The sequence below is a fragment of the Triturus cristatus genome, chromosome 8 (assembly GCF_964204655.1).
Source record: "Triturus cristatus chromosome 8, aTriCri1.1, whole genome shotgun sequence".
Classification (NCBI taxonomy): domain Eukaryota; kingdom Metazoa; phylum Chordata; class Amphibia; order Caudata; family Salamandridae; genus Triturus; species Triturus cristatus.
In genome coordinates this window covers 1,543,655,455-1,543,787,305 of record NC_140591.1, presented here as the reverse complement: position 1 = coordinate 1,543,787,305, position 131,851 = coordinate 1,543,655,455, and the positions used below count along the sequence as shown (strand labels likewise).

General features: G+C 49.1%; 1 protein-coding gene across 2 annotated transcripts; it reads left to right on the top strand.

Annotated features, from left to right (window-relative positions):
- The first annotated feature begins 19,032 nt into the window (after window positions 1-19,032).
- On the top strand, window positions 19,033-82,610 carry LOC146806097 (interleukin-1 receptor type 2-like). 2 transcript variants are annotated; one of them, XM_085623430.1, is made up of 6 exons: window positions 19,033-19,159; window positions 37,787-37,861; window positions 46,236-46,301; window positions 51,635-51,764; window positions 62,648-62,820; window positions 82,324-82,610. In XM_085623430.1, the coding sequence occupies exons 2-6, from the start codon at window positions 37,795-37,797 to the stop codon at window positions 82,344-82,346; spliced, it is 459 nt and encodes a 152-aa protein (XP_085479556.1). In that variant the 5' UTR covers window positions 19,033-19,159; window positions 37,787-37,794; the 3' UTR covers window positions 82,347-82,610. The 2 variants fall into 2 exon arrangements, with proteins under 2 accessions (XP_085479556.1, XP_085479557.1); XM_085623431.1 differs by lacking the exon at window positions 19,033-19,159 and adding an exon at window positions 34,531-34,539 and having other exon boundaries at window positions 37,786-37,861.
- Window positions 82,611-131,851: the final 49,241 nt, after the last annotated feature.

The window sequence follows — 131,851 nt, the reverse complement described above, 5'->3', positions numbered from 1 at the left end:
CTCCTGGAAGGAGCACATACGACTCCCCCGCCACAAATCGCCTAAGCAGGAGATCCCAAGGAGGTCCCACGCTCAAAAGCCCTCCAGGCCCGCAACCTCCTGCAGCCGGGTCCCATGCCAGAGTGGCGTAACATGGGTCAGTTTCCCCGACCACCGGGTATGCCGTAGAGCCGCACGCCAGGCCAAAAAGGGGGCCCGAACAACATCCGGAAGCGATCGCGGAAGCCGCGCCCCGTAGAGCATGTTTTGAATGGAGGAGAATCCCAGTATCTGCACCTCCAGCCTGTAGGCAGGGTCACCCCAGCCGCCCGAGAACCAGTCATGGACCACCAGGAGCCGAGTCGCAAGGTAGTATAAGTAGAGGTCAGTCATACTCATACCTCCGTCATGCGATTGAATCCGGCACAGGCCGAGGGCCAGACGGGCCCTACCGCCACCCCATAGGAACTTGGTCGCCATACTGTCCAAGTCCCGGAACCACGGGCGAGGGAAAGAGCAGGGCGTGTTTTGCAGCATGTACAAGAATTTGGGAAGGATCATCATCTTATAGAGGGCAATCCTCCCCAACGGATTCAGTGGGAGCGAGTGCCATCTCGCCAGGTCAGATCTGGCCTTGTTGACCACCGGAGCCACGTTAAGGGCCCAGCAGAGCTCCGGTAGAAGGGCAATCCAGATACCTAAGTTTTTGAAAGATAGCCTCCGGAGGGGAATATCGGACTGCCAGTCGAAGCAATCCCTGGCCGGGTGCAGCGGAACCAAGACCGATTTCTTGGGGTTGAGACGGAGACCCGACGCCCGACCAAACCGGCGAAGGATCCCACGCACGATGGGGCCCGATGTGGCGGGGTCGGAGAGGTAAAGGAGGACGTCGTCGGCATACAGAGCTATTTTATCAGGGACCATGCCCGGCCAGTCCCACCCACGAAGCGCAGGGTCGGAGCGGACCAGGACAGCCAAAGGCTCCATCGCCAAGGCAAAGAGGAGGGGCGAGAGCGGGCAGCCCTGACGCGTCCCTCTCCCGATAGAAAATGGGCGAGAGAGAGCCCCATTCACCAACACCCTGGCCCGCGGAGCCGCGTACAAGATCCGGACCATGGCTCGGAATTGAGGACCGAACGCCATCCTTTCCAACACCTTCAACTAAATACATCTTAATGATCATAAAACACTGCAAACGATAAACTACATGTGAGTGCGTCTTAACCATGAATATAGTGCACCCATACCATATAGATTGCTGAAAGTGCTCTATCAGATGTCATGCACAATGATGTCATGGGTCACATTTGGGATAAATCCGCAGTTTTTTCCAAAAGCGAAATACATTTGCTATTGAGCTAACATCACAAAATCGAGCGGGTGTTGTTGTGTGGAAGATTTACACCGGAGACACTTCCACCAATAATAATCTCAACATGCAGGCAGACGCCCAGGTGTTAAGGACAGCATATGTGTCGTTCTGTGGGGATGATGCATCTTGCATGTGTGAAAATGTCATGGCTTTTCTCTTTGCTCAGTGCTTGCACCTGGTTTTGATTGGTGCTAGGGTTTCACATAAAGCTGGTGTGCACTAGATTGCTTGGAGCAGTTGATTGACCTGTAATCCTATGGATTTTGGGCAGTTCTCACCCTCTGATGCTCACTTTGCATGCATTAGCGCTGCTTTCCATGCTACCCAGCACAAAGCATTGGCGCTGTGCTCACATCAACCTTTGGCACTAAATAGATTTTGCTCAAGAAATTTATTTGAGGCCGCGGGCCTTAGAAAATCATCCTTAGTAACTACAACACAACTTTGCTGTCCACCATGAAGACATTTCAGAGAATTCCTTTGATAAAATAAGTCTCCAAAACCAAGGCACAGGCATTTAGAGCCGGAATGGAAGGCACCACTTTATCTCATGTCTGTCGATGTAAAGCTTGCACTGGTGCAAAAAAATGAGCAATTGCTGATTTGCTCTTTTTTAGTTCTTGTGTAAAGGAGTTCGAGCAAACAACTGACTCGATTTACAAAACATTTTGCTTCGTCAATAGGGAATTGAGACGACAGAGACCTTAATAAGAACTTACAGCGGGCTTAAAACCCATCCATTGTTTGCTATTGGCTGGCTTTACTGTCACTCTCCTATACTCTTATTCGATGGTTTGCTGTAGTTTCATTTTGTGTTTGTGCCGCCCCCGGAGCATAGCCTCTTTACCATCTTATTCATTTTGCTGACTTGTGACCTTCCACTGCTCACTTTTAGGTGACTATTTTCTTCTTTTTGATTTGAACTCAATGAGAGTGCGTTTGTTTTCTAGCTCTCTCCCTGTGCCTCCAAGAGCCCTCCAGTGCTCAGTGTTTCTCTTTCAAGTACTCCCACGCCCTATGTTGTACCATCCGTAGTGTGAATGAATGAATGAATGAATGAATCTTTATTGTATGGTTACTTAAAATCTTATACAAAAGCGATAGCATAAAAAAGACAGTAAATATAAAAATCTAAAACACAGCATAAGTTATGCCATAAAATGCTGCGATATAAAAATGTTATAGCGTTTGTCGCCAAGCAAAATTAACAGCCACCCTAGGTGTGCGGTCAAAGGTGGTTCATATGGCGAGTACGGGGTGACACGACACTTACACAAAGCCAAGACTATGAGGTGCGCGGGCGTGCAATGTTGTGGCGTGCAGGCATGCATAGGGTTACGTTATACAGGGAGGGTGTCAACGGTTAGTGCCGCAAATAGAAAGCAGTACTCTGCCTGGGTCGATCAAAATCTAATGTTAAAATCGCCAATTATGTGATCTGTAAAGTGTTGGTCTATTTGGCACATGATGGTGCAAAGGGCCCCGCCAAGAGATGCTGGATGAAAAAACAGGACTGTGTGCGGGCCCCCAAAGTGGTACGACCTTTATCCGTGCAAGTGTGTGCCTGATATTAAAGTCATCAAAATGCATGCTCTGTAAGGTGTTGGGCTATTTGGCGCGTGACAGTGAAAAAGGGCCTGGACAAAGATTATGTGAGGAGCTTGATGGAAAATCAGAACCATATGCGGGCCCTTAGAATGATCCGCCCTTCATGCAAGCCAGTGTGCGCCTTAGGAACCAGACGTGCATAGTGCGTGACTAACCATCCCTCGTGTGCTTCCTTCCTCTCCATGTGCCGCTGTCACCCTCGACAAGGCCTGTGTGCAGGTGCCTGCTTTGTGAGATTGCCATGGTGGAGCTACAGAGCACAGCGTTACTTCCTGAGACTTCTAGTTTGTTTGCTGTGGAATCCGCTTTATTTATGTGGACAGCTATAAACATTATAAAGCAGGCTTCCAAGTGGGTACAGCTGTGGCTGCTTTAGAACCGAGGTGGCATGTTGAGATTTCCTATTAATATAATGCAGCATGAGGGGCACTGAAGTGTTCACTCACCTGGGTAGCAAGCAACACTATGAGGTCCGGACAGGCCTTTTATTCCACTGGGCATTTCCCCGATTGTTCCTTTGGAGGCGGGTTTTGAAAGCCCAGGGCCCCTCCTGGTGCCTCTGTCACTTCCCCCAGCTCCCAGAGGTTAATTGCAGGAGGCAGGGAGGGTCAAGAGGGAGAGAAAGAGAGGGACGGAGGTTGCAGATGGAGTGAAAGTGATCAGAGCGGGAAAGGAGAGAAGAAGGGAGAGTGGATGGATGGAAAGCGCGAGATTGCGCAAGGAGACGAAGGGAGCAGGTTGGTTCGAGCATCTTTGCCAGGGCTGCTTTTGGTTCCCCAGTCCACCCCTGCACACTGTGAGGGGTCTGTGGTTGCAAGAGTGTTGTGTTTGAGCATGTGTGGGGAGCCAATGAAGGATCAGCAAGATGATCTTATGTTATCTTGGGACCAGTGGCACAACATTTGCCCCGCAGCCCCCTTTGGTGTGAGGGAGGCGAGCTCCAGGGGGCCACCTTCAGCACAGTACACTGACTGAGTCTGGGACCAAAGTGGTAGGTGGTGGTCCGGTGGGGCCCTCAAGTTTTGTTAGGTCACGCACTTAACACGTGATGAAAAATGGGTATCTTTGTGTTGACTGTTGCCACTGATTGGATCGCAAATCCTTAGAAGTTATGAATTGCAGCAGAAGGCACGTCCACTGAGTTGTGAAGGCACAGCTGGGCGAGCTAGCTATAAGAGTGAGGATGGTAGTGCAGACCCATTGTGTTGTTTGTGAAACTCTGCAGCAAGGCTTTCCCCCCACATGATGCAAGGCAGATCGAGGGCTTGCGCTGTGAAGTCCAAGCCCTCGAAAGCGAGAGGAACGGCTTAGTGCACACTAGGATGATTTGTAACCAGGCTGCCTGACCAATTTTCTTCACGTAGTCTTGGAAAGAAGGGTTGGAGAAGGTGTAAAAACCCAGGTGTTTCCACCAATCGAGAGGCGAGGCAACACAGATCACAGATTCATGCTGTTGAGCCAGCCCTGGACTTGGTGAAGGGACGGGCCACTATTAATGAAGATAAACTCAGCCTTGGTTCAAATTTGGTCGGTGCCCAGGAGTGGGAGGAATGTCTGGATGTGACCAGCTGAGGCATCATTGAAGCACACTTGATTGTCCTCAACATATTGATGACGAGCAATGCTCTGTTGGCCAAGTAGCCTTCCTAGCGGCTTCATGCACAGATTAAATAGAGTGGGAGTGTGTCTGGATCCTTGGGGGAAGCAGCACTGATCAGGAGTGTGATTGAATCCTTCCCACTAAATCTCTCTCGGAGGCAGAGATCCTCTTAAAAGACTGCCTCCAGAGCTGTGTGTGATACACTGCAGGTTCATGTAAGCACAAGACAGGAAATGAAAGCCTAGCTCTGGCATTCCTGGAGCATAAATAATCTTTCAGGAAAAAGGCAAAATATCCGAGTCATACATAAAATGCATACTAGCAAATTGCACTTATGAATGTAAATTGGATAATATACCAGCAAAATTAGCTTCAAGGTCCCCCTAAAAGAATCCCGAAGCCCTACTCATGGTGTTTGCCTTTTGCAGTCTCATTTCAGCATGTTGCTGTTTTGTGGCAAAGAATGGAAGTTATTGGTCTAACAGTATCCTGTCCAAATTTTGTTAAGGCTGCCAGTCTTTCTGTTTTTAGTTTTCTGTTGTTTTGCAAACTCACATTTTTATGCAAAGCAAAACATGCAGAGGTAAAAAACATCCCGTACTACTAATGTTCACTGATGTGAGTTGTTTTGGTTTCCAAATAGGTTCTCGTGGTTCTAAACACTTAAAATACACAACCCCAATCCATTTGGCAGGAGGGTGATTTGCTGTTGTGAGAAGAGGTAAAGTTTCATTCAAAACTTCACTGCAGCTCAGACCCTTGTGGGACCATCTTCACATTGGCTAGGATGGTGCACATTGGTGAGCAGTGCAATGCCTCCAGGAGACTGAGGGGAGGTCCTTTTTAAACTGAGCGCTTTTCTTTGTGCAAATTCGGGGCTCCTAAAGCGCTCTCTGATTTATCGAAATTCACAAGTGAGGCTAGATATCAAATCAATACGTGTGTGTGTGCACATGTTCATGCGCATATATATATATATATTAATGCAAAAACCTTTAATATGAAAATGACTCCATCAATAAAATGTATAGGACACTTCTGCGTAGCGGCATATACTTCGTGTCCGTTTCCCTGGCGTGTCCGTCTCACAGAATCTGTCTGCACTCATTCACTCTTTGGGGGGGTGATTTACTAAGATTTTGCGCCATGTTTGCGTCACAAAAGTGACACAAATTGGCGCAAAATCTTTTTTTCCTAATTAACTTTCCAGCGCTAAACTTGTTTAACGCTGGAAATAACGTAAAAGTAATGCAAAGCAGCACATTGCGCTACTAAGCATTACTTTGCACCATAGGGGCGTACCAAGGGTGGTGCATGGGCATGCAACCACCCAAGGTTTCTCACATTAAACCCAATTTACTAAAAACAGTAGATTGGTTTTAGCGTGAGAAAACTGTGCCCTTTTCAACTAGGCACAAGGAAAGAGAATTTTTTTCTCATTTTCCCTTCCTTTTCCGATTTTGCATGCATGCTGCAATGTGCAACACGCATGCAAAGTGGGTAAAGCTTTGCCTTGTGCCTAGCATTGTATTTTGTACAGGAAGGGTACTCTTTCTGTACAAAACCTATGCTACACTCGTGCACACACCTTAGCCATATGGCGCTAAGGTGGTGCACGGCCACTGGAATCAGCGCCGACGCACGGGAAAGGGGAGGAGAGAGCCATATCTTTGAAAATATGGCGCTCTCCTGCTCCCTCCCTGTCGCGCAACGCAGCGCAGCCTCGTGGGGGGCTGCGCTGCATGCCTTTTTTGTAAATCTCCCCCTTTGTGTCAGTCTCTATTACTTCCTCTTAGTCTTTACCACTCTCTGGGGCTCATTTACAAGCCTCTTGCGCCGCTGGTGCATCATTTTTAATTTGGGAAAAGTGACATACCGGTGGCGCAAGGGGCTTGTAAATAAGCCCCTCTGTTTCTAGTCCTCTAGATCTCACCAGATTCCCTCTTCTTTCCAGCCCTTTCTCCTTTCTCTGTTTACTTTCCATCTCATTTCAATAACTTGTTTTGTGCTCTCTCCCGAGCGTCCTCCTTTCTCCCCACCCTCGGCCTCCAGTTTCTGACTTCCATTCACCACAATGTTTCTGTGTCCCTCTTTCCTGAAGCAGTACTTGTGTTCCAGAGCTTTCTCTGCCTCTTACTCTAGCTTCTCTCGTTTACTCTCTATCCAGCTCCTCTTTCCCCCTCCCCCTCTGTCCTCTCATTCTCACTCAATCTTTCTTGCTTCGTCTCCTTCCTGTTTTTCTTCTCTCTCCTTCCCTTCCTTCATCTCCCCGATTTAGGGGCTGATTTACAAGAAACTGACGCATCTCTGCATTAGAGCAGAGATGCGTCAGTTTCCCTACGCCTGCATGTGAAACCCTTGCGCCACCATGGATGCGCCGTATTGCACAAGAATTGACAGATGCGTCAGAAATGTTAACACATCTGTTGGCGCAAAAGTCACGCATTGCTGGAGTTGTGTAGCAAGCACGCCGCAACTCCAGCAATGCATGGGGAGGCCTATACTTATTGGGCTTTGTCACTCGATACGCCTCCACGCAGGCATAAGGTTTTGACGCAGTGGTGTCCTAGAAGTGGTGCAGTGAAATCTTGTAGATTTCACTGCGTCACTTCTACGAGGCTTTCCTGCATGGGACGCCCGCCCTGCATAGTTATACCTGACGCAGGTATAATGTGGCGCAGGGCTTTACAACGTGACGCATCTCCTAAATGCGTCACGTTGTAAATGGGACACCACGTGACGCATTGTTTATGCTGCTGCTGCGTCACAAAAAGTGATGCAAAGACAGCGCAAAAGTGACACACGGGGGCTTGTAAATTTGCCCCTTAGTTTCTTCCTCACCCACGTGTTTGCCAGCACCCCCTACACCCTCCTGAGCCATCCTGTCCCCAGTCTCTGCCTCACACCCTCTGCAGGATGCCCTGTGTAGCCAGTTACCAGTGGAAACTGGACTGGGCGAAGCATGAACGAACTGGGCATCACAGGGCGTTGGCACAGACACTTCTCTAGTTAATGTGCGTTTCCAAGAGAAACTTTTTTGCACTTCCACTACTGACAGGCCCTCCTTTCACGGCTCTCAGGTGACACTTATTTACCTGCATGTATTCTTTAACAGTGTGCATGCACCTGCAGTGACCTGGGCCACACCCTTTAAACCAACTGCTACGAAAGAAACACACTTGACAAGTTTGTGGTACTCAATGAAAGGGCGTCGCTTAAGTTTAGTTCTAAACAGATCACAAGTCACCGGCATCCTACATCTCTTGTCAGCGCGCATAATACTGGAACAACATTTCACACACATACAAGGCCTCATTTATAAGGCCCTTACACCACAATTGTGTCACTTTTTGTGACGCTGCGGCAGTGTAAAAGATGCGCCATATTTACAAAGTGACTTTGTAAACCCCTGCGCTACATTATACCTGCAACAGGTATAATGTATGCGGGGGGGTGTTCCGACGCAAGAAAGGGTCATAGAAGTGTTGTAGTGAAAACGATGAGATTTTACTGTGACACTTCTAGGAAGTCACTGCGTCAAATCCTTACGCCTGCCTCACAGCAGGTGTAAGGAGTGATGCAGACCCTTTCACATGGGGCTTGCCCCATGTGAAAGGACACATTGCTGGAGTTTGCGTCTGTTTTCCGACACACCCCAACAATGCGCCACTTTTGCGCCTACAGATACATAAGGAATACTGACATATCTGTAAATCCTTTCGGCATGGAGCGCCGTACAGTAAATACAGGTTTTAGGAGACAAGGGTACCCCGATATGTGAACCTGGGGTGATAAGGAATAGTTAAGAACAATGGTTCAAGTATGGCCCAAAAAGGTCCCAAAGCAAGAGGGGTGACCCAAAGAGGGGCGCTGATTTTTCTAAAAAGCAAAATCAATTCAGTAGAGAGCAAGAGACAAAGTAAGTAAAGGGTCATGTAGGTCAAAAGATGACAGATATTTATTTAAACAAATTCAATTTTCGAGTGCTCCCATAATAAGAAAGTGTGGTGTGAAATAGTGATAGTGGATTTAAAAAGGCATCGCATTGACAACATTATAGTAGTTGAACTCCATGAATGTTTTTACAAGGTCTGAGGAATACATTTTGTGGGGTGGTCGACGGCGTTTTGAACCCAATTATTGGGGTTCATCTTCAGGACAGTGGTGAGCAAGTTGAAATGAAATTAAAACTGCCCGTAAAGTTACGGTGTAGTTCCTGGAGGCGGTGCTCCAATGTGGGAGACAGGGGCTTCAAGCAGGCTGTGTTGATTAAGAGCCAGATGAAATGGTTTAAAACAATCAATTGCAGGGTAGAGTACCTGGGCAGTACATAGATCCGCCTGGAGATTATACATTTCTTTAGAAGGGCGACAGGGCAATGAATGGGTGCCTGAGGCCGAGCAGTCAGAGACGTCCTGCTGCTGCTGGGGTTGACCTACATGACCCTTTACGTACTTTGTCTCTTGCTCCCTACTGAATTGATTTCGCTTTTTAGAAAAAACAGTGCCCCTCTTTGGGTCAACCCTCTTGCTTTGGGGGCTTTTTGGGCCATACTTGAACCATTGTTCTTAACTATTCCTTATCACCCCAAGTTCACATATCGGGGTACCCTTGTCTCCTAAAACCTGTATTTACTGTACGGCGCTCCATGTCGAAAGGATTTACAGATATGTCAGTATTCCTTATGTATCTCTAGGCACAAAAGTGGCGCATTGTTGGGGTGTGTCTGAAAACAGACGCAAACTCCAGCAATGGGACCTTTTTGGGCCATACTTGAACCATTGTACAGTAAATACAGAACACCCATGGTGTCGCAAGGAGGGCGCACTGAAAAGTGTTGCGTCGCTGTTTTCATGCAGCAATGCAACACTTTTCATAAATGAGGCCCACGATATTTACATCACCCTTACAGGTCAGGACCCGCATCCGAGAAACATTTGCATAAGTGGTAACAAGCAAGTACATAGAGAACAGACCACAGAGTTATAGGGTTACAGATGGAGTAACAAATGAACCACTTACTACTCTGTCCTTGCACATGGCCCATCCGGACCCACACCAATCCCACCCCATAAACGATCTCATCATGGGCAGCTCTGGGGTAGGGCGAGAGGCTGTGAACAACAAACAGGCCAACACCCCTCCAGCCAGCCCCTGTGCCCAGCTCAAACCCTCGTGAACGCGGTTGACGTACACCCCACAGAAAGGTGTTGTGGGCCATAAAACTGATCTCTTTGGGCATGGGGAGAGGAACAGAGCGCGCCTTCCTCTAAAGCCACCCTAAAGCCACAGTTATCGCCTGAGCGTGACTAATGGCGCCCCTCTGTGGTTTGCCAGGGGTGGGTGTTGTGCTGCACACATACTTGGAATGACGTAGGGACCACAATTCAAACAATCAGTTATGAAATAATTACACTTAACAAGTTTGTGCTATTCAAAGCTAGGACGTAGCTCACATTTGCTTTCAAACATATCAAGAAATTGCATATTATACGTTGTACATAGTGTTTGCACATACAGACACCGAATAACACATCCTACATATCTTGTCAATGTACATAACACTAGCACAACATTTCACACGTACAATATTTACATCCCTCTTACAGGCCAGAACCCCCAACCAAGAAAAGTTTGCATAACCGATTCTCAAGCAAGCACATGACCTTCAGCAGAATACAGGGTTGTGTATTCATAGAACCAGTAACAAGGGAACTGCTTCCGGTGTCCCTGCTCGGGGCACCAGTGACTGACACCAATCGCACCAATAAAAGACCACACCGTGAGCAGCCTTGGGTGGGGCAGGAGGGTCTGAACAACAAACAGGCCAGCGCCCCTCCAGCCAAAATGTGTGCCCAGTTTACACCCTCATCAGTAGAGTTTAGATACATCACATGAACGTGTTCTATGCCAGTTTGGCATAATTACCACCATCGGGCAAGAAGTCCCTGGCAAACACATCCTTCCCTGACAAAACAGGTCTGTTTTTCAGGGATTGCCCAGGGCATCGACTGGAGAGATGTACCCCAGCTCCAGGTAGGGTGACCAACTGGCATGGGTGCAAATTCAAGACGGTGAGTGTAAAAATTCAGGACAAAGGGTCCAAATTCAGGACAAAAATTCAGGACAGGAGGTCAAAATTCAGGACAAAAATTATTCAGGACAAAAGGTATGTTTTACAGACACATAAGAGGAGGTCGCGCAATAGTGTATAAGTAAGCCCATCCATATTCAACCATTTGCAAACCTATCCATCATGTATCCTTCCATCCATCCATCAGGTATCCTTCCATCCATCATTTCACTCAGCCATCCCTCCATCCACCCTTTCACCCTATCCATCCGTATACTCATCCATCCACTCTTCCACCCATCCATCCATTCACTCATTCATGCTGCAGCCATTTACTCTTTCACCCATACAGCCATCCTTTCAATTACTCATCTATCCACTCAGTCACTCATCCTTCCACCCATTCACCCTTTCAGTCATCCATCCATCCTCCCTTTCTCTCTCCATCGACTCTTTCACTTAGCCATCCTTCCATCTATCCACCCACCCATCCATCTACCCATCCACTCATGAATCCATCCATTGACCCTATCACTCATCCACCCTTTCACTCATCCATCCATCCTTTCTCTCATCCATCCTTTCACTCCTTCACTCATCTATCCATCCTTTTGTCCATCTACCCTCCCTTTCACTCACTCATCCATCCTTACATTCACCCTTTCACTCATCTGTCCATCCATTCACCCTTTCACTTATCCATTCATCAATCCATCCATCATTTCAGTCATCCATCCACCCATTCACTCACCCATCATCCACCCTTTCACTGATCCATCCATCCTTTCAGTCATCCATCCACCCTTTTACCCATCTATCCATACATCCATCTACCTTTTCTCTCATCCATCCTTCCACTCACTCATCCATCCTTTCTCCCGTTATCCTTCCATTCACCCTTTCATTCATCCATTCATCCTTTCACTAATCCATCCATCCACCCATCCCTTCACTTACACACCTTTTCACATTAATTATGAGCTGAGCCTTTGTCTGCAGAGTTGCAGACAGAAGAGGCCCATCAAGGACTTCACCGCTGCTTTAGTTCCTAAAGCAAGGCGTGAGGGGAGGGTTCACTATGCCCCTGCACATAGGCAATCTGAAAAAGTGGAAGTCATGAGTCATGCATGATGCACAGTGCCAGGCCATGAGGTGACTGTGACATGGTTTTGTTTCCAGGGCTTTAAGTGGGATGAAAAAGCTGGGGGGTATCTCCAAAGGGGGTGTTCGAAGTAATTAAGGGCGTGGCTTAAAACACCTAAACTAAAAATCTGTGTTTAGTATAATCTACTGCCGGACTGGTATTTTTCCTCTTCGGTCATTGTATCCAGATATATAACACAACAAGTACCATTACACCTACAACAAGCCAGAACTATTGGCTTTGTCAATGGTTCTTAGTTGCATAAAATAAAAAAGCAGCAACCATGGCTTTGTTGACTATAATATTGAAAATGCATCAGTTCTAAAATGATGAGACTGTGAAAGAACCCTTGCCCCTTCTTTTTAACTTCTTTCACCAGCTTCTTTTCATGAACTGGATTCCATAGCAGCATTGGCATTTTTGCACATTTCTTCCATTTGAAAGAATGCCCTGCCCTAGACCAAGGCTGGAGGAGGCCCACCCCATGCTATAACAGCCCTGACTAGTCCATTTTCATTCTGTATGTGGCAATCATCAGCCCCATACAGAATGACAATGGGCGGGGTGGGGCTGCTCTTGTGCTCAGAGGAAGAGTGCGATGCGACCCCATCAGGGAGCTGAGGCTTCTTGCAGGGAACAGTACTGTTCCCTGCAATGCCCAAAATTAAGGACAAAAGGAGTCCGTAAAAGGAATCATCACGGACAAAGGACGTGTGATCCAAATTACGGACGGTCCATGAAATTTAAGGACGTTGGTCACCCTAGCTCCAGGAAAAGTTAATAAGGAGAGTTACCCTTGTGCAACAGAGCATTCGATCTGCAGGTGGCGCTACCCCTTGCTTTAGCGCTGGGTGGTAATGGAAAGTCAATAAACTTCTGGAGGAAGTGCTAAATCTGGAGCAGAAGCAAGGGAGTAGCCAGAAAATTTAAATACCCTGAACTTTGAACCAAACCAATGACACTGAGCAGGCAGAGCAAGCGAGCCTGTCCCGTCCTATATTAGTTTCTTTCACCCTTGCACCCATCCGTCTGCCCATCCATCCTTTCACCCATCCAGCAGCCTTTCACCATTCCATCCATCCTTTTATTATTGTAACCAGCTATTGAAATTACATCCATCTCTTCACATATCCACCAATCCTTTTCTCCATCCAACCACCTTTTGACCTTTGCATCCATCCAACCAATCAATGCCCATTCACTTCACATGTAGATTTGTCATCCTTTCACTCTTTCAGGAGTTCATCTTTTCACCCTTCTGTCCATCATCCGCTTACCCGTCTCTCCATCAATCCGTTCTTCCATCCTTTCACCAGCTGATTCTTTCACCCTTCCATCCACCAATTCATCCATCCATCCTTTCACTCACTCTTTCTTTTGTCTTTCCAACCTCCATTCACTTCCCATTGCTATTTCCTTCCTTCTTTGCACCGTTCATTACTTTCACCTTCTGCCTCCTCCCGTTTGTCCCTTCCAGTTTCTAACTACCACAAATCTTTCTTTTCTCGTATTAATTATTTCTTACATGCCTTTCTAAAACACTATTTCCTGCTCTCTTTGTAACTTTTTTCTTTGTTTGCATCATTTATTTTCCTCTCTTTAGTTGAATGTGTCTCACGTAGCAGCGTTCAAACCCCCACTTTGTAGCCCTGTCCTGGCTTTTGTCTGCAGAAGACCATGTAAAACCATTAAACTTTAAGGAGCAGATTTACAAGGAACTGATGCATCTGCATAGTTGGATCAGTTTCCTTACGTCAGCGCTGAATGTCCTTGTGCCACTATGGATGTGCTGTATTTACAATACAGTGCTGCATGGAGCAAGGATTAACAGATGGGTCCGAAATTCTGACGCATCTGTTGGTGCAAAAGTGACGCATTGCTGGAGTTGCTCATGAAAGTGATGCAACTCCAGCAATGAGATGGGTCGGTCCCATTCAAAAAGCCCTGCGTCATTCCTTACACCTGCTCTGAGAAGGCATAGGGATTTTGACGCAGTGAAGGCGTAGAGTGACGCAGTGAAATCTTGTAGATTTCACTGCATCACTTTTAAGAGGCTTTTCTTCGCGGCAACGCCCACCCTGCATACATTATTCGTGACGCAGGTACAATGTGACGCAGGGCTTTACAAAGTGACGCATCTCCCTAGATGCGTCACGCTGTAAATGGGCCACAACATTTACGCCGCGGTGTCACAAAAGTGATGCAACAGCAGAGCAAAAGTCACACAAGAGGCTTGTAAATCTTCCCCAGAATAGTTACCCCCACATAAGCTACTAAAGCAGAGGGCTTCACAACTCCACTGGGGAGAAGCCGCTGATGGAATTTCCTTTCCCGTTAAACGACACTGGTGGAGGGAGGGACAAGAGATAATTTCTCCTTACTACCCGACATAAACTTTGGTCTGTACTGTTCAAACAGCCGGGTCAACATGTTAACGTGAAGGGGTCATGATTCCATTAGGTGGGGAATCCCGTGGTCCTAAGAGTCCAGAATCCGGTGCCCTCACGTGACTCCGGTGCTGATTTTAGACAGTCCCCCAGCCCGATGGAAGACCTTGACAGTGCAACACAAATAACTTTCACTGTTAGATGTTGAAGCAGGTTATGATTATCAAAAAGGAGAACAGTTCAAAACAGGGGCAGCAGCTCCAGGTCAGCAGTGGTGGGACAGGGAATGGGGGAAGAGGGTTAAAATTAAAAAAAATAAATTTAAATATCACTTACCTGCTGGCTGGCCGCTGCCTATCCTCCGTCTTCTCTGTCAACCGGAAGCACACAGGCTCCCAGACTTACCTAGCCAATCATGACGCTGCATCACCAGCATGACAGCAGCGTCGTGATTGGTCTGAGCGTCCTGATTTGGTGCTCGGACAGGGAGAGGGAGTATGTGCATGTTCTCCACCCAGGCTGTGTAATTACAGTCAAGCACGCTTAGCGTGTACTCCACCTGCCTGTATTGCACAGCCTGGGTGGAGAACACGCTAAGCGTGCTTGACTGTTTGGCCGACCAAACCATCATGCGCACATAAGTGTACCAACTACGCTTTCCCTGCTGGCTGTGATGACAGCCAAGCCCTGCCCCAAAACCAGCTTCAGCACAGAAAAATAAAATGATAATAACACCATGTTATTATAATTGTATTTTTCCTTTTTCGCACTGCTGAAAAGCAGTGTGGTGACGCTCCTCCGCCTTAGCGGAGGAGCTGCCGTTGGTTCCAAACCCAGGACTACTGGCTTTGTTGGTGACTGACATTACTGCAAGTACTTGTTTCAAAACACTGGTTCATGAGGTGCATGCTAGGTGGGCAGCAGGAAGTGCCGTTTTATTTGATTCCTGCTGCAGAGCAGGGCACTGACACCTTTATTTATTAAATTATTCTGGGCGACTTTGCTCCAATCCAAAAAGCAAACACTTAAATATGAACAACGGAAATATTTCCGTACGTCTTTTAATTTCAGATAAAAATATGTTTCTCAGGGTAATCGGGGGTTCAGTTGTGAGAGTCGTGTGACGCAGAGCTGAATTGTGCAACGGCTCATTAACATACACCAGTATGTTTTTTTTGTGATATCGCTGACCTACGTTTCCTTTCAAGGGAATAAGGCTGATGAAGTCCAGACCCACTTTCCTGTTGTTTAAATAATGGGAATTTCTCAGAAGTATGTTTCAAAATGTTCCTGAGAAGTGACACAGTATTTTCCGACTGTCGCTCACAGAGCTTAATTTGTGATGCCCAAAGCTCTGCTCTGATGCCGGTGGCCAGAGCAATTAAACGTAGGCGAGCCGAATACCAAGGCTGGTAATCCTTAATCCACTACCAAACATTCCCTGCCCCTTTTTCTCACTTGTGCACCATTTGTGAGGGTTTAGCCATAATTTTCTTCCTTACTGTTTCCGATCTGTGGGCCCGATTCACAAAGGGACTGATGATATCGTAAAGTTACGAATGTGGAATCTCCGTGCTCGTGGCGGAATGCCCGCAATGAGCACTACACGGCGGAGATTCCGCCACGAGTACAGAGATTCCACCACGAGTACAGAGATTCCGCCACGAGTACAGAGATTCCGCCACGAGTACAGAGATTCCGCCACGAGTACAGAGATTCCGCCACGAGTACAGAGATTCCGCCACGAGTACAGAGATTCCGCTACGAGTACAGAGGTTCCGCTACGAGTACAGAGATTCCGCTACGAGTACAGAGATTCCGCTACGAGTACAGAGACTCCACCACGAGTACAGAGATTCCGCTACGAGTACAGAGATTCCGCCCCGAAGTGCAGAGACTCCACACTTGTAATTTTATGAGTCGGAAGTCCATTTGTGAAGCAGGCGTTGTGATCCCGCCCCTCCCCCCCTTCTCTTGCACCCAGTAAATATCTGATGCTTCAAATAAGCGCCGGTCCCCAAACATTAGTGCCAGTGGCCCCCAACAGCAACCACCTGCTCAAATTAAGCACTCCCAATATAATCCAGAAGTAAAGATTCCTCCTGCTACGAACAGCCTTTAGGGGTACCAGTTACTAGTACCACTGGTGTATTTTTGACACCCTAGCACTGCCTATTACTTCTCCTGGTCTCTAGGATCATGTAGGTGGCAGCTGCAGGAATAGAAAGTAAACTTCTGAGTCTCAGCTCCCTGACCTTCCATGTCATTGGGTGTCAAGGGAAGTGTATTATCACTTCCACTATTCTTGGCATTCTGTGAATCAACATATGGGCGCGCTTCCGGTGACTCTATCCTAGCGGGTCACTCCTTCTCTAAGGGGCATACTTACTAATACTCTGAGCCTGGTTTGCGTTACATAAGTGATGCAAACCAGCACAAAATGTGCATTAGCAATTTACTTTCCAGCACGGTAAAGTTGCCTGAAAGTAACACAAAGCAGCTTGCTTCAAGGGTGCATTCCATGGGTGGTACGCAGGCATTCCTATGTACTATCCATAGACACAGTATTTTGTACTGGAAAGCTACCCTTCCAGTACAAAACCTATCCCAGACATGCTGCAGACATCTTTGCACTGTGATGCACAGGTGTGTGCGTGGCAGCCAACTGGCTGTGACTGGCCAAGTGAGTGCAGTGTCCGTCTCCCACTTCCACATATTGAAGATGCTCAAGAAGATCTTTAAATGGCTCCCCAACACTCGGAGAACTATTACCTAAGCCCTCATTACCAGCGAGCTCGACTACGGCAACGCACTACACGCTGGAATCACTGCTCAACTGACCAGAAGATTCCAGACCATACAAAACTCTGCGGCCAGGCTCCCCCTCAAACTCCCACCCCGCACTCACATCACCCCGCACCTCAGAGAGCTCCATTGGCTCCCAATCCACAAACGAGCACTCTCCCAACTCCTTACTCGCACATAGAAACCCTTATACAACCTTAGCCCCATGTACCTCAACAACTGCACAAACTTCTACAAATCTACCAGGCATCCGTGCAACTGATTCCTACCCCTCCCCTCGCCCGCATACGCAGAACCAGATTCGGCAGTCATGTCTCTTCTTACCTCACTCCTAAAGCCTGCAATGGCCATCTCCTGTACATCACACCCGCCTCCTCAGTTCTTGAATTCCGCAAGAAACTGATGAGCTGACTCGTTACCTAGCACCAACCCTTGCTCGGGCCATACAGCTCCTGCTTCAGCGCCGGGATAGTGACCACACCGTCATCCGCTTCAATCAACACGCATGCACAGACGTCACCCAATGATTACACTGACACTTTCTTTGTGGGTGAAGAACTGCTGCAGGTTTATTTCATACAACATAGTATGACAATAAAATTGGGTTATCTTACGGGCGATCCAGGGCAAGCAGCCCCTAGCTGCTCCGCCCGCCTGGTGAGCCAGCACACACGGTGGGTCGATGCCCGGCAGTGTGGCAGAGGAGGAACTGGGCGAGAGGGCCGCCTAAGTAGGGGGGCTAGCCTCGCCCCCACCCCCAACGGCCCGCCTCCACCTACACACTATTGGGAGGTCTCCTCCCTGGGCGTAGCCTCGCGCGCTAGGCAGAAGAGGGGGAAGGCTGCGACGGGCGGCCACTAGAGAGCTGCCCTGCTGATGTCCCACTGCGTGGGACGCGGGCAGCGGCATTCTCTCCCGGGTGGGTTGTGCACTATTCACACACAGCATAACAGAAGAGTTTTTGCCATGTGACATGTGAAATAGTGAGCCGAGAACATGCTGAGCCTGCGGGGCCATTTCTCTGCCTGGCTTGATATGGCGCCCCCTTCTGGGGCAGAACCAAGGAGTAAGTACACCAGCAGGTAGCCCGGAAGTGTTGGGAAGCCGGTCAGGAGTGGTAGACATAAAAAATACTAGAGGAATAGGGGGGAGGCAGGGGGGGCAACTATCTACCACTGACACGCCCAGGGTGGGAAAATATGTTGAAAGGTTTCTTGTGCGCCTGGTGGGATTCCCTTGCTTGTGACTAGAAAAAAGGGGAAGGGGCACATTTGTGTTTACTTAAACCAAATTTGGTAGTAAGTGCATCACAACTCCGCTGGCAGGGAAACGAGAGCCCACACTTCGTGTGTCCGCAGGCTGTATATGGAAGTGGTTTTCCTCAGTAAGTGTGTGCGTCAGTGCGTCACACAGTAGTCACGACCCGGAAGTGTGTGGTCCCTGTATGAAGACGTCAGGTGGAGCTCGAGTGGTTGTTTCCTAGTAACCCCTCTCTTAGTGAAGGCGGGTAACTAGAGACTGGCCAATCCGAACCACATTCAGTAAACACCCCCACACGACCGCAAGTGGTGAGAAGTTATGGTTCAGGGGGCGAACAATGGAGGGTCTCTTACAAATGGTGTTTGCGGTTTAACTAATGCTGGGACTAACCATCTGTTCCGGAAACAGATGATCAAAGCGGAAATGACATGCAAGTCCAGAATAGCTGGCCAGTATGGTTGCACTTATGTAACATGGCCCGTATTGTCATCTAAAGGACTGCAAAAATGAAAACCAGCTAAATCCTGTGTTTGTCCATTGAAATATAAGCTTAAAATAGCAAATAAATGTCGTGCATGGCTTCGCTTCAGACACATGGAAGAAATGGCAAAAAATATTCGACAATGACAAATACAATAGAGGCAAATGAGGCCTCAGGGGAGAGAAGGATGGTGCAAGAGTTCATAGCATCGACGTTTAAAGGGCTCCTGGAGTCATTTCCGATACCTCCAAGCAATTATTTTAGTGACTGGAGTCAGAGCTGGAAAGTGAAACCCTGAGAAATTTTCAGGCATTACTCACAAAGAAAACAGGAATTGGTTGTTAGTGTGGGCAGACGCTCTCCATATAAGTACTACATCTAAATGTTACGCAGCACCCAGCAGCGTAGAGACCACAAAGTGCCTCTTGGGTCTTCAGGGCGCAGTTCCAGGTAAGACTTGCTGAGCTCAAGTGTTTCTTTTTTCTCTTCTCGGTTACTCTGTTAGCCGGGCTGCCCGGTGACGCAATGTCACTAGGAACACCCTGGTACCAGTCCAGTTTTTTCCTTCAGTAAAACTTTTGGAACCTCTACCAGTAGCTCAGCTGGCTCAACTGATGTGAACCAGAACCACAACAACCAGAATGCACCGGTTAAATGAAAATTCAGAGCAGAAAGGTGGCACCTAGAAGGCAAGAAGTCATATGGCAACGCTGGTATGAGGCTGCAGGGAAGCTTCTGTACCTCAGACAGAGACACCATTTGATGGTACAGCAAAGAGGTCTTAGTGCATTTACTTTTGAAGTTAAAATACATTTTTCGGAAATGTTTCTAAACTGGAAAGGATCATGCAGGTTATATGCGTGGGGCTGAGAGCCTGGCAAGGGGCACAGGAGGGGGGAGGGGTCATCTCATCTACAGGGCAGTGTCATAAATGTGCTACAAGGACAGGTGTCCAGGATGTTCACACTCAGGCCAGATTTAGTACCAGCTCACACAGGCTCTTGTGGAACACTAGGAGGGCCTTCAGGGCCCAAACTGCGCACAAAAGCTACTTTGCGTCAAAAGTTGCTGTTTTTGTTGTGCCATATTTATAAATAAAGGTATTTAACGGTCATAAAAAGAGAAGGCATTATATTCATGCATTGAGAACAACCACAAAGCAGTGCGAGGTTTGCCCCAGATGTTTTTCTTCTGCCAAGTGATTCTAGAATGAAATCTGTGACGCTTTAAGCAGTGTTTTCCCAAGTCAGTTACACACCACTGTGGCAATAGCATGGAATTTGAACTTAGAACTGTAGTAGTATATAGGGTGGGTGTATGTATGTATGTGTATATATATATATATATATATATATATATATATTTTTTTTTATCGAAGTGTGTGCGCCACGTTTTGTGTCTACGACAAAAAAACGCTTGGAGAAATATATATATATATATAAAACTAGCTGCATGCCATGTGCAGCAGACTCTGTGTCAACCCCCCCCCTACCTCCCCCTTTCACAAGAGGCCCACCGGCCATAGAATCCTCCCCATCCCACATTTTTTTCCGTCCTATGTGAGCTCATGGCAGGCTATGCTGGCTCCTGTGTCACTCCCATGGGGGACACAATGGCTCCCACAGGACTCATGCGGGATCGTGAACCACCCTGCTACCTTGTATGTGATTTTTTTTATCAGTGGCAGCCGCAACATTTTCTTTCATGTTGCGGCCAGACACTTAGATCACTTGCTCATCCTGTGTGTGTGAGCCAGCCTATTGGGAAATAAAGCACTCGCAATCAATCAGAGCTCTCCAATTTTTGAATTTGCAATACCACAGGACCCCCGGGGGAGTTTTGCGGAATCAATGGAATCAACTTACAATGTCTCTATAAATTCTGAACCTTAATTTTTGAAAAACTACTGACCAGATGTGCTGGTTCTGACGTTAGAAGTTGTAAATTCTCAGCTCTAGCGTTAGAAACTATTACACGATAGTAGAGATGTAATTTTCCTATTACAGGTGAGTAGTGATGTCAGAACTACACTCTAATAAGGGTTTTAGGTACAGGTTTCTATGCAGTAATTCCATGTTCCTTATGAAGTGCATAAAATAAAGTACCCCTTCTGTACTTTATAAGGATACTGCAAGCCACTGAGGAGTTCAGTAATCACAGACAGGAACAAGGTCGAAATGTATACATTCATGGAACTCCGAATTGATTGCAATATTCTCATAAATAGAAATGTTATTCCTTAAAATGTTGTCACCCCATTATATTTCTCTCAAACCTCTTTTAAATTCTTGATCACTTGTTCCTCCTTATGAAAGAGATGCTATGGCTGAAGAAATGTACAACAAGCATTTGCAATGCAATAGGTCTCGCAATTACGCCAGTTTGAGCTATTGGCATGGTAAATGACAATGCCTTTTATTTTTATTTTGCTTTCTAAACCATAAATAAAAGGCATTGCACTCAGTGCAAACCATTAGCGCACATGACCTGGGAGGCACACCTGGACACAACTGGCTTCTGCCTAACAGTAGGTATGCAAGAGGTTGAAAACCAGTGCTACCACTGCTGATATGTCACCCCAAAACATGCTGATGTCATGGGTCCCCTTGAAGCACATCACATTCTGTATATTTTACTTTTGATACACCCAGTAGAAGGATGGGTGTAAAACCACCAGCATGCAGGGTCCCCATGGCTAAAAGGCCAGTGCTGGTTGCCACTATTATACATGCGTAAATAGGTTTTCCACTCTGACTCTGGGTCCCGGGATTACTGTGTCACTGGATTCAAGCTAGCCTAGCTGATGAGGCGTTATGTCCCGAAACCAGATCCAAGATGCTTGTTTTCGGTCCAGGGAGGACCTGGCCTGACAGTTTAGGCTGGACAGTTCCCATGAGGGTCAAGACTGAATTACATATGGCTGGGTCTAAACTGGGGTGGCAAAGTGAGCTAAATAACTCTGATGGATTTAACCCAGATTTAATAGTGACTGGGGGTGAGTGTCTGAAAAGTTTCAGCGTTCCATCAATCATCTTATTGTGTTTGCGTTGTCTTATATAAATGACACTCTTAAGCTGGTGTTCAGTTTTCGGGGGTTTCAGGAGCCAGTCTAGAATTCTTACACTCCAGAAGAGAAGGAAGTTTTACACGATGTGCAGGCTGAGAAGAGAGGCTTGGATGATTTTAGAAAACCAACGGTTGTTACATATTGTTGTACAATCTTCCTGAGGGTTTTTAATCTTGTAACAAATAGGCAACACCGTTTTGTTGTGACTAGATTACAGCTGGCAGAGTCCACCACCTTGTGTCTTTCCCAATTATTAATCAATGGCAAAGAGTGGCTGTTCCGTGCCCATGTGACAGAACTTCAAAACAGAGCACTTTGCACTTTATTCTTTTCTGACAGTTTTCGCTTGATGTACGGAAGTTCTTTTTAAAACTGATTTTTAATGCAAATAATACCAGGAATCCAGGTGGTGCAATGCACTTCGCGTGCACCCTTGGGCCCCCTGCAGCGGGTTCTAATGTTGCTTCTAACCAATGGAGTGCAATACGTGTTAGGTAAAGTATTTCCAATGTTTATTGTTTTTACTTTGTTTTGTTTGTGTGAATTGAAGCTTTGGATGTATTTTAACGTGCACGTTTTTTTACCATATATTCAGTGGCGGCTGGCAACTGTGAGAGACGTGGGGGTGGGCCAGTGGGTCACGGGTGCTAGATGAAAGGCGCCTAGGAAATAAAATAAAAAATAACTTACCTTGCTTGTTGCAGCCGGCACAAAGACACGTCCTCCTGCTCTGGTCCTCTTCCTCTCTCCTCGAGACTCCAGTCAACCTCCTCAGTCAGTCCCGACGCTTCTCTCATGCTGTTAACCAGCATGAGAGCAGTGCCAGGATTGGATAGAGCGGGCTCTCTCAAAACTCCTAGGAACACTGAAGGCCTGCGCTTTCCCTAAACCATCTATCTAATACAGCTGGGTTAAAGAGGTTTAAAATGCGCAGGTCTGGCTGGCTGTTGCAAGATGGCTGGCAAAAGAGACATGCGCACTTTAAACATAAAGTGCCCTGCCCATCACTACTCTCTGTTGCGATCACTCAACAGTGGCCCTGCCGCTGACGCGATGCTCGGCTCAGGACGGAGTTTTTGTACAATTAAATAGCAATAAATGAACTTTATTACCATTTAATTTTTTCTCTATGGGAGCAATGTAGTTAGTGGGGTGACGCTGCTCTGCTGTAATGAAGGAGACCCCCCTGCTGATGTATTTCATTTTAACACTTCCCCTTTTTTGGCCTTCCTTAATAAAGATTATGAAACAAAAGGAACGACCATCATCTAATGACTGTGCATTTTCAGGGGACTCTAACTGAGAAAAAAAAGCTACACAGCTACTTCCCCTTTCTTTTTTTGCAGTTTTATATAGCGCGAACTCAGCGCAAGGCGTCAGGCCCCATTTCCTCACTTGGAAAATTAATCATGAATTAAACATGAATCGTTAAACAACTGTTGTAATTGTGGTTAGTGACCTGCACCTTACACCGTCTGTTGGATCCGGCAGAGCGCATTGCGATGTCACAACTCACTGTAATAACTTACAATAGTGCAGTAGTGTCTTTTTCTTATTACGGTTGAGCAGTGGCATCACAACTCGTCTATAATAAGGAAATTTGAGTAATTTTCTTATACTTTTCCCTTTATTATAACATAACTTGTGTATATAAAGTGCACGTTTACTCTGAAGGGCCTCTTGGCGCTGAATAGCAGATGCTTATTGTTACCCAATTTAATGGCACTCATTTTATCGACCTCAGAAGGATGAAAGGGTAAGTGGACCCGCTGGGATTTGAACCTGTGACCCCGAGGTCAAACACAGGCTCCTAAAGTGGATATTAGTCCACTGAGCCTTCAGACCCGAGCATAAAACATCCTCACTTAGAATCAACGTACTGCAAGCCACCAAGGAGTTCCTTGGCCATATAGGGGCATCGGGCCGCTTTCTGAGGCGACTGCAATATCCAGGCTGCGTACAGTTGAGCCACCACCACCCCCCTCCAAAAAACTTTACATATACAAGGTGAGAAATATGAGAAATTAAATATGATATTTTTCCACTCAAAATCAAATATTGGCACCGTTTGTAAACAGTATAGACGAGCAATGAAAGAGAAGAGCCTACATTTTATAAAACAGAATATTGTGGAAGTATAGGATATTGCCTTTATGGGCTTAAAACACAGAATTTGCAAAGAGAAAGCATTTCACAGCAAACGTTTATTTTATTGTTGTTTGTAGACTACAGATTCTGCAGAGCTATTTATAAAAATAATTCTCTTATTTTTGTTAAAGCGTTGTAGATACCGCCCTTCTGCCGGTTCTAGGCGCTGTAAATAATAGAGTTGTCCCAATTTTACATTTGTCAAAGAATGTTCAGCTCGCTGAGCCATCTCCCTAGCTTGAAAGGCAAAAGCAAGTTGAACGCTGTCTTTCGACGCCAGGTTTATGAACTAGCCAGTAAAACAACGTCCTGGATATCCTAACTTGGCATATCAAGAAAAGTGATTTGTATAGCAGCCTTTCAATGTTGCTTCTTAGACGCTTTATTTTGTTTTGAATGGAGCATGCTTAAGGTCCGGAAAATGGAAGCTTGTAGAGCTCGCCAATCAACCAGCTGCCTCTCCTATCTGGGCTGGCTGGAGAGGACAGGTTTCCTGTGTCTGGGAATTGTTCTGCACACAAAAATGTATTACAGGCAACTAGTGACATTTATTTCTGGTCAAAAATCAAGTACTGAGGTCAGAACTTGCTATCATTGGGAAAATAGAGGGCAAGGATTCTGGGACATTTCCAGAAGTCCTAGTGCATGCAGGGGTTAATGTGCATCTATTGTAACATTGAGGATTGTACCGCTAAAGATCCTGGCCTTACCCTACTGTTGGCCCCTAAACTGAACACTTAGTACAGCCCTTCAGCACTTGAGTCTCAGGGCAGGGAGGTGGGGTGGCCCAAGGTCCTCAAGGAGTGGGGTAGAGACCCAGAATTCAATTAAACATGTGATATCCATCAGTATATCCTTCTCCAGACAGTGCTCTTACGTTGCAAGGATAAGTTCTTGGACCACGAGTCACAACAAAACAAGCATTGGCATAGCCAATAGGTCTCGCCTTTGGGACCTTATAAGTGTTTAGCCATGCAACAGTTGCATAACTAAACACTTATAAGGTCCCAAAAGCGAGACCTATTGGCTATGCCAATGCTTGTTTTAACTGCTGCAATCTATTGAAGCCAAGCCTCACGGAGAACATCAAAGCGGCCGTGCGGCCGTGAAAGTGAAAGTAATAGCGGTAAAGCTCGACGCGCGCGCCCGCGCACATGCACTATGGCTCTAGGCTGGCCTGGTAGCACTTTCTAGAGCCCTCACAAAATGTCTCGCCAGACCAGCGCATGCGCTGGGTCAGGCGAGACCTAAAAACAATGCAGAGGGCGCTAGGCACAGCATTATTTCTGGGGACTGACAGGTGTAGGGAGCGATCCAGCACTAACTCCAGGCTGCCTCCTGCTGGTCACAGGCAGGAGCAGCAGAAAGAGTAGTGGTTCCTTTGGGAAGTACTCTGAAGCAAGCATGAGGAGTGATTGAATGATCATGAGGAGATGAGATATTCTGGAATGAGTTGATGTCCCACTGATATTCACAAACAGTATAATCGACACGTAAATTCAAAGGCAATATTGTTTCTGATTAGGTCATATAGGGCAAGGTTTACAAAGCCCTTGCGTTGCCCTTGTGTCACGCAAGTTGGTGCACGGCAGCACAAGGGTTTCTGTGAGATATATTATGCCACGCAAAGCCAGCTTCTGTGGCTTAGTAAATCTGGAGTGACGCAAGGCAGTGTAAGTCGCTCCCTTGTGTCACTCCAGATTACCAACCCACACATCCAGCCATGATTTTTGGCACATTCCTGGGTTTACTAACACTAGTAAACTTAGGAAGTTGTCAAAATGTACGCATTCCCAGTTAAGACGTAACGAGTAGAAATATGTTTCTTTTTCCTCTTTCTATGTATCTTGCATTCTGTGGCACACATAGAAAGAAGAAAACGCCCAGAGGATTGTTTTTGTACAGGAAGATGTCCCTTCCGGCACAATCCTCACCCTGCACCATGGTGCTAGAGTGTCTGCGCTAGTGCTAGGCTGCACTCAATGCACCAGCGCAGGAAGAAAGCAGGAATGCGTCAAACCCTAGTATGTATAGCGTATTACTGCCTGCTCCCTGTCACACAGTGCAGTACAGCAAGTTGTCTTGCTGCGTTTGGTTGGGTGACTTCTTAGCCAATCTGCCCCCATTATTAAATTAAATCAATCATCCTTCAAATGTACTATTAACATTAACTATTTCCTGCTATGGCATCCTAAGGATGCTGCGCAAAGTGCTTCCACTTCTCCCCCTCCAGGCAAGTAAGCTTAAGGTACAGGCACTCATTCTTTCCCGCTTGCACTACGGGAACGCCCTTTACCTTAGAGCCCTGGGATCGACCTTCGCAAAACTCCAAACGGTGCAAAACTGCGCAGCGAGGATTCTTGTGGGGACCTCGAACAGGTATTCTGCAAAACCCGCCTTGAAGCCCCTCCACTGGCTCCCTGTTCGGGAGAGAGTTAACTTTAATGTGCATCGCGCACAAGATGTTTGCAGGAAATGGACCAGCGATCAACCATTCAATTGTCCAGCCTTACCTGGCGAATAGATGGCTGCGCTCAGACGATCTGCATCTGGCCGTCGTTCCCAGGATTAAGAAAGCCAGAAGTGGCGGCGGTTTATTCTCTTATAATGCCACTAGGCAGTGAAACACCCTCCCTTTCCGTCTACAGAGGGAACCCAACCATCTGGCCTTTCGAAAACTGCTAAAAACTTGGCTCTTCCCTTAAGTGTTGCTATTATGTTTTCTCGGTTTACTGCCTTCAGCACTGGGATGCCCCTGGGCAGCTACGTGCTTAATAAATGCTGTCTCATTCATTCATTCACATCATTGATAAACCAAGGTGCTATAGTGCAAGCAAAAGTGAGCGGCGCAGTGCTTACTGTAGTGAATAGTATAAATAAACAATTCAATACAAGTACTAAAATGGCTGCCCATCACACCCTGAGTCTATCATATTATGCTTGAATACAGGTGTGTGGTAATCAGATCAATGGGAAAGGGACAGTTCAATTTTAGGAATTTTCCTCTGTAGAGGTGGCAACCTAATGGAAAATGGCCAAAGCCCCTAACATAAATACAATCACGTACCTTGTCAGCGTGTTAGTGACTTGACTAATTTTTCAATGGAGGCTTGTATATAAGCGCCTTACTAAACAATGAATAATTGGATGAGCATGGATCGAGTTCTTCAAGACTTCTTCAGCCCTGTTAGACATCAGATCCAGGGAAGTAAAGCACCTCTCCCCAAACATTTGTTGTCCCAACGAATTTCCAGAAAGTCTGGAAGGGCCTGTAGCATGCAAGACCTGTCTTTTTCACTGTAATCTAACCATCTCCCACCCATTGCCTCTGTCTAATTCACCAGACCCTGTTTCTCTTAGCCCTACGTTTATCCTCTGTAACGTCGGATCCCTAGCAAAACATCCCATTGAAATATGGGACATGATTAGTACCCACTCACCGGAACTCTGATTTTTCACAGAAACCTGGTTAAATCCCACCAATCATCCACAGATTAACCTAGCAATCCCTGAAGGCTACAAATTTATTCACCTTGATAGAGAGGAAAAAAAGGGGGTGGTATAGCAATTGCTAAACGTCCAATGGACTGCCACCCAAAGTACTGACAGCCTGGAACTGGGCTTTTTTAAATTGACCAGGTCCCCGTCTGATAGCTGGAACGGCGCTCTGATTTACCGGCCCCCTGGACCAAGGACCCACTTTTCAAATGAATTAATCGAGCAGATCGCTATGCAAGTCCTAGCATCCAGGAACTTTATTCTGCTTGGAGACTTTAATTTCCATGGCGAAGACCCACTGAACCCCGATGCTAACAATCTCATAACTAGTTTAAATCAAATCGGAAATTCTCAACTTGTAACCGCTCCCACGCACTGGGCAGGACATGCCCTAGAACTAATCTTTACCAACATTAATCATTTATACTGTCATCCCCCCCTTCCGTTAACATGGTCTGAACATTTCATGGTCTTATTCTCCACCCGAAGTCAGTATACTAACTCTCAAACTGGATCCATAGCACGAGTGAAGCAACTACGTAGACCCTGGAATAACTTATCACTGGAGGCATTCGAGGAGGTATTCCGCCCACATACACAGGCAGATTCCTCGGTCGACCTCTATGTCTCTGGGATGCTGGAGAATTTTAACGCCAGCTTAATGTCGACTTTCGACTCCTTAATTCCCATAAAAAAGTTCTGTCTTTCCAAACAGCGACTATCTGCTCCCTGGTACACTGCGGAGCTTCGTACTGAAAAATCCAGGTGCAAAACCCTGGAGAGACGCTGGAGAGCCAGTAAAACCTTATTGGATAGACATACTTACAAACTATCCTTGTCAAAATACCATCAAAACATAAAAACGGCGAGAAAAACTTTTATTCTGAACCAAATCGACCAGGCCACCAACTCTTCTAAAGCTCTGTTTAACATAGTCAAAGATTTTGTCTCACCTCAAGCCTGCAGACTTCCTCCAATAGAATCACAGGAACTCTGCAATTCCCTTGCAGCCCATTTCCATGAAAAAATCACTCTGATTTATGACAACTTTACCACCTCCCTATCCCAGAATTCAGGTCCTCCCATAAGATCCTTAGAACGGTGCCTTCCGACCGCCTGCACCCTTAAACAGTTTGAACCTATTTCGATAAATGAGGTCACGAATCTGTTATCCTCGGTAAAATCTGGCTCACCGAGTGACCTCTGCCCTCCCAGAATTATGGCCCTCTTAGCATCAAGCTGTGCCCCGGAAATCCAAAGAATTTTTAATTGTTCAATCAACTCAGGTATAATTCCCCCTATCTGGAAGGAAGCATACGTTCACCCTATCCTGAAAAAACCATCTGCAGACCCCCAGGTACATAACAACTATCGCCCCATATCTTTGCTACCCTTGTTGGGCAAACAACTGGAGAAGGCCATAAACAGGCAGCTGAGCCTCTACCTGGAGTCTAACAACCTCCTGGACCCATCACAATCAGGGTTCCGTCCAGGCTATAGCACCGAAACTGCAATCCTGGCAGTGACCGATTCACTGAGGCGAGAAATGGATGCTGGAGGATCAGTAATTCTGGTCCTCCTGGATCTCTCCGCCGCATTTGACACCATCGCACACTCCAAGCTGGTGGAGAGATTACTCTCATGCGGCTTCCAAGATCGAGCACTAAAATGGCTGCAGAACTTTCTCTCTGACAGACATCAAACGATCACGCTAGGGTCCTACCGCTCAGAGAAATCCTGTCTGGACAAGGGTGTTCACCAGGGTTACTGCCTCAGTCCTACACTGTTTAATGTTTATATGTCCCCATTAGCCAAAGTAGTAGAGACGCTTGGGTTTGAGATAGTCTCATGCGCGGACGACACCCAGCTTATGTTCAAAATTAACCCTGACGTAGAATCAGAAAACTTACGTTTCTCGGCAGGCATGCTTGCTATTTCTAATTGGATGACGCGAAACTGTCTCCAATTGAATCCAAGCAAGACCGAAATCATGCTAATAGGGAAAGCCCCTCTCTTCTGGACGCCCGATTGGTGGCCTTCCCAGCTGGGAGTCACCCCTGCCCCAAAACAATCAGTGAAAAACCTGGGGTTTAAACTTGATCGGGCTCTATCCATGAAAGAACACATAGCAGCTATCTCCAGCTCCTGCTACTTTAGCCTTCGTCTCTTACGTAGGATTCTGCCTTATCTTCCCATCAAGCATCGTAGAACTCTAGTCCAGGCCATGGTGATCAGTCGACTCGACTACGGAAATGCTTTGCTGACAGAAATAGGCTCGACGCTGCTCAAAAAACTGCAGGTCATTCAAAATACCGCTGCCCGAATGATTTTAAACCGTCCCGCGGGCTCTCCTTCAGCCCCTCTACTGCGAGACCTCCACTGGCTTCCGGTCTGCAAACGATCACATTTCAAGACCTGCTGCCTCACATTCAACGCCTTAAATGGCAAAGGCCCCAAATATTTGCTTAGAAGGCTCGCTAGACGGACGTCGACCCGCAATCTCAGATCTAATTCCCTTGGGCTTCTGACGGTCCCCCGAATTCGCCTCTCCCGTTCCGGGGGAAAGGCTTTCTCGTATCTTGCCCCTCGCTATTGGAATATATTACCTATTTCCCTTCGTGAATGTATGTCTTTCAGTATTTTTAGGAAACAACTGAAAGCCTTTCTGTTCTGATCATCGGTAATTTCCCTCCCGACTCGTTTTTTTCCTCCTCGGACTATTACTAGGTTCAGCGCTGAGATGCCCCAGGGTGAGTCGTGCGCTTTAGAAATTTCCCTAACATAACATAACATAACAGCGATGAGTGTGTCACTGACACATCAGAGAGCCTCCAGGCCTCCAGGCAGACAGACAATGACACATCAGAGAGCTGCCAGGGAGACAGACGGACACTGACACATCAGAGAGCCGCCAGGGAAACAGACAGACACTGATCCATCATAGAGCCTCCAGGCAGACAGACAATGACCCATTAGAGAGCCGCCAGGTGGATAAATGGACACTGACACATCAAGAGATCCTCCAGGGAGACAGACGGACACTAACACATCATGGGGCCTGCAGACAGACAGACACTGGCACATCAGAGAGCCTCCAGGGAGACAGACGGACACTGACACATCAGAGATCCGGCAGACAGACAAAAGGACACTAACACATCATGGGGCCTCCAGACAGACGGACACTAACACACCGGAGAGCCTTCAGGCAGACATATGGACACTGGCACATTAAAGAGCGTCCAGGCAGACAGATGGGCACGGACACATCAGAGAGCCGCCAGGGAAACAGACGGACACAGACACATCAAAGAGCCTCCAGGCAGACAGATGGACACTGACACATCAGAAAGCCTCCACTCAGGCGGACGGACACTGACACATCAGAGAGCCTCCAGGGAGACAGACGGACACTGAGATATCAGAGAGCCTCCAGGGAGACAGACGGACACTGAGACATCAGAAAGCCTCCAGGAAGACAGATGGACACTGACACATTGATGAGCCGCCAGGGAGACAAACGGACACTGACACATTAGAGAGCCTCCAGGCAGACAGATGAGCACTGACACATCAGAGAGCCTGCAGACAGACAAACAGACAATAACACATCATGGGGCTGGAGACAGACGGACACTAACACATCAGAGAGCCTCCAGACAGACAGACGTACACTGGCACATCAGAGAGCCTCCAGACAGACAGACGTACACTGGCACATCAGAGAGCCTCCAGGGAGACAGATGGACTCAGACATCAGAGAGCCTCCAGGCAGACAGACGGACACTGACACATTGAAGAGCCTCCTAGCAGACAGATGAGCACTGACACATCAGAAAGCTGCCAGACAGACTGCCGGACACTGACACATCACAGAGCCTTCAAGCAGACAGACGGACACTGGCACATTAGAGAACTTCCAGGCAGACAGATGGACACTGACACATCAGAAAGCCTCCAGATAGACAGACCGACACTGAGACATCCGAGAGCTGCCAGGGAGACAGACAGCCACTGACACATCAGAGAGCCTCCAGGGAGACAGATGGACACTGACACATCAGAGAACATCAAGGCAGACAGACAGACAATGACACATCAGAGAGGCTCCAGGGAGACAGACGGATACGACACATCAGAGAGCCTCCAGGGAGACAGATGGACACTGACACATTAGAGAGCCTCCAGGCATACAGATGGGCACTGACACATCAGAGAGCCTGCAGACAGACAGACGGACGGACACTAACACATCATGGGGCCTGCAGACAGATGGACACTGACACATCAGAGAGCCTCCAAGCAGACAGATGGACACTGACACATCAGAGAGCCTCCACTCAGGCGGACGGACACTGACACATCAGAGAGCCTCCAGGCAGACAGACGGACACTGACACATCAGAGAGCTGGCACATTATAGAGCTTGCTTGTTTAGAGCTGGCACTGCCCCTCTGGCACTTTTGCCCCCCTCAGGATGAAGGGGGACTCACTCCCTCACACCAGCGTCAGGTTGGGCAGTATTCCTTGCTGGAACTTGCTCGAGCCCAAACCATCAAGACAATTGAAACATCCATCCTAGGGCATATCAGTGATCTTAGTCAGGGGTTGATATAAAGCCAAACAAGCACTGGCAAAAACAATCGGTCTCACTTTTGCAAAAGCAAATGGCTTTGTCAATATGTTTTAGCCAAGTTGTACACCAGCATGGCTGCTGTTCAGGAGACTGGTGTGGAGTGTTGTAGAGTCGAATGGAGATGCATGGAGTGGCATAGTGTTCTGTATTGGAGTGGCATACAGTAGAGTTACCTAGATTGGCGTACAGTGGAGTGGCCTACAGTAGAATGAACTGGTGTAGAGTGTATTGTCATAGAGTGTCGCAGAGTATATTGGTGTACAGTAGAGTGGTGTGGAGTGTCTAAGAGTGGAATGACAAAGAGTGGAGTGTCGTAGTGTGGAGTAGCATAGAGTATTATGTATTGTAGTGGCATTGTGAGGAGTCGCGTAGAGTGGCGTACAGTATAGTGGCATAGAGTGCAGCGGAGTAGAGTACAGCAGCATAGATTTCAGTGGCGTACAATGCAGTGTTGTAGAATGCAGTGGTATAGATGAGGGTGTTGCATAGTAGAGTGCTATGGTGTTGAGTGTAGTGGTGCAGAGTAGAGTGGCATAGTGGGCAGAGGCGTAGAGTGGTGCAGAGCATAGTATAGTGACGTAGAGTTCAGTGGTGTAGAGTGAAGTATTGCAGAGTAGTGTGTGGTAGAATGGACTGGCATAGAGTGGAGTATGCATAGACATACAGTTTTACTAATAAAACTATAGTTTACAAATACTACAGTTAACTTAAATGTTGTTGTGTGCTAGAAAAAAAACTTTTCTAGCCCCAGTATCCAACAAGATTGTCACATAAATACTCTCACTTTGAAGTCAGAGAAAGAAAAGTAAACACCAAGCTCCTTCAGAAGACAGAGCCTGATATTTGACCCAGGTCTTTAAATGCATATCAATTTGTGACAAAATAAGAGCAAGATTTACTGGCCTGTTTACAGAAAGGACCAATAGTGGAAGAATACAAGGACAAAGTTACTCTGGACTGCCTAAAACTAATAAATCCAGCAAATAGAAAGCCAGAAAATGTGAGTTCCAAACCACAAAGCCATTGGTAAGTAACGGGCAGAATGCATTCCCAGAGACGCTTTCGGATTGTCCCCAAGATGTCTTTAGCAAACCAGAAAGCTGTGCTTTCTGCTAGGCTTCAACCTAAAAACATCATGATTTTCTTTAGCACCAAATGGTCATAGGTGCTCCCTTTTCTTGTCTTCCTTCGTGGTCACCTTGCTGTCTCGGTTATCTCCCCACCTGAAGGGAGGTCAAAGTGGCTTCATGCAGGCAGAAGTAGCGAGTTACCCTGCTTTACTGTGCACTGCAGGAGGGCTATGTGTCACAAGGCCAAACCAGACAGCCTGGCAGTGAAGATCCTTCCATGGGCTACAGTAGTTCCTGCCCTGCTCCTTATGGCCGTCCATTTCTAGGCAACCTATCATTTGTGCAAGGTACCTCCAACACCTCTACGTAGTGGGCTCCATACCTTAGGTGGTTCAAGGCAGCTCATTCCAGCATGCTGTGGAACTGCCGGGTTCCTGCCCCTGAACCAGGCAAAGAGGAGTTGGCAATCATCATCTTTCTTGGTCTACAAAGGTGCAAGACCGTTAGCATTGGTTGAATAGACATCTTGGCACAACGACTGGGGGGGGGGGGGGGGGGGGGGTTTCTGCCCTATTATTATTCTCAGTTTACAGGTATAAATTAAGGATTCCACAAGCCCACCTCTGAAACTGGTTTCAGGCGGTTCTTGTCTATCTACTTATTTCTCCCCGACTACCCAAGCTAGGAAGTCTAGTGTTAGCCAGAAGAAAGCGTGAGCTGAGAGCTCCCAGGCAGCAAAACAAAGGCACAAAGGAGTGAGAGGTTTGTCCACTCAACTCCCTATCAACCTGTTGTGGTTTCACATTTGCGGAAGATTGGAGTATGAAGGGAACACAGACATCCATGTTCTTCAAGGAGGCCCTCTGTCTCCTGTCCTCTCATTCCCTGGAGGCTGATTAGCTACAAAAATGTCAGGAGTGCTTAGAAGGAGCCTCACAAGTCGCATTTCTGTTTGGGAGGCTCTTAATAACTCCCATCTTGTACACTACCCATATACTGGAGATCCAAAATGCATTCAGTGCGCCAACATACATTCACAGCACACACACATGTACATGTAGAAATGCATGCAAAATCCATTCACACATGGATAGACCGATGGATCCAGGTGGAGTGGACTGGCAGACCATTTTAGAAAGGAAAGGTCAGTAGGCTACTCCCCCCGAGCAGGCACAGGTAAAAAGCTCTCGGTCCTCTGCATGGGAGTGAGAAGGTGGGCACATTAACCGCAAGAGGGGTGCAGCACATGGTGTGTCCCTCCAAACCACAGAGCCAGCTTTGGGTTGCAGTGCTTGTCACAGTGGGCCCTCAGAGTACATGCATAATTGCCATGTGTGCTGAGATCAAAAATGAGAAATAAGTCCAGACAATCAACAATGGGGGAACACGGGCCATGCAGGGCGCAGTTCCACTCCAGCTGGCCTTAATATGGATATTGCAGAATCTCGGGTATTATAAGAGATAAGGTGGGAAACCGCCTTTACAACGAGAATTTTACCACGTTGTGCCTTTACCATGCATTCTTTTACCACATATATGCCTTTACAATGCATACCTTTACCACGCATTAAAGGTAAGTTTGGGGTGTGGGGGTCTCCTCCCCACAAATATTTTTTTTAATATATAAAGAATGAGTGATAATGGCATGCGTGATAAAAGCATTTGCGCTCTAAAAAGAATGTGGGTTAAAAAATGTGTTGCAAAGGCATGCAAAGTATTTCCCTGCATTGTTCCGTCATATAACCAGATAAGGTACCCATAAAGAAATTGAATGACGGTATTAAAAGTCCCCACAAACGATGGTATCACTGTGTGAAGCCACATTCCTGGTCTATTTGTATGTGGGTGTGACGTCTGAGTGGCATGCATTATCCTCATTATGAATGGTTAGGGTTCTTTATTCTGCCATGGCACTCCTGGCACTCTCCAGCCTCCGATGCCATGTGGTAACAGCGTCTGGCAGTCTGTCCTTGAGCTTAGGGGATGGAGCAGGTTCTCCTTGAACGGCCATTGTAGAGGAGACCGTGCAGACAGCCCAGTTGACATGTGCTCTTTGCAACCAGCTTGCATTGTGAGAAAAGCAACAGGCTTTCCTACTCAAGGCTTTATACCTGGCTGGCTTGAAGGTTGTGGCGGAAGCTAGTACCGTGGTCAACATGACATAAAGTGATTCTGTTTCTAGCTGATCTCTGACTCAGGAATTAGAGAAAGAGGTAGTCTTGAAAAAGACAATGTGTTACTGATTCAGAGAGGAGAGGCAGGATCCCACGACCACGCCGAATGGCAAGGAGAGAAAGAGAGCGTAGCAAGACAGAGAATGCATGGATGGAAAGAGATCGAGAGAGCGGAGGAAGAGGGCAGGGTAGGGTTGAACATTTTTCCAGAGCAGCTTTTGATTTCCAGTTGGGCACTGGAGGGAGCCACATTTGAGGATAAATAAGGACACTGGAAGGGAAGCAGGAGGAAAGAAAACCTGCTCCACACCAGCGGTATGAGGAAAGATGACCATAAGTGGTAGACCAAGAGACAAATGAATAAAAATAACACAAAACAAAAGCAGTCACTGGGGAGCACTGGTCATGGAGCCTCTAGCTGCACCATTTCAAAGCAGATGAGACTCTTGTGGCATAGGAGGATACACGCAGATAGTACATAGTATGCAGACCATGTCCTTTTATATTTAAAGAACGCAAACTGAATTTATTGTGAGTATTTACAAACTAGACACGCAGCGAGCTCTCAAACTGAAGGTTACCCCAAGAAAGACTTGCTTGTTCCCTTTAAGAAAGTGTGCAGCGGTAGGAGAAAATAATCTCCCCGCATTACCACTGAGTGGGAGCATGCATTCCCCCATCTAGGTGTCCAAATGCAACCGAGAAAAAGACGTAATCGGAGGCAAACTAATGAAAGCAGCATTAAGAATGTGTGCGTCAATGGCCTTCTGAGAGCACCAACCACTCCCAGCGATGGCTGGAGAACCATTGACCAAGATGGTGCAATTACCAAAATTGCAGAAGTATTTTCCAACCACCTTTTTGTGTCAGCCAAGAGGTTTTTGGAAATATCGATAGCTTAATCACAAACCACAATTAGGGAGGAAAAAGACAAAACAGCAATGCATGAGTGCAACTCCCAATGCCAAAGGGAGCTTGAGCGCGGGACACAGAACTGTATTATGTAGCAGCACGGCAGCAGGAGGTGGCGACTCCATGGAGCAATAATACATGCAAGGCATTTCCGCTATGATGATAATACTGACCTGCATATTTATCAGAAACAGAGGGACATATTTATGAACCTCTTTGCACCCCTTCCTACACAAAAACAATCCTGTCTACAACACAGACACCCTTGCACCATGGTTTAAAGGTACCTGCATTGGCGCTAGGATGCCAAAACGGCGCCAGCGCAAGGGAAAAGGACAGGAATGTGCCGTATTCGATAAGTACAGCACATTCCTGACGATTCCCTGTGATGCGACGCAGTGCAGCCAGCTGACTTGCTGCGCTGCCCTGCACCAAAAAAGTCATAAATATGCCACACAGTGAACAAGCATTGGCAAAGCTAATAGGTCTCACCTATGAGAGCTGTTGGCTTTGGCAATGTTTTGTAATTATGTTGTACAGTAACATAGTTGCTGTGCAGTATAGCTAAAATAAATACAAAAATAAGCGTTATGACGTGGCCAGGGCTTATGTGCTCTTTAAAAAGTGCATTAGCACAGGTCCTGTCAGAGCGCTTTTTTTTTTTTTTTTGCAGTCGTGTGCTCCCCCAGGGCAAACCGGAGGGAGAAAGGGCAAAAGAGAAGGGCGCAGGTGAGGGAGAAGACAGCCTAGAGGAGATGGGGAGCACATGAACAAGAGGGTTAGTGGGAGGGGCTTTGTGCAAGCAGACGGACAATGGAGGGTGAACAGAAGGGGCAGGGCCAGCAGACAGACAACAGAGGGTGGGCGGGAGGGGCTGGGGCAAGCACACAAACAATGGAGAGTGAGCAGGGCAAGCACCAGGACAATGATAGCTGGGTAGGAGAGGCTGGGGCAAGCACGTGGACAACGGAGGGTTGGGCTTGGGGACTAGGGCATCCATACATGCAACAGATGGAGGGTGGGCAGGAAGAGCTGGAGGGAGTAGAAAACAGAGGCGGTGAAGTACACGAGGGAGACAGCTGAAAAACACACACACTTGAAGAGTGTTAAAAGAAAAAGGTAGCACCAGAAAAATGAAGTGGAAGGACACAAGTAATGCATGCATGCTCTAAGGAAGGGACAAACACATGAAGAGGAAGGAAGCCTACAGAAACAAACAAGTAGCAAGCAAATAAGAATGACAATGAATCCAACCAATGTTAAGCAAAGCGTGACCTCTAAGAAACATGTAAGGTAACAAAAGGTCTCACAAGCTGAACACCAGACCAGGTACAGACAGGGGTAGATAATAATGGTGTAAAACAGAATGAGATCCAGAGAGTAGGTTGATTGGGGAAGCGGGTAGGTTTCATATGCTAGGTGGCACTTATCTCACATCAGTGTCTCTACTGTGTAAGTGGCATATGCCAAGCGGTAAACCTCACTCTTGTGTAGTGGGCAAGAACAGAGCAGAAGCTGTCAATAATCCTCCAAATACCAAGCCTGTCTAACCGTGTCTTCCCTTTCTTCTAGGCTACACAATGCTTCACTTTCTTTGCTTGATGCTCCTGCTGGCAGCTTGCGGCGACACTCGCTCCAGTGGCTCAGGTAAGGGGCGACCTAGTGCAGGGGTCTGCACAAAAAGTATTTGGGTGGCAAACAAAAAGGATTCTTAAATATTATTTGGTTGCCTCTCCCACTTCCAGAAGCTATAATCATGTCAATAGCACCCTTCTTAAGCAGCCATCATGAAATGTCCCCAGTTTTCTCACTCTTCAAAGATCCAGTCATTTAGGCCCATGTTGACAGGTAGTAAAGACCTCCAGGTTTCTTCTTTTCATTGTAATATCAGTCAATCCAAAAATCTCTGAACCCAGCAGAGTCCTTCAGAGTGGCTCCTGGTTTCCCCAATATTGATGCTAAATATACTTGCACGTAAACACCCCATGAAATCTGCACCAATGTTGAGAATGAGTGACGTCTTCTGGAATGTTTATACTATGAAATGGGATAGAGGCCTCAAATATGTTCCCCAAAACTTTGGGCAAAAGCAAATTTCTAAGGATTTATTTCTCAGAAAGACTGAAGTTCTGCCTAGGTCCAACCCCTGTAGAAGGAAATGCTTATCTGGGGCTGTTGATGGAATGTGGCAAGCTCGTGACCTCTTGGAAAAGATGGGCAGGAGAAATGGCTTCTCGGACACCAGTCCAAACGTGATTAAAAAATAGCAACTTTAGGGTAAGGGCAAGACGGGGCAGGGTTTGGGACTCTGCGATCTCCTGTTGTCAGGTTGCTTTGGTGTGGTTACTTAATGGGAACAGCAATCTGGGCTATCAGGACTGGCCACTCTGTGAACAGGTGGCCAGTCCTGAAAGCAGGGACAAAAATGAAGTTTCCTCACGATCCTTTGCCACAGAAGAGGACCTACAGGCTAAACTGTAGAGTTGTGGTGTGCAGAGCTTCAGCAGTAGCTGATGGGCTCTGTGTTCCTGGTACTGATGGGCATAGAAAGTTGGAGGAGAAATGATCCTACAGTATAAAAGGTCCTGGTCTCCTGGAGGGGTCAGAGGCCGTGACACCTGGAAGGGCTGATGGCCACAACCACAGCAAGTAATCCTCTTCCTTCTCAGTGCTGCAGCGGCAACACAAGAGCAAAATCTTGGTCCCATAGGTCTTCGACTACCCTCTGTCCCCGGGATGGCTGCCACTTTCAGCAGCTAATGCAAGGAAAGGGGGATTTCTTCAACTCAAAGCAGGCTTGTGTCCTCCAGCTGAATTACCGCTCCCTCCAGGGGAGAGGAGGAGACCTTGTAGGCTGGATAAATTCTGCTAGGTGACTAAACCACTTGACCAGTCACTGCATTCAATAAACAACAAGTGTCTAGTCCTCTGTCTATCACCACCAGTGAGGCTGTCCTGTGTCTTGAGGAAGCCAAGGGAGGTAACACTGGTCCTGCAGCCCACTCATGGACCTACCCTACTGACACGTGGTCACCATCTCCTTACATCAAGCCTTGAAAAGCACCAGGCTGGTTTTATCTGTAGTACAGTGTGACATTCCGGCCACGCCAGTCTCGTCAATGCAAGGGACATAGATGAAAGTCTGGTCTTCATGAAGAGACAGTTCACAAGACGTGGAAGTGGCCTGCTCTTCAGGAACCACCGTAACCTCCTAGTGCCTGATTTTATATACTGCAGCTATTCTAAGAACAGTATCTCATCTTTGCACTGCCCTCCAAACTCATGCCTCCTAAAATGGGATGAGGTATTCAATCAGTGTGCAAAGATTGCTAGAGGGGTTTAAACCTCAGACTGCAGAAAGCAGGATTTGTGTTTCTCCAAATACTTCTGCATTAATAATTATAATTACCCATGGATTTTCTAGATTCAATAGTCAGAAAAGGTTTTTACTGTGGACTTGGAATATGAGTGACAAGGTCAGCCCTTGGTCAACAAAAGATAAAAGTATCAACATAGCCCACGAGATTGCTGCAGTCCTGGTGTGTAGTATTAGTCTCTTATATTAGACTGCAGGGTAATCTTCAGTGCATCGTTGTAAACGTGAGTCGAACTTTTTAAATTCTCACTTGTGGACAATTCAGATGACCTGCTAGTAAGAGTTAAGGAGCTCTTCAGGCCACTAGTCAGACCAGGGATGGCCTCTTCACTTCAAGTCAGATTAGAACAATTCCATATTAGTTTCCCCACAGAGTTTGCACTTGGCCTTTGGAACACTAGATTTCTTGTCAATAAATCTGCTTCTTCACTGGATTTATTCCTAGAACTGCATCCTTCATTTATGTGGACTACTGAAACATGGATCTCTCTTTTTAACTAACACTATTGCTGTGTCAAATTAGTCTCAATTGCCCTTTTCTCACCCTCTCCATCCTCAAAAAGAGGATTCTGGCAATGATGATCAAGTTACTTACCTTCGGTAACAATGTATCTGTAAGAGACATAGATTAGTTCTGGATTCCTTACCTTAGAATTACCCCAGGCATCGGACTGGATCCGGAAAGTTTTTCGTCAGCAGTAACCCTGCACATTGAAAGGTGGCGTCAGTCGACTACAGGTTCGTCGTTAGCATCGAGGTCGCAGGAATGACGTCGCGGTAGCTACTTAGACGCTGCCCTTGCTGACGTCAGTTCTGTACACGACTTTCCACGTCAGAAGCGCAGAGCCATGCAAGACACTAACCACTGGCACACAAAACGAGGGCCCTGAAAGGGAGTACTTAACCCTAGAAATCAGTTCGCAGAACGGGGAGGATGGGTAGGGTGGTAAGGAATCTATAACTAATCTAGGTCTCTTACAGATATATCATTACCGAAGGCAAGTAACTTGTTCATCTGAAAGAGACAATTAGTTATAGATTCTTTGCCTTAGAATAGATACGCTAGCAATACCAACCCCGGAGGTCGGTCTACAAACCAAGTTCACACCAGAAAATCCTGGAGAACCAAACGGCCAAAGAAGCCATCTCTCCTGACTTGGCTGTCCAGGTAGTAGTGTTCTGTGAACATGTGCAGCGATGCCCACGTAGCTGCCTGACAGATGTCATTAAGGGGGACTCCACGTCCTAAAGCAGTGGTAGCTGCCATCGCCCTGGTGGAATGGGCACGTATCCCCACTGGAGGCTCCTTTGTTGCCAAGGAATAACAAGCTTTGATGCACAAAACGACCCATCTAGAAATGTTCCGTTTGTGCATGGCCCGACCTTTCTTGGTGCCCATGTAGCCAACAAAGAGCTGGTCAACCATCTGGAATTGCTTTGTGCGATCCAAATAAAATGAAAGCGCACATTTTGGATCCAGACAGTGGAGCCTCTCTTCTTCTTTGTAAGGATGCGGAGGCGGAAAGAAGGTGGGCACAGTGATGGTCTGTCCAATGTGGAAAGAAGTAACCACTTTGGTAAGGAAGGACGGAAAGACAAGTTCGGAGGACAACCTTGTCCGGATGAACAGCCAGAAAAGGAGGTTTAGAAGAAAGAGCTTGGAGCTCACTCACCCTGCGCACAGAGGTGATGGCCACCAGAAAGGCAGTTTTTAAAATCAGAAGCCTGAGAGGACAGTTATGCAGTGGCTCATAGGGAGCGCACATAAGATACATAAAAACTAAACTCAAGTCCCACTGGGGCATTACGAAGGGAACAGGAGGAAATAGATGAGTAATGCCCTTAAGGAGCGATTTACAACAGGGTACTCAAAAAGAGAAGGCTAATCAGGAAGCCTAAGAAAGGCTGAAATGGCCTAGAGGTAGCCCTTAAGAGTGCCCAGAGCAGAGCCCTACTGGGCCAAAGATAAGGAGGAGAGGGGATCCACCTGCGCCACAAATTTGTTCCATCTGCAGGCGTATACCGTCTTAATGGAGGGACGCCTGGCTGCCAAGATAACATCACAGACTTCGGAAGGAAGGTCGAAAGCTGTCAACTGTCACCGCTCAATCTCCACGCAAGGAGGTGGAGGCTGGACAGGTTCAGGTGGAGGATGAGGACTGTTCCCTACTGCTGCGACAGAAGATCCCCCCGAAGAGGTAGTCGGATCGGAGGATGGATGGCCATGTGTAATATCTCGGGATACCAGACCCTTCGTGCCCAATCTGGGGCCACCAGAATGACTTGGGTCCGGTCGTGCTTGATCTTCTTCAGCACTCTGGGCAGAAGTGGTATAGGCGGAAAGACATATAGAAGACCGCAACTCCACTCGCAACGAAAAGCGTCGCTGAGCGAGTGCCTTCTTGGAAATTCCAACGCCCAGAATAGCTGACATTGCACATTCTGTTCAGTGGCAAATAGATCTAACCAAGGCTCTCCCCACCGTTGAAAGAGACCTTGCACCACCTCCAAGTGAAGACGCCATTTGTGAGCCATCAAGCACCTCCGGCTGAATTTATCTGCCCTGGCGTTCAGCGAACCTGCCAGGTGTTGAACCACCAGGGATATGTACCGATGTTCCAGCCATGTCCAGAGGTGAAGGTCCTCCTGACATAGGGTCCACAACTCCACCCTGCCTTGCTTGTTGTAGTACCACATGGCGGTGGTGTTGTCCGTGAACACCTGCACTACTCTTCCCCGGACAGAGGGAAGGAATGCTTTCAGTGCAAGACGAATTGCCCGAAGCTCTAGAATGTTGATGTGGAGCTCCGACTCCGCTGGAGACCAGAGGCCTCTGATCTCCGCATCCCCCATGTGGCCGCCCCATCCCAGAAGTGGTGCATCAGTCACCACTGTGAACTCTGGTTGGGAAAGGGAGAGGGATCGGCCATCGACTCAATTCTGGTTTGTTAGCCACCACTGCAGTTGGAATGCAGTGCCCTCCAAGATCTGGACACAATCAGACAGGTTCCCCTGATGTTGTGCCCACTGAAACTTCAGGTCCCACTGCAGAGCCCGCATATGCCATCTGGCATGGTCCACCAGCAGGATGCAGGAGGCCATCAGGCCCAGTAGCCTGAGTGTCATCCTGACCGAAACCAGGGATAGAGGCTGAAAGATCGGGATCATAGCCCAAATATCCCGGACTCGCTGTTCGGGAGGATAGACCCGAAACTGCGTCGTGTCCAGAACCGCTCCGATGAAGAGGAGCTTCTGAGAGGGAGTCAGGTGCGACTAGGTCACATTGATGGATAACCCCAGGGTAGGAGGTCGGCGGTCTCCAGGGTCGAGGGCAGACAGGACCTGAACTAGCGTCAACATTTTGAACTTCTCCTCCCGGTGGAAGCGGTTGACGTTCCTGAGATCCAAGATAGGACGCAGGCCTTTGTCCTACTTGGGCACCAGAAAGTAGTGGGAATAGCAACCACAAACTACTTCTGGGGCACGAACTCGCTCGACGGCTCCCTTGGCCAAGAGAGCCATAACTTCCTGTTGGAGATGGGCCAGATGATCCTCCGACATGCGAAGGTACTGAGGTGGCATGACTGGGGAGGGCAGTCTCGAAGGGGAGGGAGTAGCACTTTCGGACTATCTGCAAAACCTACCTGTCCGGCGTGATGATGCGCCAGTGGGGGAGGTGATGGCGAATCCTGCCACCCACTGGCGATTGGTGGCCCTGGAAGGTCAGACTAGGAGGGTTTGGAGGCTGCTGCAGAGGGGGCGGTGGTGGACCAGCCCCCAGAATCACAACGGTGGTTCCCATGTCCCTGGCTGTGCAGGGGCTGAACAGCTTGCACTGGCCTGTGGCCCTGGGTGGAACGTGGTGGGGCACCCCTTCTGTAGCCACAAAAGGGGCGAAAAGCAGACTGCACTGGGTGAGTGGTGGAGAGGCCTAAGGACTTGGCCGTAGCCCGTGAATCCTTGAAGCGCTCTAGTGTGCTGTCTGCCTTGTCGCCAAACAGCAGGGTAGCTTGGACATCCCCAGAAAAGCCAGTCGACCTCAGCCAGGCATAGCGTCGAAGGGCTACTGATGTTGAAATCATCCTAACTAGCGAGTCGGCGGTGTCCGGTCCACAGCGTATGGTAAACTTCGCTGTGTCTCTCCCCTCGGCAACTGCACGGGAGAGCACGGCCCGGGCCTCCTCCAGGCGCTGGGGCAGCACCTGCGCAACCGTATGCCACAGAGTGGGTATAACGGCACAACAGACATGCGATGTTTACCGACCACAGTCCCAAACTGGAGGAAGTAAACATCTTCTTCCCAAGATGGCCAGCTTTTTGGATTCCCTATCAGGTGGTGCGTTAGGGAATGAGCCTTTGGATGTGCAGGCTTGGACCACCAAGCTCTCAGGGGTGGGGTGTTGGGAGAGGAAAGTTGGGTCGCCCAAGGCCTGGCAGTGGCGTCGGGCAATCATCCTATCCACAGGAGCCCCTGTGTTGGTCCTGGACCAGGTGCACAAAAGGATGTCGCGGAGGGCTTCATTGAGCGGCAGCAGGGGCTCCGGAGAGCGGGTTGCCGGCTGAAGCACCTCTGTCAGGAGGTTAGTCCTGACCGCCACCGTAGGTAGCTCGAGGTTGAGAGCCTCAGCCGCCCTACGTAACACCACTGCATAAGACGCTCCCTCCTCCGTAGCCACGGTAAGAGACAACATGCCATGGTCTGATGAGGTACCCAGACCACTGGCTTCCCCCAATTCCTCCCTCCAGTCTGGTTCATAACCCAACTGGTCAGTTAAAAGGTCTCCAGACCCCTCCCAGTCCTCCTCACCCTCCTCTGGTTGCCAATCTGGCCTGAAAGGAACACCAGGGTATAACAGGGGTAAAAAAGTACCCATCGGCGCCTGATCCGGCGTTGGTCAACGTCGGTCCGGCTCTGTGTCCATGTCGGAATGGAGGCCAGGCTGGGGGCACAACCGGCGCCGGTTGTGGACGTGGAGTTGGCGCCGGTGGAGGTGTTACGAGGTCGACGGGTCCCAATCCGGATCCAGGCCTTGATCTAAGGGGGCCCTTCGATGCCAGGTCCAGAGCCGCCAGGGCCCCCAACCGAGTCCACGGGGCCAGAAGGTGCGCCGGCGGAGTCGGGCTGCCTAAAGATGGCATGCATCGCTTCGCAAAAGGTGCAAAGATGGGCAGGGGTTGCTTCGGGTCCCGGGAAGGGAGGGAAACTCGGAGTCGACCCTTCAGGCTCTGTATGCGGAGCCGCGGGAGGAGCACCACCCGCATCCCTCATCGCGTCGGCCGATCGACAGGGAGAAGTCGAAGAGCGACGATGCTTCTTTGACTTCTTCTTTTACTTCGACTTACCTGACCCCGAGTGCAAAGACTTGGAAGAAGAATGATGGTGGCTCCGTTAAGGGTCCCTCAACCTCCAATGCGACCGGGACCTCGAACGGCGCGGAACCGACTGCCAGGCCTCGAGAAGCTTTCAGGACCGCTCCTGCAAAGACTTCGGATTCATGGTCCGGCAGTCGGAGCATGACTTGGGGCCGTGGTCGTGCTCCAGGCAAAACAGACACACGCCACACACATCAGCGGCTGCAGGAGCCGCAAGCCTTGAAACCGGGCATCCCCGACGTGCACCAGGAGTCACAGACTCAAAAACGGTGTCGACAAAAGTCAACAAAAAGTCAGTGAAAAAGTGACCGGTGGTACCACTCTCTCCGGCTCTGCACTGGCTGGCGTGGAAAAAGAAAGAACTGACGTCAGCGCGCGAGGGCGGCGGCTAAGTAGCTATCGCGATGTCATCCCGGCAACCACAACGCCAACAACGAACGCGTAGCCGACTGACGCCACCTTTCGACGCGCAGGGGTACTGCTGACGAAAAATTCTCCGGATCCAGTCTGACCTGGGTGTAATTATAAGGTAAGGAATCTATAACTAATGGTCTCTTTCAGATATAAAATACAAAATCTTAATTTGACCTACAAGCATGAGCACCTGTTCCTATAACACGTCCACTACAAATGGACTACATGGTTGGTACATTCTACGCCCATCTGAATGGGGGATAGTGCCTGTATTTTCTTTTTGCTCCCTTTCTATGCATTTGTCATGCCCATCTGGATGTGCCCATTGGCCTCCAGCTGCAATATTGGTCAAACTATACCAGGTAAGACCATTGTAAACTATAGAATGCTATGAGGTATGCAAGTTGAAAGGGGTGGTTGCCGATTGTTTGATGAGACTTATATAGCACACTCTATGGACTTGTCTTTTAGGGCGAGGATTCCTATTTTTCGGTGGTCATCAGATGAACAGCTGCATGGTTTCAGAAGTGAATAAATCTTAGTATTTCTTTCTTCACATACTATTGAATTTGGTAAGGCTTACCACAATCTTAGGGCCTAAAAAGCTGGTGCTTCCTACCCTCTGGTGGCGACGCTTAATATCACCAGGAAACTGGAAAAGAGGTCATCCTTCTGATAAAGGCTCCTTTCTGAATGTCCTGTGATCTTCTACTCTGATGTTCTATACCCTATCATCCTACCAGACTTGGAACAGGGCATGCTGACCCCTTGGGTAGTAGCTACTAGGTCAGTTTTCTTTATAGATCCAGGGGATGCCTGACTATTGTCAATGTATTAAACCTACAACTTATATTCCAGATGTCTTCATCAAGTTTGGGCCAAAGATCATTTCTCCGACGAATCGCACAATCACTCCAACCTGCGGTAGGTACACTGGGTCCACTTTTCAGTGTTGCATTGAAAATGTCAAAAATCTGCAGCAGAAGAAATTCCAGCTACTGCTTGGTTTTAGAATAAATCACAGGTTTTCATTATATTGTGTGGAATAAAAGAGCACTTAAAAGTGACAGTAGGGCTTCTGGGTGTTTGAATGCAGTAGAAAAGAGGTAATTATACATATGTAGTTGTCCTGCAATAGCATGTGTGGCTGATTTAAGAGGTGTAGAGATTAGAGACGCTCAGATATCATTTGCTGGTTCTTATGCTATGATACGTTATGTTGATTGCCATTTTATTGTGCACAGTCTGCCCTCGTGGACACTTGATGAGATGATTGGTCTATTTCAAGTGGCCCTGCCCTGCTCAAGCATTTGCAGTATATGCTTCTGTGTGCTTTCTTTTTTAGAAACCCCCCAGTTATGGCTTACTAAGAGCTGGTGGTTTATTTGAGACTTCTAACGCCTTCAGAAAGACACTATCAGGCAACACTTAATTAATGTTATGAGCAGGGTCTACATATCTACGTGGAACAACCCATAAAAAATAAGGAATGGGGAAGCAAGGATCCAGAATAAGACTATTCTCTGCCAGAGGATCCCTTCTGACACCAAAGACTGGAACATGCCTCAATGTTTCTTAGGCTTTTCTTATAATTCTGTTTGGAAACTTTACAAGCACTGGATGCTCAGGAGGCAAAGGCAGTATGTGTGCTAATGCTGCAATAAAGAGCTCATAGTTGTAGTATTTTATATGGCACATCGCCACACTAGAGACAAGCATCCCTTCTGGGGTCGCAGACAGACCCCTAACTGAATCCCAGACTAAGAGTAGTTATTAACTCATTTGCAATACAATGGTGTGTGAAGACCACCATGAGGTATGAAGAACTGGCTACTCACCTTGGTTTTGCTGTTGAGAGGTGTGCCATCAGGTCTTATGCTATGTGGCCCTATCTGGGTGTGGCCTTGCTGTTGTAGAACAGATAATGGTGTGAAGTAGTTGTAGGTATTGCATGGAGGGCATTGTGGGCTACTACTCTGTGGTTTAGCATGAAACTCTATTATGTTGGTAGGGTGTACACCAAAAGGTACCTTAGGGTAGAAGATTCAGCCTGCACACCAATCATGAGCCCGGATTAGCCCTTTAACACTAGAAGAGAAGGTTGTGCTACGCCAAGGTTCATTAAATGGCAGTACAGACCTCAGGAGTTCTGCTACCTTTGCAATACCTTCCTGGTCCAAAATGCTGCTTAGTTTCTGTCACGTCTGCCAGTTACTGATCAGCCTGAAGGAGAAGTGAGTGATGTTGGCAATGGTCATGGGTGCTTTGTCAGCCAGGTTGAGGTGGCATTTAATGGGCTACTTACTGAAGAGAGGAGGAGGCAGATCTGGGTCAGGTAGCCCTCTGTCCTCGGACTCTCAGCTGTACCACCAACTTGGACTAACTCTTACCAGTTCCCTTCATCAGGGTCCCAGACCTGCCCGAACTATGACAAGGCAGTGCTAGGCAGCCACCAGGGGTTCACCAGCAAAGGGATGCTCGATGGCTCAAGAATTGTTCAATTCATCTATGAAACCGAGCAGTATGCCCTTAAAATATATGTAAAAGCCTATGTGAATTTTTTTAAAACACCATTTTTCATCGCATCTGTTAATTGATTATTTGCATTGGGTCACAAAGCAGTGCGTTACAAACAGGTAGCAGTCATTACAATTCCTCGATATTGCAAATACAGTGTATGCAATATAGTAATGTTTCAACAATTATTACAACCCAGAAGTCGGTATAAGGATAACCTTGAACAAATAAACCACCATACCAACCATTTAAAGTAAAATGAAGTGGAGCCATGGCACGCCTAATAATGTGAGCCCAAGGTGTGGTGTCACTAGGGCCTTGCTCACGTTATCCTAAGGTTGTCGTGTAAGTTGTCAGTCACACCTGCATTAAAGGAGGGTGAAAGGAGTAGGGACTGGGAGGGGAGAGGGTCAGTCCAAGGCTCAAGAGTTGCACTACATCAAACAGATTCACCATCTATTTGTTCATCAATTATTAGGATTTAGGGGTGTCAGCTCTGGCTGTGAGGACAGTGTGTAGTTCGTACTCTAAGGCGGATGAGTATCCGATTTGGCCTCTACCTTTGCCAGGAAACTGTCCCAGTGCGCGTATCGGGTTGCCCCCTGTTTGGGGACCTAATTAAACCACAACTTCTGCGGTAGCCCATGTGCGAAGGTCTCTCAGCCACTCATCAAAATCCGGGGCCGCCGTCGCCTTCAATGACGTCACTATGCGCCTCTTTGCCAGCATCAGCGCCAGGTGTATAAACCTACAGACATGTTTAGAGGCCTTGGTGCTTGTTGGAGGAGCCCACCAGATACGTTTCGATGTTCTTGGGTACCAGTCTCCTCACTGCCTCTGATGCGCATCCCAACAGCAGTGGCCTATCACAGGCAGAGCCATGCCATGTGTATAAAGTCTGCTCCCTGCCATCTGAACTGGTGGGCAGGTCGAAGACGCTCCCGGGTACCTGCTTCTATCTGTTTGGGGGTCAGGTATATGTGGTATAGATAATTAAACTGTGTGTACCTCGGCCTGGAATTTCACACTACCATGGCACTGCGCCTACTCAGAGGGAGTCAGTTCATGTCCAGTGTGTCCCTCCCACCATCTCTTCAGGCTCTCTAGTCTGGACACACTCCCCTCCAGTCTGTAGTAATGCAGCACAGTGGCAAATGACCACTAGCGCTTACATTTGTGAGGACTACCTTTAAGAAAGGCGAGATCTCTCGCGTTTCATTGCTTAATTTGTAAAAAACATAAGCGCTAGGACCCTCGTCAGCGCTGCCAATGACAGTACCAACAAAATTACCTACCACACTCCTTCGGCAGCAGGTATTAGTGCTTTTTAATGTTTATTGAATTAATAAACAACTGTTGTGCTCATTTCTAAATTAGACGGACAGCGCCACCATATGGCAGACCGTCATAAGTGCTGGTGTTGACAATTAAGTGCCGGTGCCGAGCACAGGAAACCACAGCTCAAATTAAGCATCGCGCATTGGCTGTCTGGTGGGTAAAGTGCCTGCCACTAGTCTTGCCAGAGCGTTATGTAACAGAAACTGTCCTGCTCCTACATCGTGCGTTGCCTGAAAGTTGTCAAAGGAGCACACATTTCGCTCAGCAACTAAATCGTCCAAGGTGTGTATGCCCGCCATTCTCTCCACAGTTGTATGTCATAGACATGGGCTAGCCTGGTACAGTCCAGCAGTGACCACAGTGGCAGTCCCGGTGCATAAGTGTGGTTTAGTCCCACGTCCTCCAGCACCATTTTACCACTTTTAGCAAATACATGGTTCCCAGTGGTCTCCTGTCGTCGCTCAGCAAGCAGGCCAGTATGGGCTGTCCACCCAAGTGCATCACTAGGACCCACCTAACATATGCTTTTGTCTTGTTATGTAGAGATATTAAAGTGTGCATCCAGTGTGGGGTCCATCTCCATTTCAATTAGAATTTGCCATAACTTAGCTCTGTTTACACAGTCGAAGGCCGTCGACAGGTCCATAAAAGTGAGATACAAGTTAGATTGCTTCGCCAAGGTGCATTTGACTACAGTACGGTGTACGTTCAAACATTGTTCCACCGTACCTATTCCGTTTCGAAAGCCCATCTGACAGCTTTCGTTGCCCCGTGTTAGTATCCTATTGTAGAGGACTCTTCCCCAAAAATGTACAGGGATATATGGCGATAGTTTTTAGGCTCAGAGCGACTCCCCTTTTAAAACTTGCCACGATGATTGAAAGGGCCCATGATTTTGGAATTGTGTAATGGCTCATGGAATTAAAGACATTTGTCAATATTGTCGGCTTACACTTAATCAGATCAATGGGAACGCCATCGGCGCCGGGGGCCTCTCCGCCCTTAACTCTCCTAACGGTAGCTGTGACTTCTGATAAGGATAGGAAAGTGCAAGTGTCACTTTTGAAAAAAATAATACTTGTTTGGTTAAGGTCAGTATAGATGGCTTTGAAGTGCGCAGCCCAATCCACACCCCTTATATGGCAGCTATTACTGGTGCCAGTTTGATCTATTGTCCTCATACAGGATACTGGTCTCCAAAAAACCTTAATATGCTTTGTCTTAGCAGTGTCTGTAAGGGTGGCCCACTGGTCAATTACAGAGACCCCTATCCAAGCTCCCACCGACTACCCCAGGAATATGTCCAGATCAGTAACATCAGTGGACTGCCTCGAGAAGAAAGTTAGATGCCGCACAACCCGGAGAGAGTGTTAGGGCAGAGAAAAGATGTTTTCCTATCTTCATGAATTTCCAACTGCAAAGCAAGCAAAGGTGGCAAGCAGTCAGTTTACAAATTAAAAAAAATATCCACTTGGACATTTTCCGCTCAAAATAAGGAATTCGTTTTTCACTCCCTGATACATCATTCAGTGTGTAACTTTACAATGCCTAGCACAAGCAAAAAAAAACTCAAATTTCAAAATCTTATGTGGTTCATTATTAAGAACATTATTCCAGAGAATAACTATGATGCAGCATGTGCTTAGCAGGTGATGATGAACAGCTGATGAACCAGAAAGCAAGACGAGCCTCTCGGACAGTGCGGTACACAGCAGCAAAGGGCTGCCCAGGCCACGCATTCTGCGCAGCATCAGCCCCCTCCCTCGCCCACCCCTCAGCGCCCGGATACCCTCGCGGGTGATAAGCAGCGCTTTACAAATCCTGATTGATTGATACTCTCACATATCCAAGATCAATAAAATCCCTTGGGTGACACTGACGCCTGCCACCTGCAGCACTGCGAGGCCACAAAGAGTGATAGTAAGCAGGATACTGGGGACAAATCTGTGATGAATAAGTGGGGAGCCAACGACTCGGGTGCAAGGTGAGTCCATGGACAGAGGTCACGAGAGCAAGAGTGTCCTGAGACAGCGAGAGGGGCCGGGCTGGCCGCGTCATCCTTTGCGGCCCAGCGGTATCTTCTTTACCTTCAGTGACTCGTGATAATATAGCTGGTTGAGGTGGCTGACTGGGGAGGAAAGGCCATTTTGTTTTGGACAGGGGGAGAGCACAAAGCTCTAGACATAATACAATTCTGGTCATGGTAGCTCGGGCCTGGATAACGGGGGGAACAATGAGTGGTTGTAAAGTCCCAGCCTCTAGCAGACACGTTGTGGCTGATAGGAGTGGGTTTGTGGCATTAGTTCCTTAGACCGGTTTTACAGTAATCCCACTTGGGATGTCTCCGGCTGAATCCATTCACAGATCCGCTTTCTCTTCTCTCGCCCCCTCTTCTTCATTAGATGCAGCATTCCAGATCACCTGCCGAGCAAACTGCAGCTGGGAGAGTTTGCACCTGATCTACTGGCTGGTGAACGGCACCTTCGTGGAAGACCTGTACCCCGATGGGAGAGTGAGCGAGAGCGCGCCACGGTAGGGGACCCCTGGAGTCCGCGCCACTGCCAATGCACCATGCCAGGGCTTTGCATAGATTGCGATGCGCAGCCCAATGCTGCGCAGAAGACTGAAGGCTGGGAGTAATACACTGAGTATTTGTAAAACGGCGCATAGCTGCAGTTTGAAAAGCATAAATATGGCCTAATGTTTAAACTACTTTACAATAGTTTGCATGTGTACATGAAGCACTTATAATATTTTAAATAAGTTATGTTCACAACTATTCTAAATTAAAACTCTACAGTTATGGATGTTTAAAATGTTACATAAATGTACACCTGTGTAAAAGACAGGGAGGCAACAGTGAAATCCTGTTTATTTGCAAACCTTTAACATGTTAACAAGCTTGGCATACCACCTATCGGATGGGTTTGCTGTGCTTTTACATTTCGGGGCAGGAACAACCTTTTGTCGCCCTAGCATCCTCCGCTGTCCACGGGGTACGCTGGTACCCGTCTGCCTCTTTGCATTACAGACACTGAAGGCCTCCTTGGTTAGTCTCGACCTACAACCGTCCTGGCACTAATAATCAACAGTGATATGTGTATCCACTCATTTAAAACAATCTGTTCTTTTGTGCTGCTCCTCGTCATCTTTAATAATGCTGCCCCTCCCTGAGTGGGCGTGGCTTTCCTCACATAGGTGTGGTCCTCTCCTGAGGCCGTGAAACACTTTGCTTTTGGCCTGCAGTGGTGTATACATCAAAATAAAACTGTCTCCACACTACGTTCCCCCAGGAACCTTTGTCCTACCTCTAAACGCACAACATCCTATCACGCGGCTGAAACAAGACCACCCATATTTGGCTCCCAGGCCTTGGATTTTCCTGGGGGATCTGAAGGGCAGCTGAACCAAACCCCCTTGGATTCAGACAACTTCTTGAAACTGATCTATCTGTTCAAGAAACCCTTTGCCTGTATCCATTGACGACCCTCTCCTCATCCCGCTGGACTCCAGCACCCCAATGTCCACTCGTACCCTACCTCACTACCTTTACAACAGTGATTCCCGGGGGCAACGAATGCTTTATAAAACATATAACTTGAAAGCGAAACAGATAGACACGCGTTAGCTCGGTGTCTTCTCTACGACATTATTTATATCCATTTATGGCATCACTTTTATCGTGACATGAGGCCTCGTCGGACTAGTCAAACAGGAGCAGCCTTTGGACACATTCTAAGCCAGACACAGCCTTTACCACATGCAGCACCACGTTTCCTTCCCAGGCTGATTTTTCCAACTGTGTTAAAGATTGGTGCAGGATTGTACATGTTGTTTTGACAAAGATGCCCTCACAGTACTACTCTTGGGATCCTAAATTAGCCAAGCCGATGCTGCTCAGAGGATAAAGAGAGGTGATGCTGATCACCTGCCAATCAGAGGCACACAGTTCTACTCTCCAATCCTCCACGCATTGTAAAGCAAAAGTAACCTGAACCCTTTCCTTTTTGAATGTTCCTAAAATCTCTTAGTAGTCTGAAAAATGCTGTGATGTCGGCCAGGACAATGTTGTAAGCGTGCCAGTAGACTGCTGACAACCTGGCCCGAACCCTCATGCACATGTGAGCCAAACACACATTATTCACCAGAAAAACATGAACCCCCACAATGAACTCCACCTTGTTTAAAAACTGACAATCTGGCCACAAAAAGGTTGCCTGCCCTCCCATCCAAAGTGAAAAGCTGACGCAGATAAATGTTGTCAATAAGACTTGAAAAATACATAAAAAATATTTTCAACTGGCTTTAGGTACGATCTCACATACACTGCTAAAATGGAGCAGGAAGTGGGTATATTTAGCTTCAACAATGTTCTAAATTTGGATTACAAGTTTCTCAGTAACCCAAAAAAATTACTTATATAAGGCCCAAAATTAAAATCTCCTGACGTGGTCAAAACATGCGTATCTGGCCATGTACCGCAGCATCCTAGAAAAGACATTCCAGACAACTGTACCCAATGAGAGTTCATATTTACATGCAGAAGATGCTGGATTGTTAGGCACCTGAGGGGAGCAGCCTCTTACGACTGTTAGGCTCAACTCGCTACCCTGTCTGTCCATATTGTGCCGTGCCATCCGGTGAGTCTGGGTTATGAGTGCCATGCTCCGCTTACTCCCTCCGTCTGCCTACTTACCCTAAAGTAAGGCATCCCCAGGTAAGTCATTTTTCTCTGGCTCACAGCGCCAGCCTGCTTACCCTGCCGTAAGGCATCCCCAGGTAAGTGCCTTCCTCCGGCACACCACCCTGCAGGTAACCCTCCTTTACCAGCCAATGTACCTCTTGAACTGCCATGCGGCCTCTGGGCCTCATGTCTCCAGGCAGCACACCCCTTCTGTCTTTTGTTTTTTTCCCCTTTTGCTGCCGCCTGCCATTGCAGCCCATAGGTTGGGCAGAATATTTAGATTCCTTCCTCCGACGGGTGCATTCCAGGTTCCTCCCCATGCCTGTGGAGATGGGCTCTTCCAACGGATTTTGAAACCCTCTTCAAAGCCTTTCACCAGTAGGGTGGTGTCTTTTGTCTTAATGTACCCACTGGCTAGCCTCCTGAGCTGGTGCATTTTAATGGGGGACCTGGCTAGCTGAAGACCCCTGACCCTGCTTTCAGGCCAGGTCGCTCCCCACGCCGCACAGCTCCCTCCTGTGTGTCCGTGACTCCGCTGCGCTGCCGCCTTCTGCCGTGAGTTCGCTGCTGGTGGGCTCATTCTGTCATTGTATTGCTTGTTCTGCTTTGCTGCCTCTGACTGTATTTTTTGTCCTGTCTTTGCCTGTTCATAGCCCCCTCTCCCCGCTGCCCAATGCCCCCTTTTTCATTCTGTACCCCTCGCCGCTCCTCTTCCCGTCCCCGCACCCGCCGCTGCTCCCCTGCGGCCCGCCCTCTTTTTAGGTCTCGCCTGACCCAGCGCATGCGCTGGTCTGGCAAGACATTTTGTGAGGGCTCCAAAAAGTGCTACCAGGCCAGCCTAGAGCTACAGTGCATGTGCGCGGGCGTCGCGCTTTACCGCGATTACTTTCACGGCCGCTTGATGTTTGATCGCGATCACTTTCGCGGCCGCTTTGATGTTCTCCGTGAGGCTTCAATAGATTGCAGCAGTTAAAACAAGCATTGGCATAGCCAATAGGTCTCGCTTTTGGGACCTTCTAAGAGGTTAGTTATGCAACTGTTGCATGGCTAAACACTTATAAGGTCCCAAAGGTGAGACCTATTGGCTATGCCAATGCTCGTTTCCTTCTGTTCCCCGTTCCCACCGCGCGGCAGTGAGTGCGACCCCTGACCCTGCTTGCAGGCCAGGTCGCTCCCCACGCCGCACAGCTCCTCCTGTGTGTCCGTGACTCCCCCGCGCTGCCACCTTCTACCGTGAGTTCGCTGCTGGTGGGCTCATTCTGTCATTGTATTGCTTGTTCTGCTTTGCTGCCTCTGACTGTATTTTTTGTCCTGTCTTTGCCTGTTCCTAGCCCCCTCTCCCCGCTGCCCAGTGCCCTCTTTTTCATTCTGTACCCCTCGCCGCTCCTCTTCCCGTCCCCGCCGCTGCTCCCCTTTGGCCCACCCCCTTTTTTCCTTCTGTTCCCCGTTCCCACTGCCCATTCGCCGCCCAGCTGCTCCTCCCTCCCACTTCGCCTTATATGGAGGACGCCGCGCGGAAGCGCCGCTGGCGTGCCAAAGGCCAGCCCGTCTGCGCCCATCCGCGCCTTGACCGCGCCCAGCGCCAGGAACTCTGGACCCCGCCACCGCCACGACGCCAGACTCCGATACGACACCAGCCCTCTCCTCGCACTCAACACCGGACTAAACCACTGTTGCTTCCAGGCCGCCCCGAAACACACCCACGGACCTTTCACCAGCCGCACTTGCGACAGAGCTAACAAAACTCCCAAGACCAGACCCAACCACCATCACTGCATACTCCTCAACACCCGCTCCACACGCAAACACGCAGTCGAGCTCTGGGACCTGCTCGACACCTCCGCCCCAGACGTTGCCTTCCTGACCGAGACGTGGTGGAACGACTCCTCGGTGCCTGACATCGCCATTGCCATCCCGAACGGCTACAAGGTCACCCACAGGGACCTCACCAATGGTACTGGAGGAGGAATAGCCATCGTCCACAAGTCCACCCTCAAGGTATCCACAGACACGGACGACACCCTCAGCATCACCGAGCACCTGCACTTTCAGATCCACACCGACCCCAACACTACCCTCAGAGGAACCCTTGTCTACAGACCCCCCGGACCCCGGGCACAGTTCTGCGACTCCATTGCCGACCTCGCAAGCACACACGCACTCGCCTCCATGCACTACATCCTCCTCGGGGACCTCAACTTCCACCTCGAGAACAACAGCAGCACCAACTCCACCACCCTGATCGACAACCTCGCCAACCTCGGCCTCAGACAACTCATCACTGCACCCACCCACGCCGCCGGCCACACGCTTGACCCCGTCTTCTCCACCAGCACCCACGTCGCCTTCAACAACACCACCGAACTCCACTGGACCGACCACCGATGCATCCACTTCACCTTCAAGAAACCAACCTCTCACCACCGCACCCAACCGCTGCCCCGCCGCTGCTGGAGCAAAGTCACAGTAGACCAGCTGACCACCACCCTCGCCCAGAACCCACCCACTGACCCAGACGCTGCTGCCCGCAGCCTCAGACAGTGGATCGACGACTGCGCCAACACCCTCGCCCCGCTCAAGAAACTCCACAACAGCCGCACCAGCAAGAAAGCCACCTGGTTCACCGCAGAGCTCCAGACCTCCAAATGAACATGCCGAAAACTGGAGAAGAAATGGCTCCTTGATCGTACCCCGGACTGCCAGGCAGCCCACAAGGACGCCACCCGCAGACATCACCACCTCATCAGACTAGCCAAGGGATCCTCCTTCAAAAACCGCTTGGACAACAACGCACACGACAGCAAAGAGCTCTTCAGCATCGTGAAGGAACTCTCCAACCCCAGTGCCAACATGAACGACATCCCGCCATCACAAGAAGTGTGCGACTCACTGGCCACCTTCTTCCACCGCAAGATCGCTGACATCCACGACAGCTTCAACACCACGGCCGTCCCGACTACGCCAGACCCCACCACTACAAACACCACCCGCCTGACCTCCTGGTCCAACGTCAACAACGACGAGACACGCAAGATCATGAACTCCATCCACTCAGGATCACCATCGGACCCCTGCCCACACCACGTGTTCAACAAAGCAGATGCAGCTATCGCACGCCAGCTACGGAAGGTCATCAACATCTCCTTCGAGACAGCGACATTCCCGAAAACCTGGAAGCACGCTGAAATCAACGCCCTCCTCAAGAAGCCCAAGGCGGACCCCAAGGACCTTAAGAACTTCCGGCCCATCTCCCTGCTCAGGTCATCGAGAAAATCGTCAACATACAAGTGACCCGCCACCTCGAGGACAACGACATCTTAGACCCGTCCCAGTCTGGATTCAGATAAAACCACAGCACCGAGACAGCCCTCATCGCCGCCACAGACGACATCAGACGCCAACTGGATAGCGGCTAAACATCAGCCCTCATCCTCCTAGTTCTATCAGCCGCCTTCGACACAGTTTGCCACCCCACACTAAAGACACGCCTCCAAGAAGCCGGAATCCAAGAGAAGGGTCTCGACTGGACCACGTCCTTCCTCTCCAGCAGAACCCAAAGCGTCCGCCTCCCACCCTTCCGCTCCGAAGCCACCAACATCATCTGCGGCGTCCCCCAGGGCTCATCCCTCAGCCCGACGCTGTTTAACATCTACATGACCCCCCTTGTACAAGTGGCCCGCCATCACGACCTCAACATCATCTACTACGCCGACGACACCCAGCTCATCCTCTCCCTCACCAAACACCCACACACCGCCAAAACCAACCTCCACGAGGGAATGAAGGCCGTTGCCGACTGGATGAGGAGCAGTCACCTGAAACTGAACTCGGACAAGACGGAGGTCCTCATCCTCGGATCCACCCCCTCAGCCTGGGACGACTCTTGGTGGCGGACCACGCTGGGAACAGCACCGACACCCACCAACCACGCACGCAACCTGGATTCATCCTCGATTCCTCCCTCACCATGTCTAAACAGGTCAGCGCCGTCTCCTCCTCCTGCTACAACACCTTCCGCATGCTCCGCAGGATCTACAAGTGGATCCCGACTGACACAAGAAGAACAGAGACACAGGCCCTTGTCAGCAGCAGACTGGACTACGGCAACGCACTCTACGCAGGAATCCCAGCCAAAAACATGCGTCGACTACAACGCATCCAAAACGCATCTGCCCGACTGATCCTCAACATCTCCCGCCGCAGGCACATCACCCCCCACCTGAGAGACCTACACTTGCTCCCCGTCGACAAGAGGATCACCTTCAAGCTCCTCACCCACGCACACAAGGCACTCCACAATGCTGGGCCAGCCTACCTGAACAGCAGACTCCGCTTCTACACCCCCACCCGCCAGCTCCGCTCTGCCAGCCTCGCACTCGCCGCTGTCCCCCGCATCCAACGAACGACCTCCGGCGGGAGATCCTTCTCCTTCCTCGCCGCCAAGACCTGGAACACCCTCCCGACCCACCTACGGCAGACCCAAGACCTTCTCACCTTCAGAAGACGCCTCAAGACCTGGCTCATCGAGCAGTAGCAGCACCCTCCCCCCCCCCCCTCAGCGCCTTGAGACCCGCACGGGTAAGTAGTGCACTATACTAGTACTCTGATTGATTGAAGACATCTCCATCCTTTGTTGTCCCCTCGCATCCGTGTCCCTGCTACTTCTTTTTCTCTTTCTTGTCCCCATGGTGTTTGCTGTGCTTGCAGCCTGAGGCCTAGTGTCCCCCTTCCCACCCGCAGACTGTGCAAGCGTGCAAAAATGTGCACGCCACACCCAATGAGCACTCATTGCAGTCGTATTTCCAGCACATCTCTGCTGACCCCTTCTGCTGGTGCTTTCCAGCTGTTATATGCCTCAGGCTTGTAAAATGCCCTAGGTTTGTCGTGCCTTCTCTTAAAGGTTTTTTTTTTAATGGACTGTTCACCTTCTCCTGCCCAAACCCTGACCTCCTTTGCCACCAACATCTTGTGGATGAACCCGGATACATCCTGCTCTTTCCATCACATTTCAGGGTGTGTCTGCATTTTTAATCTAAAGCCCCCATCATAGTCCAACCATGCCTCCCCAGGGAATCGCCTATCTGCCTCATGCACATTGGCCTCATAGAACCAGAGGTCTGCTGCACTGTGCAGGAACTTCGCCACGATAATGCATGCCACTATTCTGAATGCATCGAGCCAGTTGTCAAAATTCCTCTCCTTTCTCACCCTATTTCTCTCCCTCCGGACTTCCTCTTTCTTGTCGCATAGTGTCAGGTCTAAGCCCCCCAACTGTATTTCTAGTAGTGTAAAAATGGCAATTTATTCTTACCTCAAAAATCTTTCATTTTCCACTGGAGGGAAAAGGCTTGCTAGCCCCATCACTCTCATGATCATTGATGGCTGTCCTGGTGGCGGCCTCACCCCTAGGCCTCAGGCGCTTGCCCCACCAGCGCTGGGTTTCTCATTCTACCTGCACGGCCCCAGGCTGCCATGGGGGAACCAGTCCCCTGCTGTTCCGCTGCGCTGTGGCTTGACCCCTCGAGGGCCCTGCTGGGAGGCCAGGAGTGTGCGCCCCAGATCCATCAGGTGCCATGGGAGCCCAGACACCCCTCCCTCCTGTGCCAGAGTGCCTGTTATGCCCTGATCGTGCATGCCTATGCCATTGAACAGCAAGGGTAGAAATGACTTTAAATATTCATGCACATTTCACGGATATGCTCACCGCCTGCTGTCTTGCTGTGTGCCTCGCTGTTGGATCCCGCCATCGGCGTCCGTCTGTCTGCGACCTTTCGTCACCCCAGTTCTCTTTGGTGCCTGTTTTACGATGGACTGCTGCTTCCTGGCCTTCTGCACTTTCTCCAGCTCGATGCTTGCATCTTCAGTGTCTGCCATGGGGCCCTACGCTCCGCTGTTTGGCTGCTGTTGGACCCCTCCCCCGGGTCCCCGCCCAGGGGGTGCGCTGCCAGTCTTTGCGCGCTTCTGTGATGCTGTCTGAATCCGTCGCAGTCACTCCTCCACTGCGCCTGGCTGCCCCCCTGCCCCTCGCTTCCACTTGCCTCTCTTTTGAGCTGCTGGGCTGGTCACAACACCTGCTTTGGAGGGGGAGAGGGACTCCGGTGTTGTTTAGGGCCTGGGCTGCATCGCTGGTGGTAAGTGAGCTGGCCCCAGCTCTTCTGGCTTCTGCTCCGGTGCTGTTGCTGTGTGCTCGTAAGCGAGGTGCTGCACCAAGTATCTCCCGAAAAAGTCATTTTTTGCCCCTTTCAGTAAAGGTTTCAACCCTGGACCCCCTCATGAAATGTTTAGCCATAAGGGGGTGCTGCTGCTTCCATTTGCTCCCTGCCCCACGCGCACATGATCAGTGGCGCGCACATGATCAGTGGCTCGCACTGCTCGCTGTCTGCCGGGTAGGCAGGGTCTCGGCACGCACTGCTCGCTGTCTGCCGGGTAGGCAGGGTCTTGGCGCTCCCTCCGATGGATGTATTGATTTTGGGGTTCTACCCAAGACTCACTGGCTTGCTGCAGATGCCAGGACTCTAATCTGGCTTCCTGGTTCAATGTCGGCAGTTCGGATAGTCGCACCCGCCTTCTCTACATTGTCCCGGGGGCCTCTTCTGCCCTGAAAATGTTCAGACTCGAGTCGCTGCCCGGCGCAGCCTCCTCTGGCAGAGACACTGCCGGGCAGTGCGGACCATCCCGGGGGTACCGGCCCTCTGACACACCGCGGCGCCTCAAGGAACCTCTGCCCTTTCCCGGTTTGTGGGGGTGAGCTGTAGCCGTCCGAGCGTGGCTAAATAACACTGGTCTCCGGCGAAGCAAGCGTCTCGATGATCAGGTACTCGTGGGTGTGGTGATCCTCTCGATGTTGATCTCAAAACGTCCAGGCCACGCGCTGCCCCGGCTCCACCAATGCACTCTCTGCAGGGGCAGCGGCAGCCTTTTAACCTCCGGTCCCCAGTCGAGGTGCAGTGAACCCCCGATAGGGCCTGGCCCACATTGGCCTGGCGTTTTCTTGCCAACCAGGGCACGCTTTCACCCCCACCCCCCACCCCCCGATATGGCGGGACAAAGCGGTATTCACAGCGCTCCAGTGGTAGTGATTGCGCCGGCCTCAAGGTTTACTCTCCGGGCGGCCTCTGCCAGTTGTGGTGTTGTGAATAACATGGCAATGATGTTCGAATTTATGCAAATACCGTATAAAATCCAACACAGCGGCCATCTTAGTGCCAACACACGCCTGCGCAATAGCACCAGGTGAGCTCGAGAGAGTCTCACATGATTCTCCTCACCATGGGATGGAAGTGTGATGACTCGACCTCCCGATCACTATGGTGGTCTGTAGCAATGAGATCTTGATGGCTACCCCCACAGTCCCAACCTACATGATGGCAGCGAAGACCTGCCGATGACCACTTGCACACGAATGGTCCTGTCTTTGCTCATTTGATGGGCTGCTCTGCGTGGTGGACCCTTGGTCTCGATCATGTGATGACCACTTGGACACAAATGGTCCTGGCTTTGCTCATTTGATGGGCTGCTCTGCGTGGTGGACCCTTGGTCTCGATCATGTGATGACCACTTGCACACGAATGGTCCTGGCTTTGCTCATTTGATGGGCTGCTCTGCGTGGTGGACCCTCTGGTCTCGATCATGTGATGACCACTTGGACACAAATGGTCCTGGCTTTGCTCATTTGATGGGCTGCTCTGCGTGGTGGACCCTTGGTCTCGATCATGTGATGACCACTTGCACACGAATGGTCCTGGCTTTGCTCATTTGATGGGCTGCTCTGCGTGGTGGACCCTTGGTCTCGATCATGTGATGACCACTCGGACACGAATGGTCTTGGCTTTGCTCATTTGATGGGCTGCTCTGCGTGGTGGACCCTCTGGTCTCGATCATGTGATGACCACTTGGACACAAATGGTCCTGGCTTTGCTCATTTGATGGGCTGCTCTGCGTGGTGGACCCTCTGGTCTCGATCATGTGATGACCACTTGCACACGAATGGTCCTGGCTTTGCTCATTTGATGGGCTGCTCTGGTGGTGGGCCCTCTGGTCTCGATCTTGTACGCTCATCCATTTATAGAGTAACCAGTGTGGGAGGCTGCACAAAGACTTCAACAGGTATTTGTAAAGCGCACTATCACCTGCAAGGGTATCCTGGTGCCGAGCAGGTGCCCAGCCCTGCCTGCGTTAGGTGAGTTAAGTGAACACCGGGGTCATGCACAGACCTTCTGAGCCACAGTGATCATCACAGAAAGAGTGATGCTTCTATGTTCTGAAGCAAAGGTCCAGGGAATTAACAGACACTGGTCCAGGAATATTCCCACCAGAACCCTCAAAAGAGGAAATCAAGAAGGAACAACAGGGCGCCCAAAGAGAAACGGAGTAACCACCCCAGCCCGCCCGCGGAGTGCCGTCCACCCTTGCTTTGGGATGCCCTCTGTCCCAATCAGAGCAAAATCCACCCACCTGCCCTGACAAACATTTGACACTCGATAAGGCAACCACTGAATCCTCTCCTCACCCTGTAAGGCACACAAGCTCCTCCAAATGTTAAATAGTTGCCCACGTCTTTATGTCCTGACTGCAGTCTTGTGTTCTTACAAACTGAAGAGTGATCTGAAACTACGTGTTTGGAATTATACAAAGCTCTAAAAAATAAAAATCACTCAGTTATTTAACAATAAGTTATTCAAATACATTTTGATTAAATGTCATCTGTCTGTCTTTCTTTTTTTATTTACAGGAACATTCCCACAAGGCCATTCTTCATTGTGGAAAGCACCCTCTCCTTCAAAAGCGTCAGCGTCAAAGAATTCAGAAGTCGCTTCACGTGTGTAGTGCAAGATCCGTCTGGCTTCGATAACAGGAACTTTACCCTGATCCACCAAGAAGCCAGAAGGGCCAGCCACATTAAAGGTCAGTCCAGTTAAACTATGCAGGACCTGTGACCTTGCAAGATGTGAGAATGGGGGGACGGGGCAGTGTGTCAGAGGGGGGACAGTGTGTCAGTGGGGGGGGGGACAGTGTGTCAGTGGGGGGGGGGACAGTGTGTCAGTGGGGGGGGGGGACAGTGTGTCAGAGGGGGGGGGGGACAGTGTGTCAGAGGGGGAATAGTGTGTCAGAGGGGGAATAGTGTGTCAGAGGGGGGGAACAGTGTGTCAGAGGGGGGGGGCAGTGTGTCAGAGGGGGGGGACAGTGTGTCAGAGGGGGGGGACAGTGTGTCAGAGGGGGGGGACAGTGTGTCAGAGGGGGGGGACAGTGTGTCAGAGGGGGGACACAGTGTGTCAGAGGGGGGGGACAGTGTGTCAGAGGGGGGGGACAGTGTGTCACAGGGGGGACAGTGTGTCACAGGGGGGAACAGTGTGTCACAGGGGGGAACAGTGTGTCACAGGGGGGAACAGTGTGTCAGAGGGGGGAACAGTGTGTCAGAGGGGGGAACAGTGTGTCAGAGGGGGGGACAGTGTGTCAGAGGGGGGGACAGTGTGTCAGAGGGGGGGACAGTGTGTCAGAGGGGGGGGACAGTGTGTCAGAGGGGGGGACAGTGTGTCAGAGGGGGGGACAGTGTGTCAGTGGGGGGACAGTGTGTCAGTGGGGGGACAGTGTGTCAGTGGGGGGACAGTGTGTCAGAGGGGGGACAGTGTGTCAGAGGGGGGACAGTGTGTCAAAGGGGGAACAGTGTGTCAAAGGGGGGGACAGTGTGTCAGTGGGGGGGACAGTGTGTCAGTGGGGGGGACAGTGTGTCAGTGGGGGGGGACAGTGTGTCAGTGGGGGGGACAGTGTGTCAGTGGGGGGGACAGTGTGTCAGTGGGGGGGACAGTGTGTCAGAGGGGGTGACAGTGTGTCAGAGGGGGTGACAGTGTGTCAGAGGGGGTGACAGTGTGTCAGAGGGGGTGACAGTGTGTCAGAGGGGGGGACAGTGTGTGAGGGGGGGACAGTGTGTGAGGGGGGGACAGTGTGTCAGGGGGGGGAACAGTGTGTTAGAGGGGGGACAGTGTGTCAGAGGGGGGACAGTGTGTCAGAGGGGGGACAGTGCTGTGCTCTAGAGAACAATTAAGGGTACTATATTAAACTTGAGAGCGTGCCATTGACGACAGGAAGCTTAAGAGAGTTTGCTAGAGACGGACGGTGGGCAAGAGACCCTATAGAGAATGCTTGAATAAGGCTTGTATGAATATACTACAAGAGAGAGGCCCTTGCGGGAACCAGATGCATAAGAGAGCTGCAGAGATAGAACAATGGCAAATGAGCCTTTGTAGACAAGTAGCTTGAGAAATACTTTCAGCAATATGATAATGGAGATCTTCCTTTGGCGGCAATGAACAATTTACTTCCTTCGGTAATGCCTTATCCGGTAGAGACTCTATCTAGCCGTAAATTTCTTACCTTAGAATTATCTCCAGGCGTGAGACTCGATCCGGAAAATTGTGTGTGCAGTACCCCTGCGTGCTGGTAGGTGGCGTCGTCTGGCTCCGTGCAGCATCGGCGTAAGTGACGCGGGCGGTGCCTATATAGGCACCAACCCATCGCACTGACGTCCGTTCCTTTTCATGACTTTCCACACCAGGTGCGCAGAGCCACAAAGAACACTGACCACTGGTGTGGAAAACTAAGGCCTGAAAGGGGAACCGCCCTGTCCCTAGAAATCCGTTCGCAGAGCTGGGAGTATTGGTGGTGGGAATCTGTGGCTAGATGGAGTGTCTACCAGAGAAGGCATTACCCAATGTAAGTAACTTGTACATCTGATAGAGACTTCTAGCGGCAGATTCCTTACCTTAGAATAAATACCAAAGCAGTACTTCCCCAGAGGTGGGTTTGCAAAACAATTTCACACCAAAATGTCCTGCAGGACCGAACGGTCACAGTGCCTGTTACAACGGACCGGAATGTCCTGGCAGTAGTGTTTTGTGAATTTGTGCAGAGGCGCCCACGTTGCTGCCTGGCAGATGTCCGAGACCGTGTCTCCATGTGCTAACGCAGTGGTTGCAGCCTTGGCTCTGATGGAATGAGCACGCAAGCCCTCAGGGGGTTGCTCCTTGGCCAGTGCGTAGCAGATCTTAATGCAGAGCACGATCCATCAATAGATCGTTCACTTGTGAATAGTCATTACCTTCTTTGCTTCGACATACCCCACGATAAGTTGGTCGTCCACCCGGAACTCTTTCACACGTCAAGGTAGAATGACAACACTCTTTTTGGGTCCAGACGGTGAAGTCACTCCTCTTCTTTGGTGGGATATGGTGGAGCGTAAAAGTAGGCAGGGTGATGGACTTCTCTACATGAACGGAAGTGACAACTTTGGCAGAAAGGAGGTTCTAGTGCAAAGAACCAGCTTGTCTGGGTAGATGTTCGGGTAAGGAGGCTTGGATGACAGAGCCTGAAGCTCACTGACCCTCCAGGCAGATGTTATTGCCACAAGGAATACAGTCTTGGTGGTGAGGAGCCAGCGAGGACAATCGTGCAGTGGCTCAAAGGGAGCACACATCTGAAAATTAAGACCAGATTACGGACCTACTTAGGCATGATGAAGGTCGGAACATGTGTTGCAAACCTTTCAGGAACTTATGCAAAATGGGATTTAAAGAGGGATGGCTGATCAAGCAACCACAGAAAGGCTAAGATGGCAGAAATATATCCCTTTAGGGTGCTCAGAGCCCTGCTGGGCAAGAGAAAGGATAAAGAGAAGGACTTGAGTGAGGGGTGCAGAAAGAGGGTCAACCTGTTTTCTGCACACCATGCCTCAAACTTGCCCCGACTGCAGGAGTTTACAGTCTTGGTGGGAGTATACCTGGCTGCTAAGATAACAGTGAAGTGTTTGGGCGGAAGGTTGAAAGCTGTCAACTGTTGCTGCTCAATCTCCATGTAGAAAGGCAGAGCATTGACAGGTTCGGGTGGAGAACCCTCCCCTGCAGCTGCAACAGAAAATCCTGCCGAAGAGGCAGCCTGATGGGTGGACCGATGGCCATGCTCAACGGCTCGGGATACCAAACTCTCCAAGCCCTGTCCGGAGCCACAAGAATGACGGGCCCAGTCGTTCCTGATCTTTTTGAGAAATCTGGGCAGGAGTAGTATGGGCGGAAAGGCGTATAGGAGGCATGTGCTCCACTCGAAACAAAATGTGTGTCAGAGCGAAATCCAACTTAGAAACTCCAGCGCGTAGAACTGCTGAAGTTGCGCGTTCTTGGTGGTGGCGCACAGATTTAACCAAGGATCTCCCCACTGTTGAAAGAGACCTTGCACCACTTCCGGATAGAAACGCCATTCATGATTCACTAGGCATCTTTGGCTGAATTTGTCTGCCCTGGCATTCAGGGACCTTGGCAGATGTTGAACCATCAGGGAAATGCCCTGATGGACCAGCCATGTTCCGAGATGCAGGGCTTCTTGACAAAGGGTGCACGACCCCACCCTGCCCTGCTGGTTGCAGTGCCACATGGCGGTGGTGTTGTCCATGAACACCTGTACTAGCCTTCTCTAGATGGAGGATAGAAAGACATTAAATGCCAGCCGGATCTCCCGAAGCTCCAACAGGTTGATGTGGAGTCCAGATTCCACCGGAGGCTACAGCAGGCCTCTAATCTCTGCCTCTCCCAGATGGCTGCCCCATCCCAGGAGTGACGCTTCCGTCACTACTGTCAGATCTGGATGGGGGAAAGGCCTGGCGCTGACCCAATTGGTGTTTGTTCACCACCACTGCAGAACTTTTGCAGTTTCTTCCAAGATCTGGACCATGGCAGAGAGATTCCCCTGAGGCTGCGCCCACTGGAACCTCAGGTCCCACTGCAGAGCCTGCATATGCCAGCAGGCATTTGTCACTAGCAGGATAAAGGAGGCCATGAGGCCCAGCAGTCTCATAGTTAGTCTCACCGAAATCCAGGATAGAGGCTGAAACATAGGTATCATAGCCTGAATATCCTTGACTCGCCATTCGGGAGAATAGGCCTGAAACTGCACCGTGTCCGGAAAAGCTTCGGTGAAATGGAGCGTCTGAGAGGGAGTCAGGTGTGACTGGTACATTGATAGTGAACCCCAGCAAATGCAGGCGGTTCGTCATAGTCTAGAGGTGGGAGACGACAGCCTGGGGTGAGCCCACCTGCAACAATCAGTCATTCAAAGAAGATTGGCAACCCTGATCTATGCAGATGAGCTGCAACCACCGCCATTACCTTGGTGAACACCCGAGGGGTGCTGGGAAGGTCAAAAGGAAGCTAGGCGAACTGAAAGGGCTTGTGGCCCACCATGAACCGCATGAGGAAGTATGTGTCCTGCAAGCCCAACGCTACCATCCAGTCTCCAGAATCCATTGCAGACAGGAATTGAGCGAATGTGATTGTCTTGAACTTCTTATTGAGGAAGAAATTGAGTGGGTGCAAGTCTAGGATAGGATGAAGGTCTCCTTTGTTCTTGGGCAACAGAAAATAGCAGGAAGAACAATCACGACTGACTTCTGTTGCCCACACCCTCACTGTGGCTCCCTCGGCTGAGAGAACCGTCACTTCCTGGCAGAGCAAGGAGAGATGGTCCTTCATGAATCTTTCGCAAGTGGATGGCATGGGTGGAGGTGTAGTCATGAAGGGGAAGGAGTAACCCCTTCAGACAATCTGAAGAACCCATCATTCTGATGTTATAGACCTCCAGTGGGGCAGGTGATGGCGTCTACCTCCCACCGGGTGCCCATGATGGTAAGAGGGCAAACTAAAGTGGTTTGGAGGCTGCCGCTGCCGGGGGAGTGGTGGACTGGCCTCACCTATGGCTGCTTGACTTATGGGGTATGTAGGTACCGCGCCGAAGTGGCTGGGCTGGTAAAGATACAGTTGAAAGCCCCTTCTGTGGTCCTGAAAGGAGAGAAAAGCGGACGGAAGTTGGGGAGGGGCCATGGAAAGGCACAAGGACCTGGCCATAGCTCTTGTGTCCTTGAAGCTCTCCAATGCCAAGTCTGCCTTGGGTCCGAAGATGCAGAGTCATCAAATGGCATGTCCACAAGAGACAACTGGACATCCCTGAAAGGCAGTGGTTCTCAACCAGGCATGGCACTGTAAAGCCACCAATGATCAAACCGCTCTGCCAAGTGAGTCAGTGGTATCCAGTCAACATGAGATTGTGAATTTAGCTCCATCTCTCCCATCTGCAGCAGCTTGAGAAAGTATGACCTGGGCTTCCATCGGACCCACGGGGAGCACCTACGCAACTGAATCCCCTAGGGCATGGAAATAATGGCCCAAAAGGCACTTGGTGTTAACCGACCGCAGGGCCAGGCTGGTGGAAGAATACATTTTCTTGTCTAAGGTGTACAGCCCAATGATCGTGAGTGCTGCGGGTAGCCAGTGGGATAGAAATCCATAGTGCAGGGGCCTGGGCTTTGAAAGAATGACCCCCTGCTCTACATCGGCGAACCCGTGGAACGCACAGCAGATGATGGTCAGCGGAGCGCAATGCTCGCATTGGAACATAGGCGGTGCGTTAGTCTCTACTGCCACTGAAGGTAGCCTAAGGTCCAGGACCTCTGCTTCCCTTCTCCCTGCCATACAAAAAGCCACTCTCGCCTCGGTAGCCACAGTAGGGGGACAAAGCATGCCAGTATCTGGGGGAAGTGTCCAGTACACTGGCCTCCCTCAAGTCCTCACACCAGTCCATGTTGGAATTATGTGACTGGTATTCTTCAGGGTTTAGCGACCTCTCCCAAACCTCCCCAAGACCTAGCCCGTAGGAATAAGGCTCAGACTCTGGCCTGGAAGGCCTTTTCAGGATCTCACAGGGGTCTGCACTTATGTGGGTGGAGAAGGTTACAGCCACTTTCCTAGGAATCACAAGAGCAGATAAGAAAGGAATGCGTATGGGGGAGGGTAGACATTGCTACAGGAAACCATCAAAGGACTAGCAAATCTGGGATGCTAGAATGGGGAGATATACGTTTTCACCCTGCTGTCAATTTAAGCCTAAGATCAGGGATCACCAAGCCAGTTTGGGCGAGACCAGCCTTGTTTTCCATGGCAGGGAATCAGTGTAACCGGGCTACGCAAGGGCAGCCCAGATTTGTAGGTTACTGGTGCAAATGTTTGATAGCTTTGAACTAACCATTCACTTAGCAGGGTCTTCACCATGAAGGAGAGACCTGTAGTAAACTGAGGAGTAATAATGAAAAGAGCTATTACCGCACACCCTTATTAGTTACAATCAATCCAAAACAGCATATATTGGATATTTGAGTGTCATAACCCAAACTTTACAGATCCTAAAGTCCAATAGCGAGTATAATGAATTCCACTCCCATATAGGTTTTCAGAGGTAATCCACGAACATCGTGTTGTAAACAAAATTCCCAGCAGTTACTGAAGCCGAAGCCAACACGTGTTTCGTCTGTACACATCCGAATTCAGACTTTCTCAAGGCAAGTAAGCTATGCTGTCCGTCAAAGGTCCAAACCGCAAAACGAAGTTGGTACGCGTAGTCTGTGGTATGCAATATAAGTTCCTAACAACAAGTCACAGTTCATCCAAAAATTCTGGCGAGTCAAAAAAGTTGTAGTACGTCCTCAAACGTCCACAGCCACCCATGTGTAAGTCTTAGCAACTTGCACCCCGGTCCCCAAATAATGGCCAGTAGTAACTGCTCCTGTGTACCCGTCAGAGCCGCGACCGTTTTTCCAACAGTCGCGGCTCTGACGGGTACACAAGAGCAGTATAGTGTTGACTAGTCCACTTTATGAGGTGACCGACTTATCATGGTTTGGCCCTCTGAAGGTACTTCTGGTGTGTAGTAATGGATGTTTGAATTGAGGTTACCACTTGCATACTTGACGCCGGATGTTACTAAGTTGTACTCAAACCAGTCCTCCTTTTACTGCTGGCCATTATTTGGGGACCGGGGTACAAGTTGCTAAGACTTACACATGGGTGGCTGTGGACGTTTGAGGACGTACTACAACTTTTTTGACTTGCCAGAATTTTTGGATGAACTGTGACTTGTTTTTAGGAACTTATATTGCATACCACAGACTACGCGTACCAACTTTGTTTTGCCGTTTGGACCTTTGACGGACAGCATAGCTTACTTGCCTTGAGAAAGTCTGAATACGGATGTGTACAGACTAAACACGTGTTGGCTTCGGCTTCAGTAACTGCTGGGAATTTTGTTTACAACAATAAAAGGAATTTTTCTATGGATGATGTTCGTGGATTACCTCTGAAAACCTATATGGGAGTGGAATACATTCTACTCGCCATTGGACTTTATGATCTGTAAAGATTGGGTTATGACACTCAAAAATACAATATATGCTGTTTTGGATTGATTGTAACTAATAAGGGTGTGCGGTAATAGCTCTTTTCATTATTGTTCAGGTGAATGTTCTTTGTACCTTGCCAATAGCACCGTTTGGTAGTAGGTGCCCATTGTTACCCAGCATCCCGATATACTTACCCTTGGATTATTACTTAGGCTTATACTTGTTAGTTCATTATATTGTTGTTTTCCTCTTTTTGATGTGTGGTCTTTCCCTTCTGGGAATGCTACTACTAATCTTCTTTTCGTAAACTGAGGAGTAGCCTGGGTGGTAGTTGCTACATCTGATGGTGTTTCAGATCAAAGCCTTGGTTTTGACACATGCATACTTCTATATTTCTGCCACCTGTGGCCTACAGGACTCCGAAATAAACTTCCCCTTAAGTGGTGGGTAGACGTGTGTAGACTCCGGAACTCAGACCTCTGAGACTTCCAAGAGGCAGAGGTGGACGTCTAACTATGGAGAAAGACCTGAAAGAGAATTAGAGACAGCTCCCCTGGGTGGGAGCTTGACCCGCCCTGACCAAGCCTAGTGTGTTTTGTCTACAAAAGAAGATTCATGTTGGGAAACGAAAATCAAGTTTCAAAGCTAAGTTACACTCATTGTTAACTGGTATCTGGAAAGAGGACTCTGGAGAAAAGCAAGGACTTTGGTGTCAACACCAACAACTGAGCCGGTAACTAAGGAGGAGGAAAGTGGCTTAAGTAGATTCAGAAAGACCAGAAGATACTCTGTCAGCTCTGACGACACAAGCGAGGGACACCCACACATGAAATTTGAAGTTTGGAAGCAGTGAACTGTTCTGTCTGCACAAGATGTCTGCACCAGAGAAGCCTGGTGCTTGGAGTCGTGCCATGTGACGATGCATGCAGTGGTCAATTAGTATTACTATGCAGAAACTTTCATTCACTCTTCACGCAAAACGGAGAAACCATGTGGGCTGGAGCGATCACTTTAAAACAATATACCTTTGCAGTAACTCATCCAATATTTGTTGTTTTAGCTTTATTAGAAGTGTAATATATTTTGGATTTTATTAACGTGGTCTCTTGATGCAAGTGTTGTGTTGGTACTGCTAACCTTTAACACACATTATCTGAAGTTGACTTCCAGCTCTGTCCTGCACTACTAAGGTGTAAATGAGGTTGCATTAAAGAAACAGTGTTTTGCACGGTGGCGGGAGAATTTGCCTCACTAGACAAAATGGCTTCCTAAAATGCCTACATAGGCAAGATTGTAATAGTCAAGCCTTCAGTCAACCCTCTGACAGCAGATTTACTTTAGGGCTAATTTCTCTCATAACAGTACAGTTGGAAGTGATAGTAAAAACTGGCCACATGGGTATCCATTTAAAAAGAGGCATCCGTATGGACTCTGAAGCATTTTTCCAAACTTGATGGTGTAGGGATGTACCAAAATCAGAAGGCTGGAGGGAAGAATATCATAGGGAAGAACTGCTACCAGGGAACAGAAAACGTTTTTTCGCATAAAGATTAAGTATTAGGCAAGTGTTAGGATTACTTTCAGGGCTAGGGTTAGGATTGCCGTAATATTTTTAGTAGATGCTATGTAGTTTACTGTTATATTTTTTCTCCCCTATATGGTAGGTATATACCAAGAAGAAACAGTTACTTAGCTTTGGTAATGCTCTTTCTGGTGGATTCTCTATCCAAGTGACAAACTGGGTGTGGAAACTTTTCACACCAGTGCTCACATACACTGCTAGGTGGCGCTATTCAGCTCCGCATAGGCTTTGTTCCGGTTTGGATTGACGGTTCAAAGCCACGTATAAATGCCACACATGCTTGCGGATGTCACTTTTTTGCTTCACTTTTTCCATGCCCTCTGATACTGAGCACAAAACAAATGTAGGTACCAGTTTTCAGATCTCTACTTTGGGACCTTTGTAGACACTAGAGGCCACTCAACAGTACGGAGAGGTGGGAGGGCAGTGAGAATTTGCAGTTAGAGTATCCATCAGAAAGAGCATTGTCATAGGTAAATAACTTGTTATTCTGATAAATATTTCTAACCGCAGATTACTCATTTAGACTGGATACCAAAGCAGTACCTCCCAAGGTGAAGGGTCTTTGTAGTGAACTCAGACCAAAAACTCTTGCAGGACCGAATGGGCAAAATTTCTTTCCCTCAGGACCTGACTGTCAAGGCAGTAGTGCTTTGTTAACGTATGGGCTGATGCTCACGTTCGAACCTGGCAGATGTCAACAACATGCACTCTGGTTGCAAATGCAGCAGTAGCAGCGTTAGCCCTGGTGGAATGGGTCCTCAGCCCTTATGCGGCTGCATCTTGACCAGTGCGTAGCAGATCCTAATGTAGAGGACTATCCACCTCAATTGGGTCGTCTTTTGCACAGCCTTCCCTTTTTTCCCCCACAGAGAACTCCACAAAACGCTGATTGTCTATTCTGTGGTCCTTGGCACGAATGTAAAAGCCCTGTTGGGATCCAACTGTTGGAGCCTTTCTTCCGAGGAGTGAGGGGGAGGAATGTAGGATGATAGAGTGATGGATTGCCCAGCTTGGAAGAAAGCCATGACTTTAGGCAAGAAGGCTGGCTGAATCCTCAGCCCTAACTTGTCCTAAAAAAATATGTTGTGGGGCAGTTGCACCAACCGACACTCATGTGATGAGCCGAAGTGATTGCAATAAGGAAGCGAACACCTGTGCATCGGCTTGAAGGGAGTTCACATGTAGGTCAAGACCAAGGTAAGGTCCCACTATGGCATCACAAATGGTTTAGCAAAGAACGTTTGATAAGCCTTTTTGAAACAGCATCACAACAGGTGGTTTCTACAAGGATGGGTGTTCCAGCAAGCACATAGAGGCTGAAAGGGCCAACAAATGTTAATAATACCCACTGCAAGGCCTTGCTGGACCAAAAATAAAAGCAATAAAACATTCAACAGTTTGGCTTTCCAAGGGTCTGTTTTGTGGACTCCACACAAGGCTTAAATTTGTCCCAGCACCCGGTGTAAATGGACTTCGTAGACGGACGTCTACCAGCTAAGATGGAATCCACAACCTCAGGTCAAATACTCTCCACTTTCAATGCTCATTCTCCTCGCATGGAGGTGTAGATTGTGCAGGTTCGGGTGCAGAACTCTGCCTTGCTGCTGTGACAGGAGAGTGGCAACCTGATTGGGGGCAGACACTCATGTCACAAAGCTCGAGGTACCACACTCTTCTGGCCCAATCCATAGCCACTAGGATGACTTGGGCCCGGTTGTTGCTGATCTTCTTAAGAACTCCAGTCAGGAGAGGCAATGGCAGAAAGACATACAGGAGTCTGTTGTTCCATTCATCTCGAACGCTGCATCTCCTTGCAAAGGATTTTTTGTGAAAACTAACCTGCACAGGTTTTGACACTGCACATTCTAGATGGTGGCAAAAACGTCTAGCCAACTGTTCAATGATGCCCTGTGCTACCTCAGATTGCAGTCACCATTCATGATCCGCAAAGCACCACTGACTGATCTTGTCTGCCTTGATATTCAAGGATCCCACCAGATGGTTCATGATCGTGATTTGCCCTGACATTCCAGCCAACTCAAGAGGTGCCGATCCTCTTGGCGCAGGACCCAGGATCTCACTCCGCCCTGCTGGTTGCAGGACCACAAGGTGGTGGTGGTGTTCGTGAAAACCTGTACCAACCTCCCCTTGATGGACGGTAGGAAGGCCTTCAGTGACAGACAAATCACTCGCAACTCCAACAGATTGATATGGAGCCGGAGACCAGAGTCCTCTAAGCTCCACCTCCCCAAGATGACCTCCCCATCCAGCAGGGACGCATGTTACCACCTTCAACTCTGAGGGAAGAGAGGTCTGCTGCTGGTCCAATTGCGGTCAAGCAACCCCACTGCAGATCGCGTGCAGTTACCTCCAAAACCTGGATAGTATCTGACAGGCTGCGTTGGTGTTGGGCCCACTGGGACTTCAGATTCCACTGCAGAACCCCATATGCAACCTGGCATAGTTGACAGCAGGAAGCATGAGGCCAACAGACCAAGAAGCCTCAGAGCTGCTCTCACTGAGATTCAGGACTATGGCTGAAACATCAGACCATATCCCTATGTCCTGTACTGGTTGCAGCGGAGCAAAGGCCCTGAACTAAATCTTATACAGGAAAGCTCATCTTAGCGCTGACATAAATCTTATACTGATCTATATCTAAGTTTGGCGAAAATCTTAATATGGATGGGAAAACAGCCAAGATTTTAGTTTCTTCCTTAAGTTAAGTGGGTTAGCCTGACTTTTGAGGTGCATAGGTATCTTGTTCCAAAGATGATAGGTTAGGTAAATAAAACTTCTACCACGACAAGAGACTTTCTTGATTTTTGACACAGAGACTGATTTATAAGCTGCTGAACGCAACAGTTTGTTCGGAGAGTACTGTACTATCTTCCTTCTCAGAAAATCTGGTCCACAGCCGTGCAGGGCTTTGTGTACCAAGCATAAGGCCTTAAAGGCCACCCTATTTTTATAGGGTGCCAACGAAACCTCGTCTGGGCAACAGAAACAAACTTGAATTTGGGAATCTTTTTCAAAAGGTGTCCAGCTGCATTTTGCAATATCTGAAGCTTAGTTAAAGAGCTATGAGAGATACCTAGATAAAGAACATTGCAATATTCCGGTATGGATAACACCAGTGCAAGGACTGCCGACTTTTGTATGTCAAAGGAGATGAAAGTTAAGACATTTATGATTGTTCTCAACAAAGAGAAACAAGATACTGTTAGTTTACTGATGTGATCCTTGAAGGAAAATTCTGTATCAAAAATAACCTCAAGGTTCTTGACTTTGGTTACAGGTGTAGGAGGATAACTTAAGATCTGAGGCCACCAGGCACAAGACATATCCTTTCCGAAAAGGAAAACCTCGGTTTTTCTGAGTTAAGCTTTAAGCAGTTCCCACCACAGCTGTCTCTCCATTGCCCATAATGTTTCTGATCGCCTCAGCAACTACAACCAGAGCTGAAACTGTGCCATTGTTGGTCTTAAAGCCAAACAGAGCCTTGTTCAAGAGCTCGTTATTTTCTAAAAACTTGGAGAGGGTATTATTGAGGTGCTTTTCTAAAACCTCTGCTGGGAAGGGCAAACATGATATGGGTCGATAGGGTTTCACTACTGTGGGATCCAGCAATGGCTTCTTTAATAGGTGAAGAGTAGAAGCTTTTTTCCAATCTGATGGAAAAGAGCCTACCTGGATGACATCATTTAACAAACTTGTTAAAACTGGGACTATGGTGGTAGCTACTTCTTGTAGCACTTGGGCGGGCAAGGATCAGAGGGAGCACTGGATTTGGTGCGGATTATTAAATCGAGCACTGAGTAAGTGGACAGAAGGGGGAATGAAGAGAAGCCTCTGGGAAGGAGTCAGGTGCGACTTCATCTCCTCGAACCCTGACGATGTTAGGAGGCTTGCCGTCGTCTGGAGGTGGTCTCCAACTGACTGTAGCAAGCTGGCCTTCAACAGCTAGACATTGAGGTAAGGGAATACTAATATCCCCAACCTTTGAAGCTGGGCGATGACCACTGTTATCACTTACATGAGCACCTGAGGGGCCTTAATGAGGTTGCAATGAAGTACAGCAAACTGGCCTACCTTGACCCGCAGGTAACGTCTGTGGGACTGTAGGAAACATATATGAAAAATTGCGTCCTGCAGATCCAAGGCCACCATCCAGTCATCCAGATCCAAGATAGACAGAAACTGCGCCAGCAGGAGCATTCTGAATTTGTGCTTGCATTGAAAGGTATTCAGAAGGCAAAGAACCAGAATGGGCTGAAGCCCCTTATCCTCGGTACAAGGAAATAGTGAGAATAACAAACTGTCCCTATTGCCGATACGGGAACCCTCTTGATGTCTTCTTTGGAGAGTAAAGCTCGAACCTCCTGCATTAGAATGGACAGGTGCTCTTTCAACAGCCAATCTAGTGTGGGAGAGAGATGCGGTGGGGCATAAAGAAATGGGAGTGGCATTCCCATGCTGAACTAATTGGAGGACCTGCCTGTCGGATGTGATGATTGGTCACTCTAGGAAAAAGTAGTGGAGTCTGCCTCCAACATGGTGGTTGTACACTGCTAAAGGCAAGCTTAAGCGGCTTGGAGGCTGTTGCCACAGAGGAGAGTGAATGGGAAGATTGGTGTCCCAAATGATCTGCAAGCTGCCAAAGCAACGCCATTGGGCACTAAAAGACTAGGGTGTTTGAAAAGGCAGCTGGAGCGACTGGGGTTGCCTGTATGCCAAACCCCCTGGAATAGCCTTGGAATTTCTTCAACTGGCGAGGAACAATCTGGCAGAGGTAAAAAAAGACCCAGAGAGCGGTGCTATGGCCCTGCTATCCTTAAAGCGGTCTAGGGATGAATCAGCTTTGTTACAGAACAAACATGAGCCATTGAAAGGTATATCCAGAAGGGAGGCCTGTAGTCTCCTGAGAAAGCTATGGATTACATCCATGCATGGCAAGGGAGCACCACCCTGGCGCCAACTGCCTATCCAAGACAATCAGTAGTATCAAGACCAGCACGAATTACATACTTGGTCACATCCTGAATAGTTTGTGCCAGTGACACCCTAAGCTCTTCCAAGACCACCAGGAAGATCTTGCTGGCCATGTCTTGAGAGGGCATGCATGTATCCTCCTAATAACCAAACTGCATTGACGGACCTAGGAGAACATTTATTTTTCAAATTCATCAATCCCCTTCAACTCCCTGTCGAGGAGGAAGGGAGGGAGGGGTGGTAGGGAACAAATTGAGGTTCCACTTGTTGGTGAAAGCCTGGACCACCAGACTCTCTAAAGTATGATGCTGTATAATGAAAGCAGGGTCACCAGAAGCCATTCAATGGCGTCAGGCTACCTACCTATTCACATGTGCACATGAACAGCATTTCAATCACATGCCCATTAAGTAACCGTTCAGGCTCCATTGAATGGTATCAAGGGCTCAGATGAGGCTGGCCTAGGTGGTAAAACCTTAGGAAGGGCATTTGTCTTGACTTTAACTTAATGCAGTTGTAGGTCCAGGACATCAGCTGTCCGTCTAATTACAACAGCAAATGATGCATTCTCTTCCAATGGGGCTCCAAGGGATGAAAGCAACCCTGTAGCACGGTAAGTATCAAGCCCACTGGCCTCGTTTAAGTTTATGTAAAAGCTTGCATCATCATCATCACCATAATGTGGGGGTAAATCATTCCCATCATTGCTATCTGAGTGGTAGCAAGCACTGGTTAGAGTCAGAGCCAAAAGGACAGAGGAGCCTCTGAGGATGCCTTTGCAGTGATGTTGGGATAGGGTCAGACTAAGGTCCTAGGGGTTCAGATGGCACCGAGGATGGATCTGCTCTTGGTAATCTGAATGGGAGCCCCAGTGGCTTACTAGGGAATGAAAGTTCCCCAGGGGAAGTTAAGTAGAGTGGCACAAATATGAAGCAAGGCCAAAACCTGATGCGGCGTCGCCGATGGCCATGGGAACTTGGGACACTTTGGGACCAACTGCAAAATCGACTCCTCAACTGGAGACCAGAAGCAAGATCAGTCGGCACATTTATGCCCATGCTATATCTCTTCTGAGAGAGAATGGAGGGAAGGGATTGAATCCAGCTTCATCTTCATGCGCTTGGACTTGAACTTACTGAACCGTGACTGCAAAGAGAACATCTCATGAGAGTGTGTAGTAAAGTTCCCTTTCTGACATGGTTACCCCACACTTTTTGCCTGGTATCTGATGCAACTTTGAAAGTGTACTGGATTCCTGCTAACCAGGTCCCCAGTAACAGTGTTCTTTCCCTAAACTGTAACATTGTTCCACAATTGGCACCACTTTAGACTCCAAGTAAATCTTTAGTAAATGGTACCCCTGGTGCCCAGTGCATTGGGACTAAAGAGGGTCCCTAAGTGCTGCATTTATTGTGCAACCCTAAGAGACCCCTCAGCAAGCTCATGAAAACTGTCATTGCAGCCTGCGTGTCTCGTTGCAGAGAAAAGTGAACATTCTACATGGCACACATCTATGTGTGCCATTCCTGCCAAGCACTACATGTGGTATATATGGTATAGATAAGTCACCCCTATAGGAGGTCTTACAGCCCTAAGGCAGGGCACACTATACCCATGTATGGGCATATCTGCATGAATGGATATGTCCCTGTGATATCGAAGTCCATTCTTAGGTACCACAAGTGCCCAGGGTAACCATAGCGAGTACATGGGCAGGACACTCTTGATTATGAGTTCCCCAGGTACATAATGGCTTCACTGAACCCCCAGATGTTTGCTGTCAAACATCTTGTGTTAAAAAAAAAAAAAAACACACTGATGCCAGTGCTGGATTTATTAATAAATGCCCCCAGAGGGCACCTTAGAGGTGCCCCCTGAAAACCTACCGACTACTAGTGTGTTGACAGACTGGTCTCGACCAGCCAGCCACCCTAGGCAAGTTTCTGACCTCCTGAGGTGAGAGCCATTGCTCCCAGAGGTCGGGAACAAAGCCTGGTCCAGGGCGGGAAACTTCAAAGCCCCTGCCTGCCACCTTTGTTTTGTGACCCAGGCCTCTCCCTGCCCTGACCCCACTTTTTGGCAGTAAGACAAGTGGGAAAATTTGTTAGATTAGGAGGTGTGTCCACACCAAGCCAACACCACCATCAAAGTGGGCTGGCTGATGTGGACACCACCGTTTCAGATTCCTCCATCTTGTTTTGGACTAAATTAGCCTTCTAGGGTCAAGTTATGCCCACTTCCCACACAAAGTGGTCATATAGAGGGCGTAGACACCCTAAAGGTAGGTAGCCCATTGGCTACTACTAGTCACTCCCCTTAAAGCCTCTAAATTGAGTATGTAGGTGGCATCCCTGAAGCCAAGAACTCAGATTCGACGGATCTAGAGACGAAAGATGAAGAGTCACATCCTGGCGAAAACTGTAGAAGACCCAAATCGCTGCCCTCTCACAACTCTCTCGACAATCGCGACACGATGACTCGCTCGTCCTAAAAGCTAGAGTTCTACCACAGGCCTGGGTAGCTTGTCAGCACTTTGAACTAATATCTACAGTCTCCCTTGGAGTAGAAGAGCTACTCTCCTGCAGTCCGCAGGCACCGAGAAGCAGAGTCCGGTCCACCGCCTTGCACCTCCCCCGCCAAACCGACGCTGCAAATGACCAGGAAGAGGTACTGGTGCTTTTGAGGGTCAAATCTGTATCCCCACCCAGTGTGTAGACACCAAGAGCAACCGGAGCCATGCAGTACCAATCCTCAGGGCACCGGACACCCTGCACCAAACACCAACGGCGAGAGTCCAATCCAGATTTTCACTACACTACGACCGAGCATTCGTTGAGGGATGTCAGCATCACAAAGACCCACTTTGTGAGTGGCCCAGTTGTACTGATTTTGCCCCTGCCAGCTGTCTGTCCCTAAGTATAAGGAGCACCTTGCGCATCCAACCCAGTCGACCTAACCACTCTGCACCCAAACCGCCCGGCCTAAGTACCAAAGAACCAGCTGTGCCCCCTTGCTCCAAGGCCCTTGCTACCCAAGCCCCCATTTGGGAGCTCTCAGACTTGACCCCAAGTCCCCCTGTTTCCAGATGCCCCCCTTCCCCGTAGCGCGCACAGCTACCAACCTAACCAGCACCCTGCCCCTGGCTAAACCCAGGCAGTTCCAGGAGAACTGCTGGAAGTACTTTGGACCTTGGCCCACTACAATCTTAAACCCAGCGGTGAACCCCTGAAACAGACTGTACTTATTGTTATGCATATATGTCCTTTCCTTCCATAGTATTACATTGTGTGTAAAGGCACACAATTTTGGAAGTTTTACATATCAGTAAAAACTGTTAACAAAAACAGTACTTACTTTTGAACTAAGTTTTTGGTTTTACAAAATATATAAAAAGAAGTGTTATTTTTCTAATTTGGTCTCATTTATTGCCCCTGTGATTACAACAAATGCTTAACACTGCCCTCTGATAAGCCTAACTGCTCGCCCACACTACCATAAAAGAGAGCGTTAGTACTATCTACTTTAGCGTCTGTATTCCAATTGGGGATCCACTAGACTCTACACAGTGTAATTCTTTTTAGTGCACTATATAGAGAGCCAGCTTCTTACAGAGTAGCTTCAGGAGAAGTCGCGAGACAGCGCTCTCGACTTAGAGTGGGACATATGTGAGGTATGTAACTTCTTTCTGTGTTTGGTAACATACAGCTTTGTGGTCTCGGATTGCCTGTGGGTGCACAAGGGCACACTCATTTCACAACTTGGAGTCGAACCCAGGTACCAAAGACACATCTTGCGCAGGTTAGTGAACAACATGTGTTTTTGGCAGTCACAGCATGAGTTGAAGCATGTCGTGTTAGGAGGGTACAACGCTCCTTTGCACACTGGGTTTACTTTTGGTGATCGTCGAAAACAAACAAAAAGGGAGAGAGGATCTCCAGATCCACATTTGCAAGGCAGGTAAAGAAAGGAATGGACATCGTCACACAGGAGTGGCGGTTTTATGCAGCTACACCCTGTCACTTCTGGGGTGAAATGAAGTCGACGCGGAGCCGCACAGCACCACCTAGCAGCGCGTGGAGCACTGCTATGAAAAGTTTCCGGATCCAGTATGGCACCTGGGGAATAGTCTAAAGATTAGGAATCTGCGGTTCGGAGTATCCATCAGAACAACATTTCACATACAACTTTAGACAATATCACATTAAAATAGATAGCATATACTGAAAATACTGTATTTGTGTAGGCATTATTTTGCCTACAATAATAATGTACCACAATTTTCTGGTACCCGATATCTTATCATACAACCAGGATGGACGAATGGTGGTGTTATGGCAGTCACCATCCTGTACATCATTGGTACATTCAAGCCCTTTGAATATTTCTAAAAAGATTTTGGACTTTATGAACTAGGTAATGAATTCAGATTTTAAGAAAGCATCTCATATGTATCTAGCAGTTTCAGTAGCTGACCGCGAGTCCAACGAGTTCCAGTGTATTTATATTTTTAACGTTTTTTGAAGCAAGAACATGACCCAGTCGGTGTCAGGGCGCTTTACGAGAACAACGAGATGTATTTGTAGTGCACAAGAAAACAATAAAGAAAAAGGAAAAAAAAAAAAGGTATTGGTGAGACCCAGTCGGATGACAGAGCGCTTTACAGGAACATGAAAGGTAGTTATAGTACAAATGATAAACAATAGAGGTCAACAAGGATTAGTCAAAATGACATCATCAAGTAATAGGAGGGGAGATAAATAAACTTTACATGATACTGCTGGACCCACAGAAAATGCTCACCTAAAATATCTTGAAAATGTGGAACAGCTTAAACGCATGGGGGGGGGGGGGCGGCTCTGTGAACAACTTTGTAAGGACATAAAAAAAGACTATGTAGCTTTGGTGCTAAATGAAGAGCTCTCTAGCAAGAGTAAGTTTAATTGCCAACAAATTCGCATAGTTCCTTCTGCTTCTGGTCAGGTGAAACAACTGGCAAATTGGTTTGTGTGGACCAGTGCCACAGGAATTATGTGATTTCGCGGCGTTTTCGGCAGAATTATGAATTTTCCACATTGCCACATACTCTCATCTCTTGCATAATCTGCAGATTTCAGCAAACAAAATTGTTTCTAGCTCAAATGGATAAAAACTTAATAGAAACACAGCCACGTGTGTTACAGAGCAGTGGAAGGCCCGTCACACCTTTTTGTTGCTTATTTCTGTATTTGGGTATCAAAGTGGTACTAATGAGCTGAAACCTTTGCCCAGAAAGCGCTTTCATGTGGTAAAATGCCAAAATAACGAAGAAAAAATAACACAAAATGTGCCGCATTAAGCTTCAAATTTTGCCTTTTCTTGCCACAACATTTACTCAACCATGCCACATAATTTGGTCCTCCTCTGCCGCCTAATTCCAGTATCCCTGGTACTGACCCCCTCTGCGGGACAAGGCTTAGTTGCATAGTGCTGGTTCCGGTCTGTACTTCATAGACCAAAAACAATGGATTATGACTAGAATATTTGCCAATCTAATAATTTTAGCATTCTTTCGTCACATTTATTTTCCACAGTTGTTGTACAAGTCAAAAATATTAACTTAGGCTGTCCGTGTTACTTTCAGGAAACCGGAAGTGCACCAGATAGGTGCAAATGTAAAACGTGACCTCGACTGGCAAAGGACCCTGCGGCTGTGGCCAGCTTCTTCTCTGTGGTGCTCCGCCCTGGAGATGAAATGAAAGCCATCACCCTGTTCTATACATTTTGATCCCTTTTCGAGGCGATCATCTAACCAATGAATCTACAGAAGTTCCTCTTCATGTCGCTTCCATGTTTTTGATGTTCTCTGTATGCAAAGCTTAACTCTTCCTATACATGCTCAATTTAAATAAAAACGGGTTTGTGATTTTTTCCAAGTTGCAAAATACTCTTCCGGATGCTAGCGCCAACAAGGGGCAGCGTGGAACCAAGCTGGGAAAGTTCCTCTGATTGTATGCGTGCGTTCTTTGATGGGCAGGGAGAAGGTATTGTAAGGTTCGCCTTGTATCTTAGCCCAGAAGAGGTAGATTTTCTTAAAGCTGAAAGGGCAGTAGAGACGGGACCTTTGCTCCAGTTTGCACTGCCAGCACCACCTCGGACATGAGATCCTTTGACGAGTTGTCCTGGAGGGGGTGTAGCAATGACCAATCAGAAACTAAACAAGCATCTGCAATGCAATAGGTCTCGCATTTACGGGAGTTTGAGCTATTGGCACTGTAAATGACAATGCCTTTTGTTTATGTTTTGGTTTTTAAAACAAATAACAAGGCATTGTCATTTACAATGCCAATAGCTTAAACTCTCGCAAATGCGAGACCTATTGCATTCCAAATGCTTTGAGGTATTGCTTGGTTGCCCTCTTCTGTCTCCCATGGCCCCCAAAGAGCTCTCTATTTGCTACGAGTTAAATAAACAAGCCGGTGGTCACAACGGCACACAAGTGACGCTCCTGCATTAAGAGAAACTCATTAAAGATAATAGTGCTTACATACTAAAGAAGACATACCGTGTAACAACCTAAGTAAAAGGGCCAGTCGTCATGGGAGGTTACAAATGAAGACAAGGCAGTACTAAGGAGGGACTAACAAGACTAATAACGAATCATAAGCCAGCATTTACGAACGACAATGACACAAGCCAATGATAAATGTGGGCAGGGCTTCAAGTGCATACTCCAATACAGCATGGCTCACAGAGCAGGGCATGGGGTGCGCAGGCTTGACCTAAAAACAGTGCTCTGAGATGAAAGCGCTTAGAAAAAGTGAATCAGATTTACTCGCTTGGGGTCGGTTATTCTTAGATGTGGCAAAGGAGAAGGGGAAATATTGTGACATTAGAACGTAGACTTTTATCTTCTAGGCCAAGATGGTTGCAGGAGTATTTCAGGGACATCTGCTTGTCCAAGGTCAAATGAAGACGCTCCCTCCAACACCACTGGTACGTGTAGGAATCGACAACTGTGACATTATCTTAACTATAGCCCCAGTAAAAGCTCTACAAATGGTTAGAAGTCACCCAGGGAAGAGGGGATTGTGAATTGGTGTGGGGCAGCTGCGGTACGAGGGAACAGAGGACTGGTCAAGGAGGTAATTATTAAGCAGAAGTGTGAAATGTAGTCGCGCTCTGGACTTCTTTTGTTTCATTATAATAGAAGTAAACACTGACAGTGTATTAATCAAAATTGTCCATTTATTGCTGTAGGAAATGCCCAGCTTTAGGGTGCGTCCACCCCCTCAAGGGGAGGGAGGTGGGAGAGCCCAGCTCCATGGGGCCCTCTCAGCACAGTATCATGGACTAAGAGCTCCTGAAAGAGTCCAGAGGGGGGCCCTCATTGCATTTTGCAGGTGGCACCCCTCAAGTTTCGCTAAACCACTAGGACATTGTGACTAAATGGTTCCCAAGGGCTGCAGCATGAATTGCGGCACACTAAGGGAGCCCTCACCAAGCTCATGCAAACTGTCATTGCAGCCCGAGTGTCTTAGTGCAGAGAAAAGTGAAGAGTCAACATGGCACACAGCCCTGTGTGCCATGCCTGCAAACCACTACATGTGGTACAGGAAAGTCAACCATACAGCCTTAAGGCATGGTGCACTATACCCATGTGTGGGTACATCTGCATGAGTAGAAGTGTCCCTGTGATATCTAAGTCCATTCTTAGATACCACAAGTGCACAGGGAAGCCATGACGAGTACATGGACTAGACACTCATGATTATAAGTTCCCCAGCTACATGATGGCTCCACTGTACCCCAAGTTGTTTGGTACCAAACATCTCGTCTTAATGAACCCACACTGACACCAGTGTTGGATGTATTAATAAATACACCCAAAGGGCACCATAGAGGTGCCGCCTGAAAACCTGCAGAATACTCGTGTGTTGACAGACTGGTCTCGACCTGCCAGTCACCCTAGTAAAGTTTCTGAACTAATGAGGTGAGAGCCATTGCTCTCAGAAGTTGGGAACAAAGCTTGTTCTGGGCGGAGGTGTTTATACCTCCTCCACGCAGGAACCGCATTCCAGGGCGGTAAGCTCCAAAGGCCCTGCTGCCTTTGTTCTGCGACCCAGGCCTCTCCCGGTTGAGGAGATGCCGCCCCCCCGCCCCCCCCCCCCCCAACACCCCCGTCCTGATCCCACTTTTTGGTGGCAAGGCAGGTGGGAAAATTACTAAGATTAGGAGGTGTGCCCACACCAAGCCAGCACCACCCCGAAGGCGGACTAGCTGATGTGAACACCACCTTTTCAGGTTCCCCCATTTGGTTTGGATGGAATCAGCCACTAGGGTCAGAGTTATGCCCACTTCCCACACGAAGAGGTCATACGGAGGGTGTGAACACCATAAAACATTGGCTTTTACCTGTCACGCCCCTAAAACAAGTATTTAGGTGGCAGTCCTGAACACAAGAACTCAGATTCCACAGATCAAGAAAAGAGGTATGAAGAATTACTGCCTGGCGAGAACTGCAGAAGAACTGAAATTTTGGTGCAAAACCCTGCCCGCTCACAACTCTTGACAATCACGACAGAGTGACTCATACTGCAAGCTGGAGATCTAATGTCAGCACTAAATTGCCTACAGTCTCCCTTGGAGTAGAGGAGCTACTCCCCTGCAGCCCGCAGGCACATACTAACAGATTGCGGTCCACGGCCTTGCAGCTTCCCGCCATGACTGATGTTGCAAATGACCAGTAAGAGGCACTAGTGCTCTGGAAGGTCAGATCAGTCTTCCCACCCACTGTGAAGACACCAGGACCGACCAGAGCCATGCAGTACCAATATCCAAGGTACCAGATGCCCTGCACCAAACACCAACAGCGAGAGTCCAATCCGGATTCTACCTTTACCACGACTGAGCAGTCATTGAGGGTTGTCAGCATCACTGAGACCAACTTTGTGAATGGCCAAGCTGTGCCGATTTTGTTCCTGCCAGCTGTTTGTTCCTAACAGCGAGGAGCACCTTTGCGTATCCAACCATGCCGACCTAACCATTCTGCACCCGAGCTAACCGGCTGTCCTCTCATGTCCCCTTGCAACCCAAGCCACCATTTCGGAGCTCTCGGACTTGTCCCCAAGTCCTCCTGTGCAGCTTGTTTCCAGGTAGCCCCCCTTCACTGTACCATGCACAGCTACCAGCGTCCTGCTCCCAGCTAAACCCGGGCAGTTCCTGAGAAGTGCTGGTAGTTCTTTGGACCTTGGCTCACAACTGCCTGAAATCCAGAAGGTGAACCCCTGAAATCATCTGTACTTACCGTTCTGCATATATGTCTTTTCCTGCCACAGGGTTGCATTGTGCGCAAAGGCACCCGATTTTGAAAGATTTACTTACCTGTAAAAATTGCTAACAAAACAGTACTTACTTTTAAACGAAGTTCTTGATTTTACAACATCTATAAAAAGTGTTATTTTTCTGATTTGGTCTCGGATTTATTCTTTGAGTGTGTGTCTCATTATTGCCTCTGTGAGTACAACACATGCTTATTGCCACCCTCTGATAAGCCTAACTGCTCGTCCACACCACCACAAAAGAGAGCGTTAGTATTATCTACTTTAGCCTCTGTAAACCCATTGGGGATCCACTGGACACTACACAGTGTACTTCTTTTTTGTGCACTGTATAGAGAGCCAGCTTCCTACAGTTGCTTATTCATTTCTTCAGAGTTCTTGAGAAGGGTACATGAGGTCTCGTGTTTCGTCCTTCAACAGACTATAGCTAGACAGAGTGCCAACATCATTAATCTGCAAATCCCACATCATGTGTTCAAAGTATATTTACTACATATCTGTCTTGCAACCACTGTTTACAGGCTTTATATCTGAAGGTTGCCTTCAGTTAAGAGATGAGCCTCCGCAAAGACCAGTAAATCAATATATGAATTTGGGCTCAAATTACTGGCCACTGTAGGAAAGTAGGCTATTTCTGGCATAGATACCCTCACTTTTCGGCTGTTGTCAGTGTTTTGATTCTAGTTCACTGTGATCCTGCTAACCAGGACCCCGGTGACAGTGCTCTCTCCTCTAAATTTACTGGTAAGTACGTTGTACACGCCACAAGTAGCATACTGTGGTACTATTATAAATCACTAGTATATGGTACTGAGGTACCCAGGGCATTGGTACACCAGGGGTCTCCTATGGGCTGCAGCATGTATTGTGCCACCCATAGAAGCCCATGCAAACTGTGTCTGCAGAGCTGCCATTGTAGTCTGCTTGACAGGTGCATGGACCCTTCACTTCAGATAGAAGGTTTCCCTTCTATCCCGGTCACTGCACTTAAAACCTATAAATAACCCCTAAGGTAGGCCCTTCCGTCCACAGGCAGGGTGCATGGCTCCAAGTATGTGGGTACCCCTGCTTGAGCAGAGGTCCCCTACAAATCCCAGATTCCATTTTCTGGGCTTTGTTAAGTTATGTTATCGGAGCTTATAAAGCGTACTTCTACCTAAAGGTGTCCTGGCGCTGTACTCTGACTCACTGGAGCAAAAGGGTGCCTATACCGTGAATAACCATGTCTTCAGCCCCTTTCTTTGTAAGAGCGTGACAGCCATTATAAGGTATGTAGTGGACACTGGCAAGTTGAGATGTCTAACTACATAATGGCTGCCCGAGGCTGGTCATGTTTGTTATCAAACATGTTGGAATCACGTAACTACACCGATTCAAGTGTTAGTTGCATGATACCATATATTGTGGGGTTCCTTATCGGACACCCAATACCTACCTGTGTAGCCTTACAGGGTCTCACTGCCAGCCCGTGCTGCTGCCGACCCTAGACAATGTTCTGCCCTCCCTGCTGATGAGCTTCACTCGGGCTGGGAAAGTTGAACAAAGTATATCCTGTGAAGGAGAGGTGTAACCACCTCGCCTTTAGAATTAGGTAGGGTGACAGCGCTTCCGAGCGCCACTAGACTACATTGAAAGGTTCATTTGGTGCCCTCCATGCATAAACTAGTTTTGCCCAGTTGAGGAGCACTTGACTCCTGCTCTGGGGCAATACTACACAAAGGGCAGGGGAGTGACCAACCCCTGTCCAGCTCCTCCCTAGGGAGGTGCCCAGAGCTCCTCCAGGTGGCCACTTGATTCTGCCATGTTGATTCTGGGCCCCTGGGAGGATCTGACTGGCTATGACAGACGAGTAGCATCCCTGACTACCTCTGATAGGTGGGTCACCAGAGAAGAGGTCCTTTTTAGGGTTACTTAAGGGCTCCTACTGAAGGGGGTCCTTAGATTTGTCCTGACAACAACTTCTGGAACGACTGCCTGTCACTGAAGATTGTTCAAAGATTCTTCTGCTGGTGGACACTGGAACTCTGCTGTACGGCAAGCCAGGACCCATGACAAGACTGCTCCCAGTAGGAAGAATCCTGCTGCATCTTCGTCCCTGTACTTCTCCAAAGATCTGCAACTCCATGGCTGTGCTTCCTCTGAGTCACCAAGAACTCAGCCTGCATCCTATCGTGAAGGAATCTCCCTTGAAATGAAGGAGTCACTTCCCTGAATCTGCAGGCACGTCGACGACCGGTTTGCTGATCCTGTTGTCCCATGGACATCGCCTGGCTCTGCAACACAGGTGGTGGCTTGTTGGTTTGCTAGAGGCCTGACCATTCTTCTCTGCAAGATGGGAGACTGTAGTCCCTCTCTAGCCAACGTAGAAAGCGTCCCTGTGCACTGCCCCGGTTTGGTGTTACTAAAGCTTGTTGGCTCCTTCCACCGAATATCTTCAAGCTCGAAATAGCCCAGGCCTCCAGCATTGCACAGCTTAAATTACGTCATCCTCCCTGCATTCTCTGCCTTGTGGGCCTTCATCTCCTGTGTGCTGCTGTAGCTTCCTTGCGAACTCCTGTGCCTACCTCTAGAGGGTCCTCGCGTGGGCTCCATTGATTCCTGCCGGCACTCCTGTGTGTTGAGGGCCGGCCCGACTTACCCCTGCTTTGTTAGTCCTGCAGACCTTGCTGGTCTGCAACACAGCATCTTTTCCTACAAATTGTTTCATTTGCCAAGGCTTGTTGGTGGTCCGGCTGGCCACTGACCTTCCTACACTCGTCGACCGGCATGGGACAGCTTGTGGACGGCTCCTGTATCATAACATGGGCTCCAGAGCTGCTGCTTGAACCTTACCGTGCTACAGCAAGAACCCCCTACATGGGCTGGAATTGTGCTCCTGTGCCACCTGGTCACCTCCGCGGTCTGGACTCTGTTCCCTCTACTTTCAGGTTCTTCTCGTCTGCATGCCATGTCAACTGCATTATAATTATTGTCACAGTCTGATCCGAACAATGAATGTGGTGTACGAGTTCTGCCTAGTGGAGGAAGAATGTTAAGTAGGTCAAACGCCGAAGGCTGTGAGTTGACGGAAACCGGTCACTGCCTCGGTCATGGTCCAAGCAGTGTCAACTCGGATTGGAAAGCATAATGGGTGCTTCGTCCTCCAGCTTCATTGAAGTTTGTGTCACTGCTCTGGAAACTGGTGTAGATCATGGAGCTGGAGTCAGGAGTAGCCCCATGAGGAGGTCAAAGTCTCTGAATGGCGCAGAGAGCGAACCTGCCAGCGCTAACCCAGATGGAGTGACTCGTGGTTCCTTCGGGCCTAAACGTACACCAGGGGAAACCGGAAGATATCTGAAGAGTCATAGTATAGCATTGACGAACTTGCAGATCTGGTTCAGCGTCACCGATAGACCCGGAAACGGGTTGTGCTGGGATAGGTTGCGGGATGGGCTCGACGTCAGCAAACTTCTGAAGTGAGATTTAGAAGCATGACAATACCCTTGCACCTGCTCAGTTGTATGAGAGTGGGAAGGAGCAGAGTCCCACTTTGATTTCTTGAAGTTTTTCTTTGACTTACCCTAAGAGCTGGAGCATGACGACAATCTGCCTTTGGATTGATTCTTGAGACTTCTGGATCTGAATTGAGAAGACCCTTGCATGGAAACAGTTCATGCCGTGGAGTCTTGAGGTGCTTGGAGATGTAGAGTTTCAACTAGCAGTCCCATATGACCTGCTAATTAATTGACACAGTCATTGTAGGCCTCAGCGTCGGGACTCAACCCCGGGCACGACCGGCAATCCAGATGTGGATCTGTCACAGACATTTGCTTGTGACAATCCTTACACGGTTTAAACCCTGTAGTTTTGGGGTTGCCATTTCCATTGCTAACTATAAAATTTGTTGAGGTAAAGGGTCACAAAGACGAGAGGTAGCTTCAAATCCCAACCAGGTGGTGTGGAAAGACAGGAGTGGACGTCAGTGCATGGGATTGTTGTCTATATAGGCACTGCAAGTAATTTCCGGAACAGAATAGAGTGTCAGTGCAGAGCTGCACAGTACCACCTACCAGTGTGTAAAGGCACTGCTGAAAAGTTTACGGTTCCAGTCCGACGCCTGGGAAATATTCAAAAGATGAGGAATCTGCAGTTAGAAGTCTATCAGAACAAAGATTTTAACTTTGACAGTGATGCACCTTGAAACGGTTAGCTTTCTGATGAATTTCTCCAGACTGATAGCTTTGCCCTTCATACCCTACAAAATTATGGTCTATCCTTGAAGCTTTTGTCCTAATGAACAAGTTACTTATTTTCAGTAATGCTCTTTTTCGGTGGATACTATAACTGCAGATTCCACATCTGAAATATCCCCCAGATGCCAGACTGGATACGGAAACTTTTCACAGCAGTGTTTCTGCACACAGCGAGGTGGCGCCATGCCACCCCTGTAGAGATGGAAATGAACAGCATATAAACGCCACCCCCACTTGATGTGAGTTTCTTATCCTACCCTTTCCAGGTCTTCAGATATGGAGCGTGAAGAATTGTTGGTTACAGTGTGCTGACTACTAACTTGGGACATGTTTAAAATGTTACAAAGAGGCTGATCCATAGAATTGGAAGCTGGGATGGCAGTGAGAAATCTGTGGTTTGATAGAGTATTAACCATATAGATTATCAAAAGGTAAGTTATTCTTCTGATCAGTACTAACTAGATACAAAAACAATACCTTCCCAAGGTGGAGAGTAAAAAGTCTTGCTGGACAGACCAGGCTAAATTTAATTCTCACCGGGCCTGAATGTGAAGGCAGTAGTGCGTTGTGAACCTATGCTCCTATCACTACACCGCAGCCTAGCAGATGTCAAGGACATGCACTCCACATCCTAATGCAGTTGTAGCAGCCTTGACCTTAGTAGAATGGGCACTCAGAATTTATGGAGGCTGCATCGTGGCCAGTGCATAACAGATCTTATGCAAAGGACTATCCACCTCGACAATGTCCTCTTTTTCACAACCTTCCCTTTCTTTGCTGAACAGACTCCACAAAAGAGTGATTGTCCACTTGGTGGTCCTTGGCACAATCATTGTAAAAACGTAAATCCTGGAATGGGGTCTAACCAATGGATCCTCTTCTCTTTTGAGGGGTAAGGGGCAGCAAAGAACGCTAGTGGAGTGATGGATTCCTCAATGTGGAAGGGAGGCACAACTTTATGGAAGAAGCCGCCCAAGTCCTTAGCACCAATTTGCCTGCGGAAAAGGGTGGTATAGAGTGGTTACACTGAAAGTGCCTGTAGTTCATCCATACAACAAGCTGGCATAAAAGCATGAAGGAAGACAATGTTTAAGGTCAAGAGACGCAGGGGGCAGCTGTGCATTGGCTTGTAGGGGGTACACATCAGGAAAGTTAAGAATTCAGGATAGAGGCTGAAATATCGGTGTCATAGCCCAAATATCCTGGACTCCTGCGCGGGAGGATAAGACCGAAAGTGCACCGTGTCCAGAACTGCTCCAATGAAGGGGAGCGTCTGAGAGGGAGTCAGGTGTGACTTTGACACCCTGATAGTGAATCCCATGGAATGCAAGAGGTTCTCTGTAGTATAGAGATGTGAGATGACAGCCCGGGGTGAGCCCGCCTTTAACAACCAGTCATCGAGAGAGCGGAAGACTGGAATGCCTGATCTCCGCAGATGAGTTGCGACCACCACCATCACCTTGGTGAAATTCCACGGGGCGCTGGTGAGGCCAAAGGGGAACACATCAAACTGAAAGTTCTCCTGGCCTACTGTAAACCGCTGTGAGGGCTGGCTTAGTATATGGTGCCCACTTATGAATGTGTAGCACCCTGCACTAATCCAGACAACCCTTATGGTGATTTTAGTGGTCTTAGACAACCTTAGAAAGCTCTCTAAGTGGTAGCTGTGGAGAGCAGCCTTCAGGCTTAATCCAGAAGGAGTGCAAAGCAGCTTGTTTTACTATAACTTAATCGTATGGTATAGGTTAAGTGAATAAGAATCAAACAGTGTAGTTATAAAAAGTGGTATTTCATTACACTCACTAACACAATGTGTTTTTTCCTACTTGGGGAAATAAACACAATACCTAGGAAATAGAAAACTTAAGTAGCACAAATACACAGTGGTCTCCAGGGGGAGACCAAACTATATACTAAAATAGGGAAATGCAAACCACGACTCAAGTCAAGAATGGACCCAGAAGATATAGAAGAGCCGGGGACCCAAGGAACCACCCTAGGTGAGTATCTAGGAATCCCACGGAGGTCGTGTCCAGAGTGGGAACACGACCGCGTGCTCAATGTTAGTCGATGGGTAAGTCGCGGTTGCAGTTCTAAAGAAAAAGGACCCTTCCCAGCGGACCCTTAAGACACCCTGTGGAAGATGGAAGGTTGGGGTAGGGGGGTCACCCCACTCTAGGATACCCCAGTAACCAGTGTACCTACACCAGGGAAGCCGGGTACACAGGTGTCAAGTGACGTCAGAAACCGCTGTAGACCACAATGGAGGACTTCAGGAAAGCTGCAGCTGGAGTTGAAGAAGGAGTTTGGTGGAACCCAAAGGAGAATTCAAGATGAGAGGTACCTGCAAGCAGAGGAGACAGAGTATGCCACTCAAGAGACCAGGAGGCACGATAGACAAATGCCCACCGATGTTAATGATGCAGGAGAGGTTGACGGTGACCTTGTAAGTGCAGCTGTGCGGACCAGGCGACGCTGTAGAAAACCAGGAACAGTTCATGAGCTATCCCACTTCGGGTGCCGAGAGCCAAGAGGTCAGTGTCTGGCAGGGGCACCAACAAGCCTTGGGAGCGGCAAACAACATAGTCGAGGAAAAAGGTGTAGTGTCGGGACCAGCAAAGTCCAAGTGACTAACAACAAGTAGATAAGTCAGAACAGGCCCTGAGCAAACAGGGGAGCCCACTGGAGCCAAAGAAGACCCTCAAGAGGCAAAGGAGTCACAAGAGGATCTCGAGCAGCTCACCAATGAACGCCCATGGTGCAAAGGAAGCGGTGAGGGTGAAGATCTTGGCTGTAGGAGTTGCTTGAGGTTGGAGCTTTTTGGAGCCTGAAAATCTCTGGCGGAGTGAGCCAACTACCCTTGGCAACAGCAAGTTGGCGCTGTGTACAGGAGTTGTGTTCCAGCGGTTCCAATGAGGGATACTGGCCTCAATCTCGGTAGGAAGACATTACAGGCCTCGAGGGATTTGCAGAACCACCACCTGTGTTGCTGAGCCTTTCGGAGTTCGTGGGAGCCCAGGATCAGCAGACTGGTCAGATGCGTTGCGCTGCCTACAGATGCAGGGGAGTGACTCCTTCACTCCAAGGAAAATTCCTTCGGGTGGCTTGGATGTCAACAGGTCCGGTGAAGAATGTGTGTATGGAACACAGGTAGACACGTTGCAGCAGACTTGCACGACAATGGGACCACGAGCAGCAGGAGTCTTCCAAGTTGCAGCCTCTGTTCCCAAAGCGAAGTCTAGCGAGGTGGAATGTGATCAGAATCTTGTCCCACGACGAATCTAGGGGCCCACCCACAGATAACCCCTTAAGTACCCTAAGGAAAGGGTTGGCACGATTCAGGGTTCCCTCCCAGGGGAGGGGTCGGATAGTGGGGAGGATACTCCCATGTCTTTTGTCCAGTTTCACGCCAGAGCAGGAGCCAACTGCTCTCTGAGCTGGTTTGAACTGGAGTATGCAAGGAGGGCACCAAATGTGCCCCTCAAGCAGACTCAGTTGCGCTGCCAAGCACTCTCACCCTGCCCCAATACACTAAACCCTGTCTGGGAGGTGGTCACACTTCCCTGTGACAGGATGCCTATTGTCCTGCCTTCCTCTGCTCGAGCCTGGCTCAGCAGCAGGAGGACAGAATAGTGTCTCTGGCCGGCAGCAGCCATTTTGTGCTGTCTGGGTCTGGAAAACTGGTACCGGTAGCACAGAGGACCTCTCAAAGGAGCTTTACAGTGCATGGAATCATACCTCCCACACCGTTTATGTTTCAGGGGTAGGATTCCAACATGTTTGATACCAAACATGACAGGGTTAATTACAGCCAGTTTAGAGTTAGCCATCATGTAATGACGCATGGCCACTCTATATATCGTAATGGCACTTACAACCTGGAAGAATAGACTCTGAAAGGTTGTAGGGGTGTCCTGCTCATTCAGGGGCACCCTCACACTTAGAACCAAGCACCCTGCCTTCAGGATTGAAAGGCCTGCTTTTAGGGTTACTTATTGGTTCTAAGTGCAGTGACCTCAGATATAGGGAAACCTGTTGTAAGTGGTGCTAGCACCAGCTTACATAGGCTGCAAAGGCAGGCCTGTAGTTAGTTTGAATGGTCTCCAGATGGCCTTCTTACCCGGCGACAGTGGGATTGAGTAAACTGTATCGCCTTCACCGGTGAGCATCAAACATCGCCTGGACGCTTTTAAACCGGTGGATTTGCCGGATTCGCTCAAAATTCTGAGGCGTTTAAAGTCTGGCTCCCCCTCTGACCCCAGCCCTGCTGGACTGCTAGCAGCAGCAAAGACGATTAACACAGAGGAGAATAGCATCATCAATCTGTCCCTTCGTACAGCCAGTGTCCCAGCGCCCTGGAAGCAGGCCAAGATTTTGCCACTTATTCAAAAAAGCTGTCATTAGACTCTCGCAGTCCAGGGAATTACAGTGTCCAGGGTTCCGGGCTTCTCACAGCACTGAATCGGTGCTGCTGGAGGTCGTGGAGGCCATCTGGGAGTGTTTGGACGGCAGCGGGAGGGCAGCATTAATTCTGCTTGACCTCTCGGCGGCATTCGACACGCTCCCACACTCTCTTCTCCTTTTACGACTTACCAGGATAAGTGTGTCGGGTACAGACTGGAAATGGCTTAGGTCCTTCCTCGAGGGCTGGGCCCAGCAGATTTAGATTCCTCCGTCCTTCTCTTCTCTACAGTCTGTGACTACGGGAGTTCCTCAGGGGTCCTCCCTTAGCCCTCTTCTCTTTAACATTTATGTGACACCCTTAGTCTATCTGGCCGAGAGCCTGGAAGCAAAGGTAATGGCCTACGCCGATGACACCCAGCTGCTCTTCACTTGGGATAATGACAATATCCGTCTCCTCGGCTCACCATTGTCTCTCCTCCATTTTTAAATGGTTAGCGGCTGCACAATTAAAATGTAATGAGGAGAAGTCAGAGATTCTCTTGTATGGAAAATTCCCCCCCAATTTCCAGGAATCTCTCTGGCCACCTGAGTTCCCCCTGCCCACTTCTGTAGGGAAGCAGGCCAAGAATTTGGGGGTATGGTTTGACAAGAGCCTCTCCTTCTCATTCCACATCAAGAAGTTGGCTGGCAATTGCTTTGGTCTCCTCAAGACTAAGTTCTTTTCTCTCCTGCCCCAAGCAGCAAGAGAAACGGTCACCTGTGCCCTCATCCTGTCCCGGCTAAATTATAACAACGCGCTCTACATTGACATCCCTGGCTACCCGATAAAAAAGCTCCAGGTGGTTCAGAATACAGTAGCTAGACTTCTTCTGGGCCTCTCGACCAGGTACAGTGTGCGTCATCACCTGCGCTCCCTTCACTAGCTTCCCGTAGCTGAACGTGTGAAGTAAAAATTTCTGGTCCTAGCCCATCGCGCCCTTCATGGCCTTGGACCATCTTATCTTCAAAAGCGGTTCGCCTTCTATCTGCCATCAAGACAGTTGCAATCTGCATCCCATGGCCTCGCACTGGTTCCTCGTTTTAAGTACCAGAGGTATGGTGGTAGCTCACTGGCACAGAAGGCCACGGCTGCTTGGAATGCACTTACCCTGGCATTACCCAACATCAAAGACCCAACAGTATTCAAGAAATATTTGAAAACTCAACTTTTCGTTTGATAGTCTCCTCTTTCCCATTTAGACATCGCGCCAGGGCACTCGTGAGTAGCCGTGTACGTTAAAAATCAACATAACATGGGTGGCACAATACATACTTCAGCCCATCTGACCCCTGGTGTACCTATGCTCTTGGTACCTTAGTACCATCTACTAGGGGCTAGTAAGTGTACACCAGTAGTCAATCTGGGGTGTACCTAGGTACTCACCATAACCAATTTAGGTGGGAAAGCACAGACTGGTGTCCTGATGAACAAGTTACTTACCTTCGGTAAAAATATATCTGTAAGAAACATAAGTAGAGATAGATTCCTTACCTTAGAGCTACCCCCAGGCGTCAGACTGGATCCACAAAGTTTTTGTCAGCAGTACCCCTGCGCGTCGGTAGGTGGTGTCATGCGGCTCCGTGTCCGTCGTTGGTGTCGTGATCGCCGAGATGACGTAGCGGGCGCTACTTTGACGCCGCCCACGCTGGCGTACGTCAGTTCTGTACACGACTTTCCGCACCAGGAACGCAGAGCAATGCAAGATACTGACCACTGGTGCATTGAAACTAGGACCCTGAGAGGGATTACCTTAACCCTAGAAATCAGTTCGCAAGTTAAGTAACTTGTTCATCTCAAAGAAACACTGTGATGAACGAGTTACTTACCTTCGGTAACGATGTACCTGGTAAAGACATAGCCTAGCCGCAGATTCCTTAACTAAGAATATCCCCAGGCTTCAGACTGGATCCGGAAAATCTTCCGCAGCAGCACCTCTGCGCACCGGGGGGTGGGGGGGGGCAGCGCCGCACGGCTCCGCCCGGACGTCGTCCACTGACATGACGTCAGCGGAGCCATATATGCCCCCTGGCGCGCCGACGTCAGTTTTCATCGGAGAACTTTTCCGCGTCAGAACGCGGAGCCATCACCAAAAATACTGTGAGAATTTGGGAACAGTGTGCAAAAATTATGAAAAAATAGAAGAAATAGACAGGTGAGACTGAGCAGTGCGGTAAGGAATCTATCACTACTAATGTTTCTTATACAGATATATCGTTACCGAAGGTAAGTAACTTGTTCATCTGAAAGAAACACTGTGATGAACGAGTTACTTACCTTCGGTAACGATGTACCTGGTAAAGACATAGTCTAGCCGCAGATTCCTTAACTCAGAATATCCCCAGGCTTCAGACTGGATCCGGAAAATCTTCCGCAGCAGCACCTCTGCGCGCCGGGGGATGGGGGGGGGCAGCGCTGCACGGCTCCGCCCGGACGTCGTCCACTGACATGACGTCAGCGGAGCCATATATGCCCCCTGGCGTGCCGACGTCAGTTTTCATCGGAGAACTTTTCCGCGTCAGAACGCGGAGCCATCACCAAAAAAACTATGAGAATTTGGGAACAGTGTGCAAAAATTATGAAAAAATAGAAGAAATAGACAGGTGAGACTGAGCAGTGCTCTGAAGAGCCACCCCGCAAGAGCGAATGCTCAATTAACATTAAAGGGGAACAATGATGTGGAGAAACAGCCTGGCAGAGGATAGAAAGTGCACATCCTGAAAGTAAAACCGTGAAGGAGAACAGGTCCGGAACACTAGATTAAGGAGAATTCACCTCAAGACGTCACCAGAAAGACGTTGCAATCCCAATCAAAGATCCACAATGGACATAGCCAATAGACCTGAAGGAAAGGCTGCCGAGGTGGCAAAGACCACAAGGCAATGCAGAAGGGGAAAGCGGGATGGTGGGAAAAAGCGTTAATAGATTTCACACCCGACAATCCAGGCCAAGGATTGGAAGGAATACATGATCTATGAACAGACCGCCTAATTTTAGAGAATGGGCGGGAAGAAGCAGAGAAACAAAACGAAAGAAGTCTGTGTTGGAGTGAGAGTACAACACCCTGCAAAAGGGCAAGCCATCCCAAGGGAGGCAAGTATAGAAAAGCCTCTACCTGAAAACGTCCTCACAGAACGAGGACGGGCAGGCGTTAAGGAATCTGCGGTTAGACTGTGTCTCTACCAGATACATCGTTACCGAAGGTAATGAACTCATTCATCTGATAGAAAAGTCTAGCCGCAGATTCCTTAACTCAGAATAGATACCAAAGCCATACCCATGTAGGAGGCGGGTCTGCGACTGAACTCCACCAAGTTCCCGAGAGAACTTAGTCATCCATAAGGTGAGTAAAACAGCACAGTCGACCTTTGGGACGAACTATAGTGAGGACAGTAATGTAGGGCAGTCAACCACCAGACCATGAAGCTCTAAAGAAAGTGGAAAACACTGGGAGGCAAAGGCACCAGAAGCCGTTAAGAACAGCACACAAACCCCTTTGTGTATTCCTGGGTTGAAAGAAGGAAAGCACAGAGCCAGGATGCCCGTGGCGAGGTGAGAGGTTATAACTTTGAAAAAGGGGTTTGAGGAATCCACAGGACCCGAGGTGGCAACAGAAAGCAAATGCAATTACCGGTCGATCAAGCAGAACTGTGGAAAAAAGGGCACTGTAGAACCTGCACCTGCAAAGACATGAGGGGCAGCAGTGGCAAGAGACTGATCCTTATCCGGCAAGTGCCAGCATGGAAGAAAACATATACTAGATATGCTGGAGGAAAAAGGAAGGTCATGACTTCGCAAGAAGTGGAGCTGAAATGAGGCTTTGAGAATAGCTGCAGAAGGAACGCGTCGCCTACAGCAAAGCCTCGTGATGGTAACTGGTATGACAGAGACATCGCACACCGGTGTAATATGTACAACCGCGAAAAGGAGCCCTGTGGAACCTGCACCAGCAAGACACAAGTGACAGCAGTGGCAGGATGCCAATCCACGGCCATAAGGTGCCGGTAGTACGAAGGCCCAAGACATGCTGGGACTGAGGCGGTGTGTCACAACCTGTAAAAAGGGCACATGACAAGCAGTCAAACCTCAATGAACAAGAGCGAAGCCCGGAAGGCACCTAAGCCTACCAGAAGGTAGCTAAGCATACCGTGTGGATGCTGGAACCACACGAATGAAGCAAGGACCTCCTGAAGCGGAGCTTGAGCAGCACAACAGCAAGCAGGCAACGGCCCCAAAAGGGGCACCAAACAAACCAGACACTACATAAGAGCTGGCGAACAAGCAGACCGGGCTAGAACCACGGACACAGCATGAATGAAAGAGCCTGCACAGATCCGCCTGGTAAGAACACAGAGCAGATAAAGAGCAGAAGGAAAAATGTGAAAGCATGACCCAACAAGAGTCTAGAGTATGCAGAAATTACTCGCAGTCATGTGGAAACTGAGTAGGACAATGTCCAAAGCAGTAAGGAACCCATGCCCCGTGCCCGAGAGGAAAAACAGTCCCCTGCAAGACAGAGTAGGGGGGAAAAAACTAGTTACGACAGTGGAAAAAGTGAGGACAAATGTAAAGGTCCCGGACCCCAAGAAGCGAGTATTCCAAAGAAAACACGCCCCTTTGAGAGAGCACAGCATGAACCCAAGCAAAAGCATGGAAACCCCCGTATGGAAACAGCAGGGATTATGGAAACCGTTGTAGGATAAGTGGCCAGCAGGAGGCCATGACCACACACAGCAGAGAACATCTGCTAATCCACTACCTTGGAGGACAAACTCAGAAGAGACCGTTCGCCCAAGTTGCACCAATAAGCAAGCCACACAGCGGCAAATAGCGGGTCAGTTGTGGAAAAACTGCGACAACAAGATGTCTCGCCAGGCGTGCGAGATAGTCACTGCACGGCATGGAACCTATGCCAGGTTCAGATGCACCACAGACGGACCAACCCAGACATGCAATAGAGCAATGCTGTACAAGGATCACTGTAGGAATAAACAAGCGGCACCCAGCAGGATGTCCATGGGGAGACTCCATAGGAGCGTACCAAGGCAAAGGCAGAACATGATGCCAGCAACCACCCCACATAGGGTAAGGCTAATCCCCAGTCGGGGTGTCCTCTTGGGCTAAGCACACAGTCAGAGGACTGAAAAACAAGAGAAGCAGCCGAACGGCTGTACTGAATGAACAAGAAATGGCTAAATAGCCATGAACAGTATCCGGCACTAAAACTAACCAGTACATTAGGTTAGGTGCCTTAAAAGGAGGTTATAGACTATGGCCCCAAGATTTACTGCAGCCCGGACAAGAGACGGGAGACTGCCGAATCCACGTGGCGGTCAAAAAGATCCACCCCATTGAACGACAGATCTCTGAGGACATCCCGAATATGATCAGGGAAGCGACTGTCATGCACCAAGCATGGCGGAGTAAAGCCACAGCGCGAGCAAGGACCCGTCCCACAGAATCAGTTGCATCAAATGAAGACCGAAGGGAGAATTGTGCTATGCTCCTGCCATGCAGCAGAAGACAAAACAATTCTGTCCGTGGCCCTCGGGAAACAGAAGGGAGAAGGTTCGCAACTGAGTCCCAAAGAGCTGAGGATGCGCGCGCAAACACACAGGCCGTATTTAAAGCCCGGACGCCTGCGCTGGCAGAGGCGGACAGCCGGTGACCACAATCATCCAGCCACCTAGACTCCGTAGTGGGAGGTAACAATGGCAATGTGGGTGAAGACTGTAAATTAAAAGCTGCCTGAACAACGAGGCCCTGAGCTGTTGGGTGAAGAGACAGGCAAAGAGGATCACTCTGAGCAGGGCGATGCCTTACGAGCAATAGCCCAATCAACAGGGTCACCAGAAGAGAGTCTGGACCAAGTGCCACGCAGGATGTCAAATAAAGAGTCCCGAAAGGGTAGCAGAGGCTCTACCTCGATTGGCTGCAAATGGAGCAGATCCAGTTAAGGATCGGAAAGTAGAGGCACCATAGGAGGCTGAAAGCAGAGTACAGCAGACGCCCCAAGAATAGCGCGCGCAAAGGCAGCACTAAATTCAGTTGCCATCCGCGTAGGTGATAACAAACCGTCGGTAGGAGACGGTTGAAGACTAACCCTGTCAGCAGACATTAGGAGCGGAGGAACCCGAGACTGACCCGAAGGCCAGGCAACACTGGGTACTTGCACCATGGGCCCTTGATCTGGGGAGTCCAGGGAAGCATCATGTTGTAAAGTAGGAGGCTAACAGCTAGTACCAGCATCGACCGACGCCGTGTAGGAGACCTATCGCCGCCCGAAGAGTCGGGAGGAGCAACAACCTCAACCAAGGGAAGAGGAGGCGATATCAGTACTGGCATGGATCGACGCTGCGTCGGAGTCAACTGGACGTCGACGAACTCCAGAGAGGATTCGACCTGGACGCCGTCCAACGTCGATCCCACTGCAAAATGAACGTTTGGGCAAGCCGGGCGTCGAGCCGGGCATCGGGGCCGGCGCCGCCTCTGACATAGGAACCCGCTCCTGGCTATGCGCAGACTGATGGGGTGGGCTAGACGGACAACAGGGAGAACCCACTGGGCTGTGTCCCGTCGGCGCCATACCGGCTCCTGAACCGGAGTCGATGCACACAGCCGGTGCTGAGGAAGAATCCACCGGCGATGACTCGATATGGGTGCCTTCCACCTCTTTGAGGCCCAAAGGCGCACCAGGGAGAGGGGGTGACCTAAAGTAAGACTGGAGTTCTTCAGAATAAGCCTCCATTTGAGAACAAGTCGCTCCAACTCCCTGAAAGGGGGGGTATGGAGGAAGCGACTGCCGGGCGACCTTACCTGGCATAGAGCGAGAGGCGCGGGCGCCAGTAGTACGTGTATGGGACAAAGACATCCATGCTTGTTGCTTACGCTTACCTGCCTTCGAACGACTTTCACGGGAACGACTTCTGAAACGGGCTCGATCCTGAGAGTAAGAGCGGCGACGCGAAGGGCCTGGACCGGACAGCCATGCGGCCAGTAGTTTCATACAGCGCTCTCTCAGGGACTTGGGCTTCATCTTCCGACAGGCGTTGCACTCCTTGGAGTCGTGGTGCATGCCGAGGCACCACATACAGATGAGGTGCTGGTCAGTGCCAGACATCTGTCGTGCATAGGCCTCACAAGCCTTAAAGCCGGAAGGCATTGCACACTGTTCCCACGATACCGAGGGTGTCAAGAAGGCCCAAAAACAAGGCCAAGGAACTGCTGGTTTTCCAGGATCCGCTCTCGAACGCGGAAAAGAAGAAAACTGACGTCAGCGTGCCGGAAGGGTGGGGGAGGCATATATGGCTCTGCTGACGTCATGTCCGTGGACAACGTCAGGGCGGAGCTGGACGTTGCCGACCCCCGGCACACAGAGGTGCTCCTGCTGAAGATTTTCCGGATCCAGTCTGACGCATGGGGATATTCCGAGTTATGGAATCTGCAGCTAGACGTCTCTATCAGATAGATTAATTACCTTAGAATAGATACCCCAGCAATACCAACCCCGGTTGTGGGTCTGCGAACCAAGATCACACCAGGAAGTCCCGGAGAACATAACGGCCAAAGAAGCAGTCTCTCCGGACTTGGCTGTCCAGGCAATAATGCTTAGTAAACGTGTGCAGCTAGGCCCACGTGGCTACCTGACAGAGGTCTTGCAGGGGGACACCACATCCCAATGCAGTAGTGGCTGCAGTAGCTGTAGTGCAATGAGCACGCAGTCCTACCGGAGGCTCTTTTTTAGCCAAAGAGTAACAGGCTTTGATACACAAGACGACCCAGTGCGAGATAATCCTCCTATGTACCGCCCGACCTTTCTTGATGCCAACGTAGCCAACAAAGAGCTGGTCATCCACCCGGAACTGTTGTGTGCGGTTGAGATAAAATGAAAGCACACGTTTTGGGTCCAGGCGGTGGAGCCTCTTTTCCTCTCTGGAAGGATGCGGAGGCGGAAGGAAGGCAGGCAAGGTACTAGTCTGCCCAATGTGAAACGCCTTAACAGCCTTTGGAAAAAAGGAAGGACGGGGCCTGAGCACAACCTTGTCCGGATGGAACGACAGAAAAGGAGGCTTACAAGAAAGAGCCTGGAGCTCACTCACCCGCCTAGCGGAGGTGATGGCCACCAGGAAGGCAGTCTTCAAGGTCAAAGTTGTGAAGGGGCTCAAAGGGAGCGCACATCAAGTATATAAGAACCAGATTCAAGTCCCACTGTACCATTGCGAAAGGAATAGTAGGAAAAAGGTGAGTAGTGCCTTTGAGAAATCTATTTACAACAGGGTACTTGAAAAGAGAAGGCTGATCAGGGAGCCTGAGAAAGGCCGAAACGGCAGAAAGATAACCTTTGATAGTGCCCAGAGCAGAGCCCTGCCGGAATAAAGAAAGAAGGAACAATAGGACCTCGGAAAGAGGGGCAGAAAGGGGATCCACAGCCTTTGCTGTGCACTATGCCACAAACTTGTTCCACCTGCAGGCGTATACCACTTTAGTGGAGGGATGCCTGGCTGCCAGAAGGACATTACAAACTTCAGGAGGCAAGTCGAAAGGAATCAACTGCCGCCGCTCAATCTCCACGCAAAGAGGTGGAGGCTGGACAGGTTCGGGTGGTGGACCGTTCCCTGCTGCTGCGACAGAAGATCCTCCAGAAGAGGCAGTCTGATCGGAGGATCGATGCTCATGCTGAGTAGCTCGGAATACCATACTCTTTGAGCCCAGTCCAGGGCAACAAGGATGACTTGGGCCCGGTCGCGCCTGATCTTCTTCAGCACACTGGGCAGAAGTGGTATAGGAAGAAAGGCGTACAAAAGACCGCAACTCCACTTGTGACGAAAAGTGTCACCGAGCGAGTGCCGCCTTGGAAATTCCAACGCGCAGAAGTGATGACATTGCGCGTTCTCTTCTGTGGCAAATATATCTAACCAAGGCTCTCCCCACTGCTGAAAGAGACCTTGCACCACCTCCGAGTGAAGACGCCATTTGTGATCCATCATCCATCATGCAACTGCAGCTGAGTTCGTACGCCCTGGTGTTCAGAGAACCTGCCAGGTGTTGAACCACCAGGAAAACGCCTCCTGACATAGGGTCGGCGACCCCACCCCGCCTTGCTTGTTGCAGTACCACATGGCGGTGGTGTTGTCTGCGGACACCTGCACTACTCTCCCCTTGACAGAGGGAAGGAATGCCTTCAGTGCAAGTCGGATCGCCCGAAGCTCCAGAAGGTTGATATGGAGCTTGGACTCCGCCGGAGACCAGAGGCCTCTGATCTCCGCCTCTCCCTTGTGGCTACCCCATCCCAGGAGGGACGCATCAGTCACCACTGTAAACTCCGGTTGGGGAAGGGAGAGGGATCTGCCGTTGACCCAATGTCAGTTTGTGAGCCACCACTAGAACTGTCTTGCAGTGCCCTCTGAGATCTGGACGTGATAAGACAGGAGGCCATGAGGCCCAGCAGCCTCGGGGTCACTCTGACCGAAACCCAGGACAAGGGCTGAAAGATCAGAATCAGAGCCCGAATATCCCGGACTCGCTGTTCGGGAGAATAGACCAGAAACTGTGCCGTGTCCAGAACCGCTCAGATGAAAAGGAGCTTCTGAGAGGCAATCAGGTGCGACTTCGGCACGTTGATGGAGAACCCCAGCAAATGCAGGAAGTCGGCCGTAGTCTGGAGGTGGGAAACAACTATCTGGGGAGAGTCCGCCTTCAACAACCAGTCGTCGAGATAGGGGAAGACTGAAACCCCTGATCTGCGCAGATGAGCTGCGACCACCGCCATCACTTTCGTGAACGCCCGAGGGGCGCTGGTAAGGCCAAAAGAGAGCACAGTGAACTGAAAATGCTTGTGGCCCACCGTGAAACGCATGCAACGCCGGTGGGCCTGCAGAACTGGGATGTGGAAATAGGCATCCTGCAAGTTTAGCGCTACCATCCAGTCTTGTGGGTCGAGAGCAGACAAGACCTGAGCCAGAGTGAGCATCTTGAACTTCTCTTTGCGGCGGAAGCGATTGACGTTCCGGAGGTCTAAGATAGGAAGCAGGCCTTTGTCCTTCTTGGGAAAGTAGTGGGAATAGCAACCACGACCGACTTCTGGTGTGGGAACGTGCTCAATGGCCCCCTTGGCCAAGAGGGCCGCAACTTCCTGCTGAAGAAGCAGCAAGTGATCCCCGACATGCGGTGGCATGGCTGGAGGGGTAGTCTCGAAGGGAAGGGAGTAGCCCCTTCGGCCTATCTCTAAAACCCACCTGTCCGATGTGATGGTGCACCAGTGGGGGAGGTGATGGCGAAGCCTGCCGCCCACTGGTGTTTGATGGGCCTGAAAGTTCGGACTAGGAAGGCTTGGAGGCAGTGTTGGCCGGAGTGGAAGTGGACAGACCTGCCCGCTTGCCCCTTGGTCCGTCATGGCAGAACCCGCGTCCGCGCTGGGATTGTTGCTGCGCAGGCTTGTGAATGCTGCTGGGCGCCCCTTCCGGTGCCACGAAAGGAGCGAAAAGCAGAAGGCGGAGGAGCGTGGACTGCAGAGAGTCCCAAGGACTTGGCCGTGAGTCCTTAAACCGTTCTAACGCGCTATCTGCTTTGTGGCGGAAGAGGCGATGGCCATCAAAAGGCATGTCCAGAAGTGTGCTTTGGACATCCCCCGAAAATCCAGTTGTCCTCAACCAGGCGTGGCGTTGGATCGCCATCGTCGTTGCAATCGATCTGCCCAGTGAGTCGGCGGTGTCTAGGCCACAACGGATCATGAACTTAGCTGCGTCTCTCCCCTCTGCAACATCCCGGTAGAGAGATGTCCGGGTCTCCTCCGGACACTGAGGCAGCACTTGCGCCACAGTATCACACAGAGTGGGAATAACGGCCCAAGAGGCATGTGGTGTTCACGGACCACAGCGCAGAACTGGCGGAAGAAAAAAATCTTTCCGAACTGATCCAGTTTCTTGGATTTCCTCTCCGGAGGTGCGGAAGGGAAGTAGGTCGGGGAAGTAGAGGCTTGGACAACCAAGCTCTCAGTGTTGGGATGTTGGGAGAGGAAAATAGGGTCACCCGGAGCTGGGCGATGGCGCCTGGCCACCTTCCTATCGACAGGTGTCCCTGTGGTGGGCCTGAACCAAGTGCCCAAAAGAACGTCAGAAAGTGCTTCATTGAAGGGAAGCAGCGGCTCCGCAGAAGTAGCTGCTGGCCGAGGCACTTCTGTCAGGAGGTTCATCCTGACAGCCACAGTAGGGAGCACGAGGTGAAGAGCCTCGCCCGCCCTACGCAACACCACAGCATAACTAGCACCTGTTCATACTCACAATTAGCTGCGAGAGGGTCCTCAGACCCCTCCCAGTCCTCCACTTTCTCCTCAGGAGTAGGGACATGGGGATAGAAATCCCAGAGCAACGTCGAGAACGGCATTGATCGACGCTGGCCCGACGCAGCGTCTCCTTCGGGGTTGAAACCGGGGTCGACATTGTCCCGAGGAGCGGGCGACGTCGGAAGTAGTGCCGGTGGGGGTCGGTGGAGGTGTTATAAGGTCAACCGGCGTCGACCTGGATCCAGGGGGTTCTGCGGCGCTGAGGCCGGAGCCGACAGCGACGCCGGAGACGCAGACATTGAAAGGCGAGGACCCCCAGTCGTGACTGCGGGGCCCGAAGGCGCACCAGCGGGACCAGACGGCCCGAAGAGGCGAGCCATGGCCGACAGGAATTCCTGTATTTTGACCGGAGTCGCCGACGGACCCGGGAAGGGCGGGTAGGCCGGCAGCGACACCGTAGGCTCTGCCGGAGCCGTGGGGGAGGCACCACCCGCACACTAAGCCGCGTCGCGCGAGGGGGAAGTCTGAGAACGATGTTGTTTCTTCGACTTCTTGTGCTTCGCCTTACCTGACCCGAGTGTGAAGACTTTGATCCCGAAGACCGATGTTGTTTACTCCGCGCACGGTCCCTCGATCTTCCACGGGACCAGGACCTCGAACGACACGGAGCAAACTGCCGGGCCTCCAGCAGCGTTCGGGACCGCTCCCTCAAAGACTTCGGCGCCATGGCCCGGCAGTCGGGGCACGAGACTTGGGGTTGTAGTCGCACCCCAGGTAGAAAAGACACACGTTGCGGGTCCGTCACCGACATCATACGGTGACAGTCCTTGCAGGACTTAAAACCGGGCATCCTAACTGCACCAGGAGTCGAAGACTTGAGACAAAAGGCCTGAAAAAAGTCAGTCAAAAATTGACTGGGGGTTCCTGCTCTTCCCGGATCTGCGCTTGCTGGCGCGGAAAAAGAAAGAACTGATGTCAGCGTGCGTGGGCGGCTTCTAAGTAACGCCCACGACGTCATCTTGGAGACCACGACGCCAATGACAGACGCGGAGCCGCACAACACCACCTGCCGATGCGCAGGGGTACTGCGGACGAAAACTTTCCGGATCCAGTCTGACGCCTGGGGGTAATTCTAAGGTAAGGAATCTTTCACTATGTGTTTCTTTCAGATTAACAGGATCCCAGTCAGATTAGTCAGAAACAGCTTAGCACCAGACAAAAACTGGGGGTAACCTTAAAAGCAGATTCTACTTTCCTGCAGGCATCAACCAGCTCCTCATACCAGTCCATGTCCTGGGGCTGTGGGATTTCCAAGGGATCCTGCTCTCCCTCCCAATCATTTTCCTCCAACCCTAAACTTTCAGAAAGGGGCTGGTTAGAAGCCATACAGCTCAGTTGGCACCGGCCTTGGTGGATGCCAGACTGGCTGCGTATCGTCTGTAATGAGGGAGGCACCGCTGGAGACCTCTGTCGGATGCGGCATGGGGAACTGCCCGAACTGCCAGGCCAGGTCTTCCCTGGACCAGAAACAAGAATCTTGGGACCAGTTTTGGGGAAACACCCCTCATCAGCCAGGCTAGCTTGAATCTTGTGGCATAGTGAGTAGGGGACCCACGTCTGGGCATACCCTTTCCAATTGGGGCGACAAATGCAAAAAGAACAGATCATTGACCGGCAGTTCGGGCTGGACTGTTCCCATGAGGAACAGGGTCAAGACTGCTTTGCATATGGCTGGGTCTAAACTGGGGTGGCATGGTGAGCAAATTAACAATGGATTTAACCCAGATCTCTTGGATGGGGTTGAATGTACGATTCATTCATCATTCCGTCCATCATTTGTTTGCATAACAACTTCCTAAAAGTGGCATTTTCAAAACAGTAATTTAAAAATCTGATTTCACCTTAAGTTAGGATTTTAAATTACAATTCCAGAGACACCAAACATGAATGGGTTACCTGTTCAAATTTGGAAATTACATTTATGAATTTAACAAGGTAACTCCAATGTCATTCTCTGGTTGAGATAGGCCTTGCAGCAGTGAAAAATAAATGTAAGAGATTCTCACTACCAGGACATATAGAAGGTAAAAGTACATGTCCTGCTTTTTAAATACATTGCACTCTACCCTCTGGCTGTCCAGGACTTACCCTAGGGGTGACATATGTATTAGAAAGTAAGGTTTGGGCCTGAAAAAAGGTTTATTTTGCTAGACCGAAATGGCAGTTTAAAACTGCACGCACAGGCTGCAATGGCAGGCCTGAGACATGTTTGGAGTGCTACTTAAGTGGGTGGCACAATCATTGCTGCAGACCCACTAGTAGCATTTAATTTACAGGACCTGAGCACAGGTAGTGCAACTTCACTAGGGACTTCCAAGTAAATTTAATATGCCAATTAGGTATAAGCTAATTTAATATGTTTTAAGGAGAGCGCACAAGCACTTTAGCACTGGTTAGCTGTGGTAAAGTGCACAGAATACTAAGGTCAGCAAAAACAGGAGGTATGAAGGCAAAACGTAAGGGGGAAACCAGGCAAAGGATACCAGGTCTAACACTCCTCAAACTAAATGACCTGAAGGTATACTCCGGGGAGCCACTCAGACAGGCGTACTGCACAAAACTGAGGACACTTTGTCTTCTGAGCCAAGGTAAAGAGATCCACAAATGACAAACCTAATATGGAGAAAATCACCTTTGTCGCTTTGGAATGCAGTTCCTACTTGTGGTCCAGCAGTGAGACAGTTAAGAGCATCACATGATGGAACCTGCAAGGTGAGCTACAACCACGTACACTTGCCGTTACTGTGCACACTGCCACAGGTGAAAGGACTCCTAACAGAAAAGTTACTTACCTTCTGTAACACTCTTTCTGGTAAAGACTATCTAACCACAGATTCCTCAATTCCTCATCTTTTGAATATTTCCCCATGTGTCAAACTGAATCAAGAAAATGTTCAGCAGTAACCCTGCACACTAGCACGTGGCAGTAGCAGCTCCCTGTTGACATCGCTCTGCACCGGAAGTGACGAGTGAGGTCCATATGGGTGCCATCCATGCCCACCGACAACAGTTGCTTTCTAACTTGTCTGTGCCTGCAGATGCAGAACCAAAATTAGATTGGTTGACACCAGTGTGCAGAAATGCGACCTTTTTGGTGGAAAATTGTCCAGTTCACAGAACTGGGAGGGCCGGGGAGGAATCTGCAGTTAGATAAGAGTCTCTACAAGAAAGAGCATTACGGAAGATATGTAACTTGCTCTTCAGACAGATTTCACTGCAGATTCCTCATCTTTTGAAAAAATATCAAAGTACCACCTCCCCAGTGAACTGGCTCAAACCAAAAGGTCCTGCAGGACTGAGCAGGCAAAGTTCACTAGTCGACTGACATGACTGTCTGAATAGTAGTGCTTCATGAACGTATGGACGGACACCAACGAAGCCGCCTAGCAAATGTCCAGAACAGGCCATGTGCCAAAAGCAGTGGTAGCAGCCATGGCACTGGTGGGTCAGCCCGCAAGCCTTTGGGACGCTGGGTTTTAGCCAATTTGCACTAGATCTATTCTTAATGTAGAGCATAAGCCACTGATAGATGGTCCTCTTCTACAATTCCTTCCCCCAGCATATCCCATAAAGAGCTGATCATCAACGCTGTGTTCCTTGGTACGATTGATGTAAAAGTTGAGAACCCATTTTGGATCCAGTCAATGTAATCTTATACTCCTAAGAGGGCTGATGTACAAAGAATGTTGGAAGTGTGAAGGTTTGCTAGACGTGAAAAGGAGTTAGCACTTTTGGCAAAAAGGAAGTAGGGTAGAAATTGGTACAAGGAGGGTTAACGGAGAGAACTGATAGGTTGGGATTGCAATTTTATTCAAGAGCTGAAAAAAGACACCACAAATAAAAATAAAAAAAGAACTGAAACCCCAAACAAAGAAAGTCTTGGAAGCCTTAAAACAGGAACATCTACTCGTGGATCAATGGCGCCAACATAATCCGACCATTGCGAAATTTACTTGTTACTCTAAACAATTTCACACGGCTTCTCGGATTGATTTTTTTCTTATATCACGATCCCTTAAGGTCTTAGATACCACTATAGGCGCTAACCCATTTTCAGCTCATTCTTTAATTTCTGTAGAGTTTGAGATTGAAGAGGGAGCTAAGACTCAATCCAGGTGGCAGATGGATCGTCTACTCCTCCAAGATCCCAATTGGTTAGCTCAAACCAAAGAGTGGATACTAGAGTTCTTTAATTTAAATGAAGGCGCAGCAGAAATGTTTTCAGTTTGGGGCGGGTTTAAGGCAGCCATTAGAGGCCAGATGATTGCACGCTCAGCTGCTCAGTCAAGAGAAAGGAGGGAAAAGATCAATCAACTCCAACAGGCTGTAAATCATGCTACCAATCTGAGAGATACTCTTCCTGTGGGGAGGGGAGATGCTGCTTTACAGCTAGAAAGGGTGAAGGCAGCCTTAAAAGAATTTTTTTTAATTGAGGAAATCAACAGTTCCAAAACTTTCCAACAAAAAGTATACGAGGAGAGTCAAATGGTGGGCAAAATGTTAGCGGGTCAAACAAAAACTAAACAGGAAAAAGCTTTAATAACAGAGATAGTTGACCCCAAGATTCAAAATATTATTATAGATCAAAAAGGCATAGCTCAAGTATTTATGGATCACTACTCTCAGCTTTATTCCACCAAATATGAGGTAGGGGTAGATCTTATTCATAAATACTTTGATGAAGTTAATCTTCCTGTTTCACCTGCCCCGTTAGTTGATCAATTTGAGAGTGATATTTTGGACACAGAAATTTTAGACACAGTCAAATCCATAGCTGTAGCGAAAGCCTGTGGAGCAGACGGGCTCCCAATTGAATTCTATAAAATCTTTGCTAAAGAATTGACTCCTTTTCTGGTCAAATTATTCAATGTTGTTAAATCGGGAGGCATCCCCCCCCCCCCCCCCCCCGAGATTTAAGGAGTCCATCATCGTCAGTTTTGTTAAAAAAGGGAAAGATCACAAAGATGTAAACTCGTATAGGCCAATCAGCCTTCTTAATGCTGATTTCAAGATTTTGATGAAAATATGGGCCCAACGTTTTACCCCGATTGCCCAGGCTTTAATCCACCCTGACCAGTCTGGCTTTGTATCTGGGAGGTCTATGTCATCAAATACCGGGTTTTTAATCCAGGCCCTTGATTATGTTTCTATCAACAAAATTCCAATTTTGGTTTCAATGGTCGATGCCGAAAAGGCATTCAACCTGGTAAACTGGGATGCTTTATTCCTCGTTATGCAAAAATTTGGTTTCCCGGCCCAGATAATTACTATGTTGAAAAATATTTATCAAGGTGCCCAAGCCAGGGTGGTAGTTAATGCCAATGCGACAGGGACAATCAATATTAATCGAGGAACCAGACAAGGGTGTCTGATGTCCCCCATTTTGTTTACTTTTTTTATTGAGCCCCTAGCAATAAGAATTCGTGAAAATCCTGAAATCAAAGCACCAATAGAAGGAATGGCGAAATTGAAATTATTTGCTGATGATATAATCTTATATCTACGACCTGATCAATCCAATTTTGATCAAGTTCTATTTGAATTTAGTCAATTTGAACAGATCGGTGGATATAAAATTAATCAAAACAAAACGGAGATTCTAGTAATGAACGCGGATTGTAATTTTTTGCCTTTACATCTTAAATATCAAGCCCTAAAAACAGAACCGATTAGATACTTATGTATCTATGTTTCTAATTAGTTTGATCAACTATTCAGTTTGAACTATTTATTTATGCGCAATAAAATACAAATTCTGCTTGATAGATGAACTCTTCTTCCTTTAACCTTAAGTGGCCGTGTAGCACTAATTAAAATGTCAATACTCCCCTTATTAATTTTTCTTTTTATAAATGTTCCATTAAAGATAAACTCTAATTTCTTTCGAGAAATTGAGTCAATGATCAGGGATTTTGTTTGGAATAAGAAAGCATCCAGGGTTAAATGGTCAGTATTGCAGTTGGGAACTGCTCAAGGGGGTCTAGTATTGCCAAATATTTGTTTTTACTATATGGCAGCGATTATGGATCTCGCAGCACGTTTACTGGATCCTAATGGGCTGCTTGATAGGTTTTTTTTATCACAGAATGATACAAGAGGCAGGTTCGCAAGTTCCGATTTTTAAAAAAAGTTAAACTACCCAAAAAGACCAGGTATAAGACCATCCGGGAATTCTCCTACAGACTACAGTCTTGTTTTAAACTGGTAGGGTCCGGTGGATTTTATTACTTAAAATTGGAAGAGTAAGATCTTTGGGCTTCCAATTCATTCTAGTAAGCTCAAAAACTGGAGAGATTCTGGATTGGGTGATTTGGGCTCTTTTTTTATAAGCCGGAAACTTATCACCTGGCAAGAGGTCCAGGTCAGGTCTAGTAATCAATTAAAGACGGGGTTTTTGGAATATTTACAGATTGTAAATTTAATAAATAAATACAGTCTTTCGGAATGCGGGTCACCACCACCTCTGGCTAATGCCCTTTATAAAGCGAAATTAAAAGGAGCGGGGAACTGGTACACTTTACTGAGTAAGGGCGAAGAGTCGTCTTTGGTTGAAGGTATTTTGGCCAAAATAACTTATGAAACTAACTGCTCCTTCTCGAGGCAGAAATGGGAGCAGATCGCCCAGTTAGGAGGCAAGGCCCTTAGAGCTGCCAATTTCAAAAGGATGTTGTTTTTATCCCGTTGGTTGGCCTATTTTACTCCCAAAACAGGAAATTTTTTAATAGTGATCAATTAATGACTGGCACCTAGCACTTTAGCACAGGACACTTTATATAAGAAGTCCAGGATTAGTAAATATGCACATCTTTTTTGGGTTGGCAAAGGGAAACGATAAGAATTATAATGTAGGGTTGTCTACATATCCCATGTCTAAGTATTTTGCACCATTTGTATCTTTCTGGAATTGTGATTTTAGAAACGACTGCATGCTGTACTTTTTTACAGGCTTCCTGCTCTGTATCAACCATAATTGCTAAATGCTATTAATTAATTGAGGATTTCATTAGATCTTGTTTGATGTTTTCATATTTTTTTCTATTCTTGATCATTGATTATTGTACAATGTTTTTATGCCCATCTCTGCTGCTCAATAAAAAAATTAAAAAAAGAGAACTGATAGGTCGCTCACCTTCCGTGCCGAGGTCATGGAAACCAGACTGTTTTGAGGGAAGCAACCTAAGGGGACATCTGTGCCTAGGTTTTAGGGGAGAACACATGCGAAAAGTCAAAACTAAATTTAAGTCCCATTGGGGGAAAAATAAATGAAACGGGAGAAAACACTTATTGCAACCCCAAAGCATCGCAACTGATGATTTAACCAAAAAGGCTGGTCCAGCAAGCATAAATAAGCCAAACAAGCTGACAGGTACCCTTTAACCAAGCCCAAAGCAGGGACTACACAAACAGCAAAATCTAAGACAACTTGGCGTTAAGTGGTTCAACTTGTTTGGTAGCGCACCATGGCACAAACTTTTCTAATGGCAGATGTATACTGACCTGGCTGCCAAAATAACATCCACAACCTCAGGAGGGGGGTCAAAAGTGCTAAACTGACACCGCTCAATCTCCAAGCATTGGGGAGGAGTGCACAGGAGGGCCTCCTGAAGGAGCAGCCTGATTGGCGACAGATGCTCATGCCTAGGAGTTACCATAATCTTTGTGCCCAAACGTGGGCCACTAGAATGACGTAGGACCGGTCCGTTATCACTTTCATGAACACCAGAGGGGTGCTGTTAAGACAAAAGGAAGCATAGCAAACTGAAAATGCTTGCAGCCTACCTTGAACGATAGCTAGTGCCTGTGGGCCTGCAGGACAGCGGTTTGGAAATAAGCATCCTGTAGGTCTTAAGTGAGCATCCAGTCTCCAGGGCAGACTAAACCTGGGACAGGGTGAGCATCTTGAATTTGTCCTTCGGTAGCAATGCATTAAGAGGGCAAAAGTCTAAAATGGGACGTCCTTTTTCAGCAGCAAAAAGTCGCAGGAATAATAACCATGTCCAGATTCTGGTGTTGGTACCTTTTCTATATCTCCGTTGGCCAAAAGATCCTGCGCTTCCTGCTGCAAGAGACAGATGGTTCTCAGTAAGCTGGTCTGAGGTTGACGGAAGTTTCAGAGGAGTTTGGAGAAATGGTAAGGTGTAATCCCTCTGAACAATTTGCATGACCCATTTGTCCAAAGATATCGCCTGCCACCCTGCAAGAAAATGTCAGATTCTGCTGTTTTTAAAGTGCTGCAGGGAAGAATCTGCTTGATCCTCAAAAAGATGGGAGTGGTTGAATGGCATGTCAATAAGACCCGCCTCTACGTCCCCCAAAAATACAGTGGACCACATCCAAGCATGCCTGTGAAGGGTCACACTTGCCTATGGTGTGCAGCCCACAGCGAATAGTCAAATTCACTTCATCACGGCTGTCCTGCATGGCCTGAGAGAGGATAGCACTTCCTTAACATTAGGTAGTACCTGGGCTACACAGTCCCACATGTCTTGAGATTAGAGGCATTCACAGAGTCAACTGCCGTCGCTCAACCTCCACGCATGGAAGTGGAGGCTGGACAGGTTCGGGTGGAGGACCGTCCCCTGCTGCTGTGACAGAAGATCCTCCCGAAGAGGCAGACGGATCGGGGGGATCGATCGCCATGCTGAGTAGCTCGGGATACCAGTATCTTTGTGCCCAATCCGGAGCCACAAGGATGACTTGGGCCCGGTCGTGCCAAAACTTCTTCAGAACTCTGGGCAGAAGTGGTATAGGCGGAAAGGCGTACAACAGACCGCAACTCCACTCGCGATGAAAAGCATTGCCTAGCTAGTGCTGCCTTGGAAACTCCAACGCGCAGAACTTCTGACATTGCGCGTTCTCTTCGGTGGCAAATAGATCTAACCAAGGCTCTCCCCACTGCTGGAAGAGACCGTGCGCCACGTCCCAGTGCAGACGCCATTCGTGATCCATCAAGCACCGGCGGCTGACTTTATCCGCCCTGGCTTTCAGAGAACCTGCCTGGTGTTGAACAACCAAGGAAATACCTTGATGTTCCAGCCACGCCCAGAGGCGCAGAGCCTCCTGACAGAGGGTCCAGGACCCCACCCCGCCCTGTTTGTTGCAATACCACATGGCGGTGGTGTTGTCCGTGAACACCTGCACCACACTTCCCCGGACAGAGGTAAGGAATGCTTTCAGTGCAAGCTGGATCGCCCGAACCTCCAAGAGGTTGATATGGAGCCGGGACTCCGCCGGAGACCACAGGCCTCTGATGTCCACCTCTCCCAAGTGGCCACCCCATCCCAGGAGGGACGCATCTGTCACCACTGTGTGCTCCGGTTGGGGAAGGGAGAGAGATCTTCCCCTGACCCAATCGCGATTCATGAGCCACCACTGCAATTGTCGTGCAGTGCCCTCCGAGATCTGGACATGATCGGCCAGGTTGCCCTGATGCTGAGGCCACAGGAACTTCAGGTCCCACTGCAGAGCCCGCATATGCCATCTGGCATGTTGCACTAGCAGGATGCAGGAGGCAGGAGGCCATCAGGCCCAGGAGCCGGAGGGTCATCCTGACAAACCCGGGACAGAGGCTGAAAGATCGGAATCATAGGAGGATAAACCCGAAACAGCGTCGAATCCAGAACCGCTCCGATGAAGGGGAGCTTCTGAGAGGGACTCAGGTGTGACTTTGGCATGTTGATGGAGAACCCCAGCAAGTGCAGGAGGTCGGCCGTAGTCTGACGGTGGTGGACAAATGCCTGGGGCGAGCCCGCCTTCAACAGCCAGTCGTCGAGGTAGAGGAAGACTGACACCCCCGACTTGCACAGGTGAGCTGCGACCACTGCCAAGGCCGAAGGGGAGCACGGCAAACTGAAAATGCTCCTGGCCTACTGTGAACAGCAGGTAACGCCGGTGGGCCGGCAGGACGGGGATGTGAAAATACGTGTCCTGCAAGTCCAACGCTACCATCCAGTCTTCACGGTCAAGGGCAGCCAAGACATGAGCCAGAGTCAGCATTTTGAACTTCTCCTTCCGGAGGAAGCCATTGACGTTCTGGAGGTCCAAGATGGGGTGCAGGCCCCCCTTTGTCCTTCTTGGGGACCAGAAAGTAGTGGGGATAACACCAACTCCATACTTCTGGCCCAGGAACGCGCTCGATAGCCCCCTTGGCTAAGAGGGCCGTAACCTCCTGGTGGAGAAGCACCAAGTGATCCCTCGACATGCGGTGGCACCGAGGTGGCATGGCTGGAGGGGTGGACTGAAAGGTAAGAGAATAACCCCTGCGGATCTGCAACACCCACTTGTCCGATGCGATATCGTGCCAGTGGTGGAGGTAGTGACGGACCCTGCCACCCACCAGCGTGGGGTGCCCCACAAAGCTCGGATTAGGAAGGTTTGGAGGTAGAAGCAGCAGGGGCGGTAGCCGTGTCGAGGCTGGTTCTGCACAGGCTTGTTGAAGGAATGTGCCTGGGCCCCCCCACGAAAGGAGCGAAACCCAGGAGTGGCTGGACTCTTCGTGAAAAGACCTAAGGACTTGGCCCTTGAATCCTTAAAGCGCTCCAGGGCGCTGTCAGCCTCATCGCCAAACAGGCGATTGCCATCAAAGGGCATGTCCATGAGCGAGCTCTGGACATCAGGCGAGAACCCAGTGGATTGCAACCAAGCATGGTGACGCAGCACCACAGTCGTAGAAATCACCCTGCCCAACGAGTCAGCAGTGTCCAGACCACACCGAATGGCGAACTTACCTTCAGCAACTACCATGGAAAGCACGGCATTGACATCCTCGGGGCACTGAGGTAACAACTGAGCAACCGTGTCCCACACCGCGTGGGAATAGCGGCCCAACAAACAGGCGGTGTTCACCGACCGCAGCCCCAAGCTGGCCGACACGAACAACCGCTTACCAAACTGCTCCAGCTTCTTAGAGTCCTTATCCGGCGGAGCCGTGGGAAAGGCACTCTGCGACGTCGAGGCCTGGATGACCAGACTCTCAGGCGTGGGATGAGTGGTCAAGAACGCGGGGTCACCAGGTGCCGGGCGGTGACACCTGGCAATGTTTTTATCCACAGGGGCCCCTGTGGCTGGCCGCGACCAAGTGCCCAACAGGACGTCGGTGAGGGCATCGTTGAAGGGAAGCAGAGGCTCCGACAAAGCCATCTGGAACGCCTCAGTAAGGAGGTTAGTTTTGAGGGCTACCGTAAGAAGATCAAGATGGAGGAACTCAGCAGCCCGACGGAGCACCATCGTGTAGGAAGCGTCCTCCTGCATCGCAGGCGGGGGAGAGGCGAACCCCGGGTCAGAAGAGATGGAGGTTGCCGGCGTCCTCCAGATCGTCCACCCAGTCCTGCTCGGAGTCGCATTGACAGGCAAGAGGGTCCTCGGACCCCTGCCAGTCATCCTCCACCTCCGTCACAGGAGGAACCGGTCGCGGCGGCAGAGCCGGAGCGGGGACAAACGGCGGCGGAAACGGTGTCGGCCCGGCGCCGCCTCCCAATGCGGATCCCAGGCAGGAACTAAATGGTCCTGTAATCGGGGCAAGGGGGGACAAACGGCACCGACTGCGGCATCGGAGGCGGAGCAGAGGGCGGTGCTGGGGCCGGAGCTGGCAGCACCGGACCTCGTGGCGCCGGAGCCAACGGCAGAGGATCCTGTGGCGCAGAGGCTGGATCTGCCAGCGGGCCAACAGGATCTGGACACGGGACCGCGATGCCCAAAGGCGCGCCGGCGGGAGACCGAGGCTTAAAAAGGCGGTCCATGGTGGCAAGAAACTCTTGCACCTGTTCGGGAGTAGTCGACGGACCCGGGTAAGGCAGGTAGGCCGTGGGACTACCAGGCTCCAAAAGAGCTGCAGAGGCAGAGCCCATGTACCCCTCGTCTGCATCCGAGGACCAACAGGGGGACGTCTGAGAGCGAACATGTTTCGACTTCTTTTTATGTCGTCGCTTACCAGAATCCGATGGCGAAGACTTGGAGCCCGAGGAGTGACGACTGCGGCCCCGCGAGCGGTCCCGGGAACGGTCTCTGGACCTGGAGCGGCGTTGGGACGAGTGCCGGACCTCCAGCAGCTACCAGCGCCGCTCCCACAAGGCCTTCAGGGCCATTGCTCGACAGTCCCGGCAGGACCGGGAGTCATGGTCAGTCTCCAGACAGTAGAGGCAAACATCATGGGGGTCCGCCACCAACATGTTGCGACGGCAGGCCCCATAAGACAAAGCCAGGCATCCCTACGTGCACCATGAGAAAAAGGGGGGACAAAAGACTCAAAAAGGTAGTCAAAAAGTGACTAAGGTATGTGCTCAATCCGGATCTGCGCTTGCTGGCGCGGAAATATCAAGAACTGAAGTCAGCGCGCATGGGTGGTGCCTAAGTAGTCTCCGTGATGTCATCTCGGCGCTTGCGACGCCAGTGACGGACGCGGAGCCGCACGATGCCACCTACTGACGCGCAGGGGTACTGCTACAGAAAACTTTCCGGATCCAGTCTGACACCTGGGGATATTCTAAGTTAAGGATTCTATCACTAACGTGTCTCTTTCAGATTACATACCCAAGCAATACCAACCCTGGTGGTGGGTCTGCGAAGTGAGATTACACCAGAAAGTCACGGAGAATTGAACGGCCAAAGAAGCCGTCCCCCCGGACCGGACTGTCAAGGCAGTAGTGCTGAGTGAAAGTATGCAACGAGGCCCAAGTGGCCGCCTGACAGATGTCTTGCAGGGGAACACCGCATCCCAATTCTGTAGTAGCTGCTGTCGCCCTGGTAGAATGGGCGCGCAGCCCAACCAGAGGTTCCTTTTTAGCCAGAGAGTAACAGGCTTTAATGCACAAGACAACTCATCGGGAGATAGTGCACTTGTGCACAGCCCAGCCTTTCTTGGCGCCTACGTAGCCAACAAAGAGCTGGTCATCCACCCGGAACTGTTGTGTGCGGTTGAGATAGAACGAAAGCGCACGTTTTGGGTCCAGATGGTGGAGCCTCTCCTCTTGAAGGGTGCAGAGGCGGAAAGAAAGTGGGCAGAGTGACAGTTTGCCCGAGATGAAAGGCAGAGACTACTTTTGGTAGAAAGGAGGGAGGCGGTCGAAGCACAACCTTGTCTGGATGAATCGCCAGGAAAGTAGGTTTGCAGGAAAGAGCCTGGAGCTCACTCACCCGCCGAGCGGAGGCGATGGCCACCAGGAAGACAGTTTTTAAAGTTAATAGCCGCAAAGGACAGTTATGAAGAGGCTCAAAGAGAGCGCACATCAAGTATGTAAGAACCAGGTTCAAGTCCCATTGAGGCATCACAAAAGGAATAGGAGGGAAAAGGTGAGTAATGCCTTTGAGAAATCTATTGACAACTGGGGACTTGAAAAGAGAGGGCTGATCAGGCAGCCTAAGAAAGGCTGAAAGAACAGAAAGGTAGCCCTTGATAGTACCCAGAGCAGAGCCCTGCTGGGCCAAAGAAAGAAGGAACAATAGGACCTCAGAAAGAGGTGCAGCAAGAGGATCAACAGATTTCGCTGTGCACCATGCCACAATTTTTTCCCCCACCCACAGGCGTATACCGTTTTAGTGAAGGGATGCCTGGCTGCCAGAATCACATTACAGACTTCGGGAGGCAAGTAAAATGGAATCAGCTGTCACCGCTCAATCTCCACACAAGGAGGTGGAGGCTGGACAGGTTCGGGTGGAGGACCATCCCCTGTTGCTGCGACAGGAGATCCTCCCGAAGAGGCAGTCAGATCGGGGGATCCACGCTCATACTGAGTAGCTCGGGATACCAAACTCTTTGAGCCCAGTCCGGTGCCACAAGAATGACTTGGGCCCGGTCGCACCTGATCTTCTGCAGAACTCTGGGCAGAAGTGGTATAGGCGGAAAGGCGTACAACAGACCGCAACTCCACTCGCGACGAAAAGCATCGCCTAGCTAGTGCTGCCTTGGTAACTCCAACGCGCACAACTTCTGACATTGCGCGTTCTCTACGGTGGCAAATAGATCTAACCAAGGTTCTCCCCACTGCTGAAAGAGACCTTGCACCACCTCCGACTGAAGACGCAATTTGTGATCCAACATGCACCTGCGGCTGAGATCGTCCGCCCAGGCGTTCAGGGTACCTGCCAGGTGTTGAACCACTAAGGAAATGCCTTGACGTTCCAGCCACGTCCAGAGACGTAGAGCCTCCTGACATAGGGTCCACGACCCCACCCCGCCCTGTTTGTTGCAGTACTACACGGCGGTGGTGGTGTCTGAACACCTGCACTACTCTCCCCTTGACAGAGGGAAGGAATGCTTTGAGTGCAAGTAGGATCGCCCTGAGCTCCAAAAGATTGATATGGAGCTTGGACTCCGCCAGAGACCAGAGGCCTCTGATCTCCGCCTCTCCCATGTGGCTGCCCCATCCCAGGTGGGACGCTTCCATCACTACTGTGCGCTCCAGTTGGGGAAGGGAGAGGGATCTGCTGCTGACCCAACGCTGGTTCGTGAGCCACCACTGCAAGTCCTGTGCAGTGCCCTCCGAGATTTGGACATAGTCGCACTGGTTCCCCCGATGCTGCGTCCACTGGAACTTCATGTCTCACTGCAGAGGCCGCATATGCCATATGGCATGATCGATTAGCAGGATGCAGGAGGCCATGAGGCCCAGCAGCCTCAGGGCCTTCCTCGCCGAAACCCAGGACCAGGGCCGAAAGATCAGAATCATAATCCGAATCTCCCGGACTTGCTGTTCGGGAGGATAAACCCGAAACTGCGCCGTATCCAGAACCGTTCCGATGAAGAGGAGCGTCTGAGAGGGAATCAGGTGCGACTTCGGCACGTTGATGGAAAACCCCAGCAAATGCAGGAGGTCGGCCGTAGTCTGGAGGTGGGAAGACTACTGCCTGGGGCGAGCCCGCCTTCAACAGCCAGTCATCGAGATTGGGGTAGGGGAAGACTGAAACCCCTGATCTGCGCAGATGAGCTGCGACCACCGCCATCACTTTCATGAACATTGAGGGGTGCTGGTAAGGCCGAAAGGGAGCACGGTGAACTGAAAGTGCTCGTGGCCTACCGTGAACCGTAGTTAACACCGGTGGGCCGGCAGGATGGGGATATGAAAATAGGCATCCTGCAAGTCCAATGCTACCATCCAGTCTTGCGGGTCTAGGGCAGACTAGACCTGAGCAAGCGTGAGCATCTTGAACTTCTCCTTCCGGTTGACGTTCCGGAGGTCTAAGATAGGCCACAGGCCCTTGTCCTTCTTTGGAACCACGAAATAGTGGGAATAACCACCACGACCTACTTCTGGTGTTGGAACGCGCTCGATGGAACCCTTGGCCAAGAGGGCTGTAACTTCCTGCTGGAGTGACAAGTGATCCCCCCACATGCGGTGGTACTGAGGTGGCATGGCTGGAGGGGTAGACTCGAAGGAGAGGGAGTAACCCCTTGGACTATTTGCAGAACACACCTGTCCGAGGTAATGGAGCGCCAGTGGGAAAGGTGATGGTGAATCCTGCCACCCACTGGCGTCTGGTGGGCCTGAAACTCCAGACTAGGAAGGTTTAGAGGCGGCGGCAGGGGAGGTGGTGGATTGACCCGCCCGCTGTACTCGGGACCCACCACGGCAGGTCCCACGGGCGTGGCTGCGCTGAGACTGTGGCTGCGCTAGCTTGCGGGTCTGAAAGGAACGCGCCTGGGTGCCCCGACCCTGAAAGGAGCGAAAAGCGGCCCCCAAGGGAGTACGTGTGATGGCAAGACCCAAGGACTGGGCCGTAGCCCGAGAGTCCTTAAAGCGTTCCAGGGTGCTATCCGCCTTATCAAAGAGGCGTGTGCCGTCAAAGGGCATGTCCAACAAGGTGTTCTGGACATCCCCAGAGAAGCCAGTAGTTCGGAGCCATTGTATAAAGAACAAGGGAACCCAAATTAAATCGGTCAGGGACCTTGGGAATTAACTTATTTCAAGAGACAGTGGTCCCTGAGAGGAACAATGATTTAGACATTAAATTAGTATAGTTCCAATCGGTACTATATTAGAGCCTTTGATCCAGCCGGAAAAAGGCAGTTTAATATGCAATTATATAGAATACATGAAACATGTGGATTAATAACAATGGGACACAAGCCTGTGTCCACAGACTTGCATAACAAGAAACACAAAAGAAGGCTCAGGTAGCATGTGAGTGTCTGTATAAGATCAATACGATGGAACAGACAACAAATTTAGACGGCGTTTCGATCCTTAACATGAATATAGGATCATCATCAGGACTTCCAAAATATCCTGCCTGAAAACATTTTGCCTGTAATTAACTAAGTCAATAAACCAACAATTTTTTATAAACCAAAAACTGAAAAATTACGAGAAAAATAGGAGGGAAATGGAAGTGAGAGCAAAAGTTAGTGTGGGCTATGATAGAAAAGAACAATTAGCAATGGCAGACGGTGGGCCAATTTACGTTTTTACGCATGATTCCAAGAATAATGTACTCAGGTACTGAATGGCGCAATTTAAAGCGGTAGGAGTCAAAACCGATTTGAAAAAACAACGCATTTACAGGTGGTTAAAATCAAACATTATGCACTAGTCGGCGCGTGATCGAGTGAGAGCCAGATGGTTTCTATCAATTGTGTATGTGAATGAGGTGGACTCAAAAGGTGGTGTTCGTGGGTTGTGAATCAAGGGGTTTGTGATGCGGAAATGTCGGCGAAGTTACCTTACATCAGGAGCAGGTAATGGCGCAGTGCGGAGAGATTGGACTCGGACCTGTTGGTTGAGATGAGAGAAATGAGCGGTAACGCCAGTACGGACTTATGTGGTTATGATCAGAGGGGAGGTAGGAGTGCTTACCTAGTTCATTCTATAGAGCGGATAATTTGTTTGATGGTGTGACCCCAGTGTCAGATAGGTATTAGTAAGGAGGCCCCCCTTCCAGTCTCTTGGTCGGATCATTTTTTGACCACCTTCTTGTGGGAGGTGGCCTTACCTAGTTCAAGGGCCTTAGTCTGCCATAAACCTCCTTTTAAAAGAATTGATCCCGCAAAATTTGCTATGGCTTTAGCGGACAGCAGGCCGCCTCTTCCTCAGGATCTGGATGGGAGCCTTTTAGCTTTCTCTAATTGGATTCAGGGCACTATGTCTACTATCGCCATCCCCACTTCGAGGAGGCGCTCTAGGGAGTCTCCGTCCAAACCATGGTTCACAGCTGAGCTGAAAATTTTGAAACAGGATTGCAAAATATTGGAGCGTTCGTGGCGCCTCAGTAAATACTGTTTGGTGGCAAAGGGTTTGCTTAGGCAGAGTCAGAAAACCTATTATAAGGCGATCTCACTAGCTAAAAGGGACTACTACGCTGCTCGTATCGACCAGGCACATAACAAATCAAAGGAGATCTTCGCTATTGTTCAGAGCTTTATGTCACCTACAGCTCAGATTAGCGCCCGGCCTGTGATGGATGCTTGGTGCGACACGCTATCTAATTTTTTTTGGGATAAAATTCGAGGGATACTAGACAGTTTTATATTGCCTTCTTCCAAACCCCTGCCATCCACGACAGATTCTATTTTGACATCCATTTTCGATGTCATCTCTCCTAGTCACTCCCTGGTTAATTTTTCCCCGGTTGACTTGTATTGTACGCTGAGGATTTTGAATGGACTGAAGTCTGGCTCACCTGCGGACCCCTGCTCTGCAAGATTATTGGCATCAATGGCTGAGGTGGTGAATTCCGAGGTGAACAGTATTATTAATTGTTCTTTGCTAGATGCTAGTGTCCCTAGTGTTTGGAAGCAGGCAAAAATTCTCCCCCTATTGAAGAAACCTGCCCTCAATCCCTTGATTCCTGGGAATTATAGGCCCATTTCCCTTCTTCCTAGCCTTCCTAAGGTGTGTGAGAAGATAGTGAAAAGACAACTGTCTGAGTTTGTGGAGAGGGAGGGGCTCTTGCATCCGGCTCAGTCGGGCTTTCGCTACTTATACGGCACGGAAGGGGCGCTGGTAGAAGTGACTGAGGCGATTCGGGACTGTCTCGATGCCGGCGGGAGAGCAGCCTTAGTGCTGCTCGACCTGTCGGCTGCTTTTAATACGGTCCCCCGTTCCTTATTGTTGGACAGACTTGCGGAGATTGGCGTTTCGGGATCAGCCTGGGGTTGGATTAAGTCCTTTTTGGAGGGCCGGGTTCAGCAAGTATGGCTTCCTCCAGCTGCATCCTTACCTCAGCGGGTCTCTACGGGGGTACCACAGGGATCATCCCTTAGCCCCCTTTTGTTTAACATCTATCTTACTCCTCTAGTCATATTGGCAGAGGATTTGGGGGCTAAGGTGATCGCCTATGCCGATGATACCCAGTTACTTTTTACTTGGGATAAAAAAAAGAGGATGCCGTGGCCCCTGTTCAGCTTTGCCTATCTTCAGTTTTCAAGTGGCTTACGAAGGCCCAATTAAAATGCAATGAAGATAAATCTGAGGTACTTTTGTTTGGTAATTTCCCCCTTGGGTTTAGAGATACGATCTGGCCAGCTGAGTTTCCGCCCCCATTGTCTAACAGCTGTGTGGAAAAGAACCTTGGAGTGTGGTTTGAAGATAATCTCTCCTTCTCCATCCAAGTTAAGAGACTCGCGGGTTGCTGTTTTAGCCTCCTTAGAGTCCTGAGAAGATTTCTTCCACTCCTTCCTCAGGCGGCGAAAATCAGTGGTACGTGCGATCATTCTCTCCCGCTTGGATTATGCCAATGTGCTGTATGTGGGGATCCCGGCCTATTCCCTTAATAAACTCCAAGTGGTGCAGAATGCTGCGGCCCGCCTTCTGGGAGAGATTCCTTTAAGGAATAGTGTGCGAGGTTATCTTCGCTCTCTCCACTGGCTTCCTATGAGGGCGCGAGTGATGTTTAAATATCTCACTATTGCCCATCGTGCTCTTCATGGTCTGGGGCCACTTTATCTGCAGAAACCGTTCTCCTTTTACGTTCCAGGGAGGCTACTGCGCTCCTCGGCACTCAGGCTGGCAAAGGTTCCTTGTTTCCACCGACACCGAGTAGGGGGTGCTTCCCTGGCTGTTCTTGCGGCCCGGGCTTGGAATGCGCTACCGCTGGCGCTTCGCAGTGTGGAAGATCCAGTGGTTTTCAAAAAATTGTTAAAAACTCATCTTTTTGTCTGAGTTTCTGGTTATGCTTTCTGCTTCCCTATGCTCGCGCCGGGACACTCCTTGGAGTAGCTGTGCGCGTTAGAAGACTAGCTAACATAACATAACATGCAAGGTAACCTCTCTGACATTTCCGGATCACAAACCCCTTGATTCACAACCCACGAACACCAACTGTTGAGTCCACCTCATTCACATACACAATTGATAGAAACCATCTGGCTCTCACTCGATCACGCGCCGACTAGTGCATAATGATTGATTTTAACCACCCGTAAATGCGTTGTTTTTTCAAATCGGTTTTGACTCCTGTCGCTTTAAATTGTGCCATTCAATAACGAGTACATTATTCTTGGAATCATGCGTAAAATTGTGAATTGGCCCACTGCCTGCCATCGCTAATTGTTCTTTTCTATCATAGCACACACTAACTTTTGCTCTCACTTCCATTTCCCTCCAATTTTTCTAATTTTTTTGTTTTATGTAAAATTGTTGGTTTATTGACTTAGTTAATTACAGGCAAAATGTTTTCAGGCAGGATATTTTGACAGTCCTGATGATGATCCTATATTCATGTTAAGGATCGAAACGCCGTCGACACAGTTGTCAACCTTATACACTGATGATTTATATGCCATTCTATGTGTAAAGGTGACCATCTACATTTGTTGTCTGTTCCATCGTATTGATCTTATACAGACACATGCTGCCTGAGCCTTCTTTTGTGTTTCGTGTTATGTAAGTCTTTGGACACAGGCTTGTGTCCCACTGTTATTAATCCACATGTTTCATGTATTCTATTTAATTTCATATTAAACTGCCTTTTTCCGGCTGGATCAAAGGCTCTAATATAGTACCGATTGGGGCTATACTCATTTAATGTCTAAATCATTGTTCCTCTCAGGGACCACTGTCTCTTGAAATAAGTAGTTCGGAGCCAAGCATAACGACGGAGCGCCACTGTTGTGGAAAGTGCCCTACCGAGAGAATCGTCTGTGTCAAGCCCACAACGGAAAGTAAATATTGGCGCATCTCTCCCTTCGGTAATGGCTTGGGAGAGAACCGCCCGTGCTTTCACAGGGCACTGAGGCAGCACCTGTGCCACGGTGTCCCACATAGAATGGGAATAGCGGCCTAGCAGGCACGCAGTATTCACCGCCCACAACCCGGAGCTGGCAGAAGTGAAAATCTTTTTCCCGAATTGCTCAGTTTCCTAGACTCCTTGTCCGGAGGAGCAGAAGGGAACGCACTCGGCGAGGCAGAAGCCTGGTTAACCAGACTCAGGCGCCGGGTGTGCTGTGAGAAAGCTGGGATCGCCCGGCGCCGGCGTGCCACACCCTTGTCTACAGGAACTCCTGTGTTAGGTTTGTTCCAGGAGCTCAACAGGATATCGGTAAGCACTTCATTGAAGGTGTACTGCTCGATTTTTCCGGCCTTTCTGTGTTAAAGGGGAACTAATGTGACTTCAGTCTCTTTCCATCCAAGTCTAAGGGTTAGAGTAGTGTATAGAGCCTATTTATTAGGCACTTCGACATGATCCTGTGTTCTTCCCCATAGATCAGGGTTTGCACACATATCCTAGGGGATAGATTCGTTAGTATTAGGGGTAATTTATTCTGTAGTGAGGGTATTTCATGGAGCCGTGCTGAATTCAGGCTTGGTAGGCCTCAAACGGGAGAGACTCCATCTTTCTTCCTGCTCCGGCAGCTTGGGATGCTTCTAGGTCATAGGCAGTGTTTTAGTTAGGAGGTGTTATTCGCTTGGAGAGTACCGGTTCAGGCCGGCCCTTATCGAAGGATTGTATTTTTCTTCATGCCGAAGGCACTACATCAGGCCGGCCGGCTGGGAACGTGTCCTTGGCACGGGGAGGTACAAGAATTTGGTGGGCGGCAGGTTACGGGCTGGAATTTTCCATGAGAAAATGCACCTCTATATTAGTGAAAGTCTGAGGCAGATACTGGCACTTGCTTTTAGTCCGTAGGCGGCACCTGGCCGTTAGCAGTAAAGCTACTACTTATTCCAGGGAAGACAGATGACAAACTTGAAGGTGGAGAAAAAACCGAGAGATTCTTCTAACAGAATAGCCAAAGAGAGGAGAGTAGCCGATGAGGAAGAGGTCCCAGTGACTCGGAGAAAAGAGAAGGGAGTAGATCTGTGACTGCGGAGGTGTGACTTCCAGGCGAAGCCGAGGCGCAGACGAGAAGGGAACCTAGATGACCATTGAGTGCAGGCTACATACGACTAAGGTGATGTCGACCCCTTTTTATTAGAGTGTACAACCTAATCTTTCACTTTTCTTTACAGGTTATATGTGATATGATGATGTTATGTGATCGTGTATGTAATGAATAAATAAAGTATCCAGTTTGTAGTGAACCAACATGTGCTATGTATTCTTGCATGAGAGGGTAGCCTATTCTTTTGGTCAGCTGTGACTTGATATGAACAGATGTTAACCCTGATCAGGTAAGTGGTAGCTGAATAAGGGAGAAAGGAGCCTCTCGAACCAGAGGACAAGTTGTGTTCTAGCTGGCAGTTCTTGTGTGATCTGATAAATAGTAACACTGATTCCCTTGTTGTATGTCATAGTAATCATAGGATGAACTCGTGCTAAGGCTGCCGTCTGGGTAGGAAGTCCTGGGTCCATCTAGGACCGCGAGGCTGAGGCTGCCGTCTGGGTAGGAAGTCCTGGGTCCATCTAGGACCGCGAGGCTGAGGCTGCCGTCTGGGTAGGAAGTCCTGGGTCCATCTAGGACCGCGAGGCTGAGGCTGCCGTCTGGGTAGGAAGTCCTGGGTCCACCTAGGACCGCGAGGCTGTGGCTGCCGTCTGGGTAGGAAGTCCTGGGTCCATCTAGGACCGCGAGGCTGAGGCTGCCGTCTGGGTAGGAAGTCCTGGGTCCATCTAGGACCGCGAGGCTGAGGCTGCCGTCTGGGTAGGAAGTCCTGGGTCCGTTTGGGACCGCGAGGCTAAGGCTGCCGTCTGGGCAGGAAGTCCTGGGTCCGTTTGGGACCGCGAGGCTAAGGCTGCCGTCTGGGCAGGAAGTCCTGGGTCCGTTTGGGACCGCGAGGCTGAGGCTGCCGTCTGGGTAGGAAGTCCTGGGTCCACTTGGGACCGCGAGGCCGCCACTTGTATTATAAGAGGTCTTGGTATATATAGTAGGAATTCCCTGTCCTTAGGTGGTATATATATATGTGGTTTTGTTTGTGAATAGGCCCTAGGGAGGGGGGGGGTAACGTTCTGGCTGGGTTAGAGAGGCTCTGTTGAGCGGGTTCTATCTGATCAGAAAAAACCCAAGCAGAACATTTGGCGTCACGAACCGTTTTCGAAACCTGTGTGCGTCGTGTTGTATCGTGTTCGCTTTCGGCGCGTGCGTGGTTTTGTTTGTATATTCTTTGTGGTATACTTGTGTGTCTAGCTTTTCTTCTTCTTTCTTTTCTATTTCTTTCTTTTCTTCTTTCTTTTTCACGATGTTTTCTAGAAAATCTAAATCTACTTTTAAGTTGCCCGTTGATATTCCCGGATGGGATTCAACGCCTTATGAAGCATTAGCCCGTGAGTGGGCCGATTCTACTGGTTTGAGTGAGAATTGGAATTCTTCTTTTGAGCTGGTGGAGCCGGCTAATGTGATTACTTGTTTACAGAAGGCACCCGTATCGAAGGGTGAGGAGATTCCCGTTTTGGGGCGCAGAGGTTGGATTGTTCTGTCTGCGTACAGGATTCTACATGAGAGATTGTTGAAGTTACAGATATCTCTTAAGGATGTGGAAGCGCGCTTTGTTGAGATTCAGAATTCTCATACTTTGTTGCGGTGTCAAAATAAGTTGCTTGCTGATAAACTTGAGACTTACCAAACTATTGCCGAAAGGGCGGCTGTGCGAATTGCTCGTTATAAATACAAGAACAGGCGCGGTCGGGTTTCGACGCGAAAGGTGCGTCTGGTCGTGGCGAAAGCCGGGCTGGATTGGAATCCTGATGAATGGGATGGTAATATCTGGAACTCGAGTGATTCTTGTTCCTCGGGTGAGGAGTCTGCCAAGCGCGAGTCTTCTCGCTCCCGCCATGATTGTAAGTCTGCTTCTCGCACCTCTGATGGTGCACCCCGTGATTACGCTCGTTCTTCGTGTGGGATCGATGCCTCTTACACTGATTGTCCCTCTACGAGTACTGATCGGGCTCCTTGTGATGCTCGTCCCGCGGTCTCTGCGCATCCAGTTTTTCGTCGGAAGTTGCAGCAGTCTCCCAATGCTCCGCAGGGTGTTTCTTTAGACTCTTTAGAAGACTTTACTCAACAAGAAATTAGTGATATTTTGCAGCGATTTCGACAGCGAGCTGGTGAGTCCTTGCTCACATGGATGGTGCGCCTTTATGAACTGGGCGCTGCTGGTATTATGTTGGATACTGGCGATTGTTTGAAGTTCTGTTCCTTGAGTTTGGATTCTACTGTGCAGGATCATTTTCGTAACTATAATGGTGGTGGTCAAATTTCTTTACTCCAATTGGCGACTGAGGGTTGTAATCAAAAATATCCTACTGAATCTGACTGGCCTGTGAATGACAAGCCGTGGTATACTTTGCGCGATGCTGCTCAACGTCTCAAAGAGGAGGTGATGAAAACGGCAATTTTTCTGGGTACTGCTGACAGGTTGCTTGATGGTTTGTTGACATCTTCTGTGCGGAACCGTATTATTCGATCTTCCCCTGTTGCCTATAAGCAGGTCATGATGACTTTATTGATTAATCACACTGGTAACGTGTTATCTACGGTACTGGAATCGGTACGCCAACTCGGTGAGTTGGGTGAGTGGTTTAAACCTGAACGTCAGTCCCGGCCTGACACTCGTACTCTTGGTGAAAATAAACTTACTAGACGTGATATCTTTTCTGGTCTTCTGGCTGATGGTGTGCGTAGGGAGGACATTGACGGTGAGACTACTGCTCGTTTGTGGGAGTTGTTTCGCAAACGTGGTTTGGATCGGAAGGAGGGTGCCCGGCGTGTTCGGACCACTGAGTGTGATCGTGGTGGTTCTGACGGTAGCGGTGATGACGACCGCCGTGGGCGCTCTGTTCGTCGTGATGATCGACGTTATGTACGTGATATGTCCCCCCGTCGTGAGAGAGACAGAGAGAGAGAGAGGGGGAAAGAGAAAGGGGGAGAAATGATTATGTTTACAGCAGACGTAGAGATGATAGGGATCAATCCCCTGAGTTGAGGAGGAGAGAGGATCGTCACAGTTTGGTCGATCGTAACCCGCAGTACAATGCTGAAGACTCGAATCCGTTCCGTACTGGGAATGGATATGAACAGGAGGTACCGATACCTAAGAAACGTGAGAGTCTTTATCCTGATTTATCCTGGTACACAGAATGCAGTAAGAATGACTAGGAAATAGGTCAAGCTCCGGTACACAGATGGGCTCACAGAGATAATAGACCCTATGTAGATATTGATATTTATTGGAGACATCGTAATATCCAAAGGGCCCGAGCATTGGTAGATACAGGAGCGGAGGCCACTCTTATTCATGGAAAATCAAAGAAGTTTACAGGTCAGCCTTTTACAATTACCGGATTAGGTGGAAAAGAAACTCCTGCAGTTCAAACTTTGCTTGAAATGAGAATAGGTAGAATCCCTAGAAAAGAATATTCTGTACTAGTGGTGCCTCTCTTAGAATTCATAATTGGAATTGATATTTTGAAAGGAATGACGTTGCACTTAGATGATGGGTGTTACCAATTTGGAACCACGCATTATATATCGTCCAGGCCTATACGGGTTGGTCGTTTAAGAATGCCCCCCATACAAGTTCCCCAGGCGACAAAAGTGGTTTGTCAGAAGCAGTATCGTATTCCAGGTGGTCATGAGGAGATTAGTACCACTATTCAGGAGTTGGTGGATGCAGGTGTTACAACCCCGGTTACTTCTGCTTGGAATAATCCTGTTTGGCCTGTACGTAAGAGTGATAATTCTTGGCGCATGACTGTTGATTATCGAGAATTGAACAAACACACGCCCTCTTTGACTGTTGCAGTACCAGATGTTATTACCCTAATTGAAAGAATCCAAAAGCATCCAGGTACATGGTATGCGTCCATTGATATTGCTAATGCTTTCTTTTCGATTCCAATTGCCCCTGAGTGTCAGGAACAATTCAGTTTTACGTGGAACGGGCGTCAGATGACGTTTAGAAGTCTTCCTCAGGGCTATGTGCATAGTCCTACGATATGTCACCGGCTGGTGGCAGAGCATTTGGCTGAGGTACCGGTTCATCCCCAAATTCAGATATGTCATTATATTGATGATGTTTTGATCCAAGGTGAAACACGAGAGGAAGTTCAGACACAATTGGACAGGATCATAGAGTGCCTGCGTGGGAAAGGTTGGGAAATCAACCCGGATAAATTGCAAGGTCCGTCCCAGGCTGTAAAATTTTTGGGTATTAATTGGCATGAAGGGCACCGTGAAGTGATCCCTCAGGTTAAACAGAAGATTCTTGATTTTGCAGTTCCGAGGAATAGGAAAGAAGCCCAGAGCTTCATTGGTCTGTTTGGTTTTTGGCGCCAGCATATTCCTCATTTGAGTCAAATATTGGCCCCTTTGTACCGGGTCACGCGTAAAAAGAATGCATTTGAATGGGATAAACCGCAGCAAGATGCGTTCAGTCTGGCAAAAGAAGCAATTCAACATGCTCTGGATTTATGGCCTGTACGTGATGGTGACGTGGATTTGAATGTGTCTGTAC

What these genes read in the sequence shown, in the direction of transcription:
- LOC146806097 (XM_085623430.1), top strand. Translation starts at nt 37,795, where the DNA reads ATGCTTCACTTTCTTTGCTTGATGCTCCTGCTGGCAGCTTGCGGCGAC. An exon ending in CACAATCACTCCAACCTGCG is followed by an intron (nt 46,302 to 51,634) that starts GTAGGTACACTG and finishes CTTCTTCATTAG; the next exon opens with ATGCAGCATTCCAGATCACC. An exon ending in GTGAGCGAGAGCGCGCCACG is followed by an intron (nt 51,765 to 62,647) that starts GTAGGGGACCCC and finishes TTTTATTTACAG; the next exon opens with GAACATTCCCACAAGGCCAT.